The 125,283-nt window shown below is 42.4% G+C and overlaps 1 protein-coding gene across 2 annotated transcripts; it reads left to right on the forward strand.

Moving 5' to 3' along the window:
* Positions 1–34,761: 34,761 nt before the first annotated feature.
* On the forward strand, positions 34,762–93,307 carry LOC117407500 (phospholipid-transporting ATPase VA-like). 2 transcript variants are annotated; one of them, XM_059029484.1, is made up of 21 exons: positions 34,762–35,575; positions 57,447–57,651; positions 62,584–62,669; positions 63,659–63,765; positions 64,408–64,539; positions 65,114–65,244; positions 65,400–65,598; positions 67,069–67,286; positions 67,488–67,682; positions 68,634–69,165; positions 74,464–74,552; positions 75,800–75,926; positions 79,802–79,986; positions 82,532–82,853; positions 84,385–84,461; positions 85,901–86,026; positions 87,204–87,404; positions 88,118–88,198; positions 88,564–88,668; positions 89,680–89,867; positions 90,414–93,307. In XM_059029484.1, exons 1-21 carry the CDS (start codon positions 35,148–35,150, stop codon positions 91,195–91,197), a joined length of 4,518 nt encoding a protein of 1,505 aa, XP_058885467.1. In that variant the 5' UTR covers positions 34,762–35,147; the 3' UTR covers positions 91,198–93,307. The 2 variants fall into 2 exon arrangements, with proteins under 2 accessions (XP_058885467.1, XP_058885466.1); XM_059029483.1 differs by having other exon boundaries at positions 34,763–35,575; positions 65,346–65,598.
* Positions 93,308–125,283: the final 31,976 nt, after the last annotated feature.

Here is a 125,283-nt window from a genome sequence, read left to right on the forward strand (position 1 = left end):
TGTATTAACCAGGACCTCTATTAAAAAAAGAATTAAACACATTTGATGGATGCTGTGTTAAGGGTTCAGGCGGATTGAAGAACTGTTTCTTCTCAATTGCATTTAATATACTTTGATTTCCCATATGTGACATTGCAAATCAGCCCAATAAAGCACCAGGTCTGGTGTCAGCAGTGTGGTTGGTGATCATACCATCACTTGCAGCAGTAAGGCTTAAACAGACTCTTGGTGCAGGGTGCACACTGTCTGATTGTGCAAACACTGATATACTGGGCTTTGGAAACAGAGCCTAAAGGAAGCTCCTGGTTTAAACTGCTGCTGTTAGCGGTCTGGCAGGCACATGCTTTGTAGACCTGTGCAATGGAGAGCTGCATTGTTTCTATAGTTGGTCTTTTTGGCTTTCAGATTATAAAATTGCCTGTTATGAATATTTATGAGCCTCTTGATCATTGAGAATCAAAGCCTCTTTCAGAAGGGTAGCACACATCAGCGTCTCAGTTTGTACTCACTGTACCCTTTTCAGAACTGAAATGTGGCTCTGTGTACACTCAGAATTATCATTTTAAAGTACACTACAAAATGTATAATGCATCAACACATAAGTGGTCTTTACAGCTTTCAATCCACTGGCTGAGTGCAAGAACATTGCAACTCCAACATTTTTAAAAATAAACTGAAGAATCATCTGATGTCTGGTTTAAGTTTATATGGAATATGTTGTGTCATGCTGCTGTGTATCCCTTTATATCAGTGTTGAGGAATACGCTGTGTGATGCTGCTGTGTATCCCTTTATATCAGCGTTGAGGAATACGCTGTGTGATGCTGCTGTGTATCCCTTTATATCAGCGTTGAGGAATACACTGTGTGATGCTGCTGTGTATCTCTTTATATCAGTGTTGAGGAATACGCTGTGTGATGCTGCTGTGTATCCCTTTATATCAGCGTTGAGGAATACGCTGTGTGATGCTGCTGTGTATCCCTTTATATCAGCGTTGAGGAATACGTTGTGTGATGCTGCTGTGTATCCATTTATATCAGCGTTGAGGAATACGTTGTGTGATGCTGCTGTGTATCCCTTTATATCAGCGTTGAGGAATACGCTGTGTGATGCTGCTGTGTATCCCTTTATATCAGTGTTGAGGAATACGCTGTGTGATGCTGCTGTGTGCCGTATCCCTTTATATCAGTGTTGAGGAATACGTTGTGTCATGCTGCTGTGTATCCCTTTATATCAGCGTTGAGGAATACACTGTGTGATGCTGCTGTGTATCCCTTTATATCAGTGTTGAGGAATACACTGTGTGATGCTGCTGTGTATCCCTTTATATCAGCGTTGAGGAATACGTTCTGTGATGCTGCTGTGTATCCTTTTATATCAGCGTTGAGGAATACGCTGTGTGATGCTGCTGTGTATCCCTTTATATCAGTGTTGAGGAATACGTTGTGTGATGCTGCTGTGTATCCCTTTATATCAGTGTTGAGGAATACGTTGTGTGATGCTGCTGTGTATCCCTTTATATCAGTGTTGAGGAATACGCTGTGTGATGCTGCTGTGTATCCTTTTATATCAGTGTTGAGGAATATGCTGTGTGATGCTGCTGTGTATCCCTTTATATCAGTATTGAGGAATACGCTGTGTGATGCTGCTGTGTATCCCTTTATATCAGTGTTGAGGAATATGCTGTGTGATGCTGCTGTGTATCCCTTTATATCAGCGTTGAGGAATACGCTGTGTGATGCTGCTGTGTATCCCTTTATATCAGTGTTGAGGAATACACTGTGTGATGCTGCTGTGTATCCCTTTATATCAGTGTTGAGGAATACGCTGTGTGATGCTGCTGTGTATCCCTTTATATCAGCGTTGAGGAATACGCTGTGTGATGCTGCTGTGTATCCCTTTATATCAGCGTTGAGGAATATGCTGTGTGATGCTGCTGTGTATCCCTTTATATCAGTGTTGAGGAATACGCTGTGTGATGCTGCTGTGTATCCTTTTATATCAGTGTTGAGGAATATGCTGTGTGATGCTGCTGTGTATCCCTTTATATCAGTATTGAGGAATACGCTGTGTGATGCTGCTGTGTATCCTTTTATATCAGTGTTGAGGAATATGCTGTGTGATGCTGCTGTGTATCCCTTTATATCAGCGTTGAGGAATACGCTGTGTGATGCTGCTGTGTATCCCTTTATATCAGTGTTGAGGAATACACTGTGTGATGCTGCTGTGTATCCCTTTATATCAGTGTTGAGGAATACGCTGTGTGATGCTGCTGTGTATCCCTTTATATCAGCGTTGAGGAATACGTTGTGTGATGCTGCTGTGTATCCCTTTATATCAGCGTTGAGGAATATGCTGTGTGATGCTGCTGTGTATCCCTTTATATCAGTGTTGAGGAATACGCTGTGTGATGCTGCTGTGTATCCTTTTATATCAGTGTTGAGGAATATGCTGTGTGATGCTGCTGTGTATCCCTTTATATCAGTATTGAGGAATACGCTGTGTGATGCTGCTGTGTATCCCTTTATATCAGTGTTGAGGAATATGCTGTGTGATGCTGCTGTGTATCCCTTTATATCAGTGTTGAGGAATACGCTGTGTGATGCTGCTGTGTATCCCTTTATATCAGCGTTGAGGAATACGCTGTGTGATGCTGCTGTGTATCCCTTTATATCAGCGTTGAGGAATATGCTGTGTGATGCTGCTGTGTATCCCTTTATATCAGTGTTGAGGAATACGCTGTGTGATGCTGCTGTGTATCCCTTTATATCAGCGTTGAGGAATACTCTGTGTGATGCTGCTGTGTATCCCTTTATATCAGCGTTGAGGAATACGCTGTGTGATGCTGCTGTGTATCCCTTTATATCAGTGTTGAGGAATACACTGTGTGATGCTGCTGTGTATCCCTTTATATCAGTGTTGAGGAATACGCTGTGTGATGCTGCTGTGTATCCCTTTATATCAGCGTTGAGGAATACGTTGTGTGATGCTGCTGTGTATCCCTTTATATCAGCGTTGAGGAATACGCTGTGTGATGCTGCTGTGTATCCCTTTATATCAGTGTTGAGGAATACGCTGTGTGATGCTGCTGTGTATCCCTTTATATCAGTGTTGAGGAATACACTGTGTGATGCTGCTGTGTATCCCTTTATATCAGTGTTGAGGAATACACTGTGTGATGCTGCTGTGTATCCCTTTATATCAGCGTTGAGGAATACGCTGTGTGATGCTGCTGTGTATCCCTTTATATCAGTGTTGAGGAATACGCTGTGTGATGCTGCTGTGTATCCCTTTATATCAGCGTTGAGGAATACGCTGTGTGATGCTGCTGTGTATCCCTTTATATCAGTGTTGAGGAATACACTGTGTGATGCTGCTGTGTATCCCTTTATATCAGCGTTGAGGAATACGCTGTGTGATGCTGCTGTGTATCCCTTTATATCAGTGTTGAGGAATACGCTGTGTGATGCTGCTGTGTATCCCTTTATATCAGCGTTGAGGAATACGCTGTGTGATGCTGCTGTGTATCCCTTTATATCAGCGTTGAGGAATACACTGTGTGATGCTGCTGTGTATCCCTTTATATCAGCGTTGAGGAATACGTTGTGTGATGCTGCTGTGTATCCCTTTATATCAGCGTTGAGGAATACGTTGTGTGATGCTGCTGTGTATCCCTTTATATCAGCGTTGAGGAATACGCTGTGTGATGCTGCTGTGTATCCCTTTATATCAGTGTTGAGGAATACGCTGTGTGATGCTGCTGTGTATCCCTTTATATCAGTGTTGAGGAATACGTTGTGTGATGCTGCTGTGTATCCCTTTATATCAGCGTTGAGGAATACGCTGTGTGATGCTGCTGTGTATCCCTTTATATCAGTGTTGAGGAATACGCTGTGTGATGCTGCTGTGTATCCCTTTATATCAGCGTTGAGGAATACGTTGTGTGATGCTGCTGTGTATCCCTTTATATCAGTGTTGAGGAATACACTGTGTGATGCTGCTGTGTATCCCTTTATATCAGCGTTGAGGAATACGCTGTGTGATGCTGCTGTGTATCCCTGTAACAGGGAGAGACCTGGACTGGCCGTCTGACGCATGCATGATGCTGCAGGAAGAGGGCGGCAGTCCCGTGGGGTCTGCCTGCCAGTCATGGCGGTGACACGGAGAGGTGGGAAAGAGGGTGTGTGTGCTTTTCCCCTCTCTGAGTGGCTGGGAGGCGGACTTTAATGGGATTGTTAACCTATAAAGTAACACTCTGTTGTTTCCTCAGATCTGCCCCTTTAAACTGGAACAGCGAGCAAGGCGGTCTCGCGTTGACTACTGAAAGACGGGAGGATAACAAACGCCCGGAAAGAAAAATCAAAGAAAATAATTTTAAAGAAAGAAAGGGAAAAGTGGGGGATCGTTGGGCAGCCCCAGTGTTTGTTGTACAGGGAGACAGCAGCGTGTAGGACGGAGTCCCGGGTCGTACGGGTAGCGGCGACTGGGGAGATTCACGCTGCGAAGTGCAGCACATTTATTTTGTAGTTTTTCCTTACTGTGTTTTATTTTCCCTGTTTCTTTTTGCCTTTTCGTTTTTATAATTTGTGAGCACCTGCGAGTGCCGGACTGTACCTGAGTACCCTGCCGTGGTATTCTCCGTTGGTTCTGGATACCATAGCTGGTAGCCAGACCACGGACCACAAGCGCCCTCTACGGGCTCAAAGAAATCAGGGCACCAGAGAACAAAAGAAAAATAATAAAACCGAGCAACTGTGTGGTGTTATCAAATACCATTTCTGTCTCCCGTGTCAGTGAATACCCACACCCTCCCACAATCCCTTTATATTAGCGTTGAGGAATACGCTGTGTGATGCTGCTGTGTATCCCTTTATATCAGCGTTGAGGAATACGCTGTGTGATGCTGCTGTGTATCCCTTTATATCAGCGTTGAGGAATACACTGTGTGATGCTGCTGTGTATCCTTTTCTATCAGCGTTGAGGAATACACTGTGTGATGCTGCTGTGTATCCCTTTATATCAGTGTTGAGGAATACGTTGTGTGATGCTGCTGTGTATCCCTTTATATCAGCGTTGAGGAATACGCTGTGTGATGCTGCTGTGTATCCCTTTATATCAGTGTTGAGGAATACGCTGTGTGATGCTGCTGTGTATCCCTTTATATCAGTGTTGAGGAATATGCTGTGTGATGCTGCTGTGTATCCCTTTATATCAGTGTTGAGGAATACGCTGTGTGATGCTGCTGTGTATCCCTTTATATCAGCGTTGAGGAATACGTTGTGTGATGCTGCTGTGTATCCCTTTATATCAGCGTTGAGGAATACACTGTGTGATGCTGCTGTGTATCCCTTTATATCAGCGTTGAGGAATACACTGTGTGATGCTGCTGTGTATCCCTTTATATCAGCGTTGAGGAATACACTGTGTGATGCTGCTGTGTATCCCTTTATATCAGCGTTGAGGAATATGCTGTGTGATGCTGCTGTGTATCCCTTTATATCAGCGTTGAGGAATACGCTGTGTGATGCTGCTGTGTATCCCTTTATATCAGTGTTGAGGAATACGTTGTGTGATGCTGCTGTGTATCCCTTTATATCAGCGTTTAGGAATACGCTGTGTGATGCTGCTGTGTATCCCTTTATATCAGCGTTGAGGAATACGCTGTGTGATGCTGCTGTGTGCTTTGTGCTGGACTGCACCTGGCTACAAGGAATTGGTTTGGAACCAGTTTTGTATAGTGGTCCCGGTTTTGCATATGGGACTCTGTCAGTGCTGAATGTAGTGTGTATTGGTTTCCATTGTAATGTCAATGGTATAAAACATTAAATAAAAACGGCTTACACAGTCCAGTGCATTGCCATTGAAAACGCTTTGGAAGGGGGCTCCCGATTGGCGCATCCAGTAAAGGCACTCCGCGTGGAGTGCAGGATGTGCCCTATAGCCTGGAGATCGCAGGTTCGAATCCAGGCTATGTCACAGCCGACCGTGACCGGGAGTTCCTAGGGGGCAATGCACAATTGGCTGAGCGCTGCCCGGGTAGGGAGGGCTTAGGTCGGCAGGGGAATCCATGACTCACCGTGCATCAGCAACCCCTGTGGCCGATAGGGCGCCTGTGGTTCTGCAGTGGAGCCGCCAGATCTGTGTTGTCCTCCGGCACTTTAGGTCTGGTGGCATTGCTGTGGATCTGCAGTGCGAAAAATGACAGCTTGGCAGGTGCACTTTTCGGGGGACGCGTGTTCCGTGAGGCGAGGATACAGGTAATAATTGGACGCATGCTAAATTGGGGAGAAAAACCGGGGTAAAAAGAGTGACGACGACTAAATTTATAAAAAAAAAAAAAAAGAAAACGCTTTGGAAAGCACATCTGTGTTTTTACATACTCACACTTTGTTTAAAAGCAAGCCCCTGTGAAACCGCCAGTGCTGCTAAGAGGCCTTGGTATTTTTTGTATTGCAATGTGCCTCACCAAGGAAATGCTGTATAATTGGTGCCCTTTATAAAATCTTTGTTGTCATTTTTGTGCTGTCACCTTTCTTTATGTAAAAAAGCAATCAAAGCAAGTCTCTATTTTAAAATAAATGTCCTGCAGCCTCAGCAAGTTTTTGATGCCAGTACTTGCTCAAAGTATTTTTTACTGGGAAGATATTTCAGTAATAATAACTGCTTGCAGGGGCATTATTCATCTGAGGTGCTATTAGCTTCATATTTAAAGACCTGCATTTTCCTTTCCTAAAGTACTCAGTATATCACAAACTTCATTAAGTGACCCTCTCTTTTCAAGCATGCACCTTCCTCCTGGACCAGGAGTAGCCACCTTATAGCTTTATAGCTGTAGCTAGTCACTTTACATTCGCTTAAAATGAATATAATTTGACAGGCATGCAGTACATAGTGCTTTGAAGTGCCCATGTGAGTTGATACAGTTTGGACAAGTAAAGGAAATACTTCACATTGGGTGCACTAAAGTGAGAAAAAGAACCAAGATGGAAAACCAACACAATGTTGCAGATTGCAAAGCATCACGAGTGGAGTCAGTTACACAATGTTGCAGACTGCAAAGCATTACGAGTGGAGTCAGTTACACAATGTTGCAGATTGCAAAGCATCACGAGTGGAGTCAGTTACACAATGTTGCAGACTGCAAAGCATTGCGAGTGGAGTCAGTTACACAATGTTGCAGACTGCAAAGCATTACGAGTGGAGTCAGTTACACAATGTTGCAGATTGCAAAGCATCACGAGTGGAGTCAGTTACACAATGTTGCAGACTGCAAAGCATCACGAGTGGAGTCAGTTACACAATGTTGCAGACTGCAAAGCATCACGAGTGGAGTCAGTTACACAATGTTGCAGATTGCAAAGCATCACGAGTGGAGTCAGTTACACAACGTTGCAGATTGCAAAGCATCACGAGTGGAGTCAGTTACACAATGTTGCAGATTGCAAAGCATCACGAGTGGAGTCAGTTACACAATGTTGCAGATTGCAAAGCATTACGAGTGGAGTCAGTTACACAATGTTGCAGATTGCAAAGCATTACGAGTGGAGTCAGTTACACAATGTTGCAGACTGCAAAGCATCACGAGTGGAGTCAGTTACACAATGTTGCAGATTGCAAAGCATCACGAGTGGAGTCAGTTACACAATGTTGCAGATTGCAAAGCATCACGAGTGGAGTCAGTTACACAATGTTGCAGATTGCAAAGCATCACGAGTGGAGTCAGTTACACAATGTTGCAGATTGCAAAGCATCACGAGTGGAGTCAGTTACACAATGTTGCAGATTGCAAAGCATCACGAGTGGAGTCAGTTACACAATGTTGCAGATTGCAAAGCATCACGAGTGGAGTCAGTTACACAATGTTGCAGACTGCAAAGCATCACGAGTGGAGTCAGTTACACAATGTTGCAGATTGCAAAGCATCACGAGTGGAGTCAGTTACACAATGTTGCAGATTGCAAAGCATCACGAGTGGAGTCAGTTACACAATGTTGGAGACTGCAAAGCATTACGAGTGGAGTCAGTTACACAATGTTGCAGATTGCAAAGCATCACGAGTGGAGTCAGTTACACAATGTTGCAGATTGCAAAGCATCACGAGTGGAGTCAGTTACACAATGTTGCAGATTGCAAAGCATTACGAGTGGAGTCAGTTACACAATGTTGCAGATTGCAAAGCATTACGAGTGGAGTCAGTTACACAATGTTGCAGATTGCAAAGCATCACGAGTGGAGTCAGTTACACAATGTTGGAGATCTCTTAGCAAATGATCTTCAGTAGGAATATAATGGTTCTGCAACCTTTGCACAGAGGCCAGCTGCTGCTGTACGGTGGTATGAGCCAGTACACACTGGTGATATTACCAGCACCGTGGTACCATTTATTTATCTCTGTGCAATCATTTTCATATTCATATTTTTTTCAATTGTATGTTTTTAACTTTTGTTGAAAGGAAGTCAAATTTAAGAAACATTAGACAGCAAATATTCTTACTAAACTATAAAGCCTCAATGTTCTCACCAGATCATATGAGTTTTATCCTTCAGTCGTCTTCTGAGTCGTAAAATCTTGAAAGAGCTGCTGAAGATCTGTAAAATCAGTTCATAAATGTAAGTCGTTGCCTTTGGCTTCGGATACTCAACTGTTTAGCACAGTGGAGAAAAAATAAATATAAATGTGTTATTATTATTATTATTATTATTATTATTATTATTATTTATTTCTTAGCAGACACCCTTATCCAGGGCGACTTACAGTTATGTTGAGATCACAAGATAAATGATCTCAGGATCCAGACATAACACATTTGTATTTGTATATTTTCTCCATGTCCTCAGTGACCCGCTGCACAATATAGAGGTGTGAGAGACTGTGATGTTTACTTGAGCAGCACGACACAAACAGCGTGTGTTCTTTGAACTTCAATTAACTACATTTTCCAGAAGACAGTAAAAGCCTCTTGTTAATGAAGGCAGTGTGTTTAGTTGTGTTTTAATTCAGTGAGTCTTGTGTTGAAGACTCTCTGGACATGTTGCATAACAATTTGAATTGATTCCCAGTATTGATTAAGACCCAGCTGTTCTCTTTGCACAGCACTCACTGGGCTTGATTGACAGCTCCACTCAGCATTGCTGACTCCAGACTGGCAGGGCAGCCACATAGATTATCATCATTTACCTCAGACACAACTCAACTGAGTTTTAATGGACTGTAAACCAATCCAAACCAGACTGGTGGGGCAGCCACATAGTTTATCATCATTTACCTCAGACACAACTCAACTGAATTTCAATGGACTGTAAACCAATCCACACCACAGAGTGAATCCTTGTTAGAAAGCGCCTCCTCTCTTATGGACTGAATGAACCAGATGGCTATTTCAAGTGCAATGTACAAACAGATGTCTAAAAAAGATAACCAATACTTCATTTTACACCTTTACTAGGGTGCGTTCAACTGATCTCAACAGTGGTGAATAATCAAACAATCAGTTCGTGGAGCACAAATAAATACAGAAAATGTAAGAGTTAGGGCAGTGATGTGCAGGCTTCTAGAACATCATGCACGGTACCTGCATAGATAATTCAGAACGTCATGCTCAGTACCTGCTCAGATAATACAGAATAGAATGCCATGCTCAGTACCTGCATAGATAATATAGAACGCCATGCTCAGTACCTGCATAGATAATATAGAACACCATGCTCAGTACCTCAGTTCTATATTATCTACTTTCACCTGAAGAAGGGACCTTTGAGGTCTTGAAAGCTTGTGATTAATTCTTGTCTAGTTAGTCCAATAAAAGGATTGATATGGCTACCACTTTATCTATCACCTTTTTAAACTGTACAATAGTAGGAAATGGTTTATGTTGCAAATGATATTGTGCATCGAATAAGCCTTCTAGACCTATGCCATTAAAACAAACTCCTAATTTATTCAGTTAACCCTGTAGATTCCAGTCCACCCATGAGGCAATGATAAAGCCTCTGGGACATGTACAGCATTTAGTAACCCGAGTCTGAAAGCAGTCATCTGTACAAGCATCATTAATATAGAGATGTTCCGTGATATTGTTTGATTTATGTTTGTTTGTCACCGCTTAGAATAAATCAACTCACCCTTTCCAGGGTCATGCTTGTCCATTCGCATGGCCTCATCCCCAATCTGCAGAGCTGTGGCCGTTGTTAGTGGCTGTTTGTCCATTTTAAGCAGCACATTCATCTTGGGGAAAGGGCCATGCCACCCCACATAAATAAAACCAATTAAATGACCATTCCTGTCATGCGGCTAGATTCTCAAAGCGATTTACTCCGAGTTGTCAATAGCACCGGTTGTTTTTCAGATTGTAGAAACACACCCAATAAAGTTACCAACCCAGAAATAAACAACTGAGACAATTCATTTAGGGGCTGGGATTAGTCTAAAATGGTGTATTATTCCTTTTAGAACTGCAAATTATGTTTTTTTATTTTGTTAAAACAAAAACTGCACAAATGGCGATTGTGAGTAAATATCTTTGAGAATGGAGCCGCTGTGTTTGAGTCAGTCTGTGTGGTTCTGTTGGATGATTGTGAGTAAATATCTTTGAGAATGGAGCCGCTGTGTTTGAGTCAGTCTGTGTGGTTCTGTTGGATGATTGTGAGTAAATATCTTTGAGAATGGAGCCTTGGTTGATAAAGGTGTTTTTTTTTTTAATTGATCAAAACTGATGAAAACGCTCTATGAATATTAAATCTTTGTGAATTAGGGTCAGACAAGGCATTCTTCATTCCATTGGTCTCTTGAATAATATTAATATTATTAAAATATTAATATGTTCTAATAAAAATAAATTATTAATAATAATAATAATAATAATAATTATGCTTCAAGGATGAGTATTTACATAGCTATAGAACTCTGTGGTGGGTTATGGAAGGAAGTGACGGAGACAGGCAGCCAGTGAGGTACAACCTGCGCACCAGCAAGGCAGGGCTGGGCAGGGTTTTATTAATATTCCGTATTGTACAAACAAAAATAAGAAACCCCCTTGAATACTAGCAATAGTAATCAAGGGTTGAAATAAAAACAGTAAATAGAACAGTCCCACACTACACAGAGACGCAAAAGTTAAAACAAAACATTCACTTGGTTCATCACGCGGTGGCAACCGGTGTCCTCCAGCTGCTGCCCCAGCTCCTCCTGAGGCTTCACAAACACAAAGGCACAGAAGGAGCTGTGCTGCAAATCCGCCCAGGTATCGAAAGGGGTAGGGAAAGCAAGGGAAAACAACCGCACAGTTCTTCAAGGATCTGCAAACACAGGACTTCAGTAGTGAAAAGAAATAAATGAAAAACAAACAAACCAGCACATCTCTTGCAGGTGTTAATCCAGCACAGTCAAAAAAAAACAAATGACAGAACCCCACAGCCTAAATAGTGCCGAGCCCCACCCCAACAATCATCAAACGCAGCACAGCTGATTGCAATAATGGGGCTCAACCATGAGGTCCTGCCCCAAGTCAAGATGGCCGCCACCACTGCGGCTTCTGCCCCAACCATTACTCAGCCTTTCTCCTCTGTCTCGGCCCTCTGTGCACAGCGCTACCAGTAGTCGGGAGGGTGAATTACAAGAGGGACTCCTTTCACTCCTGTCACAAACTCCCTTGGTCTTCTCAATATGAATTCTCTCAAGTGTAAGCACACTTTCTTGCAGTTCCACATGGCAGATAAAACTATTTGCCTCATTAGAAAGCGTTTCATTGTGACTGTGGGAATACTGTTCCACTAGACTCTTTAACATGAACAGGACATTTTTCGCTTGGGTATTAACCTAGTTAATTCCGCCAGTGAAATATGAAAATTACTTTATTTCTGGCAATACTGTAGTTTCTCATCAACTGTGTGGATGATTAAACAGAATGCGCATCTATGGAATACATTTCCCTGATGTACATTTCAAATGCAAAAATAAATAAATGTATTAATAATTAGAACTCAACCTGTTTTTAAAATGAGAGGCTCAAAAGAGACAACTTTTCAGGAGCCTGGCTATATGGAGTGAATTGGGTCTTGCTCTCTGATGAATGCAGTAGTTGTTTTTTTTTCATGAGCCTGGCTGTATGGAGTGAATTGGGTCTTGCTCTCTGATTAATGCAGTAGTTTTTTTTTTCATGAGCCTGGCTGTATGGAGTGAATTGGGTCTTGCTCTCTGATGAATGCAATAGTTTGTTTCATGAGCCTGGCAATATGGAGTGAATTGGGTCTTGCTCTCTGATTAATGCAGTAGTTTTTTTTCATGAGCCTGGATGTATGAAGCGAATTGGGTCTTGCTCTCTGTCAAAGAGAGCTTCTCCATTCTTTAGTTGGTTGGTATTGGTTAAAAAGTTCATAGTTTTAATTGGTTCTCCTGTCTACCGGTTTTATAAACTTCTTTTTATAAATGTATCCCGTGTGTGGAAACTATGCACTTTTTCAGCTTCATGTTTGGAATTCCCATCTGGTCCTTTATTAACCTATACAGTAAGTGGAGATGTTTGTTCACCTCATCAGGGGTAGACATTGAGGTCTATCTAGCTGCTCTAGCAATGAGTGATCTAAACACCAGCACCCTTTAAATGTGTTCAGGCAAGTTCAGGAGCGGCTCTTTACTTCTAGGTCATTCAAAGTGTTATTATAGAAGTGCACCATTCCTGTGAAGTGCATTTTATAATGCCTTGATGTGACAAATTGAATCATTTTATTTCTATACATTTTGCAGTTCCATCTCTCTCTCTCTCTCTCTCTCTCTCTCTCTCTCTCTCTCTCTCTCTCTCTCTCTCTCTCTCTCTCTCTCTCTCTCTCTCTCTCTCTCTCGCTCTCTCTCTCTCTACTCCAACAGCATGCTTTCTAAAAAATAAAAGACAATGACGGGTTTGGTCTTTACTTTATATTTCAATAATGGCAGTAGATGTGTTGACTAGACTGCCATGTGTATCAGGATACACTTGTACTTAACTGTGACTGTATTTCGATCATACAAACCATCTGATCTCATGACAATCCTTCTAGATTACACCCCTGGGTATACTTTATTTAAGTTGATTTAAATCTTAACAAGGAGATCTGCAACATATGTTCAATGGATTCTATTTGATTGCTATATAAATGTTTGGTAACACTTTACAGTAAGTCTCTCTAATTACTGTGTATTTACATAGTAGTTACTTAGTAAATACATGTGTACTTACATATAATTACAATGTAATTATGCATAGTTACAATGTACTTAACATGTAAATCTTTATGCACAATATATGTAAGTACACAATTGTATCAGAAAAGGGTTAGGTGGGTTAGGTTTAGAGTTAATTTTAGGGATGGGGTTAGGGTTAGGGTTATATTATATTTATGTACATTAAGTACATTGTAACTATCCACTTATTTTGAAAAAGGGTATTTGGGAAGTGATGTCAGACTACCACTAGGAGCAAAAGCCTTATAACAGTATGATTTTGACAGCAAAAATGTATATCAAACTTCATTTTGTTCATAAAAACAGACATTTTAAAAAGGGAGACAGATTACATAACAACACAGACACAAATGACATGGGATGGCTGAAATATACATTCATTTTAAAGACACAATAAAACAAACATGGGAGGACATTCAAATTTAAGTTGAGTGTCTCATGAATACAAATCTTAATTCTGATCTCTATTTTTATGTTCACAGTTCATTCAGATATGAGACACATATCTGAAACAATAGTCACTGCAGTTAAATTGCTGACCTAAAACAATTACCTGCAGACTGAACATTTCTGCAATGTGCATGCAGTGAACCCCATAAGGACTGATATACTTGACTCATCTTTATCAACTTAATTCCACACCATTAATCAACCCCCTCTATAAATCAGCCAGCATGTGTTAGAAAGCTCCTCACCAGGTGTCTCCACTTTAATTAATACTCTACCCTCCTGTGCTCCTCTGACATCTCTATTGTATAACACCAGCAGAGCAAGGAAATGAGCCAGTAATAAAACAGAGGGTCAGTTAGATCAAACTGGTCATTAACTAAGCCTAGTAAACGCTAATGGAAAGCCTCTGTGTTATTTCTGTACTTGTTAAGAAAACCAAACAAGGACCTCTACTAGGTCACCTGTTTGCAGACCTCATTTCAAGTGGTTTTGGGGAGACTACAGCCAGTTGTTCAGTATGTTACTAAGCTGAATATCTGCTTCACTATATGTTATGTTGTACACAGTTACTGTGCCAACGCTTTTCACTGATCTCAGGTATTGATCCTCGCTCCTCCCACATCTGTGTTGAAGCCCCACCCAACATCCTCATACAGGGGCTGAGCTCCCCTGATCCACCATCCAACATCCTCATACAGGGGCTGAACTCCCCTGATCTACCATCCAACATCCTCATACAGGGGCTGAGATCCACTGATCCACCATCCAACATCCTCATACAGGGGCTGAGCTCCCCTGATCCACCATCCAACATTCTCATACAGGTGCTGAGCTCCCCTGATCCACCATCCAACATCCTCATACAGGGGCTGAGCTCCCCTGATCCAACATCCAACATCCTCATACAGGGGCTGAGCTCCTCTGATCCACCATCGAACCACAGCACTTGAAGCCCCATCCCACATCCTCATACAGGTGCTGAGCTCCTCTGATCCACCATCAAACAACAGCACTTGAAGCCCCATCCCACATCCTCATACAGGTGCTGAGCTCCTCTGATCCACCATCAAACAACAGCACTTGAAGCCCCATCCCACATCCTGTACTGTACTGTAAATCACTGGCGTAATAGTAACTTTTAATCTATAGTGTGTTTCAGATCAGCTGCAGTGAACCCATAATCCCATAAGGATCAACTTTTAAACTGGTAATGAGTTACTGTGTTTGTAGTGCAAGGGTGAAACTGACAGAGATCAGGACAGCCATAGAAGGAGAATGATTCTCTTTTGTCTTTTTCAAACTAGGAGTAGAACAAATGATTTGAATACACGTTTGTTCCCATTGTCTTCAAAGGCATTGAAAATCATAGTCCTGATGCTATTAAGATGTGTAAGGTGATCCTTATCAAAGTTTACCATGATATTTTTGCAGTTTTGCCATCCTTTTCCCATTCTTATATATGCATTTACTTTTACACTGGTCTGCCATGTGTACTAATGTGCTTTACCGTGCCTTGCTTTACAATGCTTACCTGTGCTTTACCATGCCGTCACTGGGCTTTATTACACTTTACTGTGCTTTTACTGTGGGAAACTTTTATAAGAGGATGGCTGCAGATGTTTGAATGATAATTGGATTCTGAGATAAACACTGGTTGGGTAGATACTGTGGTGTGGTTGGTAGGCAAGTACATGGATATATTCCTGCTTTTATATGGGATTCAGATGTCCTTGGATATTGCTGAGTGTCTTGCTATATGTTCTATGGAAAAACCTCTTACATATCTGTTTTATGCTATAATTCCAGTGCTGCTGGCTGTTCTTTTAAAGAGATGGAAACAGCATCTGATTCCACAAGTAAATACAAATTCCCCATATCCAATGCAGAATTACAGACAAGAAGTATTTTTCAGCGTCCTATATACAATCACTTTGAGAAAGCCATGTTAAATCTGTAATGAGACTTCCCTATGTTACTGTCAAAATGGCAGAATACCTCAGCGAGAGCAGGATAATGTGAATAATGCATCAAATACACAAAATTCAGAGGAAGGGAAAGCGCAGAAGCAATATCCCTACAATGCCATATTAAATTAGAGGAAGATTAAGGAAGAAGAATGTTGCCATTAGCAACACAAAATCAATACAGGTGTTTCATTTGTTTTAAAACGCTTTGAATTACCGCAAAGGGGTTTGCTAGCACCAATTTGGTACGCTGTAAATCTAGTGAAGTTATAAATATACTCTAATAAACACCTTTTATATCATTCCCAGTTTGAGTTTCATGAGCATCCATTCCTCTAGTGATTTGGTTATAGAGATCAACAGTTTAAATTACTACAACTCAATATTAGGCAATGGCGGAAATGGGCTTCCATACAAGAGATTAATTTTTATTTTAAAAGAGATCCCACCGGACCAAAACGAGTCTGTGAATTTTTAAAGCGGCCCCACATTTGTTTAGGTTACACACTGTTGCAAACTTTATTTTTATTGGAAGTGCATTATAAATGAAAACGTGCATGCCGGTTCCCTTGAAGATTGACAGGCCAGCTGTAGTATATAGGCATACGGCTTGTATTTGCCTCTGGAATCCAGAGCCGACGAGAGAAAGGATTCTCTCCACAGTCGCTCCTGATACCGAGGGTCCGCCGTTGAAATGCTCAGAGCCTCGTGGACACATGTTTCCACTCCAGGATGAGCTTTCATTAGGGTTAGGGTTAGGAGAATGCAATGCATCTCCTCCTAGCGTCAGAGGAGGTCACGATACTAACATCCTCACACATGTACAGCACACTACAGTACTGAGTACTGAGCTTCCTCTTTGGTAGAATGGCAGGACATGGTAAACTTATCGGTTTGTGTCTGTACAAATGCAATGCAAATCAAACCTCGCTCATGCCAGGAAAACAGCCTGTTGCAAATACAAGCACAGTGCTGTAAAAAATGGAAATCAGCACACTGGTTAAGCAGCAATGGAAATGCACCTTTGTTTATATCAGGGTAGTGCTGTCAACTGGACACCAGTTTAGCAAAATATAAGAATAGTTGAAAAAGTATTTTATCTTCAGATCCCATTTATTGTGGTAGAACGAATTATAAACATGTCCATTTAAAGCTCAGTAAATGACATAACCACATCATTAACTCTTTTGAATATTTTTGACTAGAAGCTGTAATATGGCCCGCAACCAGACAAGCAGTCATGGTGATGGGGTACTTTCCGCTGGGATGATTCATTAAGGCCACACTTGTAATACAATGTAGTACTGCACTCTGCAGATAATTACCATCTCCTGCCAACGTCTGTGAGAACGGTAGAAACCTTGATTAGCATAAAACATGGAACACGTTTGCGCTCAGATGCCAGTGAATGTGAAACAGCTGGAGGTACTGTACAGTGCAGCGCCTCAGTAATAAATGACATTTTATTTCCCATTTAGCAGATTCAACATTCAGCTGCTGATCTGCTTTTCAGAGACCCCCAGACCTCTAGCCATTTGCTATCCACTCATCCAGTCGTAGGAATGGAGGGATGCTGTGGCAGCTCTGTAGGAATGGAATGGAATGGAGGGATGCTGTGGAAGCTCTGTAGGAATGGAATGGAATGGAGGGATGATGTGGAAGCTCTGTAGGAATGGAATGGAATGGAGGGATGCTGTGGCAGCTCTGTAGGAATGGAATGGAATGGAGGGATGCTGTGGAAGCTCTGTAGGAATGGAATGGAGGGATGCTGTGGAAGCTCTGTAGGAATGGAATGGAGGGATGCTGTGGAAGCTCTGTAGGAATGGAATGGAATGGAGGGATGCTGTGGCAGCTCTGTAGGAATGGAATGGAATGGAGGGATGCTGTGGCAGCTCTGTAGGAATGGAATGGAATGGAGGGATGCTGTGGCAGCTCTGTAGGAATGGAATGGAATGGAGGGATGCTGTGGAAGCTCTGTAGGAATGGAATGGAGGGATGCTGTGGAAGCTCTGTAGGAATGGAATGGAATGGAGGGATGCTGTGGCAGCTCTGTAGGAATGGAATGGAATGGAGGGATGCTGTGGAAGCTTTAGGAATGGAATGGAGGGATGCTGTGGAAGCTCTGTAGGAATGGAATGGAATGGAGGGATGCTGTGGAAGCTCTGTAGGAATGGAATGGAATGGAGGGATGATGTGGAAGCTCTGTAGGAATGGAATGGAATGGAGGGATGCTGTGGCAGCTCTGTAGGAATGGAATGGAATGGAGGGATGCTGTGGAAGCTCTGTAGGAATGGAATGGAATGGAGGGATGCTGTGGAAGCTCTGTAGGAATGGAATGGAATGGAGGGATGCTGTGGAAGCTCTGTAGGAATGGAATGGAATGGAGGGATGCTGTGGAAGCTTTAGGAATGGAATGGAGGGATGCTGTGGAAGCTCTGTAGGAATGGAATGGAATGGAGGGATGCTGTGGAAGCTCTGTAGGAATGGAATGGAGGGATGCTGTGGCAGCTCTGTAGGAATGGAATGGAATGGAGGGATGCTGTGGAAGCTCTGTAGGAATGGATGGATGCTGTGTAACACCTGTTACATGCCAGTTCTTTCCACCAGTAGGTTCACTTGGCATTGCAATCACCAGTTACTGAAGGTGTTCTGGTTTGAGTGGCTATCAGCGATACTGGATATAATATTTTGTGTTTGTTTGTTCAGCAAAATGGCTGAATGGAGTTTTTGTGTTTAAAAGTAAGCACTTGTCTTTTTGCTACACATTTAGCAATGCAAGTTGTTGTTTTCTTCATGTTAAATGAAATTCTCTTTTTGTGCTTCTACTGCTGTCGTATGCTATTATAACACACACCACTTGCGTTTGCATTTCGCAGTACGTATTTCATGGTCAGTTTGCAGCCTCGGTACGGCAGCCCCCGGATGAAACTTCGGCTTGTGAAACTCTCCGTGCAGAACTTACTTGCCATTGATTGGTGCTCAATTGTAAAGGTGAGATAATAATAATAATAATAATAATAATAATAATAATAATCTTTATTTATAGAGCGCCTTTCATACCACAAGGTTCAAGGCGCTGCACAAAAAACAAAAAAGAAGGTAACAGCGAAGGACAGCTTTTTAAAGCAACGTTCTCGATTCTCACAATACGAGTATGAGCACACCCCTATTTCTTTGGCATTGTCTGAATTAAAAACACTTTATCTGAATGGTGTTGCAGTTATACAGATACCCCTCTACAGAGGCTAGGTCAATACGGCTGTGGTGTGGGGTGAAAGATTGGATTCCGTTTATAGGTTATCTTTTTAGCTGAACCCATTCAATTACAAACAAGGTAGGGAAACACACTGTAATAAAATTGCACCTCACACGGTTCGTTGCCCCTTTAAAAATAGACCCAATACACAGAAATGGATTTTTTAAGTGCGGTTGCACAATTTTTAATAAACACAAAACAAAACAAACACAAAATAAACACCTAGCTCTTTTGGAGCGCTAACTAAAACTTCCAGGAACACCCTGTCTAATACGGGACAGCTAAGCTGTTTCCCCGTCCTTACACAAAACACAGGTTTAATACCACACTCACTTTTTATTCACGTTGGCTACTCTGAGACAGAGCACCTCTTCTGCCTCCTTCTCCTTAGCAGCCTTGAGCAGACTATCTGCCTCCCTTAAATACCCTGCACCTGGTACTAATTTAACAATGGCTACCAGGTGCAGGGAATAATTAATACTAAAACAATTAACAAATTCAATCAAACAATAAAGCAAAACAATTAAATTACACAAATGTGCATTCCGCACATGTTTTTTCTTCAGGGAGGCTTTAACCCCCTCCCTGCTGTCTTACATATCCCCCCCCTTGTCTTTTCAAGACACCGGCCACTCGACGGCCACCTCCCTCCACCCTTAAAAGACCACCCACCCTCAAGTCCAGCAATGTCAATTGTCGCCCTCTTCCACGGGCGGGCTTGAGGGTGGGTTGGTCCCTCCGGCGTTTCCAGGGAGGGACCTAGGACCGACGAGGAGGGACCCAGACGGCTTGTCCAGGGCGACCACAGCGCATGCCGGTGACCGGGAGCCAGGACTGGCAGGCAGAGGCGCGTGGCTGTGGACCGGCGTAGCGACGTCTTTAATCTCAGGGGGAGCAGAGCAGTAGGTATGTGGAACGGAGCAATCAGCAGGGGGAGCGCCAGCGACGTCTGCCTTTTTCGCAGTGACATCTTCCTCCTGCGCAGCGACGTCTGGGATTCCAGGGGGAGTGAAGCAAGGGACCAGGCAGACGACTGTGCCTGGCTGTACTGCAACTTGGGAGCCAGGTCAAGCGGAGGGAGGTCTGGGCATTCCGGCCAGGTGTCCACGCTGTCGGGACAAGGGACCTCCCTCGGCAACGCCGGACTGGCTTGCAGGGGAGGCGGCACATCTTCCCCCTTGACTTCCACCGGTGACTCTGGCAACAGTGGCTCCTCCCCTCTGGGCTCTGGAAGCGGCGGCTCCTCCCCTCTGGGCTCTGGAAGCGACGGCTCCTCCCCTCTGGGCTCTGGAAGCGACGGCTCCTCCCCTCTGGGCTCTGGAAGCGGCGGCTCCTCCCCTCTGGGCTCTGGAAGCGGCGGCTCCTCCCCACTGGGCTCTGAGGCTGGAGTCAGCGGGGCTCCTCTCGCTTGCTCCCACCTTTGGAACAACAGCTCCAGTTCGGTCGGCTCCCGCACTTGTCTCTTCAGCGGGGCCAACCCCAGCTCTCTCTCCCATCTCTCATTTTGCTCTTTTTGAGCGGCTGTATTTTTATTGATCTTCTTGATCAGTTCTATAAAATCCATTTTCTGGGTCTCTAGGGGCGCCCACACACGCTGCCACCACATGTAATAAAATTGCACCTCACACGGTTCGTTGCCCCTTTAAAAATAGACCCAATACACAGAAATGGATTTTTTAAGTGCGGTTGCACAATTTTTAATAAACACAAAACAAAACAAACACAAAATAAACACCTAGCTCTTTTGGAGCGCTAACTAAAACTTCCAGGAACACCCTGTCTAATACGGGACAGCTAAGCTGTTTCCCCGTCCTTACACAAAACACAGGTTTAATACCACACTCACTTTTTATTCACGTTGGCTACTCTGAGACAGAGCACCTCTTCTGCCTCCTTCTCCTTAGCAGCCTTGAGCAGACTATCTGCCTCCCTTAAATACCCTGCACCTGGTACTAATTTAACAATGGCTACCAGGTGCAGGGAATAATTAATACTAAAACAATTAACAAATTCAATCAAACAATAAAGCAAAACAATTAAATTACACAAATGTGCATTCCGCACATGTTTTTTCTTCAGGGAGGCTTTAACCCCCTCCCTGCTGTCTTACAACACATATTTCTTAAACAAAGGAAAGCAAGTGTCTGTATTCTTCAGAGGCATCTGCTCAGAATGATTAATACAGAGCATGCCTTTCACTACAAATACTTTGCCTGAGGGTCAGGTTTGAAAACAAAACAAAAAAAAAAAGTCAAATAAATTCACTGTGTCTAGGAATTGTCACTGCAGCGCTCACTGTGTACCTCCTCCTCTGTAAAGGACAAATGACCTTCCTGCATTTGAATAACACTTCAAATCCAACAGCACCGAAACCTGAAATCCAGCTGCTGTATAATACAGTACCCAAACCTGAAATCCAGCTGCTGTATAATACAGCAGCCAAACCTGAAATCCAGCTGCTGTATAATGCAGCACCCAAACCTGAAATCCAGCTGCTGTATAATACAGTACCCAAACCTGAAATCCAGCTGCTGTATAATACAGCAGCTAAACCTGAAATCCAGCTGCTGTATAATACAGTACCCAAACCTGAAATCCAGCTGCTGTATAATACAGCAGCCAAACCTGAAATCCAGCTGCTGTATAATACAGCACCCAAACCTGAAATCCAGCTGCTGTATAATACAGCAGCCAAACCTGAAATCCAGCTGCTGTATAATACAGCAGCCAAACCTGAAATCCAGCTGCTGTATAATGCAGCACCCAAACCTGAAATCCAGCTGCTGTATAATACAGCACCCAAACCTGAAATCCAGCTGCTGTATACAGCACCCAAACCTGAAATCCAGCTGCTGTATACAGCACCCAAACCTGAAATCCAGCTGCTGTATACAGCACCCAAACCTGAAATCCAGCTGCAGTATACAGCACCCAAACCTATATATGACAACATACAAAGATATATGATATATTTTTGCAAACAGAAATAGAGATTAAGAGACATCAATTGTTAGATGTTTGATTGTCATAACCTTGGTAATCAAAGTGGCCTATTCTATGTATCTAAATAGCAATGGTCCTGCATTTAGATTCAAACTGTTCTAGATGCCAGCAGCAGGAGTGCTGAATACGGCAGGCCTGCAGGCTGTGATGCAGCTCCTCCTAGTGGCTGAGGAGGTAATAACACTGACAACAGCATGAGACCCATACTGACCTCTCATCTACAGAGCTTGCATTCAGTTGAATGTCGAGGCGTTATCTGAATAATAATATCTGAATTTCCAGTCAATGCACCAGTGCAGAAGTTAATAATCTCACTGAGCAGAGTGCATCTTAAAAACGCATCATGAAAAATGTATGTCAAGATTTTTAACTTAAAGTATGTTTTATTTATTTTTCAATAGATTGAATAGAGTTTTGTGTAACACTTTGCATCAAGTGTCTCTAATTACTTAGAAAATACCTGTGTACTTACACATAGTTCCAATGTTATTATACATAGTTACATTGTACTTAATGTGTACATTGTATGCATGATATAACCCTAACCATATCTAACACTGCTCTGCTTGCAAGCAGATAAGGGAAATGCTATTTTTCTGTAGGTTTTTTGTGTACAAAAATGATTGAATACAGTTTACACTTTATTTGTCTAATATTCCAACAGTTCCTGTTTTTTATTGCAGTAAAACCTTTATATAAAGTAAACATTTATATTCTTTAATTTAATGGATATTGTAATGTCTAAAATACTTTGTTCAGTTGAAGACAAACTGAACTAATTCTTAAATTGATTAAATTAAATGCTTGCTCCTGCTTTTACAGTCTATTTGTATTATAGTAGAGCCTTAAACAAAAACACTTGTTAGTTTAAATATTATGTTACTGATTAGATAAAAAAATACTTAAAACATATTATTTCTCTTCAGAGTTTTGTCACTCTATTATTAGATCAGAATACGTTTTTTTATTTAAAACCTCTATGCTTAGTAACAACACACTCAAATAAAATCAAATGGGTCTTTTTAGTTTCAAATATCATTCTGTCTTTTGTTTTTGCTAATTTGCAATACCTAGCCTCTGTGTTTAGTTTCCCCAGAGGCCTGCTTCTTTCAAGGTTACAGACTTCCACGCACAATAGTCTGACCGGCTTCCAAGAGTGTACATGCACGAATAACAAAGGCACATAGACAAGCTTTTTTTCTAACATTAACACTTGTTCAGTTTTCTTAGTTCAAAGCATTGTGACCTGTTCATAATTTGCTGCAATATTATTTATGCTAGTTTTATATTCTTTAAAACACAGTACAATTATTACAATATTCTGACAGTGTCGGTTAGTACTGAACTTCTTTTGTTTTTAACTGTAATATGTTCTTACAACAATAATAATGTTATTTGTATAACAATTTAACTTTATAACATGTATTTCTAATTCAGTTACTTCAGTATAACAGTTGCTCCTAGAAATGGTAATATTATTTTTTTGAATTAAGTCTGACCCTTAAATCCAGTTGAAGCAGGTTTTAAGACATCCTCGCCTTTTGCCAATTTTTTGGTGTTGATTGATATGAGACATGAAGTAATGAAAGTAAAGTAATGAAAGAAGCTACTTTTTCTCATAAAACTGGAATATGTTAACAAGGCCTTATGATAAGAGCCTGCCACGTTTGACTCCTTCCAGCAGGTGCTTTCACAGACTGCACACACCAGCTATCCATTGTTTTCTACTGAGTATACAGTTCCATTTGAAAGGAACATATATCATATTATAATAATTATTGACAAAGAGTATATCATATTATTTCAATCAATACAGGTTAGTTTAAATCATCCAATTATGTCTAATAACTCAGCACGTTCCCAACAGGATTGGAACTCTGCGCCAGGCTCAGCTCGGACTGGTTCTGCGAACACCACGACAGGCCTGTGCACATTTGCTAAAAATATTTTCTAAACCACATTACAGTCTTTACAATATTTGTTGCAGTTTCACAAATGTTCAATTTGTATCCCTGCTGCCAGTAACTGTGACAGTCTTGGGTCAGTTTCTGCTCTCAGTGAGTCAGTTTCTGCTCACAGGTGTGGGTGACAGTCTTTAAAAGCCTGATACCTGCAGAAACTTCAATCTTGCTAGCTGGGGTCCCATCTCTACATCCCCATTCCCATCATCAGTGGGCAAACACATTTTAACTGAATCTGGGTCCATCAAAGAACCGCACACCCTTGCAACCGAGGCCTTCCATGCAAAAGGATCTGATGACTTATAGCTCAAAAGGGACGTGCCAGAACCATCTGTGACAACCTTCACTATAACAATTCAAAACAATACAGGCTGGGCATTCACCTTCACTATAATGATGCAAAACAATACAGGCTGGGCATTCACCTTCGCTATAACAATTCAAAACAATACAGGCTGGGCATTCACCTTCACTATAACAATTCAAAACAATACAGGCTGGGCATTCACCTTCACTATAATGATGCAAAACAATACAGGCTGGGCATTCACCTTCACTGTAACAATTCAAAACAATACAGGCTGGGCATTCACCTTCACTATAACAATTCAAAACAATACAGGCTGGGCATTCACCTTCACTATAACAATTCAAAACAATACAGGCTGGGCATTCACCTTCACAATAACAATTCAAAACAATACAGGCTGGGCATTCACCTTCACTATAACAATTCAAAACAATACAGGCTGGGCATTCACCTTCACTATAACAATTCAAAACAATACAGGCTGGGCATTCACCTTCACTATAACAATTCAAAACAATACAGGCTGGGCATTCACCTTCACTATAACAATTCAAAACAATACAGGCTGGGCATTCACCTTCACAATAACAATTCAAAACAATACAGGCTGGGCATTCACCTTCACTATAACAATTCAAAACAATACAGGCTGGGCATTCACCTTCACTATAACAATTCAAAACAATACAGGCTGGGCATTCAGCTTCACTATAACAATTCAAAACAATACAGGCTGGGCATTCACCTTCACTATAACAATTCAAAACAATACAGGCTGGGCATTCACCTTCACTATAACAATTCAAAACAACAATACAGGCTGGGCATTCACCTTCACTATAACAATTCAAAACAATACAGGCTGGGCATTCACCTTCACTATAACGATTCAAAACAATACAGGCTGGGCATTCACCTTCACTATAACAATTCAAAACAATACAGGCTGGGCATTCACCTTCACTATAACAATTCAAAACAATACAGGCTGGGCATTCACCTTCACTATAACAATTCAAAACAATACAGGCTGGGCATTCACCTTCACTATAACAATTCAAAACAACAATACAGGTTGCTAAAGAATAGCACAATCTAATAGATGAATTACATAAGATTAAAATACCCAAACCAACCTTTAAATAAAAAGAAGACAATGCAGAATAAAAACACACACCTGACATTTTTATAGCATCCTCTAAAATATTTAAGACAACTATAAGATCTCCACTCAAGAGGAACTAATGCACTAAACTGTTGCAAGCTGGCTTTTTCAGTCTTAGCAAGAATTCAATTTACAAGCCCCAGTTTTTCTTTGAAAAGCAACACAGAGTGATCTATAGGGTCCCTGCAAATGTGTTTGAATGCAAGCCTTCCTCGTCGCTGTACAGAATTGATTTGCATGCATTGAGCATTTATACAGCCCTCTGCTCATTTATTTTTAGCCCAAAACTCATTTACTTTAATACAAAAATACCCGTGTGTGTGGGTGCATTTCTCTTCATCTTTTTCTGACACGCTGCTCTATATTAGAATCAGTGATATAGGAGTTAATGAAAACAACAAATCATTCAGTCACTTAAAGAATCCATCTTTTCATGAATAAGTGCAAGGCAAGCTCAAAATGTTCAACGTCTTGACTTCCCGTGGGGAATATTTTGTATTCTCTTCTACTTCAGAATGGCAGATTTCTCCGCACGTAACCATATCAAGCTAAACAGATGTGTGATCAAAGCGCAGTGACATGTACTGAGGTGTGATTATTCAGTAAACATGTAGTAACAGTCAACCTCAGAGGGCTTTTAATCCTGGCATATTCTTTCAATCGATTTTTCACTTCATGTGAATGAGCAATTAACCGATTGAATCGCATATCTCATTAGGCCCATATGATATGGAATTGTAATAATCTACACAAAACAAGAATCTCTACATTAAAAAGCTCCATACCTGCACAAGCATTGCTGTCTGATCAATGCAGAGTTCATTTGAAAACGCTTCGGAAGGTAAGTGACTTTGTTCTTGTGTTTGGAATTGCTGCTCTGCCTGAACATTCTGCAGTGTGGTGGTGCCCTGCAAGGCAGCTTCCTGATTGGTGGATGGAAGTTCTGAGGTTTAGAATGTATTATATTTACCCTTTGTTAATCAATTAGGACATTACTAATCGATTGAAGGTAACTTGTGTAGATAATGAGTTAATCAACTCCTAAATCTCAATATGAGCAGCCAGTCTGTAAATGGAGGTTTTATGACGGCAAATTTCTATTACACACTTAAAGGGAACAACACAACTGATTACACTCTACAAGAAAGCTGTCCTGGTAATTCAAATGGGAAACAATCTCTATCCCTTTAAAATGAACTGATCAAAGATTTCTTCTGACTGTAGGGAAGCAGATATTTATTTTCATTCATTTTTAAAAAATATATAAATAGCAGCAATTGTTTCCCTGCACAGTTTGGCTTTGAATCAGGTATTGCATACTGTTGTCCACAAACAGAAGTAGGGACTCTGTGTTTAGCAGACTGAATGTGGATCAGTACTAAGTGTGTCAGCTGTCTGGTGCTCAATATTCCACAGTCTGTATTTGTATATACAGCAGTGTGGAGTAGTGGTTAGGGCTCTGGACTTGTGACCGGAGGGTTGTGGGTTCAATCCCCAGTGGGGGACACTGCTGTTGTACCCTTGAGCAAGGTACTTTACCTAGATTGCTCCAGTATAAACCCAACTGTATAAATGGGGAATTTTATGTAAAATAATGTGATATCTGTATAATGTATAATGTGATGTCTTGTAACAATTGTAAGTCGCCCTGGATAAGGGCGTCTGCTAAGAAATAAATAATAATAATAATAATAGTATATAGAAACTCTTCAGACTGATGTGTTAAGTGTTAATGCCTGCACGTTTTCATGTTTAATAAATACAGAGTGCCCAGTGTACCAGTATCACAAAATCCATTAAGAATTCTGTATGATACAGAGATCCAAGGCAAAATTTAAAAAATGCAATGTTCAATATTGGACTGAATTTTACACTTGCTCTGTATTTTGGAATGGTATGTCGATTAGAGTTCTAAAGACATGAAAAACATATTTAAAATATAATTTAGTACTGAATGCAAAGAGAAATCCTGTCCTTCAGTGGCTGTATCACACATTAAGGTGAGAGTGAGCTAAAGGAAAAGAAAGTCACTTCTTACCATATGTTAATTTAGCAGTTTGCTGGTTGAATCTCTTATGCTTAATAACAGAAACAAATTAAGGAAAGCTTTCTTCAAGATATGACACCTGAGTGCTATTGCAGGATTTATAGCTAATTCATGTCAGGTAATTGGTAGTGTTTTTTACATCAGTAACTGCTATGTAAATACCCGGTCATGAGAGAATGTAAAGTGTTTCTGTGCATTGTTATTACTCCAAGTGGTGTCATTACTATCAGTAGTGTTAGCATTAACTGAACGTGGCATCTATGTATTTAAGCCTTTGTGTCCACCTTCACAGCTGTATTTAACACTGGGCTCATGCTGGTTTTCTATTAAAGGTATACTTTCTGTTTTCTTCAATGAAGCAACAGGTGCACATATGGCAATATCATGTAACTGAATTTCTCACTAGGGTTAGTGAATATAAAAAGTATCCATCTTACCCACTGAATCACTGTAGTGCTGAAAGCTGTGATCGTTCTGAAACAGAGCCGACACATTGGAGCATTCTGCTACTTTACCACTAGAGGGCAGTTGGTACACCTCATGAAAATCAAGAGCTGGACAGTTTGATTTACAAAGAAATTGACTAAAAAATAAAATAAAAATGCATATTTTAAATAAAGTTTGTGAGGAATGAGAAATAAACTGCTCACATTAATGGTGTGGCTCGCTTGTAAAATGTAAATGTCAATGTTTTTTTTTAAGAAATGTTCTGAAGTACCACAGCGCAACAGCAACGACTGCTGTCTTTACCAGTTCATTGTAAGACAATGGGATATAATGGGTGTGTGCCAGCATAACTGAAAGTCTTAAAGTGGTATCGCATGTAATCTACAGTCCTTTCAAATGTGCTGTAAAATGCAATGTTTTAATGTTATCAGCCGTTTGGAATACATCACAAAGTGATATCAGCTCAATCTCATGGGATTGTCAGCAATTCCTTCCAGCTGTTGTCCTGTAAATCAATGTGAGACTGCAAGAGCATCTCCGCACTGCAAGCAAGTCCATTCTCTTTGAACCAGGGCATCTCCGCACTGCAAGCAAGTCCATTCCCTTTGAACAAGGGCATCTCCGCATTGCAAGCAAGTCCATTCCCTTTGAACCAGGGCATCTCCGCACTGCAAGCAAGTCCATTCCCTTTGAACCAGGGCATCTCCGCACTGCAAGCAAGTCCATTCCCTTTGAACCAGGGCATCTCTGCACTGCAAGCAAGTCCATTCCCTTTGAACCAGGGCAATTCTGCACTGCAAGCAAGTCCATTCTCTTTGAACCAGGGCATCTCCGCACTGCAAGCAAGTCCATTCCCTTTGAACCAGGGCATCTCCGCATTGCAAGCAAGTCCATTCCCTTTGAACCAGGGCATCTCTGCACTGCAAGCAAGTCCATTCCCTTTGAACCAGGGCATCTCCGCACTGCAAGCAAGTCCATTCCCTTTAAACCAGGGCATCTGTGCACTGCAAGCAAGTCCATTCCCTTTGAACCAGGGCATCTCCGCACTGCAAGCAAGTCCATTCCCTTTAAACCAGGGCATCTCAGCATTGCAAGCAAGTCCATTCCCTTTAAACCAGGGCATCTCAGCACTGCAAGCAAGTCCATTCCCTTTGAACCAGGGCATCTCCGCATTTCAAGCAAGTCCATTCCCTTTGAACCAGGGCATCTCCGCACTGCAAGCAAGTCCATTCCCTTTAAACCAGGGCATCTCAGCATTGCAAGCAAGTCCATTCCCTTTAAACCAGGGCATCTCAGCACTGCAAGCAAGTCCATTCCCTTTGAACCAGGGCATCTCCGCATTTCAAGCAAGTCCATTCCCTTTGAACCAGGGCATCTCCGCACTGCAAGCAAGTCCATTCCCTTTGATTGGCAGTGATGAGCAACCCTGCTCCTGGTCCTCCCGAGCTCTCATTCAGCTGTTTGTGTTGTAGCTTGTAAAAGTTGTAGAAGTGCTAGAAATGCCCACCCAGGTGTCTCACTCACAGGTGTGACACCACAAAGAAAGCAAGGCTCAGCACCAAGCTTTTCTACACATCCTGTAGAACCTGCACAGAATTTCAGCAGTAGTTTTGCTTTTTGGGATACCTCTTGACCCATGAGATGAAATTGTGACCCAACATTAAGAAAATAAGCACTTTAAATATCTACTCGGTGCACATGCTAATACTACAGCAAGAGCAAAAACAAATCAACACAAGGATTGGAAATTCCTCAGAAACGAGGCGCTTATATCAATATCAAGTGCAAAGAGAATATACCGAGGCTTCTTGTTTGTTTTAAATCTCAATGTGATTCTGGTATTTGTTATAATTAATAAAGTGCTTTCCTAGATAAAGCCCACAGTATCGTTGGTCTTTCAATTTTGGCTTGTATCCAGTCTTCATAAAGTCCCTATTGATCCTCTGCTAAGCTGATTAAAATCCTCATCCTAATTACCATTTAAAATGCAGTTACAAACACTTTTCAGACACTGAAGTGGATTACAAGTAATTCCAATACATTCTTCAGTGGATAGCAGTTGTTTGGAGCTGCATGCATAGGCAGGGCATTCGGTCTGCCATGTGTGGTTTAGTGGCGGTCAGTTTATAAGCACAGGATCCATATAAAGCACCCTTACAACACAAAGAGATTGATTTAAGTGCCATGTGATGGTGGTCCACTATGAAAGGTGCTATATAAAATAAAGATTGATTGATTGATTACACTTCTGCTCCAAAGTCTCCACCCCTTTTCTCTTCAAGTTTCAAAAGTGCTCCTGTGCACCTACCAATAGAGACGCCTCTGTGGTGTGTCTGTCTGTATAACACTGGTAGGTTTGTATGGGTATTGGAGCAGTGTTACAGTTCAGTGTAAATACCATGTCTTTGTTCTTTGAAGAACAATACGGTGTGTTTCTGAAACATTAGTTATTAGTTATTAAGTCATGTATTCCTCTTCTTATATTATATTCACTTTGAATATCATTTTCAGTTTCAGTCATCACATCCCTGCCTTTTTAAACTCCTGAAGTACAGGTGGTACACCAAAGTGTAACCATTAACCTGCCCCCCCTGCAACACTCTGCACTAGTACTGTATGTTAGAAACACACCAGAGTGTAACCACTAACCTGCCCCCCCCCTGCAACACTCTGCACATAGTACTGTATGTTAGAAACACATCAGGAAGGAGAACCACATAGAACAAGTGTGGTGCTTCTTACATCCACTGGGGACAGTGTTCATAAAGCATTAGCATGCCAGTAACTGCAAGGCCTAATTGTATTTGACCATTCTTGATGGAGATTAGGGTTCCAATTGGCTATTGAATCTAAAATGCCTTCATTCAGCAGAGATATCTCATGAGAAATGGCTGGAATAATGAAGTGGATCTCTCCCTTCCAAACCATGACTAATAAATGCATTCAATTGCAAAGCGATGGCAGTATTCAGTTTAGCTGCTTTCATTAGAAGGAAAGGCAAGGCTATGGATCTCTTAATTTCTTCTACTTTTTTACTACCTTCCTTGATACAGTAAATGCTTTCCAGCAGCTGCCTTGTGACAGCCACCTTCTACTGATTCTATACCAGAACATTGGAAATCCTTCTAGCTTGTGAGAGCCACCTTCTACTGATTCTATACCAGAACATTGGAAATCCTTCTAGCTTGTGAGAGCCACCTTCTACTGATTCTATACCCAGAACACTGGAAATCCTTCTAGCTTGTGAGAGCCACCTTCTACTGATTCTATACCAGAACACTGGAAATCCTTCTAGCTTGTGAGAGCCACCTTCTACTGATTCTATACCAGAACACTGGAAATCCTTCTAGCTTGTGACAGCCACCTTCTACTGATTCTATACCAGAACATTGGAAATCCTTCTAGCTTGTGAGAGCCACCTTCTACTGATTCTATACCCAGAACACTGGAAATCCTTCTAGCTTGTGAGAGCCACCTTCTACTGATTCTATACCAGAACACTGGAAATCCTTCTAGCTTGTGACAGCCACCTTCTACTGATTCTATACCAGAACATTGGAAATCCTTCTAGCTTGTGAGAGCCACCTTCTACTGATTCTATACCAGAACATTGGAAATCCTTCTAGCTTGTGAGAGCCACCTTCTACTGATTCTATACCCAGAACACTGGAAATCCTTCTAGCTTGTGAGAGCCACCTTCTACTGATTCTATACCAGAACACTGGAAATCCTTCTAGCTTGTGAGAGCCACCTTCTACTGATTCTATACCAGAACACTGGAAATCCTTCTAGCTTGTGAGAGCCACCTTCTACTGATTCTATACCAGAACACTGGAAATCCTTCTAGCTTGTGAGAGCCACCTTCTACTGATTCTATACCCAGAACACTGGAAATCCTTCTAGCTTGTGAGAGCCACCTTCTACTGATTCTATACCAGAACACTGGAAATCCTTCTAGCTTGTGAGAGCCACCTTCTACTGATTCTATACCAGAACACTGGAAATCCTTCTAGCTTGTGAGAGCCACCTTCTACTGATTCTATACTGGAACACTGGAAATCCTTCTAGCTTGTGGAGCCCTGCTTTCATAAGTCACTGTGCTGCTCACTTCCTTTCTGTACCGGTCTCCTCTGGAGCCCTGCTTTCACAAGTCGCTGTGCTGAACTCACTTGCTTTCTGTACCTGTCTCCTCTGGAGCCCTGCTTTCACAAGCAACACTGGTGCTGGTCCACAGCACTAAAACATTCATTAATGGTCTGAAATAACGCAGCCCGGCATGATGTCATATTTCTCTTGTTTCATTATTCTCCTCATGGCATTATGTCAGGCTTATTCCACCCCATGTTGTGTGTCTTATAAAAACGCAGGTTATTTCTCAATTCCACTAACGGGGAACCCATGTGTTTAAAGACTGGATATTAACAAAAAAAAAGAAAAAAGCCATACCAGTTATTTTGTTTGTTTTTCCCATTATTTGCTTTATTTATTTATTTTATTTGAATGCCATAAAGCAGCCAGCAAGAATCACTGGATTCCTAAATGAAAATGCATTGAACTGATGAAGACATCGTCTGCAGAGAGGTGCATGTGACACCAAGGCTTGTGATACTGGCATGTTTATGCTTTATGAATACGGCTTTGTCTTACTCCTTTATAGTTCTGAAAATGTGAAAGCTTTCTACTGGAGTTTAATAATGGGACCTTTCTTGGGTAAGTGTAGATAACATTTCACAGTGACACTTAAGATCAATGACATCTGTATGAACAGAACGGCGCGGATAAGTGCTAGCTGTGATGATGATCTGGGACGAAGGCACTGGACCCCTTCTATCCTGTGATGCAGAGGCAAGGGCAGGGTAATGAACTCATCCCCAGTCTACTTCAGGATCCATTCCAGCTCCAGCATTATTGGTAGATTCTGAAGTACCAAATAGCTGTTGAGTGTGACCATGTCAATCTAGGGTTATGAGGCGTGCTGTCAGTCAATGATAACAGTGCCTTGCCTTTAAAGCAAGTAGTCCCTGCCTGCTTAACCTTCACTCTTCATTTACTCTTGTAAATCAACACCCACCCTTGGGCACCTAGGTGTAGTGCTTGAAAAGATGGCCACTGTGCATTTGAAATGTTCTCCACTCCTCTGTATAGGACTGAAGAACATCACCGATATCTGACTACAATAAATGTATATAAAAGAAAAAGGCTTGGCTCATCACTGTTTCTTGCAGTTTGTGATAAGGATGTAATTAAGAACATAAGAACATAAGTAAGTTTACAAACGAGAGGAGGCCATTCGGCCCATCTTGCTTGTTTGGTGGTTAGTAGCTTATTGATCCCAGAATCTCCTTAAGCAGCTTCTTGAAGGATCCCAGGGTGTCAGCTTCAACAACATTACTGGGGAGTTGGTTCCAGACCCTCACAATTCTCTGTGTAAAAAGTGCCTCCTATTTTCTGTTCTGAATGCCCCTTTATCTAATCTCCATTTGTGACCCCTGGTCCTTGTTTCTTTTTTCAGGTCAAAGAAGTCCCCTGGGTCGACATTGTCTATACCTTTTAGGATTTTGAATGTTTGAATCAGATCGCTGCATAGTCTTCTTTGTTCAAGACTGAATAGATTCAATTCTTTTAGCCTGTCTGCATACGACATGCCTTTTAAACCCGGGATAATTCTGGTTGCTCTTCTTTGCATTCTTTCTAGAGCAGCAATATCCTTTTTGTAACGAGGTGACCAGAACTGAACGCAATATTCTAGGTGAGGTCTTACTAATGCATTGTAAAGTTTTAACATTACTTCCCTTGATTTAAATTCAACACTTCTCACAATATATCTGAGCATCTTGTTGTCCTTTTTTATAGCTTCCCCCATTGTCTAGATGAAGACATTTCTGTGTCAACATAAACTCCTAGGTCTTTTTCATAGTTCCCTTCTTCAATTTCAGTATCTCCCATATGATATTTATAATGCACATTTGTATTGCCTGTGTGCAGTACCTTACACTTTTCTCTATTAAATGTCATTTGATCATTTTGAATGACCTTTGCTGCTGCAACAGTGTTTGCCGCTCCTCCTATTTTTGTGTCATCTGCAAATTTAACAAGTTTGCTTACTATAACAGAATCTAAATCATTAATGTAGATTAGGAATAGCAGAGGACCTAATACTGATCCCTGTGGTACACCACTGGTTACGTCGCTCCATTTTGAGGTTTCTCTTCTAATCGGTACTTTCTGTTTTCTACATGTTAACCACTCCCTAATCCCTATTCCGTTCTCTCAGCGGGGCTGGCGAGGGAAATCACCCTGTATGACTGTCACTCACACCAACCCAGCGTCATCCAGACACAGCAGGAACCTGGCAGATAGGGTTTTTAAATTAACTGATGAAACTAAACATAGTCATCTGGATTAGTGACAATTTACACACACACACGCATGCACGCACGCACGCACGCACACACACAAACTCTGACCCATTATACTGCCTCTGATCAGTGGATGAAGTCTGGATTTCTACCTGCGAGCAGAACTCGCGTTACTCAATTAAGATGATCCTGTGACCGCGCTGTCCTGCTATGTGTGTGTCTGTTGTTATTATATAATAATGACATATCAAAGATGGGGTAGTTTATACAATTATATTTGGTTATAGCGGCTATGTATTTTAAGCTATTCAAACTGTTGTGGGTGGTTAATGTCTTTTCTCTGAATCGTAATGAAAAAAAGGCCAACAGTAGTGTGACACAAACGACACTTTATCTGTGTTCCTGACAGTATTGCCAAATCTCACGAGAAAAAAAGCGGCACTGCCTTTCAAAAGAAGCCCAACCCATTTCAGAGGTAGAATGGGGATGTATACAAAATCTTTTTTTTTTTTTTTGTAGATCGTTTTTCTTAGTTGAACTAGTGGGGATAGGATGATTATAACATTCTTATGACGTGCACATACATTGACACCAGTCAATCACACAACCCGCGACTCTCAAAACATTAGGGCGAAACAAGCCCAATTACTATAAGCGGACTTCACGAAAAACATTTCTTTTGAGAAAGGTAGGCGGAGCATGGCCGGGAATCAGGTTTCGTCAGGGGTGACGAGGGGATACGCGGCTCAAGGGATAGATGCGGCAAGTGAAGAAACAGCTTTCCAAGCTCCAATTACACCGTTAATCGGGGAGAAATAAGAATGGCGAGTAAGAAAGTCAGGATTAGTGGAGAAATCCTTCCCTCTCTTCGTTGTAAACACAACTCAACAGCATGATTACTTACTGTATGTGTTGTTTTGTAAGCGGAAAGGAGAACAGCTTCACTTTTTCTGAAGTTTTGTTGTGAAGCATGGCGCCAGAGTTCGGAGAGAGCGGAGAGGTGAAAAGTTACAAACTTAAGAAAAGAAGGAAAAAGCAGAGCAAGAAAGACATTAAAACCAGGACGGTGCATTCCAATCTGCTGTACAGCTGTGCCAAAGGAGACGAGAACCCCAACAGACCTTATGCACACAATAACATTAAAACCACCAAATATACCCTGCTGTCTTTTCTGCCGAAGAACCTATTCGAGCAGTTCCACAGGTTTGCGAACGTCTATTTTGTTTTTATCGCTTTGCTCAATTTTGTGCCCATTGTCAATGCATTTCAACCGGAGCTGGCGCTGGCGCCCGTGGTTTTTATTCTCTCTGTTACGGCTCTCAAGGATCTTTGGGAGGATTACAGAAGACACAGATCAGATAAAGAAATTAATCACATGGATTGCCTCGTTTACTGCAGGTATGTACTGTCTGTGATTTAGAGTCAATGCTGCCACTTGGTAGACGCGGCTTTGTTGTTTTGCAAATATTTGTTACCTGTTGCAAACAGTTTTCTTTACAGTGCTTAACAGTTATTTTTCAACAAAAAAAAGTTTACTTTTGAAGACCTTGGAATCAGTAGTCTGAAAGAATGAATGACGTTCAAATGCGTTTCAGAAATGAAATGTTAGTTTTCTAATTTACACTGAAGAAGGGTCATGCGATTCTTCAATGTTAGTTTTCTAATGTACACTGAAGGGTCATGCGATTCTTCAATGTTCTTTTTCTAATGTACACTAAAGGGTCATGTGATGTTTCAATGTTCTTTTTCTAATGTACACTAAAGGGTCATGTGATGCTTCAATGTTCTTTTTCTAATGTACACTAAAGGTTCATGTGATGCTTCAATGTTCGTTTTCTAATGTACACTAAAGGTTCATGTGATGCTTCAATGTTCTTTTTCTAATGTACACTGAAGGGTCATGCGATTCTTCAATGTTCTTTTTCTAATGTACACTGAAGGGTCATGTGATGCTTCTTTGCACTATGTAAGCATGGGTAGGTAACACTGGTTATGTTTTTTTTTTATATTGATCACCTGGCATATACAGTGGTGTGTAATCATTCTGAGCGCAGTTACTTCCATGAAGGGGTTCTTTCAAAGCAGTGTGTTCTAATCGGATGTGATGCAGTAACCCTGCTATGCATTCCCAGATGATGCAGTATAAACCAGTGCATGCTCTATTAGCGGGAAGAGAGCTTGGTAAGGGTAAGAAACCTCACTAAAGTAACGTATTCCTCTTGTTAAGTTTCACTTTGTATCATTTTCAGTTTCAGGCGTCACATCCTGGGGACTTTTTAAAACTCTGAACTTGAAAGCACACCTGTGGCCTCAGTACAGCTGCCTGAATCATGTCTAACGGCGAAGTACAGTTGGTACACCAGTGTGTAACCATTAACCTGTCCCCCTGCAACACTGCCTCTAGCGGATGTGAGGAGTACCACACATGTTCTGTTGGTATTTCTTACCTGTATAGCAACCTTTACATGTGAGTTCTGGAGACTGTCCACAATAATGTAACTGTGGAAGAAAACATCAGCTTTGAGCAGAATCTTTGGGCTCGTCTGCAATTACCGGTTATTATTCACAGTAACCAGTGGTTTGCTTCAACCTTTCTACGCTCAGGAGGTGACAAGTCGGTCATGCAGACCTTGCCCTGGACTGCACTGGCTCTCATACTCAATCACGTGTATTAAAAGAAGGTTTTCATAAACCGTCTGTTTGCAGGGCATCATATTTGTGTGGTTTTTAGCAGGGGTGAAATTCTCAACAAACAAGTGCAGGTACTCATATGCACTGCTGGGTGTAAACATTAAAAATGGAGTGCCAATGAATAAATAATTTAAAAATGTATACATATCCATACACGATACATTTATAAATACAAAATAAGCCTTAAGTAATAACTGATCAATTATAACCAATTCACCATAAACAAGGAAGCTGAAAATACTGTGTGCTTTGTACCCTCTGCATGTATCACTCAGTCATGTACTGTAATATAACACTGAAGTGAAACCTTAAAGGACACGCAGTAAGAAATATTACACTATGCGGTAACTGCTGTAGAAATATTACACTATGCGGTAAATGATACAAAAAGGTTTAAGTCAAACCACGCACAATAGGGGCTAAAGTACCCCTCAGATGTATTACGTAGCAGGCACTGCTACTACTACTAATGATGTACTTGTCCATTTTAATCTCCATAGTATTCTCAGCAATCATCCCCATACCTTCCAGACCCTGGGTACTCCCCTACAACAGGACCTGGCCGTGCTACAGTGATAGCCTTGGATTAGAACACATATCCCTGTTAATTTCATTTGTGTTCTGTGCGCTTCTCTGTTGTGTCTCTGTGTAGATTAATTACCGTGATCTATTCCAGAGAGAGGTTTTTCAGGCAGAAACAGTTTAAAAGTAGACTTTTTTTCTTTTTTACTTTATCCCTGTTATTGTGGTTTCGGCACAAGAAACAAAGTGGCAAAAGACACATTTTCATAAAGTAATATCATTACTGTGGCTTACTTCTGCCTTTTTCTGAGATGTGCACGCAAGTGAAGACTCACATTTAACTTAAATAAACTCTTCAGGATGTTTTAGAAAAGGGGGCATTGTACAAAGAAAAAGCACCTCACTATTTTGGTTTTCGTTTATTACAGTCCTCTAACAGAAAACACTAGGATCCCAACAAAACAAAACATTAATCACTATGCTTAACATGAACCTTGCAAGTTGGGCCTGTGTTTGAAAAGCGTGAAGCACACCTCCATCTGTATCCCGATTCTGACTCGCTTACCAAATCTGAAGCTGCACTTTGATCCTGTTTTTTTATGTTATTGTTAATCCCTACTGTCCCGCACATCACTTGCCATTTTAGAAACTTTCATGCAAATTCTGGCAATGTGGTAAATCAGTGCAAGGCAAAACGCGTTATGATAATTATTTCTAATATTTATCAACTGTGTAATTAATGGCGAACACTGACATGGATTTTTGCTTTCAAATTCATTTGCAGCAATGTTTGTTTAGAATGTTTCTGATAGTTTCTCCGCCACACTAAATACAATAATTATTACTTCATAATAATGGTAATTTACTTCATACCTCTGTTTTCACGTTGCACTGCTAAAGTCGTCTCTCGTTGATCAACGAATGAGCACTGACACAAAGCGAAATGGGCGGAGATTTGAGACTCATGCCAAAATGAAATCTGATCAGAATGAAAGCTCAGCCAATCAACATGCAGTGATTATACTGATGTTAATGGTAGCCAATAGCAGCTAACAGATACAGAAGCAGTGTGATGAAACAGAATGCAAGCAGCACGAACTGTGCTGAATGAAAGCGCGTTTGAGAAACGCTGCGCTAGTGGACTGTGTGAGTGGATGGAAGGCAGATTAAGTAAGTCCCGGTATCCAGTACCGGCAGAATTTCCCCCCTGGTTTTTAGTTGTGATACACACAGCTGATTAATTCATGGGAGTTGTAATTGAGGAAACTGTGGATTTCACCCAAGTGCATTTGTAAATGAATCATACTGTAATAGCCCTGATTCATGTGCTAGTCCTGAGTTACACTTCCATCTCTGTCGTGGTCAAGCTCAGGTTAGTTTGTTTTAAAACTAATCATTCTGCTTGCAGAATGATCCATTACACGATTTGCTAGTGAAGTAAAATGAATCTTGTTTTCATACTAAGTAGGGTACTGTGTTTATCACTCCTGTTAACTGCAGTGTTGTGCGTGCTGGAATTCTCTCTGACAGTGGGAGTATAGCCTGTCTGATCTGTGACTAAACTCGTTTGCATGATTAGTGTCATTTTTCAAAGGTCAGTAATACAGTATTCATTTTGCGTTTCCGAATCTCCTGTTCTGTTATTGGTATGGACTATTATTTATTTCTTTATTTCCACATTTTCTGTCCTGGGATCTGCACCCAGCTGTTTAACTGAAACAGCCCTCTATATAGTGTCTAGTTATCTCTCTTCAATTTATTCTAAGCAACTAAACCTGCTTTTGGGTAAGAGACGCTGTTTTTCCATCACTCGGCCAGGAAGCGGTTCTCCACCCACAGTAGCTTTGAAAACGAAACTGCAAACTAAAAACAGAACTTTGGGTTTTTTAAAACGACCCCATAAATGAATGTTTATTCAATCTGTGTGTATTTGCTTGTTAGGAATCTGGGAATGGCATAAGAATAAAATCTGTATTTATACATTTGTTGTTGTTTTTGAGTGTGATGTATCATTTTGGGTAGCAGGGTGCACACTGCTGGTAAAGTGAACTCGTATCTTTTAAGTATTCTTTGCTAATTAAAATGCTTCTACACACAGGAGTTTTAAGATTGTTAGCAATTAGTTGTAGACATGGTGCTTCCCATTGGATTGATGGAGCGCAGGTGATGCAGGTCTGCTTGCTCTCTGGCAGGCTGTTTGTATGGGAAGGGGAGCGCGCTCCTGAGGCTCACGCTGCGCTGTTCTTTCAGAGCCGTGCTCACCTTCTCCATAGAGGGGACATTTAGCCTTGTTTAACCCTATCATTTTAATAATGGTAAATTTAATAAAGGTAGGATTGAGTTTGTATTGAAATGAATGTGAAGTAAAGCATTCTTATTGAGTAAATAATAATAATAATAATAATAATAATAATAATAATAATCTGGATTCATGTATAATTATTATGGCTATTTGCCCAGTAATGGTTTTGCTGGGGGAGGGCCCTACCTGAGATCAGGTATCAAAGAGGTCATTATGAGGAGCTCTGGTTGGCTGGAGGTTAGTACCTGAACTCAGTGGTAGCCGAGGTATAAAAGGATTATGTTATCGGCCAGTGGTTTTGTTTTGTTTTGATCCAGGATCAGTGTAAATAGTTATTTGTTGAAAGAACAAGCTTCTTTTTGTTCACAAATAAAGTATTTGTTTCTTCTAACTGAATTTTTGGTTGTGAGTCCTCTCTGTTTAACATCAGCCACTCGGCACACCCTCACAAAGTCGCCTTGGATAAAGGCGTCTTGTGTGCAAGCAACAAAACCTTTGATTAAAGCATCATAAGGAATACCTTGGACTCCCAGATTTGATTGTTCTTCATAATAAAATGTCAAATAACACGTTGTGCACAACATTAACAAAGTTGTAATTTTTGGGGCTCTTTTCATGCCTTGTGTCTGTCCTCATTCGCAGCGTTACCATGAACTTCAAGTGCCTGCAACATGAAAAGTTATCTTCCCTTTAATAACTGTATGTCATTGAGATGCTAGAGCATATGATACGAGAGGGATGAACATCGCTTCATGAACTTTATTTTTCAAGCCCTGTGTTGTACATGTGTGCCCCGTTAGCGTGGAAATGCCCATATCTTGATGGCTGATGTTTAGTGACTGGGGAGGTGGTAGGGCAGTCATTGACATCTACATTCATTCAGGTAGTGTGCTATCAAATCATACATGCTACAGAAGTGCTCGTACCAGCATCTGAAGGGTTGTTTTCACATGTGATGTATTCACAAAGCTGTTTCTGTTTCTTTTGCTACGTTCACACATTCACCATAAAAATGAGAGGATTTCAAAATGGTCCTATTAACCTTTTTCTTGTGGTGTTTGTTTTCTACTGCCAGAGGTCATGCATGCGTTTACAGTGTGTGTGTGTGTGTGTGTGTGTGTGTGTGTGTGTGTGTGTGTGTGTCTCAGTGTGTGTGTGTGCGTGCGTGTGTGTGTTCTTGCAAGCCTGTGCTCTCCATTGCATCACAAAGAAAGTGTGTTTCTGTTGAACAAGTTAAAGCAGGGCTCCTCCCATTCAGCACAGTGTGTTTGTAGTCAGAGTGCTGATCGGATTCTCATTTCAGAAAGCAGTATTTCATGCAGATTTTGCCAGGCGCACAGACAGCAGAGCAGAGTGCACCTGGACAGAAACTCTTCAGCTTCGATTGCAGAAGCAGGGCCTGATCATGGGCACTGCTGTAGTGTTCATTGTGATGTTCTGGAAATGCATTGTCGTGGTCTGGGACCTGGCATAGAAAGTGAAGAGTCAAGCGAACCTCAGGCAGTGTTTGCTTAGTAAATTGTAAATGAGTATCGTCTGCTTTCCTGTTTGTTTCACATTGTTGTGCATTTCAAAACTGATCTAGTATCTTATATGGGGAATAAAAACTCTCTAAGAATCATATCTGTGGGGTATGTAGAATACAGTGCAAGCTGAGAGAGTGCAATGTCCATTCAAACATGGTCACCTAGATGGCTCTCCTCCTTGTTGGGACGGCTCTCCTGCCCTGTTGGGACGGCTCTCCTGCCCTGTTGGGACGGCTCTCCTGCCCTGTTGGGACGGCTCTCCTGCCCTGTTGGGACGGCTCTCCTGTAGGGTTGGAACAATAATCGATTATCGCGATATTATCGATAATGTTTTTGCATCGATAATTGTATTGCGTTGAAAAATAATTATCGATAATCATTTTATCGTCCGTTACCCACTATGATATGCTTGTGTGTAACAGTAACTCTGCATTGAAGCAGTAAGACAGGACTTAACTGTCTGCGTGAGGCGAAACACGTGATCTGTGCACACTTTGCTTACCTCAAGAAAAAGGAAAACCAAGGGAGGCTTAACCTCACTTTTGAAACAGGCAGTCAAAATCAACACGAGAAAACCTGAAGTACTTGCAAGAAACCTGTCTGTGTCAGAAGCTGTTCAGCGTGAGATTCAAGAAACCTGTCTGTGTCAGAAGCTGTTCAGCGTGAGATTCAAGAAACCTGTCTGTGTCAGAAGCTGTTCAGCGTGAGATTCAAGAAACCTGTCTGTGTCAGAAGCTGTTCAGCGTGAGATTCAAGAAACCTGTCTGTGTCAGAAGCTGTTCAGCGTGAGATTCAAGAAACCTGTCTGTGTCAGAAGCTGTTCAGCGTGAGATTCAAGAAACCTGTCTGTGTCAGAAGCTGTTCAGCGTGAGATTCAAGAAACCTGTCTGTGTCAGAAGCTGTTCAGCGTGAGATTCAAGAAACCTGTCTGTGTCAGAAGCTGTTCAGCGTGAGATTCAAGAAACCTGTCTGTGTCAGAAGCTGTTCAGCGTGAGATTCAAGAAACCTGTCTGTGTCAGAAGCTGTTCAGCGTGAGATTCAAGAAACCTGTCTGTGTCAGAAGCTGTTCAGCGTGAGATTCTCAGATATCTCAACTTACCTGAAAATGATATCGAGGTTGAGCCACTAAACTGGTGGTAGATGCATGCTCAGTCATTTCCACATCTTTCCATGATAGCTTGCAAGTATCTGTGTTTGCCAGCCACGAGCGTTCCGTCTGAAAGGCTGTTCAGTGGATGTGGATTGATAGTGACCCCGCAACGTAAGCGACTCAGTGCTGAAACTGTTCAAAAACTGATATTTTTGAATCGCAATTTATAATTTGTTTGTTTGTTTTTTTTTAAACACTTTTCTTTAATTTTAAGTAGCCTATATTTCAAAAGTTGAAAAGCTACCAAATAAACATTTGGTTATATTATTTGTCCTTTTTTGTTACCAGCCATTGTTTCATAACTTTTATTAAAGATGCTGGTCTTTTTGAAAATTGTCTAGTTTTATTTCTTCTAAACTCGTAGAGGCAGTTGTCATATTGCTCAAGTATATATAGCTTCAAATTTGATAAATTCCAAGACATTTTACATGTTATTTTTTCAGCCGATAATCATGATTATCGTGATAATTTACAGCCGATAATTGATAACTGAAAATGTCATTATCGTCCAACCCTACTCTCCTGCCCTGTTGAGACGGCTCTCCTGCCCTGTTGAGACGGCTCTGCTACCCTGCGGTTTTTTTTAAGTTGTAAAAACGGTTAAACTGAAAGAAAAATCCTAAACTGTATAGCGTCTTTCAGGAAACATTTTCTATGTCCTATAATAACTTTGAGCACAGTTACTATATGATAACTTGACTTGTGTCATAAAGTCAAACAAAATAGAAGTACTTCAACTTTTAAACCATAGGATTGCATTTCAATGAATTGGGCATCTTGGACCATGATCCCTCAGTCAGCAGAATGGATGGGATGGTCACGTGACTGCACTGTTCCCTCATGCACTGAAAGAGTGGCTGTACAAGGCAGGCTGGATGATGGTCAGTATGGTTTTACAGAGTGAGCGTGCTGGAGCCCGTGTGCAGCTGCTTGTTGCACATCTGCTGTTTATTTCTTAGTACAGAAGAGTGTGAGGGACCCAGTCTGACGAACTACAAACTCCCTCCAACTACTGCACTGCTCAGCTGTGTTTCAGTTCACATTCATACCGTGTGTACCACGAACACCTGCCCTGGACTGGAGTTTTAAACAGAGAACGCAGTGTCTGCTGCCTTGGGGTAACATCTAACTGCATGCGAGACTGCACTTCAGAATAATAATGTGAGATTCTGTTTAATTCAAGAAGCCGTCCATCATATGATTAGAATACTGCCGTGTGTGTGTCTCAGTGTGTGTGTGTGTGTGTGTGTGTGTGTGTGTGTGTGTGTGTGTGTGCGCGCAGCGTTGAAAAGACTGTGAAGACATACTGACTATTGAATCAATTGGCTTTGTGCTGCACACTCTGCAATGTAAACACTCCCCTCTGTGTCTGACCTGTGTATTATATCAAGTCAACTGGCTTTGTGTTGCACACTCCCCTTCCTATCTGACCTGTGTATTTTTGGCTGTGATTAATCGTAAAAATAATTTTAAAACGTTTTTAACACTTGGACTAACGTCTAAAGGTTGAAAACAGTGGGGGATGAATAAAGAAAGAAGGATCTGTTTTTAACTAATGTTTGTTATGATTTGATTTCCATTACATGAGAGTATGTGTTAAAACTTCATGCTGATATTGGACTCGGCTCTCGCCAAGATAAGCACCAACTAAGACATAGCTTCTTATACTGTAAAATAATGTGATCCATCTGCGTTTCCTTCCTGGGGTCTTCAAGTGGGCACCTTTCCATCCTTGGTGTTTCGTCAACTACCCCACAACACCTTAAGAGGCATCCCAGCATCACCCCCCTCCGTCCCCCACTCAGCTCAGCCCAGCTTACTTACCTTCCTTTCCATTGACGTTGCTTTCTTTCTACTGTGCTTGAGGTCCCCAACCAGAATCTTTTCGTCTCAACCAGAGCCAGTTGCTGCTCCTCTCTGCTGCTTCAGATAAGTTCTTCACTATGCGTCGCAACTCTTGACCATTGAATCCGATGTCTCTGAGAAACCGGGTTGTAGAGTGTGCCACAAACCCTCGACAACCCACCTCCACTGGGTAAACCTGGACTCTCCATCCTCGCTGTTCCGCTTCAGCAGCTAGTTGAGCGTACCGAAGTTTCTTCCTCTCGTACGCCTCATCTACAGCATCCTCCCATGGCACTGTTAACTCTACCAGGTGAACAAGGCGTGCTGAACCACAAGACCGTATCAGGTCGAAGATTAGTGGTGGCAATCTCAGGTGGGAAAATAAACCGTTGACCAACATCTGCCAGCATTTTCCAGTCTCTAGCAGCTTCCAGGTGTCCTAGATGGGTTTTGGTTTTAATACCTTTTCTTGGTGGTTGCTCCCCTGGGTGGAGGAATGTTGTTCTTCCTGTGTCATATATTGCTGGAATTGCTGGTAACCTGTGCTTGCTCTGGTAATTGCTAATGTAATATTGTTAATGTGAAGAAATGTAATGGGCAAGACTTGAAATGTAAAGTCATTGTTTTTTTAGGTTATGTTCGGTTAGTTTTCCATGGCTATTCCTGGCTGTACTTTGTTTATTTTGGTGTTGTGTTATAATAAACGTCTGCTGCATCAGCGAGAGCTGGAAAGTTAGTTTGCTGTTTATCCCGAAGCGGTTGTTGATTATTAAATGGGATAATATTTGGAGGAGTGCGGATGCAAAAGGAACGTCCTTTCCTTTCCCTGTTCCTTGAAAGAAGCACGCTTCTGAAGTATCTCCTCTGTTATCAGTTTTTAAATAGATTTTCTAAATCCAAACCGTGTTAAATTCCCGATGCTGAAGCCCTCGTTGCCTGGATACGTTGCCTCTGTGTGACGAAGGCTCCAAGGGGACAAATGAAATGTCCAAAGAGCCACCTCGGCTATAGTTCCTGTGAACATGCCTTCCTCTTGACGTCACAAATCATTGCTTGAATGGGACTGTTTTGTTCAAGTGGAAATGCACCGAAATACAGGCCCTGGGTAATAAAAAGGCACACCTATGTTTTTAGATGAGCATAAAATGCTCCCTTGAAGTTGCTTGCTAAGCAGTTTGAAAATGAGAAGTTGCTTTCCTTTTTAACCTGCTGGTCAAATGCTGTCAGCAAAAGAAGAGTTTTAGACCAAACTTAATCAGACTGCAATGTGTGAATGTGTGTGGTGAGCATTGCTGTGGATGTTGCACAAGTAACTGTGGAATTGAACCATCAAGGTTTGATTAGCACACATTTGTGGTGAATTGACAGCAGCTTTTATGTTGCAGAGCAGCATAACACATTCCTGTGTAACGGGGGCTGCTGACCCCTGCAGGTGAGTAGAGGTAGTACCATATCTACTTTAAAATGCATCCTTTTGTACAGCGGTTGAAAAGCTGACCTGGGAATCCATGCAGTGCTGGATTATTAAATGGTCGGATGGTGCCCAGAATTGTACAATTTAAGATTGATTTGATAAAGAACCCCCCACCCCCCTCTACTCCACATAAAGGACTGTGTTGGGAATGAAAACCGAATTCGAACAATGCCCCATACCTCCCAGGCATATTGCAGGGATCGGCTACATGTCCAAATGCTTAAATGCTCTTTTGAGTAAGCTGTTACTTGTGATGCACCTTTTCTGCTGTCGTTAATTAGAAAAGCTAACCTGAACTAAACTCCAATTTGTTGCCAACAAAGTGTAAGCATGTGCGTGTTGACTGATCCAGTGCATTTGTATCCAGGATGAAATGTAAGCATGTGTGTGTTGACTGATCCAGTGCATTTGTATCCAGGATGAAATGTAAGCATGTGTGTGTTGACTGATCCAGTGCATTTGTATCCAGGATGAAATGTAAGCATGTGCGTGTTGACTGATCCAGTGCATTTGTATCCAGGATGAAATGTAAGCATGTGTGTGTTGACTGATCCAGTGCATTTGTATCCAGGATGAAATGTAAGCATGTGTGTGTTGACTGATCCAGTGCATTTGTATCCAGGATGAAATGTAAGCATGTGCGTGTTGACTGATCCAGTGCATTTGTATCAAGGATGAAATGTAAGCATGTGCGTGTTGACTGATCCAGTGCATTTGTATCCAGGATGAAATGTAAGCATGTGTGTGTTGACTGATCCAGTGCATTTGTATCCAGGATGAAATGTAAGCATGTGTGTGTTGACTGATCCAGTGCATTTGTATCCAGGATGAAATGTAAGCATGTGTGTGTTGACTGATCCAGTGCATTTGTATCCAGGATGAAATGTAAGCATGTGTGTGTTGACTGATCCAGTGCATTTGTATCCAGGATGAAATGTAAGCATGTGTGTGTTGACTGATCCAGTGCATTTGTATCCAGGATGAAATGTAAGCATGTGTGTGTTGACTGATCCAGTGCATTTGTATCCAGGATGAAATGTAAGCATGTGTGTGTTGACTGATCCAGTGCATTTGTATCCAGGATGAAATGTAAGCATGTGTGTGTTGACTGATCCAGTGCATTTGTATCCAGGATGAAATGTAAGCATGTGTGTGTTGACTGATCCAGTGCATTTGTATCCAGGATGAAATGTAAGCATGTGTGTGTTGACTGATCCAGTGCATTTGTATCCAGGATGAAATGTAAGCATGTGCGTGTTGACTGATCCAGTGCATTTGTATCCAGGATGAAATGTAAGCATGTGCGTGTTGACTGATCCAGTGCATTTGTATCCAGGATGAAATGTAAGCATGTGTGTGTTGACTGATCCAGTGCATTTGTATCCAGGATGAAATGTAAGCATGTGCGTGTTGACTGATCCAGTGCATTTGTATCAAGGATGAAATGTAAGCATGTGCGTGTTGACTGATCCAGTGCATTTGTATCCAGGATGAAATGTAAGCATGTGCGTGTTGACTGATCCAGTGCATTTGTATCCAGGATGAAATGTAAGCATGTGCGTGTTGACTGATCCAGTGCATTTGTATCCAGGATGAAATGTAAGCATGTGTGTGTTGACTGATCCAGTGCATTTGTATCCAGGATGAAATGTAAGCATGTGTGTGTTGACTGATCCAGTGCATTTGTATCCAGGATGAAATGTAAGCATGTGTGTGTTGACTGATCCAGTGCATTTGTATCCAGGATGAAATGTAAGCATGTGTGTGTTGACTGATCCAGTGCATTTGTATCCAGGATGAAATGTAAGCATGTGTGTGTTGACTGATCCAGTGCATTTGTATCCAGGATGAAATGTAAGCATGTGTGTGTTGACTGATCCAGTGCATTTGTATCCAGGATGAAATGTAAGCATGTGTGTGTTGACTGATCCAGTGCATTTGTATCCAGGATGAAATGTAAGCATGTGTGTGTTGACTGATCCAGTGCATTTGTATCCAGGATGAAATGTAAGCATGTGTGTGTTGACTGATCCAGTGCATTTGTATCCAGGATGAAATGTAAGCATGTGTGTGTTGACTGATCCAGTGCATTTGTATCCAGGATGAAATGTAAGCATGTGTGTGTTGACTGATCCAGTGCATTTGTATCCAGGATGAAATGTAAGCATGTGCGTGTTGACCGATCCAATGCATTTGTATCCAGGATGAAATGTAAGCATGTGCGTGTTGACTGATCCAGTGCATTTGTATCCAGGATGAAGTGCATCACAAGAGATCCACTTTGTGTGTGCAGTATGCCAGTCAGGTTGTGTCTCAGATGAAGATGTGTTGATTTGTTGCCTGTGTATTGTATTGTGACCTATTGTTTATTGACTCCTGTTTGTTATATTTGTCTGTGTTCTTGTTCATGTCTGGAGTGATGTACAAATTGCATCCTGTGTTGAAATGAAAATTTGAACTATCTGTATAAAGTTTAACAAAGCTTGCAAGGAATTTATGCTGCCTGCCACAGCTGGCAAAATCATAAAAAAAATACACAGAGCAAATGCATGAGCAGTACTGATCGACACACAGGATGTACAGTTCCATTGCATTTTCAGTCTTCTGCTGTGTCGGCTGAAATATCTCCTTCCAGTGTTTGTGTTCAGTGCTGGAGGGTTCTTTGCAGTGTTTGTGTTCGGTGCTGCAGGGTTCTTTGCAGTGTTTGTGTTCGGTGCTGCAGGGTTCTTTGCAGTGTTTGTGTTTGGTGCTGCAGGGTTCTTTTGCAGTGTTTGTGTTTGGTGCTGCAGGGTTCTTTGCAGTGTTTGTGTTCAGTGCTGGAGGGTTCTTTGCAGTGTTTGTGTTTGGTGCTGCAGGGTTCTTTGCAGTGTTTGTGTTCAGTGCTGGAGGGTTCTTTGCAGTGTTTGTGTTCAGTGCTGGAGGGTTCTTTGCAGTGTTTGTGTTTGGTGCTGCAGGGTTCTTTGCAGTGTTTGTGTTCAGTGCTGGAGGGTTCTTTGCAGTGTTTGTGTTCAGTGCTGGAGGGTTCTTTGCAGTGTTTGTGTTTGGTGCTGCAGGGTTCTTTGCAGTGTTTGTGTTCAGTGCTGGAGGGTTCTTTGCAGTGTTTGTGTTCGGTGCTGCAGGGTTCTTTGCAGTGTTTGTGTTCGGTGCTGCAGGGTTCTTTGCAGTGTTTGTGTTTGGTGCTGCAGGGTTCTTTTGCAGTGTTTGTGTTTGGTGCTGCAGGGTTCTTTGCAGTGTTTGTGTTCAGTGCTGGAGGGTTCTTTGCAGTGTTTGTGTTTGGTGCTGCAGGGTTCTTTGCAGTGTTTGTGTTTGGTGCTGCAGGGTTCTTTGCAGTGTTTGTGTTTGGTGCTGCAGGGTTCTTTGCAGTGTTTGTGTTTGGTGCTGCAGGGTTCTTTGCAGTGTTTGTGTTCGGTGCTGCAGGGTTCTTTGCAGTGTTTGTGTTTGGTGCTGCAGGGTTCTTTTGCAGTGTTTGTGTTTGGTGCTGCAGGGTTCTTTGCAGTGTTTGTGTTCAGTGCTGGAGGGTTCTTTGCAGTGTTTGTGTTTGGTGCTGCAGGGTTCTTTGCAGTGTTTGTGTTCAGTGCTGGAGGGTTCTTTGCAGTGTTTGTGTTCGGTGCTGCAGGGTTCTTTGCAGTGTTTGTGTTTGGTGCTGCAGGGTTCTTTGCAGTGTTTGTGTTTGGTGCTGCAGGGTTCTTTGCAGTGTTTGTGTTCGGTGCTGCAGGGTTCTTTGCAGTGTTTGTGTTCAGTGCTGGAGGGTTCTTTGCAGTGTTTGTGTTCAGTGCTGGAGGGTTCTGTTTCCTTGGAGTTTGCTGCTGCTCTTGTGAACTTGCTCATTAACGTATTGGTAATGACAGTTAGTGCTCAGGCAGGTCCTGCCCAGACAGGGTGCTGTCTAAGAGCTTGCTGTGGAATGTGGAGTTTGGTTCTTTATTTGGGATTTATTTGAACTATAACTGTCAGTTTAGTTACACATCACCACTATGCGATCAGTGCTCCACATGAAGTATTCACTGTATATGTTTACCTAAAGCTGCTATTCTCATAAACAGGTTAAGATGGTGACTTCAGATATCTGGGTTATGGACCTCTTAACAGGCAAATAGAAAGGTATTGTTCACTTTGACCTGTGACCTTAAAATAGCAGCTAAACTGAGCTCATGGGACTTGGTGTTTCCTGATGATGATAATGACCAGGCTGCTGTAATGTTTGTGACACAGCTGTATTCTCTGATTCTCTGTCAAGTTCATTCAACCTTTTGTGGCAGTATCTTTCCAACGCTGTCTCCACCGCACTGTCAGAAACCTCCTGTAGACTGATTGAGGTGCTGCCTTTGTATTTGCAGGGCAATACAAAAACACTGCAGGCTAATTGTGTTGGAGACCTTGACATTGAACCCTGAACCAATATGTCTTCCATATTTAAGCTGGAAGAGGTTTACTGTACTTGTAAACCTACTGGAGGAGGCTGAGGCCAAGCTGAGGGGCAGGCTGGGAGCTGTCGGTATACTTTATACAGTGGTAGAAGTCTTCTCAGTCTCGCTCCTCTCAAAGACCCTGTAGAGACTGAGTTTTAAATTCTAACTCTGCTGTCTCACTTCTGATTGCTGTTGTTTATCACAATAGGGAGCATTATGAAACCTCTCGTTTGCATGGAGTAATATTTCTGTATTTGGCGAGCAAGCATTTTAATATTTGGATTGCATTACCAGTAATCAAATTTGCATTTCATAAGAACATAAGAACATAAGAAAGTTTACAAACGAGAGGAGGCCATTCAGCCCATCTTGCTCGTTTGGTTGTTAGTAGCTTATTGATCCCAGAATCTCATCAAGCAGCTTCTTGAAGGATCCCAGGGTGTCAGCTTCAACAACATTACTGGGGAGTTGGTTCCAGACCCTCACAATTCTCTGTGTAAAAAAGTGCCTCCTATTTTCTGTTCTGAATGCCCCTTTATCTAATCTCCATTTGTGACCCCTGGTCCTTGTTTCTTTTTTCAAGTCAAAGAAGTCCCCCGGGTTGACATTGTCTATACCTTTTAGGATTTTGAATGTTTGAATCAGATCGCCGCGTAGTCTTCTTTGTTCAAGACTGAATAGATTCAATTCTTTTAGCCTGTCTGCATACGACATGCCTTTTAAACCCGGGATAATTCTGGTCGCTCTTCTTTGCACTCTTTCTAGAGCAGCAATATCCTTTTTGTAACGATTTACTGTACAGTAAAAACAATCATTTCACTTGTTGCGGTTCTTTCCTGATGGAAGATACAGATTGTGACTCTCTTCTTGGGATGGTACAGGTTAATGCATGTGACGTCAAAGAGCAGTTGGCTGAGATAGGATCATAATTCTGCCCAGTAGACACAATTAGACTCTTTTTCTTGGTTGACCTTCCTTGTACAGTATTTATGGGTGCAGTGTCCTCTTATAACACAGATTAATTATCCTAAAAGAATCTTGATATTGTGTGAGACTGTTGCACTGTCTCAGGAGAGCATGCCTGCCTGTCTGTCTGTCTGTCTGCCTGGGCTATCTGCCTGTCTGCCTGCCTGTCCTGCCTGCCTGCTGTCCTGCCTGCCTGCCTGTCCTGCGCTTGCCCTGCCTGTCTGCCTGCCTGCCTGCCTGTCTGCCTGCTGTCCTGCCTGGCCTGCCTGCCTGTCTGTCTGTCTGCCTGGGCTATCTGCCTGCCTGTCTGTCTGTCTGTCTGCCTGGGCTATCTGCCTGTCTGCCTGCCTGTCCTGCCTGCCTGCCTGCCTGCCTGCCTGCCTGCCTGTCCTGCCTACCTGCCTGCCTGCCTGCCTGCCTGCCTGGCCTGCCTGTCTGTCTGCCTGCCTGCCTGTCCTGCCTGTCTGTCTGCCTTCCTGCCTGCCTGCATGAGTTGTGGTCTTTTTATCTCTCTTGTCATCTGAAAGGTACAGCATACAAACATGTTTCTCAGTTGCGCTCATTGTACACATTGTGTTGTGAACTTCAATGGCATGTTGATTCACAATTACAACATTTCATCCCCCTTTCCAAAAGAAAGAAAGACGAAACCTTTCCATCGTTTCAATGTGAAAAACTTTCCGTGAGGGAGAGAGGGCAAATCCACATAGCAACAGCTCTGCAAACACGGAAGGACATGTGAAGTACAAAGGGGCTGCATTGTTTTACACTGACTACAGAATAAACTGCATGACTAAGATTTTATAGTTTACCTCGAGTGCTCGTTTGTGTCAAAAAGCAAATGAATATTCCATAGATTGAGTATGAAAAAGCAGATCATGTCAATGAGAATGGTGTTGTTTTATATGCTGGGTTTAGTGGTCGTTGTGATTCTGTACAGCTTCTTGCAGTAGATTATCCTGAAACTGCTGTTTTCTTCACTAGTTTAGCCCAAACTGCTATTCTATCCCTAAAGGGAAGGTTTGGAGTCATTAGAGTACATACAGGTTGGGTCAAAAGCATCTCTGTGTGCTGGAATTACACACAAACACACGATTACGTTTGCATACAGACTCGCTTGACCCTTTTTTTTCTGGTCGTTGGTACAATTTTAATAAACAGATACTGTAAATTTGATTTTTTATTTGTATTTATTTTTTTAAACTCCAAGTAAAAGGTCACAACCTCACTTATGTTGTGAAATGTGCATTATACACAGAACAACACAGCATCGTTTCATATTGTCAAGCTTGGTGGTTTTGCTCTCTTTACTGCACTGAAACTGTCACTCGGTTGTGAACACGTGAAATCGACCACACTTACTCCTTTTTGAAGTAGTCCTACACTACATGAATTCACAGAAATTAGGAATGTGCATTGACAGGGTACATTTTTAAAATTCTTTTAAACAGCGGTCCGTCCAGGACAGAGCTGAGTCATTTTGACACAACAGGAGAAACCACAGTCGGTGCGGCCTGCGCTTTGAAAGCCCTTTCACCTGCAGGGCTGTCGTTATCGTCCATTGTTTGTGCAGAATGGTGTGTGCTCGAGTTCTTGGAAAGGGCCATTCGAGGAGCAGCTGGTGTGTATTTCATGGTGTTCAGATGTGAGTGAGGGGTTATTAAAAGTAAAGAGCCTCCTGCATTGTCCCAGCCCTGTTTGCAGGAGCCATTTACACTTCATCATTGTGTTGTAGTTAAGCTTCTAATGCAGCACCAGCCTGCTGTTGTGTTAGACCTCTCCAAAGTGTTATTGCACTGTTATAATTATTGGAAGGTGGAGGACTGCCTCATGAGAAACAGCCAGGCACTCCACAGTCACTTCAGTGAGACTGTGCACTGTGGAGGTGTGCATTCACAACTGACCACAGCCAAATATAAGGGAAGCAAACAGGATACAGACCAATGCGCTGTGCTTACTGTAAATGTAAGCAGAGAACAGTACTGCTTCTCACAGAACCTCTCCTGTGTGCTCACAGTACATGCACAGTAATGCTTCTACTCCTTCATGAAGTGTGGCAGGAATGTTTGCTGTTTTTTCCATGCATGTCACATTCCCCTCTGAAAGCAGTCTTGGTACGATCCAGCACACACCCAGTCTGGCTTGCGTAGAGTTGGACTGGTCCGGTCTGCTGTAGCCACACTGCTGAATGATCTGCTGATGTGGCAGCCTGTGCCTTATTAAGTTACAGGAAAGGGCTTGTTTTTAGGACTTATGTAATTTGTTAAGACTGCTTTTAGTTGGCTTCAAGGCAGATTTGAAGTTGATTGCCTTCAGGGATTTACTGTATGTTTTCATAAAGCTATTTCTACAGTTTTTTTTTTTTTTTTAACATAAAGGGGTTAGTATAGGAATGAAATGCAAGGATTGGATTGTGCATTTATAGTATCTGAGAGTCTAGTGAAGCTGTTTCAGTTTGTTACTGAGAAAAATGCATCGTACCAGGAGTTCTGTATCTTCTCTGCATTACATTTTGATTTGATTCACACTTCAGAGTCATCAGTCTAGTTGCCCGTCTTCCTCTCACTTTACTTTGAAAATCTGTCCCAGTAGCCTTTATTTGAACAAATAACTAGGCATCGTTGATACCCATGTTGGTTCTGTAAAATCTCTGCTGATATTGCTTAGTAATGAACGAGTTCACTTCTGATGCAGTTTGAACATCTTTATTTGAAAGAAAACAGAAATATAGCTATTTTCTAAAGTACTGTAATAGTGTTCTTTTAAAATGCTATTCCTGAGTGTGCTGTGCACTCCAGTATATAACACAGAGCCTGTACAAACAGCAAGTCATCCAGTTTAAAATGCTATTCCTGAGTGTGCTGTGCGCTCCAGTATATAACACAGAGCCTGTACAAACAGCAAGTCATCCAGTTTAAAATGCTATTCCTGAGTGTGCTGTGCGCTCCAGTATATAACACAGAGCCTGTATAACAGCAAGTCATCCAGTTTAAAATGCTATTCCTGAGTGTGCTGTGCGCTCCAGTATATAACACAGAGCCTGTACAAACAGCAAGTCATCCAGTTTAAAATGCTATTCCTGAGTGTGCTGTGCGCTCCAGTATATAACACAGAGCCTGTACAAACAGCAAGTCATCCAGTTTAAAATGCTATTCCTGAGTGTGCTGTGCGCTCCAGTATATAACACAGAGCCTGTATAACAGCAAGTCATCCAGTTTAAAATGCTATTCCTGAGTGTGCTGTGCGCTCCAGTATATAACACAGAGCCTGTATAACAGCAAGTCATCCAGTTTAAAATGCTATTCCTGAGTGTGCTGTGTGCTCCAGTATATAACACAGAGCCTGTATAACAGCAAGTCATCCAGTTTAAAATGCTATTCCTGAGTGTGCTGTGCGCTCCAGTATATAACACAGAGCCTGTATAACAGCAAGTCATCCAGTTTAAAATGCTATTCCTGAGTGTGCTGTGCGCTACAGTATATAACACAGAGCCTGTACAAACAGCAAGTCATCCAGTTTAAAATGCTATTCCTGAGTGTGCTGTGTGCTACAGTATATAACACAGAGCCTGTATAACAGCAAGTCATCCAGTTTAAAATGCTATTCCTGAGTGTGCTGTGCGCTACAGTATATAACACAGAGCCTGTACAAACAGCAAGTCATCCAGTTTAAAATGCTATTCCTGAGTGTGCTGTGCGCTCCAGTATATAACACAGAGCCTGTATAACAGCAAGTCATCCAGTTTAAAATGCTATTCCTGAGTGTGCTGTGCGCTACAGTATATAACACAGAGCCTGTATAACAGCAAGTCATCCAGTTTAAAATGCTATTCCTGAGTGTGCTGTGCGCTCCAGTATATAACACAGAGCCTGTACAAACAGCAAGTCATCCAGTTTAAAATGCTATTCCTGAGTGTGCTGTGCGCTACAGTATATAACACAGAGCCTGTATAACAGCAAGTCATCCAGTTTAAAATGCTATTCCTGAGTGTGCTGTGCACTCCAGTATATAACACAGAGCCTGTACAAACAGCAAGTCATCCAGTTTAAAATGCTATTCCTGAGTGTGCTGTGCGCTCCAGTATATAACACAGAGCCTGTATAACAGCAAGTCATCCAGTTTAAAATGCTATTCCTGAGTGTGCTGTGCGCTCCAGTATATAACACAGAGCCTGTATAACAGCAAGTCATCCAGTTTAAAATGCTATTCCTGAGTGTGCTGTGCGCTACAGTATATAACACAGAGCCTGTATAACAGCAAGTCATCCAGTTTAAAATGCTATTCCTGAGTGTGCTGTGCACTCCAGTATATAACACAGAGCCTGTACAAACAGCAAGTCATCCAGTTTAAAATGCTATTCCTGAGTGTGCTGTGCGCTCCAGTATATAACACAGAGCCTGTATAACAGCAAGTCATCCAGTTTAAAATGCTATTCCTGAGTGTGCTGTGCGCTACAGTATATAACACAGAGCCTGTATAACAGCAAGTCATCCAGTTTAAAATGCTATTCCTGAGTGTGCTGTGCGCTCCAGTATATAACACAGAGCCTGTACAAACAGCAAGTCATCCAGTTTAAAATGCTATTCCTGAGTGTGCTGTGCGCTACAGTATATAACACAGAGCCTGTATAACAGCAAGTCATCCAGTTTAAAATGCTATTCCTGAGTGTGCTGTGCGCTCCAGTATATAACACAGAGCCTGTATAACAGCAAGTCATCCAGTTTAAATTGCTATTCCTGAGTGTGCTGTGCGCTCCAGTATATAACACAGAGCCTGTACAAACAGCAAGTCATCCAGTTTAAAATGCTATTCCTGAGTGTGCTGTGCGCTCCAGTATATAACACAGAGCCTGTACAAACAGCAAGTCATCCAGTTTAAAATGCTATTCCTGAGTGTGCTGTGCACTCCAGTATATAACACAGAGCCTGTACAAACAGCAAGTCGTCCAGTTTAAAATGCTATTCCTGAGTGTGCTGTGCGCTCCAGTATATAACACAGAGCCTGTATAACAGCAAGTCATCCAGTTTAAATTGCTATTCCTGAGTGTGCTGTGCGCTACAGTATATAACACAGAGCCTGTATAACAGCAAGTCATCCAGTTTAAAATGCTATTCCTGAGTGTGCTGTGCGCTCCAGTATATAACACAGAGCCTGTACAAACAGCAAGTCATCCAGTTTAAAATGCTATTCCTGAGTGTGCTGTGCGCTCCAGTATATAACACAGAGCCTGTACAAACAGCAAGTCATCCAGTTTAAAATGCTATTCCTGAGTGTGCTGTGCACTCCAGTATATAACACAGAGCCTGTATAACAGCAAGTCATCCAGTTTAAAATGCTATTCCTGAGTGTGCTGTGCGCTCCAGTATATAACACAGAGCCTGTATAACAGCAAGTCATCCAGTTTAAAATGCTATTCCTGAGTGTGCTGTGCGCTCCAGTATATAACACAGAGCCTGTACAAACAGCAAGTCATCCAGTTTAAAATGCTATTCCTGAGTGTGCTGTGCACTCCAGTATATAACACAGAGCCTGTACAAACAGCAAGTCATCCAGTTTAAATTGCTATTCCTGAGTGTGCTGTGCGCTACAGTATATAACACAGAGCCTGTATAACAGCAAGTCATCCAGTTTAAAATGCTATTCCTGAGTGTGCTGTGCACTCCAGTATATAACACAGAGCCTGTATAACAGCAAGTCATCCAGTTTAAAATGCTATTCCTGAGTGTGCTGTGCGCTCCAGTATATAACACAGAGCCTGTATAACAGCAAGTCATCCAGTTTAAAATGCTATTCCTGAGTGTGCTGTGCGCTCCAGTATATAACACAGAGCCTGTATAACAGCAAGTCATCCAGTTTAAAATGCTATTCCTGAGTGTGCTGTGCGCTACAGTATATAACACAGAGCCTGTATAACAGCAAGTCATCCAGTTTAAAATGCTATTCCTGAGTGTGCTGTGCGCTCCAGTATATAACACAGAGCCTGTATAACAGCAAGTCATCCAGTTTAAAATGCTATTCCTGAGTGTGCTGTGCGCTACAGTATATAACACAGAGCCTGTATAACAGCAAGTCATCCAGTTTAAAATGCTATTCCTGAGTGTGCTGTGCGCTCCAGTATATAACACAGAGCCTGTATAACAGCAAGTCGTCCAGTTTAAAATGTCATGTTGTACAATATATTAATTACAGTACTGTGTATAGCCAGCTAATTGCTTCACCTGGTGTAACAGGGGTATTCATTCATACAGAGTGCAAGTGTACTGGGCTCTCCAATTCATTGCCGTCATTATTTGCCTGTTTCATTCTTTTTAATTCCATTCAAGGTAATGTGATTGCATGTCATTGTGGTGTTGCTCATCCAGTATTTCATGTGGTTCACTGCAGGAATGAAAGGAAATACCTGGAGAAGTACTGGAAGGAAATCCAGGTTGGGGATTTCATTCGTCTTCGATGCAATGAGATAATTCCTGCAGATGTGCTTCTCCTGTCCTCCAGCGACCCTGACGGTCTGTGTCACATCGAAACAGCCACGCTGGACGGGGAGACCAATCTCAAACAGAGGCAGGTGGTGAGGAGCTTCTCAGAGCTGGTAAGCAGCCTTCTTCACAGAGTAGACCAGAAGAATAAGAAGATTCTGAGCCTTGGGAAGACGAGTCCCTCCTGAGACTCCCTTTCAAACTCGAATGGAAAGCAGATCTGTTTACTGGTGTTCATCATTGTGATACACCGTTATCTAGCACAGGAGCTCATGTAATAATGACTGTTCTCTCTCCTATTGTGCGCTTCCATTGACTCTGCCGGTTTTAATGTGCAGGTTTGAAATACACACATGTTCTAGCGTACAGTACATGTATTTGCATTGCAGCTTTAGGTTTGATGTGGGCATTAGCATTAACATGTTTGTCACACATGTAGTGTGAGGTTTGTGATTTCATTGCATTTATAACACTGAGAAACCAACTTCTTCAGCACACCCAGTGGTGACCGAGCCAAACTCAAAGTAAAAAGAATTAAACCACTATTGAGAGGAACGGTAGTTCCTCGTGGCAAGTTATCAGCGAGACTTTCTATACAGCAAGGATAGTTTACGTGTTTTCAGGGTACTGGCGCAGCAAAAGTAAATCAGCCAAAAGGACCATTTCACTTTTAATTTGTAGTTCCCAACACTCTTGGGTGAAATGTAGAAAAAAAGTCAATACCTGTCATACAGTAAGAGAAATAAGTCACCAAAGTAACGTAAAAATGTCCTTCTCCTTCTTTTTCTTGTTATTTTTGCAGACCCAGGCACTTGTGTATATTACAGAGTTTAATGACAATTAACTTGTTTTGTCAACATGGAAATATACTAGCTAACGCACTTATTGTGACATCTATATCATTTATATTAAATTATTTATTTCTGTTTTAAAATGGAACATTTGCCAGCAAATTTTTTTTTTTTTTATATAGGTACAAAAAAAAGGTCCGGCATGTGTGGGATTTGAAACTATAACCTTCAGTTTGCAAGCGTGTTGTGTTACTGTCAGTGCTACACGATTACATGAGAAAACAAGCAGTATTTTGAGAGATGAAGTCAGACAGCTGAGAATTCGCTAGACACGTACATTTTGGAGATTTTTTTGGAGTTTTTTTTATTTTTTGAGTCAACTCATCATTCTAAGATTCTGATCTTGACCATTGAAAAATGTTGGTTTCCTGTCAGTGTAACGCTCACTGTGGTCCCTACTGGCACAAGGAAGTACGGTTTCCTCTCGATATGTTGATGAGAGTAACGCTATTTGTGGTCCCCACTGGACAAAAAGTAACGTTAATTTCTGAGAATTAGCTATGCTGAAGGTTAGCCTATATATTTGGTTAAAGTAAAGCATAAATTCATAAATATATTAATACATATTTAAATAAATGAATACATAAATACATATATATACAGACGTGCTCAAATTTGTTGGTACCCTTACAGCTTATTGAAATAATGCTTCATTCCTCCTGAAAAGTGATGACATTAAAAGCTATTTTATCATGTATACTTGCATGCCTTTGGTATGTCATAGAATAAAGCAAAGAAGCTGTGAAAAGAGATGAATTATTGCTTATTCTACAAAGATATTCTAAAATGGCCTGGACACATTTGTTGGTACCCCTTAGAAAAGGTAATAAATAATTGGATTGTAGTGATATTTCAAACTAATTAGTTTCTTTAATTAGTATCACACAGGTCTCCAATCTTGTAATCAGTCATTCAGCCTATTTAAATGGAGAAAAGTAGTCACTGTGCTGTTTGGTATCATTGTGTGCACCGCACTGAACATGGACCAGAGAAAGCAAAGGAGAGAGTTGTCTGAGGAGATCAGAAAGAAAATAATAGACAAGCATGGTAAAGGTAAAGGCTACAAGACCATCTCCAAGCAGCTTGATGTTCCTGTGACAACAGTTGCAAATATTATGAAGAAGTTTAAGGTCCATGGAACTGTAGCCAACCTCCCTGGGCGCGGCCGCAAGAGGAAAATTGACCCCAGAGTGAACAGAAGCATAGTGCGAATGGTAGAAAAAGAACCAAGGATAACTGCCGAAGAGATACAAGCTGAACTTCAAGGTGAAGGTACGTCAGTTTCTGATAGCACCATCCGTCACTTTTTGAATGAAAGTGGGCTCCATGGAAGAAGACCCAGGAGGACTCCACTTTTGACAGAAAAACATAAAAAAGCCAGACTGGAATTTGCTAAAATGCATATTGACAAGCCACAATCCTTCTGGGAGAATGTCCTTTGGACAGATGAGTCAAAACTGGAGCTTTTTGGCAAGTCACATCAGCTCTATGTTCACAGACGAAAAAATGAAGCTTTCAAAGAAAAGAACACCATACCTACAGTGAAACATGGAGGAGGCTCGGTTATGTTTTGGGGCTGCTTTACTGCGCCTGGCACAGGGTGCCTTGAATCTGTGCAGGGCACAATGAAATCTCAAGACTATCAAGGCATTCTGGAGCGAAACGTACTGCCCAGTGTCAGAAAGCTCTGTCTCAGTCGCAGGTCATGGGTCCTCCAACAGGATAATGACCCAAAACACACAGCTAAAAGCACCCAAGAATGGATAAGAACAAAACATTGGACTATTCTGAAGTGGCCTTCTATGAGTCCTGATCTGAATCCTATCGAACATCTATGGAAAGAGCTGAAACTTGCAGTCTGGAGAAGGCACCCATCAAACCTGAGACAGCTGGAGCAGTTTGCTCAGGAAGAGTGGGCCAAACTACCTGTTAACAGGTGCAGAAGTCTCATTGAGAGCTACAGAAAACGTTTGATTGCAGTGATTGCCTCTAAAGGTTGTGCAACAAAATATTAGGTTAGCGGTCCCATCATTTTTGTCCATGCCATTTTCATTTGTTTTATTATTTACAATATTATGTTGAATAAAAAATCAAAAGCAAAGTCTGATTTCTATTAAATATGGAATAAACAATGGTGGATGCCAATTACTTTTGTCAGTTTCAAGTTATTTCAGAGAAAATTGTGCATTCTTTGTTTTTTGTGGAGGGGTACCAACAAATTTGAGCACGTCTGTGTATATATATATATATATATATATATATATATATAATGGCAGGATTTGAGCCCTAACTAGTCATACTTTTACTCCAACTACATAACCACTATGCTACACAGATTCACATCTTAACCCTTTCAACAGACTAGGCTACTATTTACATTCACCTTATCCAAACGCAATACATTGCCTCAGTATAGGTTGAACAATTTTGCAATTCCCATAATGTGTGTGTGTGTTGTTATCCATTAAGTGAAGAAAGAAGTGATATCTGAAACAAAAACACATTGGAAATGTGAAACAATGCAAATTATAAAAAGTGCCCAGCCATTTAAAGTGGAGATATCAAAAACACAAGCCAAGTTAGTAGAAACAATTAGGGCAACCTTGACCCGCACCACGTTTACAGTTGTGCCTGTTTGCTTTGTGCTGGGCAAGGTTGCCCAAATAGTTTCTTCTAACTTAGCTTGTGTTTTTGATATCTCCACTTTAAATGGCGGGGCACTTTTGATAACTTGGTGTTTTTTCACATTTCAAATGTGTGTTTGTTTCAGATTAATACATACTTGGAAAAGTTGATTCATGCCTGAGCTGCTTCAGCCATTTAGTCCACCCTTATGCACAACATCCACTCTACACTGCTGAGACACACCCTGCCCTGAACACGATTCATACACGACACCCACTCTACACTGCTGAGACACACACTGCCCTGAACACTCTCCAAGCTGTCTGTGTGGTTGTTCTTCACCTTGGCCCGGAGACTGGGGTGCTTGTTTCTGAAGCACTGCTGTTTCATGGTGAAGCCCTTAAGAAGGGCAGCACTCCTTTCCCGTGCCCTATTCACCAACACAGACTGGACTCCTGTGGTTTTGTTTTCTTTTCAAAAACCATTTCCCAAGTATCCTGTTTTCAACAGCTTTAGCTGGTTGCTTGCTCCTTGCTCATTCTGGATTTCAGAAATATTTCTTGGGATATTTAAACCTTTTTGACTTTTAGTTTTCTTTAAAAAAAAAAAAAAAAAAAAAAAAGGTATTCAGTTGGATGTACTGTACTCCCTAGGCTTTCGTAATATAATAATATATTAACACAGGACAGTGTTTATTATACTATGTTAACACAGGACAGAGTTTAATATAATATATTAACACAGGACAGTGTTTATTATATTATGTTAACACAGGACAGAGTTTAGTATAATATATTAACACTGTGGACAGTGTTTATTATACTATGTTAACACAGGACTGAGTTAAGTATAATATGTTGTCACAGTTTTGTGTTGCCATGGGCAGGCAGGATTGGTCTGATCCCATGTAAAAGACAGCAAGGCTTCATTTGTTGTGTAAAGATCTGTGACTATTCCTGAGTAATCGCTGCTTCTTAATTCCTTCAGAGGGTAGAAGTGTACAGCGAGGTCTGTCCTTCAGAATGGCCCTACCCCTGGGTTAATATCAGTACATGTATTAGCCTTGACATGCATGATCAGGTTGTTATAACACATGTTCAGGTTCCTGCACTTTGTATAGGATACAATAACACTAGTTTCTCAATCAGTAGACTAACAGGGGTATGTACCATCACAGTTGACTTTTTCTTTGTGTGTTCAGATGGTCCAGCTGTGCGTACTTAGAGCAAATATCCCAAATTCAACACTGCACTGGCCAAGTCAAATCCAAACTCGATTTCAGTTCTTGAAATGTGACTCTTACTACTGTTATAACTTGAATGCAACATTTAACCAACCTGAAGTCAGGTGTACCTTTCACAGACAGGTCTATCTGTTAGTGAAGCTGCTGTACCATTTCAGAGTAAACTAGGAAGAATTGCATCCTTGCTTCAGATCTCTGCTCATGTTAGGTGTCAGTAGAATTGCATCCTTGCTTCAGATCTCTGCTCGTGTTCTTGTGTCAGTAGAATTGCATCCTTGCTTCAGATCTCTGCTCGTGTTCTTATGTGTCACTTGTTTGTTTTTCAGGACTGTGTGTTTGACCCCACACAGTATAAGGCAGTAATCGAATGTGAGAAGCCCAACAATGACCTGAACAGGTTCCGGGGTTACATGTAAGTATTGCTTGGAATGCAATTAATTCTTGCTTTGCTTGTGTTGCATCCAGTGGTCACTTAATGACTCTACGTTCTCAGTCTCCGCCCCAAATCATGTGTTCTACTAATGGAGCTAAAGTACCCTACCAACGCCAGCTCCACAGATACTGCTTAACGGTGAATCCAGCTCTGGCAATGAGGAATTCTGTAATGGGTCTGATTTATTACACAAGTGCTAGGTTTGGAGTCAAATCCCTTGTTTAAATGATTGACATTTATATTGGGGTTTGATGGAAGCTAGGTGTCTGCTGCCTCCTCTCAGCCTTTGGTTGCCAGGATACTGCGGAGTGCGGCCCGGGCTTGTGCAGAGTAGTTTGTTGCTGACGTGTTTTATTACATTAAGGGCACAGGCACCAGGGCTAATCAGGTCACTTTGTGTCTTAAAGTGCTGTGCAGCCTGTTAGCTGTGGAAAGCACTTACCTGACACTGGTACATCCTCATCACCTAATGCCCAAGTGCTTCAGGCTACCAACCAGCCCAAATATGTAACCATGCTGACCAGGTTAAAAAAACAAAAACCATGATGACAAAAAAGACTTTCTAGAACGATAAACTGTGAAGAGATGTGCATTGCTGCTGTTCTATAATACGCTGATATCAACCTTCCTTTGCACTGTTGGAATAGTGAATATTAGACGTGGATTGAAACTGTATTATTATTATTATTATTTATTTCTTAGCAGACGCCCTTATCCAGGGCGACTTACAATTGTTACAAGATTTCACATTATACAGATATCACATTATTTTTACATACAATTACCCATTTATACAGTTGGGTTTTTACTGGAGCAATCTAGGTAAAGTACCTTGCTCAAGGGTACAACAGCAGTGTCCCCCACTGGGGATTGAACCCACAACCCTCTGGTCAAGAGTCCAGAGCCCTTACCACTACTTGTGCAAAGCTGTTCTGCTGTCCCTGATTTGTAATGTTGTTTGTTTGTAGGATACACCGAAGTGGAAGGAGAGACGGGCTTCACAAGGAGAACCTGTTACTGCGAGGATGCACGATAAGAAACACGGAGGAAGCCGTAGGAATCGTCATTTACGCAGGTGTGTAGAGCCACTGCAGTGCGGCCATACCCTTTAACATGAGAGTCTCAACACCCTCATGCCCACGCATTGAAAAGAAGAAAGCTACTTTATGGAAGTAGATTCTGTTTCTTATACAAAACACTGTTTTCATATAATGTACTGCTTCTGAACAATTCTGTCTTGAGGCAGGATTTAAAGAATAATAATAATAATAATAATAATAATAGTGATTCTAATAATATACAGGGGTGGCTGAGCAGAGCATCACACGAGATCCAGGAATGGGCATTACAGGGTTAAAGAGTTGTGTTTTTGAGTTTTTCATATTTCATCACAGATAGTGGATGATAATGATTTGTATTGATTGAAATTCAGCTGTACAGAAGTAACCCTCACATGGAAGGTCCTGCAATGCATGTATTTCCAATTCATTTACTCCTGTTGCTTCTACTCTGTTAGAGTGAAAAAACAGTGGATTTCTCTCTTCATGTTTAAAATTGGTCTTTTTTTCGGTTTCATTTTCTGTTGCCATCCAGGAATTGTTTAATTTGTACTTTTGAAACAGAACTGTAAGTTTGTTTTGGCCTGGTATGATCATTGTTCAAAAGCTTTTCTTTCAAAGGTATTCAGTGGGGCGGATTGTTTATTTGTGTTCTCCAGGTCATGAAACCAAAGCCATGTTGAATAACAACGGACCTCGTTACAAACGCAGCAAGCTGGAGAGACAGATGAATGTACATGTGTTTTGGTGTGTCATCATACTTGTGGTCATGTGCCTCTTTGCTGCCATTGGTAAGTTACAAGCAATTTGAGTCCAGGTTTATGTGCAGGTGTGTCTGATTGATTATTCTAAGAACTCATCTGTTCTCCCTGTTCAAACTGTGCACAATTATAAGAGGAACCCTACACATGACATATTCAGTGATTAGAAGAGGGACCCTACACATGACATACTCAGTGTTTAGAAGAGGGACCCTACACATGACACATTCAGTGCTTAGAAGAGGGACCCTACACATGACATATTCAGTGCTTTGAAGAGGGACCATACACATGACATATTCAGTGCTTTGAAGAGGGACCCTACACATGACACATTCAGTGATTATAAGGGGGACCCTACACATGACACATTCAAAGCAGTGTTACTTTGTTACCTTTGGGACTGTGCTGTATGTTCTGTGCACGGGATGACCTTTGCCCAGGTTAAGATCACTGGCATTGTGACACATCCTTAATGGTGAGCAGGCAGATACACACTGTACTGGGTTTTACATACAAACTTATTCATTGTCATTTGTAAGAGATCTTTTTAATATAGAAATTAATTGATGATTCTGTTTTGGTCTGTTTTTGAAATGTTCAGGGCACGGACTGTGGGTGTGGCAGTATGGGGAGCACCGCCCACTTTTTGATGTTCCGAGTCCAGAAGGACCTGCCTTATCACCAGCGTTATCTGCAGTATACCTCTTCTTAACTATGATCATCATCTTTCAGGTGAAATAGCTTTATATTATTACTATTCTTCTTCTTCTTCTTCTTCTTCTTCTTCTTCTTCTTCTTAATTTTTTATTCCAAATTGTTGTTGTTCTTTCCAGGTATTGATTCCCATCTCTCTCTACGTCTCCATTGAAATTGTAAAAATCTGCCAGGTGTACTTTATTCATCAAGACTTGGATCTGTACGACGAGGAGACAGACTCCCACCTGCAGTGCCGGGCACTAAACATCACTGAGGATCTGGGACAGATGCAGTACATCTTCTCTGACAAGACCGGCACCCTCACAGAGAACAAGATGGTCTTCCGAAGGTGCACCGTGATGGGAGAGGAGTACTCCCACGATGCAAATGGTGAGTGGATTTCACGCTGGGGGAGGGATGTACAATGGAGGCAGAGTCCCGCTTCTGACCCGGACCCGCAACCCTCTGCAAAACCGTCTTCTTACCCCTGACCTGCTTTAATAAGACCTGCAACAAAACCTGAACCCGCTGCTACAGGACCCGACCCGAACCCGCAACCTGTTGCAGCACCGTCTTCTTACCTACGACCCGACCCACTTTAATAAGACCTGCAACCCAAACCCGCAACCCGCTGCAGCACTATCTTCTTACCCCCGACCCGACCCACTTTAATAAGACCTGCAACCCGACCCGAACCTGCTGCAAGAGGACCCGACCCGAACCTGCAACCTGCTGCAGCACCGTCTTCTTACCCGCGACCCGACCTGCTTTAATAAGACCTGAAACCCGACCCGACCCTAACCTGCAAGTGTTTGTCCTTTACCCATTGCCTGTGCCGACTGACTCTCTCACGCTCTCGCATTCACACACAGATATCTACCGTTCTCCATGGATTGAGTTTACACAATAGGCTGTACAGCGTGGTAGCTTTCTCTAGTGGTCTGGATATATTTTAACATTGTAACATATTAACCATCTCTACTTACTTTACTATAAAATACCTGTCTATTCCTTTTGTGCCACCAGTTGAAAGGGAGCTACACCTGTGCTTTCGCAGAGATGCACCAGTTCTGTGGCTGTCGCACACAAAAACATGGTTTACAAGCAACGAATCCAGTCACATGTTCATTATTTTCATTTGCTATGATTCCAAAAGAATTCCACACTTCTGATTTCCCTCGCGCACTATTATCCACCACATGATATAAACCCTGCGCTATCTTTTGTTTCACCTCGTCCACAAACATTTTTAATATCACCAAGCAGACGTGATAAAAGGATCTTGCCATCAAACAAGCGAGAACAGCTTAGTCAGCTGACTCCTCCCTAATCGCTTCCTGCTTTAGACAGTGCAGGAAATACCGGTACATTTACCTTCTAATAGTGAAATAATGTATAATGTGATATCTTGTAAGTCGCCCTGGATAAGGGCGTCTGCTAAGAAATAAATAATAATAATAATAATAATGTTATTTGGGAAAGGTTACAGACGAGTATGCTGAAAGGACAGAAAAACATTTTTGGTGATTCAAATTCAGACCTGAAAATTTACTTTTTTTTTTTACCCGCACCCGAACCGCAAACCTGAAAAAGTTCACATTCTGACCCAAACCGACCTGCAAGAACCCAACCCCAGAACGGATGCAACCGTACCGAGACCACCTCCTTCATGTGATCTGTTGATCTGTTGCATTATATCGGTGTGCCGCTGCAGCCACCGGCACATCTGTTCTACTGCCGTGGTTCTCCAGATTAATCTCTGAAGGAGCGCTGTCAAGACGAGACTAACGCAGAGCTACTGCAAACCAGTTCAAAATCACCAGAAACAATCCTGTGAGCTTCCTCTCATTGTCTCCTCAGCGAGAAGGTTAGCCACGTACCAAGAGGCTGACTCTGAAGAGGAGGAGTGCACCTCCAAAGCGGGGACCCTGCCCAGACGGGACAGCGTGACAAGCCATCAGAGTGTCAAGGTCATGCACCGCTCACAGAGCACCAAGTCCCACCGGAGGACAGGCAGCAGGGCTGAGGCAAAGAGGGCCAGCATCCTCTCCAAGCACACTGCGTTCAGCAGCCCAATGGTGAGTGCTGGCACTGGGGGAGTGGGAGAATAATACAGTACAGTAGGGCTCACTTACTCACCTAGTCTTACACATGATGAGTTTGACCTCTGTGACACTGTATAATACAGTACAGTAGGGCTCATTTACTGACCTGATGAGCTTGTAAGATTGCTGCCCTTTTAAAAGCCTTGTGCATGTTTTGTGTCCTGGTTTAACTAGGAGAAGGACATCACCCCTGACCCGAAACTGTTTGACAAGGTTAATGAATGTGCCAGCCAGTTATACTTGATGAGAAGCCAGGGGCAGCCTATGAACCACCTGGCCTCGGAACTGTCCGACGTTATCGATTTCTTCATCGCCTTAACAATTTGCAATACAGTCGTGGTCTCTTCACCCAATCAGCCAAGACACAAGGTCAGTTCATCCCATGGTTGCTTTATTCTGGTGCTGTTTCCATGTTCCAAAACAACGCTGAACTTGAGCTGGAAAAAAAACCTTTCCAGAAGAATGTTCCCTTTGGAGCAAAGCCATTAATATAGAACACAGTTCACCTTCGTCAAGCCAGAGCTTGAAAGCAGCGAAGCATGGGAACCAGGGCTTCCAGCTGGGGTGCACATCCTCCTGATGATGTCTCCTGCCTCCTTGTGTTTACGTGGTGGGTGGTGCCTGTGTCTGTGTGGTTGAGATATCATCCTGCAGGGCTTAGTCAGTTTGTCTGCATTGTCAGGCAGCGGCTCTGGGGAGAGTCACAGCTGCGTGGACCCCACCTCTTCCCAGCAGCTTGGATTACTTGGCATCTTTACAGTCAGTATTCATGTTTGTCCGACCCCTCCCGTCACGGGCTCTCCTGACAGATAGAGGGAGGCTTTTATGAAACGTCCGCTAGATTGCGATGCTGAACCAGAAAAAAACACCATTATACCAGAAATAATCACCAAATGCCCATTGTATAAATAATTACATTTCTGAAAAACATTGAATTTACAATAACATCGCATGCAATTTAGGTTACAGTACCAAAAAAACATTCACGGACAGTTGTGTACTGTACTGTATTTAAATGGCATTTCAAGCATCCAAACAAACCTACAGTAATAAGTTATAAACACAAACAAGTTGGAGAGTGTGTGTGAAGACTGCATGCAGTATTGTCTAATAGAATCAGTGTGTTCCAGCACTGACCGACCACTCACTGGGACTGATGTATAAACTGGTGCAGACTGGACTGATGGCACCAACATATCTCTGCTTGGAGTTGTAGTCCACACTGAGCGCTCCTGCTTCTAGTCTCCGAAGCCATTATTAATGCATGCTGCTTCCGTTTTGCATTAGTGTTATTGATTTGTTTCTTTATTTTTCCCCAAGGTCCGTGTCAGGTTGGAGCTGAAGTCTCCGGTGAAGACCATCGAAGACTTTATCCGCCGCTTCACTCCCAGCCGCTTGACTGGGTCCAACAGCAGCAGCTCCTCCAGTCTGGTAACCAACAGATCGACGCACAAGACGTGCTCCAGCCTCCTCTCTTCTCCCTCCGCAGAGAGCACTCTGATGGGACTGGAGGAGGAGCTGGGCCCCACGCCCCGGAGAGAGGCCGGTCCGGCCAGCCCACCGGGGGGAGACGGGGAACTGCGCTACGAGGCCGAGTCCCCGGACGAAGCGGCTCTCGTCTACGCAGCCAGAGCCTACAACTGCGCGCTGGTGGGGAGGCTGCCTGAACAGGTGACTGTGGAGCTGCCACACCTGGGCAAGCTGACCTTTGAACTCCTGCACACCCTGGGCTTCGACGCGACCAGGAAGAGGATGTCGGTGGTGGTGAGGCACCCGCTGACAGGCGAGATTGTCGTTTACACCAAAGGAGCCGATTCCACCATCATGGATCTCACCAGGCACGGCTCCACAGGTAGGCTGAGATGCTCCGCTGTGCTCAGCGATGGACAAACGTTGAGGATCAGCGACAATCTTAGAATTGAGACATCATTAAAAAAAAAAAGTGTGTATATATATATATATATATATATATATATATATATATATATATATATATATATATATACACTACCGGTCAAAAGTTTTAGAACGCCTCCATTTTTCCAGTTTTTATTGAAATTTACGCAGTTTAATGTCTCAATGTACTCTGAAATTAAAGCATAGAACAAATAAACAATTGGAGATAAAAAAGAAATCATGGAATCATTTTATTTAACAAAATTTAATCTAAATTTTTGACTCATCAAAGTAGCCACCTTTTGCAGATATAACAGCCGAACACACTCGTGGCATTCTTTCTACAATGGAAATCAAATATTGTTCGGAAAGTTCTTCACAACACTGTTGCAGAAGTTCCCACAAATGTGTTGCACTTGTAGGTTGCTTTGCTTTCACCCTTCTGTCCAGTTCATCCCAACCAGCTCGATGGGGTTTAAGTCTGGAGACTGTGCTGGCCATTCCATGATTTGAAGCCTACCGTCTTGTTCTTTTCTTCTAAGGTAGTTCTGACATAGCCTGGAGGTATGTTTTGGGTCATTATCTTGCTGTAGGATGAACCCCTGACCAACTAGGCGTATACCAGAGGGTATTGCATGGCGCTGCAAAATGCTGTGGTAGCAGTTTTGGTTCAGAGTGCCACTCACTCTGTGCAAGTCGCCGACTCTGGATCCAGCAAAAGAGCGCCAGACCATCACGCTTCCTCCTCCATGTTTGACAGTTGGTGTAGGAAACTGTATTCACTGACACCTTGGCTTTCTTTGCAATTTCTCTAAAGGAAAGACCTACACTTTTAAGGGTTATAATGGTCTGTCTGTCTTCCTTTGTTAATTGCCTTTTTCTCGCCATTATGAGAGCAATATACTACTTCCTGCAGTACAATACTGTCCAAATAATGCTTAAGAGGGTGTAGTAACACAATTATTATTATTATTATTATTATTATTATTATTTATTTCTTAGCAGACGCCCTTATCCAGGGCGACTTACAATCGTAAGCAAATACATTTCAAGTGTTACAATACAAGTAATACAATAAGAGCAAGAAATACAATAACTTTTGTTCAAGTGTGACAAACCACAATTCAATAATACAGCAGATAATAGTGATAGTTACATCAGGATATGATTAAATAGTGATAGTTACATCAGGATATGATTAAATACAAAATATTACAGGTTAAACACTTGGCAGATTACAGTATTCTGAAGTACAGGATTAAATGTAGTAAAATAGGGGGCAGATAAGAGCAAAATAAAGCACATTTACATGAAGGGTGATAGTGTCCCAGGATACAAACAGAGGAGTTCTACAGGTGCTGTTTGAAGAGGTGAGTCTTAAGGAAGGTCATTCCACCGCTGCGGAGCAAGGGTGGAGAAGGAGCGGGCTCTGGAGGCAGGGGAGCGTAGCGGAGGTAGAGCCAGTCTTCTAGTGCAGGCGGAGCAGAGAGGTCGAGTGGGGGTGTAGGGAGAGATGAGGGTCTGGAGGTAGCTGGGTGCAGTCTGGTCAAGGCATCTGTAGGCTAGTACAAGAGTCTTGAACTGGATGCGAGCGGTGATCGGGAGCCAGTGGAGCGAGCGGAGTAGTGGAGTAGCGTGGGCGAAGCGAGGCAGAGAGAACACCAGGCGGGCAGCAGAGTTCTGGATGAGCTGGAGCGGACGGGTGGCGGACGCAGGGAGACCAGCCAGGAGGGAGTTGCAGTAGTCTAGGCGGGAGAATACCAGGGCCTGGACCAGGAGCTGGGTAGCGTAGTTGGTGAGGAAGGGTCGGATTCTTCGGATGTTGCTCAGGAAGAATCGGCAAGTGCGTGCCAGAGTGGAGATGTGCTGGGAATAAGAGAGGCAGGGGTCCAGGGTGACTCCAAGGTTCTTAGCGGAGGAAGAGGGAGAGAGTGTGGTAGATTCCATAGGAACAGAGATAGAGAGATCAGAGGAGGGGGAGGAGGAGGGAAAGAAAAGGTCAGATTTAGAGAGGTTGAGTTTGAGGTGATGCAAGTGCATCCAGGAGGAAATAGCAGACAGACAGGTAGAGATCCGGGAGGAGATGGTGGAGTCAGAGGTGGGGAAGGAGAGGAAAATCTGAGCATCATCAGCATAGAAATGGTATGAGAAACCATAGGATGCGATGAGGGGGCCCAGGGAGCGGGTGTAGAGAGAGAACAGGAGAGGACCCAAGACTGACCCTTGGGGGACTCCAGTTAAGAGAGGGTGAGGTGTGGAGGTTGCTCCACGCCAGGTTACCTGGTAAGTGCGGTTGGAGAGGTAGGAGGAGAACCAGGCCAGAGCAGTGCCAGAGATCCCCAGGTCAGCGAGAGATGATAGTAGAATAGAGTGATCAACAGTGTCAAAGGCAGCAGAGAGGTCGAGGAGAATTAGGACAGAGGAGAGAGAGGCAGCTCGGGCACACTTAAGTGAGTTGGTGACAGACAGGAGGGCGGTTTCAGTGGAGTGAGCAGAGCGGAAGCCAGATTGGAGAGGGTCAAGCAGAGAGTGGTTGGACAGGAAAGCAGAGAGCTGGCGGTGTACAGTCCGCTTCAAGGCTTAATTTACTTCCATTGCTGCAGAACAGCTGTAAGTTGTTAACCCATTACTTGTTCCCTGAAAAAGGCCATTTTGTATAACTCTGAAATGTACATTATTTTTCAGTTTTTGGTAACCTAAACTTTTTTTTTAACCTCTGGCAGTTTACCGCTTACCTTTGTACCATTTCAGGTTATTCACTGGACTTGAACTGCTTAAATTTCAATAAAAACTGGAAAAATGGGGGTGTTCTAAAACTTTTGACCAGTAGTGTGTGTGTGTGTGTGTGTGTATATATATATATATATATATATATATATATATATATATATATATACATACATACATACATACATACATACATACATACATACATACATACATATATGAACATAATTTAGATTAACCATGCGATCGAAGACACTTCAAAATGATATCGCAAAAAGTTTACCGGAAGCCTTAATAGTAGTTCAGTATTTCAAAGTATATGGAAAACTACAAAGCAGTATGTAATTCAATATATTAACGTAACATTATTCAGCAAACTGTGTACTTGTGAAGTGGACTCGGGTGTAATCAGATCATATTGTCTTTATTTAAGAAGGTCTGTGGTGACCATCTGCTGACCGACGGATTTATCCAGGTGGCAATAACTGCCAACTTTAATACAGTATTAAACATGCTCTGGAAGTGATTTCCCTCTATTACACAAAGAGAATCTTAGTGTGCCATCCGTCCATCCATCTGTCCGTCCACACACTGCCCTTGCACACATTGACATTTGTTTTTTTCATTAATGAGCGTCCATTAGGGCCGAATGAAGCACCACAGACATGGGTGTAGACAGCATTAGTTTACGGGTTGGCTGCTTGATGTGGAGCGGTCTGTCCCAGACCTCTATACAGCTCTGCAGTGCTGTCTGTCCCAGACCTCTATACAGCTCTGCAGTGCTGTCTGTCCCAGACCTCTATACAGCTCTGCAGTGTTGCTGTCCTGGGTGTAACCTTGGTTGGTAGTGTAGGAAAAAAATAACCATCTGAGCAGGGAGCAGGGATTTCCTGTTCTTTTTAAATGACCTCATTCATGTGGCAGTGGTTTAAATGTTCCAGTCATTTCTCTAAACGAAGTGTGAAAAGATTCCACTGTATTTTATTTTATTTTTATAAATATATATAAAATGTACTGCAACTTTATTGTACACATTTCCTGCTTGATGCCAGAACTGGGGATGCATTTTAACACTCTCCTTGAAGGTAACTGCAGTTTTTGTCCTCCAGCCCCTTTATATCTTGGTTATACCTGCAGGTGGAGCTGGTATTGCAAAGTGTTTCATAGTAAGCAGTCTCTCTTTTCTTTTTCTTAGCTTGGTTGACATTTGTTACACTTAAGACACAGTCAGATCTTCAGATAGTTGTACACTGGCTGTATCAACCACTGTAACCATTGGGGGATTTTTGATAACATGCCTTGTTTTCTGTAGGTTTTATTCCCCACAAACAGACCTTATATAGATAAACAGATGGATATTAATCCCACACAATGTGTACCCTGGATAGTATATCCACTATAGGCACTGGGGGGGGATTTGGGGTAAAAGGCCTAATCTTTGCTTCATTTTCTTTTTTTTCTTTTTTTTTATTGCCACAAACAGCCCGCATATCTTAAATCTCAAATATATTTTTAAGTAGCTCCACTCTCATTTAATGGGAAAGGGTGGTTCTGGAGGGAATGAGTACATCTTTGTATTTGCTGTTATGTAAACAGACTTGAGCCTGCAAGCAGGAAGCTGAAGAGACAGGACACCTTGGCAAGGGGAGGCAAGGTCATTTACATCAGCATGCAGGGCAAGTAATACACACACATTAACTAACAGGAAAGCGGGACAGAAGGTCTCCAGTGGTGTGTATTGAGCAGGGAGGCTGTGTAAGGTCTCCAGTGGTGTGTATTGAGCAGGGAGGCTGTGTAAGGTCTCCAGTTGTGTGTATTGAGCAGGGAGGCTGTGTAAGGTCTCCAGTGGTGTGCATTGAGCAGGGAGGCTGTGTAAGGTCTCCAGTGGTGTGTATTGAGCAGGGAGGCTGTGTAAGGTCTCCAGTGGTGTGTATTGATGATTCTGGGCATGCTGACAGCACTTGCAAACATACAGTGTGCGTGTGTGGGGGGGAGGGGGGGCTATTGGGTCTTCATGTGTTTCTGAAATACATACATTGTGTGTGGGGGGGTATTGGGTCTTCGTGCATTCCTGAAATACATACAGTGTGGGGGGGGGTGCTATTGGGTCTTCATGTATTTCTGAGAATGATATTTATTTATTTTTTTATTTCTGAGAATTATATTTATTTAGTACTTACTGTATTGGGGTACTGTATGCTTGTAGGAGTGTCTTTTTCCATTTATAATCAAATTTTACATGGTAGAATATTAGCTGAGTCATACAGTCACACTTTTTCTATTAACAATTCAACCACGACATCAGTATTCTGCGAACAAAACGCAAGAGAGAACTGCTTTTTAACAACACTAGCTTCTGAAGGTCTGATGAATACAGCTGGCAGTCCTGTTTAGTTTTACAGTGCAATGAACTACTTACAAATTGTGGGATCATCTTTAAACAAATGTGGTTTTAAACGAGTACACATTCTCTGGAATGCCACTTATGGTTTGTATGAGACTAATATGCTTGGTTCTTTTCTTCTAGATGAGAACAGAAAGATCCTGAATAAAACCCAGAATTACCTAAACCTCTATGCTGCTGATGGCCTTCGGACTCTATGTATTGCCAAAAGGGTAAGACTCCGACGTGCAGCTCATAAACAGCTTGAGAGACCGTCTTTATATTCAGAGCTCTGAAACTCCTAGAATAGCACAGCTCATAAACAGCTTGAGAGACCGTCTTTATATTCAGAGCTCTGAAACTCCTAGAACAGCACAGCTCATAAACAGCTTGAGAGCGTCTTTATATTCAGAGCTCTGAAACTCCTAGAACAGCACAGCTTATAAACAGCTTGAGAGACCGTCTTTATATTCAGAGCTCTGAAACTCCTAGACCAGCACAGCTCATAAACAGCTTGGGAGACCGTCTTTATATTCAGAGCTCTGAAACTCCTAGAACAGCACAGCTCATAAACAGCTTGAGAGACCGTCTTTATATTCAGAGCTCTGAAACTCCTAGAACAGCACAGCTCATAAACAGCTTGAGAGCGTCTTTATATTCAGAGCTCTGAAACTCCTAGAACAGCACAGCTTATAAACAGCTTGAGAGACCGTCTTTATATTCAGAGCTCTGAAACTCCTAGAACAGCACCCATCACTGTGGTCCTGTTACCAAATGATTGTCATTTGTAGAGCTTGTGATTGAGAATGAGATGCTTTGTATTGTCTCTGTCTTGTAAACAGTGGCATGCTGTGCTTCTCAGTCACATTGAGATGTGGCTACGTTTGGTTTATTTCATGATTTACAAACTGCTTACCCCATGGAAACCGTTTACAATCATGAGGAATACGCTACTCAACATTGCATCCCAGTAATGTAGAAAAAGATTGTGCTTTGCATTCACGCTCTCTTTTAGCCACAAAGGAAATTCGTTTTCAAACGCTTTGAGTTAAATCTCAAGACTTTCCTTGACATGTTTCCTGTAATGATTGTTCTTATTACAGTGTAGGCACTGGAACGCATTGCCAATCGAGTGAAAGTCTCCCATGTGATGTCAAATAAGAATGTGTTATCCCTTCAGCAGTATGATCATGCAAAGGAGTTATTTTAGAGACAGAAGAAATGCCTTTTCATCAAAACCTTTTGATAAAGTCTCATTTCATCAGGACACTGTATTGCTTTTTCAGAAATGTCCCACAGTTATGCTCAGTGTCCTGTGAATGTTAGGACTATAGTGGAGACATCTGGATGTTTTGAGGCTATCTTGGAAACTCTATACTGACTTTTGTAAAGTGTTTGTTTGTTTAGTTCTTGTATTTCAATATACAATAAAGCAACTTAAAGCACCGAAAAAAGAATAACTCTGTGTCTTATCCTTCAGGTATTAAGTAAAGAAGAATATGCATGTTGGTTAAAAAGACATCTGGAAGCAGAATCTGCTATTCAGAGTCGAGAGCAGTTGCTGTTTGAGTCGGCTCTGCGATTGGAGAAGAATCTGCATCTTTTAGGTGAGCACTCTGAACACAGCGCTGATGTAAAAGAATCTGCATCTTTTAGGTGAGCACTCTGAACACAGCGCTGATGTAAAAGAATCTGCATCTTTTAGGTGAGCACTCTGAACACAGCGCTGATGTAAAAGAATCTGCATCTTTTAGGTGAGCACTCTGAACACAGCGCTGATGTAAAAGAATCTGCATCTTTTAGGTGAGCACTCTGAACACAGCGCTGATGTAAAAGAATCTGCATCTTTTAGGTGAGCACTCTGAACACAGCGCTGATGTAAAAGAATCTGCATCTTTTAGGTGAGCACTCTGAACACAGCGCTGATGTAAAAGAATCTGCATCTTTTAGGTGAGCACTCTGAACACAGCGCTGATGTAAAAGAATCTGCATCTTTTAGGTGAGCACTCTGAACACAGCGCTGATGTAATGCTAGGTCACTAAGATGGGATGGTTTGGAGAGGTTTTCTTATATCTAAACTTTTAGTTAAAGTAATACAAACTTTCAACCAAACTAATCAAGTGAAGTCGCAAGTATGTTGGGCACATTGCCCACAATTTAGTTTCATATCTTAATTCAAACTGAGCAAAGTGTAGGCATGACATTGAGCAGTTTTTCAGTACAGCTTTATGAATCAGGCTGTGATTTAGACAGTGTTCTCATTTGCAATGTAATTCCCCAGAACTGCTCAAGCTATCATTTGGATACGTTTTCCTTTAAGGCTCGACTCACTCTATTAAACATGTCAATCAGCGAGCGGTATAACACTCTATTGAACATGTCAATCAGCGTGTAGTATAACACTCTATTAAACATGTCAATCAGCGTGTGGTATAACACTCTATTAAACATGTCAATCAGCGTGTGGTATAACACTCTATTAAACATGTCAATCAGCGTGTGGTATAACACTCTATTAAACATGTCAATCAGTGTGTGGTATAACACTCTATTAAACATGTCAATCAGCGTGTGGTATAACACTCTATTAAACATGTCAATCAGTGTGTGGTATAACACTCTATTAAACATGTCAATCAGCGAGCGGTATAACACTCTATTAAACATGTCAATCAGCGTGTGGTATAACACTCTATTAAACATGTCAATCAGCGTGTGGTATAACACTCTATTAAACATGTCAATCAGCGTGTGGTATAACACTCTATTAAACATGTCAATCAGCGTGTGGTATAACACTCTATTAAACATGTCAATCAGCGTGTGGTATAACACTCTATTAAACATGTCAATCAGTGTGCGGTATAACACTCTATTAAACATGTCAATCAGCGTGTGGTATAACACTCTATTAAACATGTCAATCAGCGTGTGGTTTAACACTCTATTAAACATGTCAATCAGCGTGTGGTATAACACTCTATTAAACATGTCAATCAGCGTGTGGTATAACACTCTATTAAACATGTCAATCAGCGTGCGGTATAACACTCTATTAAACATGTCAATCAGCGAGTGGTATAACACTCTATTAAACATGTCAATCAGCGTGTGGTATAACACTCTATTAAACATGTCAATCAGCGTGTGGTATAACACTCTATTAAACATGTCAATCAGCGTGTGGTATAACACTCTATTAAACATGTCAATCAGCGTGTGGTATAACACTCTATTAAACATGTCAATCAGCGTGTGGTATAACACTCTATTAAACATGTCAATCAGCGTGTGGTATAACACTCTATTAAACATGTCAATCAGCGAGCGGTATAACACTATTAAACATGTCAATCAGCGTGTGGTATAACACTCTATTAAACATGTCAATCAGCGTGTGGTATAACACTCTATTAAACATGTCAATCAGTGTGTGGTATAACACTCTATTAAACATGTCAATCAGCGTGTGGTATAACACTCTATTAAACATGTCAATCAGCGTGTGGTATAACACTCTATTAAACATGTCAATCAGCGTGTGGTATAACACTCTATTAAACATGTCAATCAGTGTGTGGTATAACACTCTATTAAACATGTCAATCAGCGTGTGGTATAACACTCTATTAAACATGTCAATCAGCGAGCGGTATAACACTATTAAACATGTCAATCAGCGTGTGGTTTAACACTCTATTAAACATGTCAATCAGCGTGTGGTATAACACTCTATTAAACATGTCAATCAGCGTGTGGTATAACACTCTATTAAACATGTCAATCAGCGTGTGGTATAACACTCTATTAAACATGTCAATCAGCGAGCGGTATAACACTCTATTAAACATGTCAATCAGCGAGCAGTATAACACTCTATTAAACATGTCAATCAGCGAGCGGTATAACACTCTATTAAACATGTCAATCAGCGAGCAGTATAACACTCTATTAAACATGTCAATCAGCGTGTGGTATAACACTCTATTAAACATGTCAATCAGCGTGTGGTATAACACTCTATTAAACATGTCAATCAGCGTGTGGTATAACACTCTATTAAACATGTCAATCAGCGAGCGGTAGAACACTCTATTAAACATGTCAATCAGCGTGTGGTAGAACACTCTATTAAACATGTCAATCAGCGTGTGGTATAACACTCTATTAAACATGTCAATCAGCGAGCAGTATAACACTCTATTAAACATGTCAATCAGCGTGTGGTATAACACTCTATTAAACATGTCAATCAGCGTGTGGTATAACACTCTATTAAACATGTCAATCAGCGAGCAGTATAACACTCTATTAAACATGTCAATCAGCGTGTGGTATAACACTCTATTAAACATGTCAATCAGCGAGCGGTATAACACTCTATTAAACATGTCAATCAGCGAGCGGTATAACACTCTATTAAACATGTCAATCAGCGTGTGGTATAACACTCTATTAAACATGTCAATCAGCGTGTGGTATAACACTCTATTAAACATGTCAATCAGCGTGTGGTATAACACTCTATTAAACATGTCAATCAGCGTGTGGTATAACACTCTATTAAACATGTCAATCAGCGTGTGGTATAACACTCTATTAAACATGTCAATCAGCGTGTGGTATAACACTCTATTAAACATGTCAATCAGCGTGTGGTATAACACTCTATTAAACATGTCAATCAGCGTGTGGTATAACACTCTATTAAACATGTCAATCAGCGTGTGGTATAACACTCTATTAAACATGTCAATCAGCGAGCGGTATAACACTCTATTAAACATGTCAATCAGCGAGTGGTATAACACTATTAAACATGTCAATCAGCGAGCAGTATAACACTCTATTAAACATGTCAATCAGCGAGTGGTATAACATTCTATTAAACATGTCAATCAGCGTGTGGTATAACACTCTATTAAACATGTCAATCAGCGTGTGGTATAACACTCTATTAAACATGTCAATCAGCGAGCGGTAGAACACTCTATTAAACATGTCAATCAGCGAGTGGTATAACACTCTATTAAACATGTCAATCAGCGAGTGGTATAACACTCTATTAAACATGTCAATCAGCGAGCGGTAGAACACTATTAAACATGTCAATCAGCGAGCGGTATAACACTCTATTAAACATGTCAATCAGCGAGCAGTATAACACTCTATTAAACATGTCAATCAGCGAGCGGTAGAACACTATTAAACATGTCAATCAGCGAGCGGTATAACACTCTATTAAACATGTCAATCAGCGAGCGGTATAACACTCTATTAAACATGTCAATCAGCGTGTGGTATAACACTCTATTAAACATGTCAATCAGCGAGCGGTATAACACTCTATTAAACATGTCAATCAGCGAGCGGTAGAACACTCTATTAAACATGTCAATCAGCGAGCGGTAGAACACTCTATTAAATGTTAATGTCTGTTTCGGATGTAGCATTGCTGTTGTTAATGTGTCGTCACGGCAGGTGCCACTGGTATTGAAGACCGCCTGCAGGACGGCGTTCCTGAAGCCATTGCTGCTCTCCGCAAGGCTGGATTACAGGTCTGGGTTCTCACGGGGGACAAACAAGAAACCGCAATCAACATTGCCTACTCCTGCAAACTACTGGACCACGAGGAAGAGATCATCACTCTGAACGCTGAAACACCGGTGAGTGAGAAGCTGACCGCATTTACAGATGGCTCTGGAGAAATGGAAGCAGCCAGGAAGAATGTGGGGTAACAGCTAGGCATGTTCAGCCCCTTCTGAGTTTCTCATGGTAACAGCACAGCAGTGTAATGAATTGTAGTGAAAGCATGGTAAAGAGCAGCGAGTTATGGTAAACTGTGGTAAATGCGTAGTATAACCATGGGGGAAAACATGGTAAAGCTGCAACAATACCGTGCAAAAATACAGCTGTAAACTTTTATAAGGAGTGCCACAGTGAACCTACTGTAACGCAGCTGCACCACAGAGAACATCATTCAGCCACTGCTCTGGTCTGTCTATTGAAATGCTATCCATGATGGAGGTTTGGCCACCAATGTGGGATATTGGAGACAGCTAGGAGATGTGGGGCTGGATGCACTGTAGGAGTCGTGTGGGATATTGGAGATGTGGGGCTGGATGCACTGTAGGAGTCGTGTGGGATATTGGAGATGTGGAGCTGGATACACTGTAGGAGTCGTGTGGGATATTGGAGAGGTGGGGCTGGATGCACTGTAGGAGTCGTGTGGGATATTGGAGATGTGGGGCTGGATGCACTGTAGGAGTCGTGTGGGATATTGGAGAGGCGGGGCTGGATGCACTGTAGGAGTCGTGTGGGATATTGGAGATGTGGGGCTGGATGCACTGTAGGAGTCGTGTGGGATATTGAAGGTGTAGAGCTGGATGCACTGTAGGAGTCGTGTGGGATATTGGAGGTGTGGAGCTGGATGCACTGTAGGAGTCGTGTGGGGTATTGGAGATGTGGGGCTGGATGCACTGTAGGAGTCGTGTGGGATATTGGAGATGTGGAGCTGGATGCACTGGAGGAGTCGTGTGGGATATTGGAGGTGTAGAGCTGGATGCACTGTAGGAGTCGTGTGGGATATTGGAGATGTGGGGCTGGATGCACTGTAGGAGTCGTGTGGGATATTGGAGAGGCGGGGCTGGATGCACTGTAGGAGTCGTGTGGGATATTGGAGATGTGGGGCTGGATGCACTGTAGGAATCGTGTGGGATATTGGAGATGTGGGGCTGGATGCACTGTAGGAGTCGTGTGGGATATTGGAGATGTGGAGCTGGATGCACTGTAGGAGTCGTGTGGGATATTGGAGAGGTGGGACTGGATGCACTGTAGGAGTCGTGTGGGATATTGGAGAGGTGGGGCTGGATGCACTGTAGGAGTCGTGTGGGATATTGGAGGTGTAGAGCTGGATGCACTGTAGGAGTCGTGTGGGATATTGGAGGTGTAGAGCTGGATGCACTGGAGGAGTCGTGTGGGATATTGGAGGTGTAGAGCTGGATGCACTGTAGGAGTCGTGTGGGATATTGGAGGTGTAGGGCTGGATGCACTGTAGGAGTCGTGTGGGATATTGGAGGTGTAGAGCTGGATGCACTGTAGGAGTCGTGTGGGATATTGGAGGTGTAGAGCTGGATGCACTGGAGGAGTCGTGTGGGATATTGGAGGTGTAGAGCTGGATGCACTGTAGGAGTCGTGTGGGATATTGGAGGTGTAGGGCTGGATGCACTGTAGGAGTCGTGTGGGATATTGGAGGTGTAGGGCTGGATGCACTGTAGGAGTCGTGTGGGATATTGGAGAGGTGGGGCTGGATGCACTGTAGGAGTCGTGTGGGATATTGAAGGTGTAGAGCTGGATGCACTATAGGAGTCGTGTGGGATATTGGAGAGGTGGGGCTGGATGCACTGGAGGAGTCGTGTGGGATATTGGAGAGGTGGGGCTGGATGCACTGTAGGAGTCGTGTGGGATATTGGAGGTGTAGAGCTGGATGCACTGTAGGAGTCGTGTGGGATATTGGAGGTGTAGAGCTGGATGCACTGGAGGAGTCGTGTGGGATATTGGAGGTGTGGAGCTGGATGCACTGTAGGAGTCGTGTGGGATATTGGAGATGTGGGGCTGGATGCACTGTAGGAGTTGTGTGGGATATTGGAGAGGTGGGGCTGGATGCACTGGAGGAGTCGTGTGGGATATTGGAGATGTGGGGTTGGATGCACTGTAGGAGTCGTGTGGGATATTGGAGATGTGGGGCTGGATGCACTGTAGGAGTCGTGTGGGATATTGGAGATGTGGGGCTGGATGCACTGTAGGAGTCGTGTGGGATATTGGAGATGTGGGGCTGGATGCACTGTAGGAGTCGTGTGGGATATTGGAGAGGTGGGGCTGGATGCACTGAATGCACTGTTATTTGTGACACTAATATAGAGTATACATTTTGTTTGGATTCAATTTTTAGATTATGCTTTTATTTAAACTTTCCACATCATTTTAACCCTAGAAGACACAAGATTGGCCTAAGGGCTGTCAGGGTTACGGCTTCAAGTCAAAAGTATGAGTTCAAGACCAAGAATTTGAATCTCTCCCCTACCGTATGATATATCATGGGTTGTGATCCAGGCCGATCTTGGAATAGAAACATGTGAGAATGGATTTCTTTTACAAAGCTCTCCTGGTTAATAGATGCTGATGTGTTGTTGTTGTTTTGTGTTTTTCCAGGAAGCTTGTGCTGTTCTTCTGGATGAGAGTATACACTACATTCAATCCAAGTTTGTCAACAACACACTCAACCCTGCTGCTGAAGACTTTGAGGTTGATTTCACCCCGTTCCAAATCCCTTCCTCCTCCTCGGTTCACCGTCTGGGTCTGGTTATTGATGGCAGAACCTTGGCATACGCTCTGGATAAAAGGCTGGAAGACAAATTCCTTGCTGTGGCCAGAAGCTGCAGATCAGTGCTGTGCTGTCGATCCACCCCTTTACAGAAAAGCATGGTGGTGAAACTGGTTCGGAACAAGCTCAAAGTAATGACCTTGGCAATAGGCAAGTACTGTATACAGAGATATATAATAATAATACTGCTGATCAATAGGCAAGTACTGTATATAGAAGTATAGAGTAATAATAATACTGGTCAATAGGCAAGTACTATATATAGAATAATAATACTGCTGATCAATAGGCAAGTACTGTATATAGAGTAATAATAATGCTAATCATTGTTGATTTCCTCCTGTGTGACACTAGCTGTGCGATTGCTGTAGGTTTGTATCAGTGCAGACTGGACACATAGAGAAGTCGTATATATAAAGGAAATGGTGGCTCTGAATATTCCTTACCCGTCCAGATCACACTCCTTGTAAGTCAGTCTGTAGTGCTTCTGTGTGTGCTGATTGCAGGAGGTGCTTGACATGACTCCCTGTGTGTCCCTGTGCATTGCCTCTTAACTGCAGATAGGGCTCCTGATTTGAACCCTCTTTACATTTGAGAGATTTCCACATTAGGATGTGTTTTTAATGAGATCCGTTGCTATTCAGCCCAACTTGGTTTAGTAGACTGTTGCTGAAGGATGCTGTGTATGGGAAGCTCTCCGTTCTCTAGAGGTGTATCGGCACACTACACTGAGGTCATGATGCGATATTGATCTTGATACTGTGCATGGGATCAGCACACTACACTGAGGTCATGATATGATATTGATCTTGATACGGAGCACACTACACTGAGGTCACGATGCGATATTGATCTTGATACGGAGCACGGGATCAGCACACTACACTGAGGTCATGATGCGATATTGATCTTGATACGGAGCACGGGATCAGCACACTACACTGAGGTCACAATGCGATATTGACCTTGATTCGGAGCACACTACACTGAGGTCACGATGCGATATTGATCTTGATACGGAGCATGGGATCAGCACACTACACTGAGGTCACGATGCGATATTGATCTTGATACGGAGCACGGGATCAGCACACTACACTGAGGTCACGATGCGATATTGATCTTGATACGGAGCACGGGATCAGCACACTACACTGAGGTCACGATGCGATATTGATCTTGATACGGAGCACACTACACTGAGGTCACGATGCGATATTGATCTTGATACGGAGCACGGGATCAGCACACTACACTGAGGTCACGATGCGATATTGATCTTGATACGGAGCACACTACACTGAGGTCACGATGCGATATTGATCTTGATACGGAGCACACTACACTGAGGTCACGATGCGATATTGATCTTTGCATGCTTCTGGTCCTGTATCATGATAAACAGCATGCCCTTCAGTACACTAGTTGCATTAGCGTGGAACATATTTAAATAACGCAGTGAAGAAGTGGCTTGTGAAAGTGGGGAAGACAGAAGGTGACTTGAACAGGCAGCACAGCAGCAGCAGCAGCACTGTGGATTTTTGTTTTGTTTTTTGTAAAGTGCTGCTCTGAATTTGCTAGCTTGGCAGTGTTTCGTCACGGCTGTGTTTCCATTAATCATGCCTGTGTTTCTGAAGGGGCTGGTAAACACAGTGTTCCTTGTGTACCTCATTAATCCTAGGTGATGGAGCTAATGATGTCAGCATGATCCAGGTCGCTGATGTGGGAGTGGGAATCTCTGGACAGGAAGGCATGCAGGTAAAGCTTTAGCACATTCTATATGGCTGCCTCTTATATGCCCAGTCAGCCTGAGCAGGCTGCTGCTTGGCAGGGAAGGGCTGTTCAAAATGATGAGGCTGTAAATTGCTCTAAGGGTACCAGCTGGTCTTAGTAAAAATTATTCTTGCTTGAAATGCGGCATATGTTTCGCCCCAAAGTCTCCTAGAAGGTTAATTATGTTTCTGCCTTAAGCTTGTGATAGAGTAAATGAAGCTGTCTTTACACCATCATGGGAAGAGAAAAAAGGAAAAAAGAATCATTCTGTGGAGTAGAATGTTAGGCATGCTTCAGTATTCCAGAAGGTAATCGTGGAAAGAATTCTGATGAACCCAGAGCAAAGGGAGTGCTGCATTCAAACCATGACGCATCTTTTAATGTCAATGGGATGAGGTCCTGTGTGGCGTGTTTAATGTAACGCTACAATGTAGTCCTCAGGGAGCTCTGTTTGAGCACCTTTGCCCCGCTGCTGTGCTGACGAGGGTTTAAATGAGGGCAACACAGGAATGGATTGTAATGGGGATCCTCCTGACATGCAATGGATCACATGTTTGAGTGCAGTGGATCAATGATATGGGATCATTCCAATTGCACTTCCTATTCCACAGCTGTGCCGAGGTTCAAGTGCATGCCCAGTTCCATTCTAACTGTTTCAAATAATGAGGGATGGCATTTTATATTGGAATGAAGTGTTACCAGTATATATATATAAAATAACAAGCTTGTCTCATCCACTCACAACATTTAAGAACAGCTTCCCCATTTCATTCCAAACGTTTGAACACAAAGACTTGCATTTCACAGCGTCAGGTTTTAGTTTTGCCCTGATTTGCAGCAGTGTGTTAATGCTTTCCTGGGTTATTTATTAGGACTGTGCTTTCAATATGGGTTTGTGTTGTTTGTGTGACTCTGGACTCAGTACTGGTCACTACGATTGGGATAGCTGACAATTCACATGTATATTAAATCTAACTGTGTCTGCTTCATTCACCTCCATTCACACACAAATACACTGCTGCCCTGCTGTGCACTGCACTCTGGAGAGGGTGTGGGTCATACTAATACACTGTTGTGCGCTGCACTCTAGAGAGGGTGTGGGTCATACTAATACACTGTTGTGCGCTGCACTCTAGAGAGGGTGTGGGTCATACTAATACACTGTTGTGCGCTGCACTCTGGAGGTGTGGGTCATACTAATACACTGTTGTGCGCTGCACTCTAGAGAGGGTGTGGGTCATACTAATACACTGTTGTGCGCTGCACTCTGGAGAGAGTCTGGGTCATACTAATACACTGTTGTGCGCTGCACTCTAGAGAGGGTGTGGGTGATGCACAACAGCTACTGTATGTCTTTCTGAATGACCTTCATGCAAAGTGTCACTACTGGGCTGGTCTCTCATATTAAACTCTTCCTCTGTCAGGCTGTCATGGCCAGTGACTTTGCAGTCCCACGGTTCCAGTATTTGGAGAAACTCCTCCTGGTTCATGGACACTGGTGCTACTCTCGACTTGCCAATATGATCCTCTATTTCTTCTACAAAAATGCAGTAAGTTTCTGTCTTTTTGTTTATTTGTATTTATTCCTGGAATTCTTGCCACGCACAGTGCAGAACATTCTAATCCAATTGGAACAGGTGTGAAGCGCAGAACGTTCTGATCCAATTGGAACAGGTGTGAAGGGCAGAACGTTCTAATCCAATTGGAACAGGTGTGAAGCGCAGAACGTTCTGATCCAATTGGAACAGGTGTGAAGCGCAGAACGTTCTGGTCCAATTGGAACAGGTGTGAAGCGCAGAACGTTCTGATCCAATTGGAACAGGCGTGAAGCGCAGAACGTTCTGATCCAATTGGAACAGGTGTGAAGCGCAGAACGTTCTGGTCCAATTGGAACAGGCGTGAAGCGCAGAACGTTCTGATCCAATTGGAACAGGTGTGAAGCGCAAAACGTTCTGATCCAATTGGAACAGGTGTGAAGCGCAGAACGTTCTGATCCAATTGGAACAGGTGTGAAGCGCAGAACGTTCTGATCCAATTGGAACAGGTGTGAAGCGCAGAACGTTCTGATCCAATTGGAACAGGTGTGAAGTCTAGTCTGATTTACCTGCAGCTTCTTGGAATGTTCTTGATATCTGTCTGTCCGTACTTGAGGTAGAAGAATACGTCCTCACCAGTAAGAGCTACTGTACGTGGCCCTCGAATTAGAACTCTCTGCTGGGGGTCTTCTGCTAATCACTGGGTTCACCAGACATGCTGCATCCAGATCTCATGCCAGACCATTTATACAGCTCCGGTACTTCCAAGCACCAGTGCTCTACTTTTGGAATTCAGTATATAGGAAATGGTACAGGAGCACGTTGCGGCTGACAGATTTAACATGCAGATTCGTGTGGCACCGCTGTAAGAGCGATAGGAACTGTAACTGTTCAACGGCCTTCAACGATTGCTGCAGACTAAAATGTTAATGCATTATATAGGGGGTGCCCAGTATAGGTGGGCTCTAGTATTGTATGTAGCAGGATAGTATACTGGAGGTGTATGTAACATGACATTCCACAGCAGTCTAATTGTACAGCCTCAGCAATGATGACTTCAGACAGGCTGGTAAGTCACGCAGCTCTACCTTAAGCAATGCTGATTTCTTCTTGTTTTGTTGTCTGTTCCAGATGTTCATGCAGCTCTACCCTAAGCGATGCTTATTTCTTTGTGTTTTGTTCTCTATTCCAGATGTTCGTAGCCATTCTGTTCTGGTTCCAGTTTTACTGTGGGTTCTCAGGATCGGCCATGATGGATCAGTGGTACCTTATTTTCTTTAACCTGATGTTCTCTTCCTTTCCTCAACTCGTTACCGGGATCCTGGACAGGGACGTCTCCTCGGAGACCCTGTTAGCTCTGCCTGAGCTCTACAGAAACGGTCAAGACTCTGAGGTACGCTGCACACATTCCCGCCGCTCCCTGCTGTACTCTGCATTTACCTGGTTTACCATGTTGATGAATATGCTTTACCATACCTGGCTATTCTTTTACAATGCTTACCTGTGTTGCATGCTACCTTTTTAAAATAATATCCAGCCATACAATGTGACTTGCAAAATAGTGCAGCGCTTCCTAGAAATGACTTGAAGAACATTTAAGTGAGAGCTCAGTGAGTACTGATGAACTGTTTAGGTTTATGAATCATACGTTTGCTGATTTTTATAGACTGTATTTCAGTGATGAATAATCTGTAGTAGTGGTCGTACACTTCTTCTGCAATAGTGTGTGTGTATATGCACCCTACCCACCCCCATACACAGCAAAAGCTTCACTAATGAAGCTTTTTATTTTCCTTGTATGGGGATACTGATTCCAGACAGCATGAGTATAATGGAGACATGTGTCCCATTGTTATATAGGGAACCGCTTGTCCAGCTTTATACCCCTCGTGATTCTTTAACCTATCTGTTAAAAAGTCTAGTTTCTAATTTGACAATGAGAGTCATGTCAGAATGCTGCACTCACTCGCCCCTGGGCTTCTCCCTCGGAAACGGATGAGTTTGATTGAAACGACCAGAATCTGCAGCCATCATCATGACAGTTCCTAAAGCATGTGAAACTGTAGAGCTCTAACCTGGGAATAACATTCCCTTTGCTTCTTTTAGGAATATAAGCCACACATGTTCTGGATGAATATGATAGATGCCTTCTACCAAAGCCTCGTCTGCTTTTTCATTCCTTACTTTGTAAGTCCCCTTTGTTTGTTTCGAAGTACATGTGCTGCAGTGTGGATATCCAACCTTGATATAGATACGAAGGTGTGAGCCACTCTGTGCTGTCCAGAGACTGTCATACATATTCTGAAATATTAATGTTCTGTTTATAGTAGTTTTAATGAAATGCATGCCGTACCTATTTTAAGTCACAAGTGTTTAAGATTACGTACGTAGAGCCGTTGCAATGTGCCCTTTTTCTCCTCCTAGTTCTTGCTGTGTGCTATGAATGGTTAAACCCCAGTGCAGTGTAAGGGGAATGCTCATTGAGGACTGGTCCCAGTTCATGGAGCTCCTTTGCGTATTTCTGTATGGATTCTTGTTGTTTTGTGTTTTAGGCCTATGCTGACTCCGATGTGGATTTGTTTACATGGGGAACTCCGGTCACTACCTTGGCTCTTTTCACTATCCTGATGCATTTAGGCATTGAAACCAAGACATGGGTAAGCAGAGGAAACGTGCTATCTGTCTGTCTATAGAGATAAGAGCCCACTTCCCAACCTGGCTAAGCAGAGGAAACGGGCTATCTGTCTGTCTATAGAGATAAGAGCCCACTTCCCAACCTGGCTAAGCAGAGGAAACCAGCTATCTGTCTATAGAGATAAGAGCCCACTTCCCAACCTGGCTAAGCAGAGGAAACCAGCTATCTGTCTGTCTATAGAGATAAGAGCCCACTTCCCAACCTGGCTAAGCAGAGGAAACCGGCTATCTGTCTGTCTATAGAGATAAGAGCCCACTTCCCAACCTGGCTAAGCAGAGGAAACCAGCTATCTGTCTGTCTATAGAGATAAGAGCCCACTTCCCAACCTGGCTAAGCAGAGGAAACCGGCTATCTGTCTGTCTATAGAGATAAGAGCCCACTTCCCAACCTGGCTAAGCAGAGGAAACCGGCTATCTGTCTGTCTATAGAGATAAGAGCCCACTTCCCAACATTTCGGGGTGTTTAGCACACCTATGAGGGGTAAGGGGGTTTCAAACAAACAGTGGAGGTACTTGTAGGCATTTGATGAACTTGTGCTTCTAGGGTTCAGTAACTTCGCTTCATCAGGTGAAAATGGCTTTGATCTCAGCCCTCCTGAATACATGGTTTGCAGTGGTGAGATCGCATTGAGATTTGGATGTTCAGATTGGGAGAAAGTGGTGTTCACTTTCATGTGCTCATTCTCAGTTTGTTCACTTTCATGTGCTCATTCTCAGTTTGTTTCAGTTTGTTCACTTTCATGTGATCATTCTCAGTTTGTTTCAGTTTGTTCACTTTCATGTGCTCATTCTCAGTTTGTTCACTTTCATGTGCTCATTCTCAGTTTGTGTTTGTTCACTTTAATGTGCTCATTCTCAGTTCCAGTGCTGCTCTGTTACGGAGGCACGTGTTCCATTAAGAGTGTGCCACCTCGACTGATTCTGAAAGCTCCTTGTCGTATATTCATATGAAGCGTTTTTTCTTTCTATTTCAGACCTGGCTTAATTGGGCCTCCGTTGTGTTCAGCCTCGCCCTGTTCTTCACAGTGGCGCTGTGCTACAACGCTTCCTGCCCTACATGTTACCCTCCATCCAATCCCTACTGGACCATGCAGAGGCTCATGGGAGACCCCATGTTCTACCTGCTTTGTGCTCTCACCCCCGTCGTTGCTCTGCTTCCCAGGTAGGCTCGTTGCCGCCCAGACGTGCCTTCAGGACGCCGCAAGTCATTTCTTCCTCAAGTTCTAGACAAAAAAAAATTGTTGTCAATACATTTTTAAATTCAGAAATTCAAATAGCTATTTTTGTATCCATTATTTCTTCTCTAGCGAACTGAGATTTGCAAATATAGAAGGTTAAGCATTTCATTTGAAACTCGGCATGAACAAATTTAGTATGAATATACTTATATTTTTGCTTATTATTTATTAATGAAGGCCAGAATAGAAGATATTACCAATATTCATTACATTTGTATACGAGTGCAATTAAAATATATTTTAATTATTTTAGTTGAACTGTTTGTATTGCCTAGCTGTATTCATACCATATATAATGAGTCCCGTTTCAACTACAGTATCTGCACATATAATCTGCCATTGCATCTGTTTTTGATTGTCTGGTCTCTTTGGAATTGTAATCCCTCCTGACCAGATCAAAAGCATCAGTGCTAGCAGCCTCCATGCCCAGCTTCAGTTCCACTAACAGATGACACTTCTTTAACTTGCAGATACTTACACCGAGTGTTTCAGGGAACACTCTTCCCAACCCAGGTCCAACAAGGACGACAGCTGGATGAACTTCCTTCGCTCAAACGAAGCAACATTCTTCGTCAACGGAGTCCAACAGTAGATTCGCCGTTTGGTCCCAGACCCTCTTTCCACCTTTTTCCGGAGCCTTTCCCAATGGATTACGGATACAGAGTAACCGAATCCCACTCCCACCAGCTCCGTGAAGCCTCCAGAGATTGCAACCAGCCAGGGAATGGCTCAGCCGCTCAAGGAGATGGACAGGACAGAGAGAGAGAGGCAAGCACGAGCAGAAGTGACCCTCCTGGAGAATCACAGGAAGAGGATCCCTTTCCAATACCAAAGAGCCATCGGGCTTCAGATGCCAACACGCTGCCGTATTCAGAAGCTCTGCGAGCCGCTGTGGACTCGGAGTCCTCCTTCTGTGAAGACGGCTTCAGACTGGATCCCATCGGGGACTCGGAGTCCTCCTTCTGTGAAGACGGCTTCAGACTGGACCCCATCGGGGACTTGGATTTACTGAACTGGATAACATCTGCTGCATTGTTTAATCAACCTGGGAGTGCAGTGCAGGCCGAGTCCTCGCAAAGCATGTTACAGACTGCGGAGAAGGAGGATGGGAGCCCTTCACCCACCAGCACACGCCCACACTCGGATCTGGAAGTTGTACAAAACCAGCAGCTTTTGAACCCGGTCAGCAGTGAAGTGAAGGCAGCTGTTCCAGACTGTTTACAAGAGGGAGCTCTCGAAACAACATTGTTATGAGATAGTATTTTAATACAGAGTATTTATATGATTCAATTTGCACAGCAGTTGTACAATACTATTCCATCATCAACATTTCCAGAGTGTTTTAGGTCCTGTAAATCGCTACAATCTATAGTTATAGTATTTAATTACTAGCAATATTTTTTTTTAGGTCTAAAATCTAAAAGCTTTCCTGTTTCTCTGTTTTTGAGAGCATATGATTGAGGTACGTTTTTTTGTTTTTGTTTTTGTTGAATCTTTAATGTCATCCGAAAGTTTACAAGAAGTTTTCATCTCATGACCAAACACAAACGTATTAATCAGCACTTCAGATATTACAAAAGTTACACCAAATATTGTTTCAGTACTTCGAAATGATCAGAACTAAAAAAAAATACCTCTTAAAGTACTGTTTTTATGGATCACTGCAGAGAAAGGAAACGTGTTACTGGGTATTTTATGAAGAGCCCTTGCTCACTGTCATTGCAATTTGCAGTTGGTATAAAGTACAAAAAGGGTTAACGGATCTCGGAGTTAAACTTCTTGAAGGACAGTTGGAAGAACATTCACAACTGAGACACTAAGTACCACTGGATGCACACAGAAGTGTAATAGTTAAGAAGCAATATGCAGGGCTCGGCCATTACGTTTGGGGATCTGCATAGTGTTTGTGTTCGATGGAGCTGCCATTGTAATCAGGCTTCTTAGTTTATACCTGTTATGCACCTCTGCAGCCCTCCTCTTCCTTGCTGCACATAGATCAGTCAGGAGTTGTCTCCTGAAATGGGACATGTCACGTGATTCAGCGCCTTTGCATTGCCTCTCGATGCACACACTTTATCCCAGGGTCACATGTCGTATGATTCCTAGTTTTCAAGCGTGTTAGTATCAGTGTACCTATAAAAGTCTAAAGCATCGGAATTGCCTTATTCATGGTAAATGAAGCAAGTCATGTATAACCAAACCTCATATTATTGCAAATAACCCCTCTCTGAAGTTACTCCAGTGTTTGCTGCATTCATTGCTATGTTCAAACTGTACATGTATTTGCTGTAGTTCTACCAGCTTCTATAGTCTAGTAGTGCTGTTACTGCATATAGTACTGCAAATGGCAGGAAGTGCAAGCAAAGAACTACAGCCCAGCCATAAGGTATGGTCGATTCCCATGACCTCATTTCTACTTGAGAGTGTCAGTCTCGTTATGAGACGGAACAGATATAGCAACTAAACCGTGGGCCTCCCTTCAAAACAAATACCTAAGTAAACAGTCATGCAGATTGTATCAAAGCCATTTTAATGTCCCTGCCATACCCTTCAAGTGTGCTTCTGCTTCACACAGAGGAGGTCACCTCTCCACGGTGATCTTCTCTATAGAAATGCATCACTGAATGGAGTCGACAGCCCTCCTGGAGGAGGTCACGTCTCCATGGTCATCTTGTCTATAGAAATGCATCACTGAATGGAGTCGACAGCCCTCCTGGAGGAGGTCACGTCTCCACGGTGATCTTCTCTATAGAAATGCATCACTGAATGGAGTCGACAGCCCTCCTGGATGAGGTCACGTCTCCACGGTGATCTTCTCTATAGAAATGCATCACTGAATGGAGTTGACAGCCCTCCTGGAGGAGGTCACGTCTCCACGGTGATCTTCTCTGTAGAAATGCATCACTGAATGGAGTTGACAGCCCTCCTGGAGGAGATCACGTCTCCACGGTGATCTTCTCTATAGAAATGCATCACTGAATGGAGTCGACAGCCCTCCTGGAGGAGATCACGTCTCCACGGTGATCTTCTCTATAGAAATGCATCACTGAATGGAGTCGACAGCCCTCCTGGAGGAGGTCACGTCTCCACGGTGATCTTCTCTATAGAAATGCATCACTGAATGGAGTCGACAGCCCTCCTGGAGGAGGTCACGTCTCCACGGTGATCTTCTCTATAGAAATGCATCACTGAATGGAGTCGACAGCCCTCCTGGAGGAGGTCACGTCTCCACGGTGATCTTCTCTATAGAAATGCATCACTGAATGGAGTCGACAGCCCTCCTGGAGGAGGTCACGTCTCCACGGTGATCTTCTCTATAGAAATGCTTCACTGAATGGAGTCGACAGCCCTCCTGGAGGTCACGTCTCCACGGTGATCTTCTCTATAGAAATGCATCACTGAATGGAGTCGACAGCCCTCCTGTGTTTGAGCCTCTGCATCCCCAGCACAGCTTTATATTTATACTGTGTCTCAAACACACACGAGCCTGGCACTGTGTTTAAACTGTCTGCAGGATTGATAAAAGCAGTGTTCAAGTAGGTTAATAAAGGAAAGAAGTTAATAGGTTAATAAAGGAACTTCATACCCCCCGTACACCGTGCTCTGATCAGCATTCTACTTCATACCCCCCGTACACCATGCTATACAGCATTCTACTTCATACCCCCGTACACCGTGCATACTCTGAACAGCATTCTACTTCATACCCCCGTACACCGTGCTCTGATCAGCATTCTACTTCATACCCCCGTACACCGTGCTCTGATCAGCATTCTACTTCATACCCCCGTACACCGTGCTCTGATCAGCATTCTACTTCATACCCCCCGTACACCGTGCCTTACTCTGAACAGCATTCTACTTCATACCCCCCGTACACCATGCTATACAGCATTCTACTTCATACCCCCGTACACCGTGCATACTCTGAACAGCATTCTACTTCATACCCCCGTACACCGTGCTCTGATCAGCATTCTACTTCATACCCCCGTACACCGTGCTCTGATCAGCATTCTACTTCATACCCCCGTACACCGTGCTCTGATCAGCATTCTACTTCATACCCCCCGTACACCGTGCCTTACTCTGAACAGCATTCTACTTCATACCCCCCGTACACCGTGCTCTGATCAGCATTCTACTTCATACCCCCCGTACACCGTGCCTTACTCTGATCAGCATTCTACTTCATACCCCCGTACACCGTGCTCTGATCAGCATTCTACTTCATACCCCCGTACACCGTGCTCTGATCAGCATTCTACTTCATACCCCCGTACACCGTGCCATGCTCTGATCAGCATTCTACTTCATACCCCCGTACACCGTGCTCTGATCAGCATTCTACTTCATACCCCCGTACACCGTGCTCTGATCAGCATTCTACTTCATACCCCCCGTACACCGTGCCTTACTCTGATCAGCATTCTACTTCATACCCCCGTACACCGTGCTCTGATCAGCATTCTACTTCATACCCCCGTACACCGTGCTCTGATCAGCATTCTACTTCATACCCCCGTACACCGTGCTCTGATCAGCATTCTACTTCATACCCCCGTACACCGTGCCATGCTCTGATCAGCATTCTACTTCATACCCCCCGTACACCGTGCTCTGATCAGCATTCTACTTCATACCCCCCGTACACCGTGCTCTGATCAGCATTCTACTTCATACCCCCCGTACACCATGCTATACAGCATTCTACTTCATACCCCCGTACACCGTGCATACTCTGAACAGCATTCTACTTCATACCCCCGTACACCGTGCTCTGATCAGCATTCTACTTCATACCCCCGTACACCGTGCTCTGATCAGCATTCTACTTCATACCCCCCGTACACCGTGCCTTACTCTGAACAGCATTCTACTTCATACCCCCCGTACACCGTGCTCTGATCAGCATTCTACTTCATACCCCCCGTACACCGTGCCTTACTCTGATCAGCATTCTACTTCATACCCCCGTACACCGTGCTCTGATCAGCATTCTACTTCATACCCCCGTACACCGTGCTCTGATCAGCATTCTACTTCATACCCCCGTACACCGTGCCATGCTCTGATCAGCATTCTACTTCATACCCCCGTACACCGTGCTCTGATCAGCATTCTACTTCATACCCCCGTACACCGTGCTCTGATCAGCATTCTACTTCATACCCCCCGTACACCGTGCCTTACTCTGATCAGCATTCTACTTCATACCCCCGTACACCGTGCTCTGATCAGCATTCTACTTCATACCCCCGTACACCGTGCTCTGATCAGCATTCTACTTCATACCCCCGTACACCGTGCTCTGATCAGCATTCTACTTCATACCCCCGTACACCGTGCCATGCTCTGATCAGCATTCTACTTCATACCCCCGTACACCGTGCTCTGATCAGCATTCTACTTCATACCCCCGTACACCGTGCCATGCTCTGATCAGCATTCTACTTCATACCCCCGTACACCGTGCTCTGATCAGCATTCTACTTCATACCCCCGTACACCGTGCTCTGATCAGCATTCTACTTCATACCCCCCGTACACCGTGCTCTGATCAGCATTCTACTTCATACCCCCCGTACACCGTGCTCTGATCAGCATTCTACTTCATACCCCCGTACACCGTGCCATGCTCTGATCAGCATTCTACTTCATACCCCCGTACACCGTGCCATACTCTGAACAGCATTCTACTTCATACCCCCGTACACCGTGCTCTGAACAGCATTCTACTTCATACCCCCCGTACACCGTGCCATACTCTGATCAGCATTCTACTTCATACCCCGTACACCGTGCCATACTCTGAACAGCATTCTACTTCATACTCCCCGTACACCGTGCCATACTCTGATCAGCATTCTACTTCATACCCCCCGTACACCGTGCCATACTCTGAACAGCATTCTACTTCATACCCCCGTACACCATGCCATACTCTGATCAGCATTCTACTTCATACCCCCGTACACCGTGCCATACTCTGATCAGCATTCTACTTCATACCCCCCGTACACCGTGCCATACTCTGAACAGCATTCTACTTCATACTCCCCGTACACCGTGCCATACTCTGATCAGCATTCTACTTCATACCCCCCGTACACCGTGCCATACTCTGAACAGCATTCTACTTCATACCCCCCGTACACCGTGCCATACTCTGAACAGCATTCTACTTCATACCCCCCGTACACCGTGCTCTGATCAGCATTCTACTTCATACCCCCCGTATACCGTGCCTTACTCTGATCAGCATTCTACTTCATACCCCAGTACACCGTGCTCTGAACAGCATTCTACTTCATACCCCCCGTACACCGTGCTCTGAACAGCATTCTACTTCATACCCCCGTACACCGTGCCATACTCTGATCAGCATTCTACTTCATACCCCCGTACACCGTGCCATACTCTGAACAGCATTCTACTTCATACCCCCCGTACACCGTGCCATGCTCTGATCAGCATTCTACTTCATACCCCCGTACACCGTGCTCTGAACAGCATTCTACTTCATACCCCCGTACACCTTGCCATACTCTGATCAGCATTCTACTTCATACCCCCGTACACCGTGCTCTGAACAGCATTCTACTTCATACCCCCGTACACCGTGCCATACTCTGAACAGCATTCTACTTCATACCCCCCGTACACCGTGCCATACTCTGAACAGCATTCTACTTCATACCCCCCGTACACCGTGCTCTGATCAGCATTCTACTTCATACCCCCCGTACACCGTGCCTTACTCTGATCAGCATTCTACTTCATACCCCCGTACACCGTGCTCTGATCAGCATTCTACTTCATACCCCCGTACACCGTGCTCTGATCAGCATTCTACTTCATACCCCCGTACACCGTGCTCTGATCAGCATTCTACTTCATACCCCCGTACACCGTGCCATGCTCTGATCAGCATTCTACTTCATACCCCCGTACACCGTGCTCTGATCAGCATTCTACTTCATACCCCCGTACACCGTGCCATGCTCTGATCAGCATTCTACTTCATACCCCCGTACACCGTGCTCTGATCAGCATTCTACTTCATACCCCCGTACACCGTGCTCTGATCAGCATTCTACTTCATACCCCCCGTACACCGTGCTCTGATCAGCATTCTACTTCATACCCCCCGTACACCGTGCTCTGATCAGCATTCTACTTCATACCCCCGTACACCGTGCCATGCTCTGATCAGCATTCTACTTCATACCCCCGTACACCGTGCCATACTCTGAACAGCATTCTACTTCATACCCCCGTACACCGTGCTCTGAACAGCATTCTACTTCATACCCCCCGTACACCGTGCCATACTCTGATCAGCATTCTACTTCATACCCCGTACACCGTGCCATACTCTGAACAGCATTCTACTTCATACTCCCCGTACACCGTGCCATACTCTGATCAGCATTCTACTTCATACCCCCCGTACACCGTGCCATACTCTGAACAGCATTCTACTTCATACCCCCGTACACCATGCCATACTCTGATCAGCATTCTACTTCATACCCCCGTACACCGTGCCATACTCTGATCAGCATTCTACTTCATACCCCCCGTACACCGTGCCATACTCTGAACAGCATTCTACTTCATACTCCCCGTACACCGTGCCATACTCTGATCAGCATTCTACTTCATACCCCCCGTACACCGTGCCATACTCTGAACAGCATTCTACTTCATACCCCCCGTACACCGTGCCATACTCTGAACAGCATTCTACTTCATACCCCCCGTACACCGTGCTCTGATCAGCATTCTACTTCATACCCCCCGTATACCGTGCCTTACTCTGATCAGCATTCTACTTCATACCCCAGTACACCGTGCTCTGAACAGCATTCTACTTCATACCCCCCGTACACCGTGCTCTGAACAGCATTCTACTTCATACCCCCGTACACCGTGCCATACTCTGATCAGCATTCTACTTCATACCCCCGTACACCGTGCCATACTCTGAACAGCATTCTACTTCATACCCCCCGTACACCGTGCCATGCTCTGATCAGCATTCTACTTCATACCCCCGTACACCGTGCTCTGAACAGCATTCTACTTCATACCCCCGTACACCTTGCCATACTCTGATCAGCATTCTACTTCATACCCCCGTACACCGTGCTCTGAACAGCATTCTACTTCATACCCCCGTACACCGTGCCATACTCTGAACAGCATTCTACTTCATACCCCCCGTACACCGTGCCATACTCTGAACAGCATTCTACTTCATACCCCCCGTACACCGTGCTCTGAACAGCATTCTACTTCATACCCCCGTACACCGTGCCATACTCTGATCAGCATTCTACTTCATACCCCCGTACACCGTGCCATACTCTGAACAGCATTCTACTTCATACCCCCCGTACACCGTGCCATGCTCTGATCAGCATTCTACTTCATACCCCCGTACACCGTGCTCTGAACAGCATTCTACTTCATACCCCCGTACACCGTGCCATACTCTGATCAGCATTCTACTTCATACCCCCGTACACCGTGCTCTGAACAGCATTCTACTTCATACCCCCGTACACCGTGCCATACTCTGAACAGCATTCTACTTCATACCCCCCGTACACCGTGCCATACTCTGAACAGCATTCTACTTCATACCCCCGTACACCGTGCCATACTCTGAACAGCATTCCATCTGATTTGCAGAACTTAGAAAATACTAAAGAGCATAGTGATGCTGCAGTCTTCAGATATACAGGTGTGATTGTTCTATGAAATTTATCACTCCTTTGGCAGATTCTGGATTCATGGGGTTAAGGTCTGTTCAATGAGTCTAATTCCCGCATTCAGTCTATATTCTTTAGATTGTGAAGAAATGCAGTGTGGATACATTTAGACTAGATGTAAAGTATCCATGCTGAAAATGTAAAACTGAAAAGCTGCTGACAATTGTCTGTCTGTCTGTCTGTCTGTCTGTCTCTTGTGTGTAAATCTCCGTTAGAAAAGAATAAACCTCTCTGTCTGTGAGATCATGCTCAACTAGAAACTCCACAGTGAAATCTAGTGATACCAAAACATGAAAGTGAATGCACTGCCAGTAAACCTTTCCTGTGAGCTGTTCAGTATACATGGAGATACAAAAGAACAATCATTACAAACAAGGTTCTTGAGTGCAATAGTGCAAGCCTTTGTAAAAATAATAATAATAAATAAATAAGAATTAACTCCAGATACTGACCACTTCTGAAAACAACTTCCAGCACCAAAGTGTGCATGGTCTTAACTGGAATCTGCACCCAAGAGATCACACTTGAAACTGGGAAGCAGCTGAATTATTATTATTATTTTTAGGGGGGTGGAAGGTACAAGAATAAATACTTGAGTCAGTTTTGTCTTTGCTGAGCACGACAAACAATCCAACAACTCTGCAGAAGTGCATTTAAAAGGGTAGCAGTGATGCCACACATGGCGCATTCTGCAGCTGCAGTATTTGGCCTTCAATATTTAAAAATGAAATCTGTGTTTCTCCGCAGTGTATTTCAAACTCCACTGGTTTAGCAAAAAGCCTTTTTTTTTTTTTTTAATTGTATTTGTATATTTTTTTCTAAATGTGCTTGAGTTCATTGTTATTGTTTAATGTTGGAAGCATTTGATGCTGGATCTACTAGTTGTGTTTGGGTACAGAAACCTGGGTGTGTCATGTAGTTTAATACTTTCAAACTATGGGACCGATAACTCTGTCTGTGTCGATTTCAGTATTCTCTGATTTTCTACATCAGGAATTCTAGGACCTGTTCAGAATGTAGTATATGCATTTATAATGTAATAAAGAATATCTAGTTTTATTTATATACAGTATGTATGTATGTATATGTATATATAATGTATGCAGACGTGTGTTCAATTGTAAAGACTGTTCGGTAACGCTTTATATTGCGTGGCATAAATTCATATCTAATAGATATGCAATTGCATATTAAATTAATGTTAAATTCATATTTAATAAATATGCAACTGCATGTTAAATTCATGTTAAATTCATATCTAGTAGATATGCAATTGCATATTAAATTAATGTTAAATTCATATTTAATAAATATGCAACTGCATGTTAAATTCATATCTAATAGATATGCAATTGCATATTAATGTTAAATTCATATCCAATAGATATGCAATAGCTGGTTTCTTGCTAAATGTTAACTAAATGTCGATTGAAAATGTAATTGCATATCACGTCCATTTTATATTACGTTTTGTTACCCTTTAAAATATGTAAGAATTTCCCATTGTTTACATGTTTTTAATTGAAAATACAGTTAATCTGACTTAATTGTTAATGGAAAGTATCAAGGAATAATTGAACGTAAATGTAATATCAATTGCATATCTATTAAATATTAATTTATGCCACGCATTATAAAGCGTTCCTGACTGTTCTGCTAAAGCCTTGTTGTGTTAAGGAAGATACATTATAAAACCGTTTATTTTACACATATACTGTATTTGTCAATATATCTGCATATGTATTTACAGAACTATATCATGTGCCTTAACACTGGATGTAGAATTAAAAAGATTCAAACACATCCGCTATTGTCTGGTGTCCTCCATAGTTGTGTGTTTGCGTACTGTGAAAAGAGGAGGCTGAAAATGTAAAACAGAAAAACTGCTTTTTCAATTGTATCCCATTTTTCTTTGGCGGTTTATGTAAATTGCAGCCTGGGTTACACTTATGTCTTTCTGGTACCGAATGCTAATATCACACTTTTTCTTGGCTCAACTTTAAAAACCAGTCTGTGGTGCTCAGCCAGTGCAAGCCTCTGAAAGGCATGTGAGGATGAGTTTGTTTTGCAGAGCAATTGTCAAGCTGATCAAAAATAACCTTATGCATAAGCAAAACATTGTGTCTTTAATGAAGACGCTGGCCCTTTTCTGTGTGTGAAATGTCATGTTATGAATTGCAAGTTCCCTTTAAGATCATTAGATAGTTTTTTTTGTTTTAAATGAACCTCATTTCCATATGTAAATGAGTCCCAAATGAGAGAATTTTTTACATCTTCACCAATCAGTCCCAAATACCAACTACTAACACCAACTCGCCAGCTACTCCACGCAACTTCTTGTCCAGGCCCTGGTACTCTCGTCTAGACTACTGCAAATCCCTCCTGACTGGTCTCTCTGCATCTGCCACCCGTCCGCTCCAGCTCATCCAGAACTCCGCTGTTTGTCTGGTGTTCTCTCTGCCTCGCTTCTCCCACACTACTCCACTGCTCCTGATCACCACTCGCATCCAGTTCAAGACTCTTGTACTTGCCTACCGATGCCTTGACCAGATTACACCCAGCTACCTCCAGACCCTCATCTCTCCCTACACCCCCACCCGACCTCTCCGCTCCGCCTGCATTAGAAGACTGGCTGTACCTCCACTACGCTCCCCTGCCTCCAGACCCCGCTCCTTCTCCACCCTTGCCCCACAGTGGTGGAGTGACCTTCCTATGGATGTCGGGACTGCCCAGTCCCTGACCACCTTCCGGCACCTCCTCAAGACACACATGTTCAGAATGCACCTGTAAAACTCAACTCTCCCCTTCTGGTCAATATAGCACTGTGCCTTTAATGCACTTGAACCTGCACTTATCTGCTCCCTATTTCATTGTATTTAATCCTGCACTTAATCCAATCTGTAGTATTTTGCATTTCACTTGCACTTGTATCTAACCCTGATGTAACTATCAACACTGTTATCTGCTCATGAACTGCCCCGATATCAAATCGTACTTAATCGTGTTTGGTATAATAATAATAATAATATTAATAATAATGTGACAGCGGTGTTAATCAAAAGAGCAAAGAAATAATGTGTGTGAGATATCTGTGTACAGCAGACTGAATGCCTTATCCCAGGAAGCGGACCCTGTGGATTATTGAAATGTCCCAGTGGTGTGAAACCTTCGAGCTGAAGTAACTTTATTAGGTACTGGCAAGCCACAGATTCTCGCTGTTTCTTCAATAGGGAGCGGCCTTTTAACTCCTCCCATACATCATTAAAGCCTTGTATTTAGACATTATCACATCACTTGTGCTTCATCAGAGGTAAGGTGCATTGCTGTAGTCCTGACTAGCAGTGAATCCCTTTACCTGAGCATGCCTCTGCATCAAGCTGCCCCACAGCCCTGTTCCAATGCACTGCAGACATAAGTTCTGCTAATATATGTAATGCATTGGCTTCATGGGTAAGTCTGTTCATTTTACTAAATCAGAAAACTTGACAGTACAGTTTGTTTACATCATCCGCCCACAGTCTTCGTAGGGCAGAGCACGTCGTAGAACAGAGCAGGCAGCAGCGCAGAGCAGGTCGTAGAACAGAGCAGGCAGCAGCGCAGAGCAGGTCGTAGAACAGAGCAGGCAGCAGCGCAGAGCAGGTCGTAGGGCAGAGCAGGCAGCAGCGCAGAGCAGGTCGTAGAACAGAGCAGGCAGCAGCGCAGAGCAGGTCGTAGGGCAGAGCAGGCAGCAGCACAGAGCAGGTCGTAGAACAGAGCAGGCAGCAGCGCAGAGCAGGCAGCAGCGCAGAGCAGGTTGTAGGGCAGAGCAGGAAGCAGCAGCACAGAGCAGGTCGTAGGGCAGAGCAGGAAGCAGCGCAGAGCAGGTCGTAGAACAGAGCAGGCAGCAGCGCAGAGCAGGCAGCAGCGCAGAGCAGGCAGCAGCGCAGAGCAGGTCGTAGGGCAGAGCAGGTCGTAGGGCAGAGCAGGTCGTAGGGCAGAGCAGGAAGCAGCGCAGAGCAGGTCGTAGAACAGAGCAGGCAGCAGCGCAGAGCAGGCAGCAGCGCAGAGCAGGCAGCAGCGCAGAGCAGGTTGTAGGGCAGAGCAGGAAGCAGCACAGAGCAGGTCGTAGGGCAGAGCAGGCAGCAGCGCAGAGCAGGTCGTAGGGCAGAGCAGGAAGCAGTGCAGAGCAGGTCGTAGGGCAGAGCAGGCAGCAGCGCAGAGCAGGTCGTAGGGCAGAGCAGGTCGTAGGGCAGAGCAGGCAGCAGCGCAGAGCAGGTCGTAGGGCAGAGCAGGCAGCAGCACTGAGCAGGTCGTAGGGCAGAGCAGGCAGCAGCACAGAGCAGGTCGTAGGGCAGAGCAGGAAGCAGTGCAGAGCAGGTCGTAGGGCAGAGCAGGCAGCAGCACAGAACAGGTCGTAGGGCAGAGCAGGCAGCAGCACAGAGCAGGTCGTAGGGCAGAGCAGGAAGCAGTGCAGAGCAGGTCGTAGGGCAGAGCAGGCAGCAGCACAGAGCAGGTCGTAGGGCAGAGCAGGAAGCAGTGCAGAGCAGGTCGTAGGGCAGAGCAGGAAGCAGCGCAGAGCAGGTCGTAGGGCAGAGCAGGCAGCAGCGCAGAGCAGGTCGTAGGGCAGAGCAGGCAGCAGCGCAGAGCAGGTCGTAGGGCAGAGCTGGCAGCAGCACAGAGCAGGTCGTAGGGCAGAGCAGGCAGCAGCGCAGAGCAGGTCGTAGGGCAGAGCAGGTCGTAGGGCAGAGCAGGCAGCAGCGCAGAGCAGGTCGTAGGGCAGAGCAGGAAGCAGCGCAGAGCAGGTCATAGGACAGAGTAGAGGTGCAGAGGTCATTTTAGCAGCCATGCCTTCAATGAATGTCTCACACACACTGATACATTTCAGCAGGTCTCGTTAATTGGGGGACGGGGGTCACTGTCTTCAAATGGATTATTTGAAGCAAGATTTAGCTGCAGCGTGTTCTGTGTGTATGCTGTATATCTCATTGATCTCAGTGAGGCCTGTGAAATCCTGTAGATCTCATTGAAGTCTCTTGCACTGTGAAATCCTGTAGATCTCATTGGTCTCACTGAGGTCTCTTGCACTGTGAAATCCTGTAGATCTCATTGGTCTCACTAAGGTATCTCGCACTGTGAAATCCTGTAGATCTCATTGGTCTCACTGAGGTCTCTTGCACTGTGAAATCCTGTAGATCTCATTGATCTCACAGAGGTCTCTTGCTGTGAAATCCTGTAGATCTTATTGATCTCACAGAGATCTCTTGCTGTGAAATCCTGTAGATCTCATTGATCTCACGGAGGTCTCTTACTGTGAAATCCTGTAGATCTCAGGTGTGGTATTGTATGGTATGGTATGGTATGGTATGGTATTGTATTGTATGGTATTGTATGGTATGGTATGGTATTGTATGGTATGGTATGGTGTGGTATTGCATTGTATTGTATTGTATGGTTTTGTATTGTATTGTATTGTATGGTATGGTATGGTATGGTATGGTATTGCATTGTATTGTATTGTATTGTATTGTATTGTACGGTAGTTAGACTCCAATTAGTTTTACACATTTCATGGTTAACAGTGAATAACCCAAAATAGTTAAGAGCGAGCACTGTTCCTTTAGATTGTGATACATGTCAGAGTCCACAGTATTTAACAGCACAGCATCAGAAACAGGTTCTATTTATTTTTTTCAGAGATGTTTTTGGTCATGTTATCAGGACCATCAGTGTTGGGTTTCTTTTCCTGGTATTGTGGAGATTCAAGTGCATCACTCAATTGCTGTCATTAAACTCCTCTCTGATGACAGATAAACAGTCATTTGATTCAGCAATATAGCTATTACAGTGTAGTGGCCGGTTGCATTAAACACCTTCAGTTCAATGTCCCCTTAGTTTTCCCCTTCGTTCCTTTAGTTTCATGGTGTTGCAGAAATCAGTAAGGGTTATATACTTCAACTTAATACTGAAGGTGTTTAATGCAACCCCACCCAGGCAGCCCCAATACCAATACATGCTCCGAATGTACAGTACAAAGCTGAACTCAGAGTACTGGCTTTCTGGCAAAACCATGTGTTTTATTGGGTTGTGTTTCATATGGCTCCTCTCTGGTGTATCAGCTATCTGGGGATAAGCAGTCCTTTGCCATTCTCAGCTGGTTTACATTTGCATTGGTATCTCATTTCTTCCCACAGCTGTGATGTGAATGTTGTCAATGAGACACAAGGCATTCAGCTTGCTGATGAGCAACACTGACGCAGTGCAGGACTCCAAGGCAGACTGTGCAGAAGGGGCTGGAGCAGCACATGCTGTGCAAAGTGCAATATTAGAGACGCGAGGCGTTCAGCTTGCTGATAAATACTGCCTGAATAGTCTCTGAAATGTAGTTAAATGTCTGAATATTCCCACAACAGGCCCTATAAAGCTAGTGGGTGAAGTCTGATGCACTGCCATTCTATTTGAGAGTGACGCACCTCAATGTGTGTCTTGTATTGCCACACTCCAAGCAGCTTCTATTGAGGCAAGGGTTGCTGTGTAATTACAGCCAGGAGCAGAGATCTCTGCAAAATATATAAAAACATATATAATGTGCCCAGTGGAAGAAAGAGTTGAGGAAGAGGGAGGGAGGGAATAATGTATATACCCTTTCAGTGCTGTATATACCCTTTCAGTGCTGTATATACCCTTTCAGTGCTGTATGTACACTTTCAGTTCTGTATGTACACTTTTAGTTCTGTATGTACACTTTTAGTTCTGTATGTACACTTTCGGTGCTGTATGTAAATTTTGTAGATAGAAAATGAAAGGCCCTTTTTATCCTTCAGGGTAGGCCTAGCAGTTCAATTTCATATAAGGAAGCACATGTTCACAGCAGGCAGGCTGCTTCAATCACTTGTGTATATTCATATATTCCTTTCTGCAGAAAGCCTGGGGGAATAGCTACCACCTTGTGAGTCCATCTGCACATTTCAGCTATATTACTCTGTTATGATACGTGCAAGTGCAGTCACACAAACCTGGTGAAAGATATCTGTTTATTATTAGTGCCTTTGTAAGTTGTGGATATGTTTAGCCTGTAGAGGAAGAATAGGAAAAATATGAATTCAAAACCACCTAGTCAGCGGAAGAATTCATGTACTTGTAAAATAATTTGATACCCAGTTAAGTCAAATCACAGCCACACATACGAAAGCAAAAAAACTGAAAAATCAGCACTGATCTGATATTGTATTGCACCGTTCCAGTGCTGCACATGTAACGCTGGAGTCTCATGAGGCTGCACAAAGCTAGCAAATTAACTATAGCAAACAACAAATATATAAAGCCAAATATATATTCAAGTTTTCTATTTTTATTTCATTTGACAGCAAACGTGGACTGATGAAACATTTTTGCTTCATTTCAATGCCCTGAAACAGTTGAGCCACAGAATGAAAAATTGTGTTTTATTAACAAGGACAGGCATTTCTCAGATACCTTGCCAATTATGTATCAATGTGTTTAAAATGTATTATTATTTTTATTATTATTATTATTATTATTATTATTATTATTATTATTATTATTATTACATCAGTGACTCCAGCATCTCCACAGAAACATACTGGGGTCTGACTCACACAGGAACATCAGTGACTCCAACATCTCCACAGAAACATACTAGGGTCTGACTCACACAGGAACATCAGTGACTCCAGCATCTCCACAGAAACATACTGGGCTCTGACTCATACAGGAACATCAGTGACTCCAGCATCTCCACAGAAACATACTGGGCTCTGACTCATACAGGAACATCAGTGACTCCAACATCTCCACAGAAACATACTGGGCTCTGACTCGCACAGGAGCATCTCCACAGAATCATACTGGGGTCTGACTCACACAGGAACATCAGTGACTCCAGCATCTCCACAGAATCATACTGGGGTCTGACTCACACAGGAACATCAGTGACTCCAACATCTCCACAGAAACATACATGTGTCCTGAAGACTCTTAAGTACTCGCCTGACAGGCTGTAAGGCTGCCAGCTTAGTTTCCAAAGCGTTCATGTTTCCCTCACCCCAAACAAAAGGCAGGGACCAGGTGGCATTTGGGGTTTTATAAATCATTCTTTCATCCATTAAATTATGTGGATGGAAGGGAAAAAAAACAATTGAGGATAAAGGCCAGGCCAGAGGAACTCTGAAAATGCAAATGATTCATCCTGAACATCTTGTGCATGTGGCTTGATTAAAATTGTTAATTAACACACTGCTGTGAGGAAGCAATTATCAGAATCTCTACGATCCTAAACACCATTATTTGAAGGATCTAGATTTAAAAACTGTAGGTCTACACAGTAACAAATTGTTAGGTTTGAAAAACAGCACAGTCCGTATTAGTGGTCAAAATGACCGTAAACTCTATGATTCAGGAAATATCGCTTTCAAATAACTAGTAGCAGATATGGTTGATTTGATGCGCTCGAAAGAAAAAAAAAAAGTAGCGATTTGCCTTTTGGCTTTTTACTATCCTAATTAGATTGGATGACATCTCATTTAATTAGATTAGCATAACATTCATAATCAGCAAAATCATGTGTACCCTACTAAAAGGGTTACATACATTTGTGCAGCCAGCCTGGGTGTGATTTAGGTAACACTTTTCATGAAGTCTCTAATTACTGTGTCTTTTTGCATGACATAACCCTAACCCTAACCCTAACCCTAATCCTCTTCTGATACAATTGTGTACTTACATATATTGTGCAAAAATATTTACCCATTAAGTACATTGTAAGAATGCATAACAACACTGCAATCATGTGCAAGTACACATTCATTCACTAAGTAACTACAATGTAAATACACAGCAATCAGAGACGCTTATGTAAAGTGTTAACATCGTATGTTTTAAATTGCTTTATTATTATTTTTTTTTAATCAACCCCAAGTCTCAGCATGGATTATCATTGTAAGGAGTCTGCAGAGCTCACCAAACATAACATACTTAAAGTGTTATTTATCGTTTTAACTTGTGAAGGTTTATCTATCAGAATAAATCTCCATGTACCCCTTAGCAGCAGCCTTGTGCTTAAAAGCAAACTGTGGCCCCTCTGTACACTTCCAGACATTGTCTAGTTCTATCTCCTGCAGGCGCCGGGACTGTCACATTCAGCAGCAGCTCCTGCTTGCCAGACCCAAGGCTCTCAGTCTGAAACGCTTCAGAGAAATGTGATGATCATGTACACCAAGGGGACGAGCACCTGGAGGGAGACAGTTGTATTGCTCTGAGTGGTATTGCTCTGAGTTGCATTGCTCTGAGTTGTATTGCTCTGAGTGGTACAGCTCTGAGTTGTATTGCTCTGAGTTGTATAGCTCTGAGTTGTATTGCTCTGAGTTGTATTGCTCTGAGTTGTATTGCTCTGAGTTGTATTGCTCTGAGTTGCATTGCTCTGAGTTGTATTGCTCTGAGTGGTACAGCTCTGAGTTGTATTGCTCTGAGTGGTACAGCTCTGAGTTGTATTGCTCTGAGTTGTATTGCTCTGAGTTGTATTGCTCTGAGTGGTATTGCTCTGAGTGGTATTGCTCTGAGTTGCATTGCTCTGAGTTGTATTGCTCTGAGTGGTACAGCTCTGAGTTGTATTGCTCTGAGTTGTATAGCTCTGAGTTGTATAGCTCTGAGTTGTATTGCTCTGAGTTGTATTGCTCTGAGTTGTATTGCTCTGAGTTGTATTGCTCTGAGTTGCATTGCTCTGAGTTGTATTGCTCTGAGTGGTACAGCTCTGAGTTGTATTGCTCTGAGTGGTACAGCTCTGAGTTGTATTGCTCTGAGTTGTATTGCTCTGAGTTGTATTGCTCTGAGTTGTATTGCTCTGAGTTGCATTGCTCTGAGTTGTATTGCTCTGAGTGGTACAGCTCTGAGTTGTATTGCTCTGAGTTGTATTGCTCTGAGTGGTACAGCTCTGAGTTGTATTGCTCTGAGTTGTATTGCTCTGAGTTGTATTGCTCTGAGTTGCATTGCTCTGAGTTGTATTGCTCTGAGTGGTACAGCTCTGAGTTGCATTGCTCTGAGTTGTATTGCTCTGAGTTGCATAGCTCTGAGTTGTATTGCTCTGAGTTGTATTGCTCTGAGTTGTATTGCTCTGAGTGGTACAGCTCTGAGTTGTATAGCTCTGAGTTGTACAGCTCTGAGTTGTATTGCTCTGAGTTGTATTGCTCTGAGTGGTACAGCTCTGAGTTGTATTGCTCTGAGTTGTATAGCTCTGAGTGGTATTGCTCTGAGTTGCATTGCTCTGAGTTGTATTGCTCTGAGTTGTATAGCTCTGAGTTGTACAGATCTGAGTTGTATTGCTCTGAGTGGTACAGCTCTGAGTTGTATTGCTCTGAGTTGTATTGCTCTGAGTGGTACAGCTCTGAGTTGTATTGCTCTGAGTGGTACAGCTCTGAGTTGTATTGCTCTGAGTGGTACAGCTCTGAGTTGTATTGCTCTGAGTGGTACAGCTCTGATTTGTATTGCTCTGAGTTGTATTGCTCTGAGTGGTACAGCTCTGAGTTGTATTGCTCTGAGTTGTATTGCTCTGAGTGGTACAGCTCTGAGTTGCATTGCTCTGAGTGGTACAGCTCTGAGTTGTATAGCTCTGAGTTGTATTGCTCTGAGTGGTACAGCTCTGAGTGGTACAGCTCTGAGTTGTATAGCTCTGAGTTGTGTTGCTCTGAATTGTACAGCTCTGAGTTGTATTGCTCTGAGTTGTATTGCTCTGAGTTGTATTGCTCTGAGTGGTACAGCTCTGAGTTGTATAGCTCTGAGTTGTGTTGCTCTGAATTGTACAGTTCTGAGTTGTATTGCTCTGAGTTGTATTGCTCTGAGTGGTACCTCCAGATCTGAGATCCACACCTGCAGGAGTATACCTGTGATTCCATCACCACAGCCTCTCAGGAGAAACAGGGAACTCAGTCATTATCATAAAGTTACTGTTTGATACTGCTGACCACCTTACATAACTAAATGGAACGGAAGTTTAATACATGGAAATGTGTGCTTTGGAATCAAATACATGTAATCTGGTTATGTTTCAATGATGTGTCATTTGAGTCTTAATTATACGTTATTGATAATGACAATAACAGAATCAATGTTGTAATTACAAGAAATTGAACCACAATGTTTTCATTTTTGCCTTGCACTGGCATTGCAAAAAATATATTCCAAAGGTTTTAGACATCTGCTATCTTTGCTGTATTCTACTGCTGCTCTCAATCAGAATTATACTTGCTGTATCTGGTACTTGATTGTACTCCTAAAATAAACCATATTCACATTTTTTGTAATTGCTCTTATTTGAAATCGCTCTTTTTCATTTATTGTACTTACTACTTGCTTGAATTTACTCATAAAATCAAATATGTTGAAGCTGAACTTCTCTTAGTATAATCACTCTGAAACGTGATTCCCAAGCATGTGTGGTACCAGAAAGCAAGGCTTGTGAAGAGAGATTTCTTTCCCATCTCGGTACCTGAGTGAAAGCAGTGTGTAAACATGCCCTGGAAATGAGTGCATTTTGAATCTGATGACAAAGTGGAAACTCTCATATTGTCTATGCTCAGCACACTTGCATTCTCTTCCAATATGTGTCTGTGTTGTGTGGGTGTGTGAGCGCGTCTGTGAGAGATTGCAAATCCTAGCAGCATTGTTTATATTCCACCAGTATCTTATTATTCATTGGCTTATAGAAAGTCAATGACAATGGCAGAGGTACTAGTAGGTGGTGTTGGAACATAAAGTATTGCCTTTCACATTGGATCATGAAAGAGTAGACTAGATTCAATGAAATACAAGCATTGATATTACAGTACTAACTCTGAGTAGAAAAAAACAGCTCTCCATTTTAACATCAGGAGGTCTTACTAGAAGTAGACTTTGAATATTTGCATTATTCTAACTGGCTCCAGGGCTAAACAAATACAAATTAAAAACTACATTCCAGCCAGGTAGTTATCCTGTTGAAGAGATCTGTTCACCATCCCCATGCTGTTACCAAGTGTGCAGCCATTCAGAGCACTGCTTATTGCAACTATTCCACTGCAACAGGAACGGCCCCCAATGACTGCAAACACAATGAACAGGCAAAGGGGACAGGAGACAAAAGAGCAATGACATTTAAATCCACTTACTCTTTAATTGGTTAAATGTGCATTCAGTGAGACAGTAACAAGCTGTCTTTAGCGTGGTCCTGCACAATTCACAGGGAATGGACACTTGTGAATGTGATTTTCCTGTCAACATACAGGTCAATTACATTCCAAGATACTGCCTGATAATCAGGGCTTTGTTGCAATTGGAAACTGATAATCAGGGTTATATTGCAATTAGAAACTGATAATCAGGGTTATAGTGCAACCAGGAACTGATAATCAGGGTTATATTGCAATTAGAAACTGATAATCAGGGTTATATTGCAATTAGAAACTGATCATCAGGGTTATATTGCAATTAGAAACTGATAATCAGGGTTATATTGCAACCAGGAACTGATAATCAGGGTTATATTGCAATTAGAAACTGATAATCAGGGTTATATTGCAACCAGGAACTGATAATCAGGGTTATATTGCACTTAGAAACTGATAATCAGGGTTATATTGCACTTAGAAACTGATCATCAGGGTTATATTGCAATTAGAAACTGATAATCAGGGTTATATTGCAATTAGAAACTGATAATCAGGGTTATATTGCAACCAGGAACTGATAATCAGGGTTATATTGCAATTAGAAACTGATAATCAGGGTTATATTGCAATTAGAAACAGATAATCAGGGTTTTGTTGCAATTAGAAACTGATAATCAGGGTGATATTGCAATTAGAAACTGATAATCAGGGTTATATTGCAATTAGAAACTGATAATCAGGGTTATATTGCAATTAGAAACTGATCATTTATTACAATTAGAAACTGGAAAGTCTATCTTATTGTATATACTATGAAGGTATATACTGTACTGCTCTCCCACGGTTTGCTTTTCTAAGCTAGACCTTGCGTTGTGGTAGAGCCCTGAATTGCAGTTTCTTCATTGGTGGATGAAAGTCCTAAGGTGTTGAAAAAGGTATATTTTAAGTTCATATTTTAATAAATGAGATTTTGAAATGTGTAATTGTTAATACCTTTCTCAAAAAAAATTGTGTAGGCCTACTTCACTAAATTCACTAAATGTGTGCCACCTCTGGAGGCCCGGGTTTGATTCCAGCTCGGGGCTGAATCGCAGTGTTAGGACGGCGGTCTGCTTGCTAGCTGAGCTGTGAGGGGGGCGTGTCAGCACCATGCTTGAGCACTGCATTCATTCAGTGACAATAAAACATGCATACATACATACATACATGCATACATACAGTACATACATACATATATACATACATACATATGAGTGTACAGTATTAAGACATGTTTCACTGTCCTTTCCTACCCATTATTAAAAGAATAAAGCTACTCACTTGTAAAACAACACATGTCCATTACATTTCAAGTAACAGAGTACCGTATGGGTGAAATGTGTCTGCCAATAAATATGATCTGTGCTTGAAGCACTGATAAATCAGCTTTGCTTGAATCGCTAACAGGAGAACAGTGAAACCCTGCAATAAGAACAGGCTGGAGTTCAGCAAGAGTCTGGATAAAAAGCATCTTCAGCAAGAGTTCTGACTCGCACATCACTGGAGAACATGAAGAGGTCAGGCCAGCCTCTTGCTTTCTTTGGTCTGTTTGAAATATGAATACCGTATCACTATCCTTGCATTATAGTGCCCCCTTGTGGTTGTAAGAATGAGTAATATGCTGGTGGAAATATGCTTTTCAGGTTTGTTGCTTTTCATCAAACTTCCAGCTGTTAAATTGGGCAGCTCTCTGCTGTATCACTGGCTGTGTTTGAGATATTTGGTTGTATTAAGAGGAGGCTGCAATATATGCCATTTCTGACATTTAGAGCTATAGGATCTGACATCATTATGTATTACCAGGAAATGAAAGAAAACTGATTTAAAATATAAAATGTAATTATGTGTGCTTGTCTCTGCTATGCATGAATCCAACAACGTATATGAGTGCTTGAATCATTTCCTTCCTATAACTTTTAGGAATATTTTACAAAATGTCAGAGTTCATTTCAAGTTTCATTTGAAATTCAACCATAAAGATTAGTCCTATCCATAGTGCTGTGCAATAATTATTTACGGATTCAAATGTTAAAAAATGCATGAACTCTAGTCTTGCCATTAAAAAAAAATCAATCAAGGAACCTGAACACCATTCCTGTCTACAACACATCTAAATCGTTTTGGATGGGTTAAGGGTACTACAGCTCTGGCCAAAAGTGTTGCATCACCCTGTAGAAAGAACTCATTTTGCTTCATAAAGTCGAATGAAACCTGCTGAATAATGTTACGTTAACATATTGAATTACTCTTGCGTTTGTATAATAAATGGGCAGTTTCAGGTAATAGGACTGTCATGTTGTATTGTATCTTTGCTTCTGTGTGTTACATAATTAAGCATCTTTGCAGGGCTGCAGGTTGGGCCTTGAGAGGAGAATGAGCTGCAGCTCTAGAAAGATCTAGAAAAACCACTACACTTAAAATACTGCACTCAACACAGCACGACACAAACTGCAGGCTGTGCACAGCTCTAGAAAGATCTAGAAAAACCACTACACTTAAAATACTGCACTCAACACAGCACGACACGGACTACAGACTGTGCACAGCTCTAGAGAGGTCTTGGTTTTGAGTAGGCACTAAGAATGTATATAAGATTGTCAATTGCCTTTTGAGTTCAATGCATTACAGCGGAAATGAAAGAAACAGAGATCCATCATCTAGACATCAGCTCTGAAATCTTAGCTTTCCTTTTGATAAACAGGATCTGTTTAATAAGCCCAGTCAGACTCTCTTGTGTGTGTGTGTGTTTGACCCCCAGGCTTACATTATAAGCACATATCCGGATGGGTAATTACATTTCCTATTATCATCTCAGGAGTGTTGCAAAGGTTCAGCCTTTTGTCTCTATCTAGCTGAGGTCCTGGTTCTTGCTTTCCTCTTCTCTTTTGATTCCAGGAAGTCTTTGTTTGCTTTATCTTGCAAAGACTACAACTGGTTCAGAAACTGCAGGCAGAAGTGTGACACACGCTAGCCTTGTGAACACACGATGCCCTTAACAAGCTGCTCAGATATTGATTCTTGTAGACGTTCATTCTTGTATAGAGTATGAGGTTGCCTAGAGGTATTGATGTTTTTAATTCATTCTTGTGTAGAGTATGAGGCTGTCTAGAGGTATTGATGTTTTTAATTCATTCTTGTATAGAGTATGAGGTTGTCTAGAGGTATTGATGTTTTTAATTCATTCTTGTATAGAGTATGAGGTTGTCTAGAGGTGTTGATGTTTTTAATTCATTCTTGTATAGAGTATGAGGTTGTCTAGAGGTATTGATGTTTTTAATTCATTCTTGTATAGAGTATGAGGTTGTCTAGAGGTGTTGATGTTTTTAATTCATTCTTGTGTAGAGTATGAGGTTGTCTAGAGGTGTTGGTGTTTTTTTAATTCATTCTTGTGTAGAGTATGAGGTTGTCTAGAGGTATTGATGTTTTTAATTCATTCTTGTGTAGAGTATGAGGTTGTCTAGAGGTATTGATGTTTTTAATTCATTCTTGTGTAGAGTATGAGGTTGTCTAGAGGTGTTGATGTTTTTAATTCATTCTTGTGTAGAGTATGAGGTTGTCTAGAGGTATTGATGTTTTTAATTCATTCTTGTATAGAGTATGAGGTTGTCTAGAGGTATTGATGTTTTTAATTCATTCTTGTGTAGAGTATGAGGTTGTCTAGAGGTATTGATGTTTTTAATTCATTCTTGTGTAGAGTATGAGGTTGTCTAGAGGTATTGATATTTTTAATTCATTCTTGTGTAGAGTATGAGGTTGTCTAGAGGTACTGATGTTTTTAATTCATTCTTGTGTAGAGTATGAGGTTGTCTAGAGGTATTGATGTTTTTAATTCATTCTTGTGTAGAGTATGAGGTTGTCTAGAGGTATTGATGTTTTTAATTCATTCTTGTGTAGAGTATGAGGTTGTCTAGAGGTATTGATATTTTTAATTCATTCTTGTGTAGAGTATGAGGTTGTCTAGAGGTACTGATGTTTTTAATTCATTCTTGTGTAGAGTATGAGGTTGTCTAGAGGTATTGATGTTTTTAATTCATTCTTGTGTAGAGTATGAGGTTGTCTAGAGGTATTGATGTTTTTAATTCATTCTTGTGTAGAGTATGAGGTTGTCTAGAGGTACTGATGTTTTTAATTCATTCTTGTGTAGAGTATGAGGTTGTCTAGAGGTATTGATGTTTTTAATTCATTCTTGTGTAGAGTATGAGGTTGTCTAGAGGTACTGATGTTTTTAATTCATTCTTGTGTAGAGTATGAGGTTGTCTAGAGGTATTGATGTTTTTAATTCATTCTTGTGTAGAGTATGAGGTTGTCTAGAGGTATTGATATTTTTAATTCATTCTTGTGTAGAGTATGAGGTTGTCTAGAGGTACTGATGTTTTTAATTCATTCTTGTGTAGAGTATGAGGTTGTCTAGAGGTATTGATGTTTTTAATTCATTCTTGTGTAGAGTATGAGGTTGTCTAGAGGTATTGATGTTTTTAATTCATTCTTGTGTAGAGTATGAGGTTGTCTAGAGGTGTTGATGTTTTTAATTCATTCTTGTGTAGAGTATGAGGTTGTCTAGAGGTATTGATGTTTTTAATTCATTCTTGTGTAGAGTATGAGGTTGTCTAGAGGTATTGATGTTTTTAATTCATTCTTGTGTAGAGTATGAGGTTGTCTAGAGGTATTGATGTTTTTAATTCATTCTTGTGTAGAGTATGAGGTTGTCTAGAGGTGTTGGTGTTTTTAATTCATTCTTGTGTAGAGTATGAAGTTGTCTAGAGGTGTTGGTGTTTTTTTAATTCATTCTTGTGTAGAGTATGAGGTTGTCTAGAGGTATTGATGTTTTTAATTCATTCTTGTGTAGAGTATGAGGTTGTCTAGTGGTGTTGATGTTTTTAATTCATTCTTGTGTAGAGTATGAGGTTGTCTAGAGGTATTGATGTTTTTAATTCATTCTTGTGTAGAGTATGAGGTTGTCTAGAGGTATTGATGTTTTTAATTCATTCTTGTGTAGAGTATGAGGTTGTCTAGAGGTATTGATGTTTTTAATTCATTCTTGTGTAGAGTATGAGGTTGTCTAGAGGTATTGATATTTTTAATTCATTCTTGTGTAGAGTATGAGGTTGTCTAGAGGTACTGATGTTTTTAATTCATTCTTGTGTAGAGTATGAGGTTGTCTAGAGGTATTGATGTTTTTAATTCATTCTTGTGTATAGTATGAGGTTGTCTAGAGGTATTGATGTTTTTAATTCATTCTTGTGTAGAGTATGAGGTTGTCTAGAGGTATTGATGTTTTTAATTCATTCTTGTGTAGAGTATGAGGTTGTCTAGAGGTATTGATGTTTTTAATTCATTCTTGTGTAGAGTATGAGGTTGTCTAGAGGTATTGATGTTTTTAATTCATTCTTGTGTAGAGTATGAGGTTGTCTAGAGGTATTGATGTTTTTAATTCATTCTTGTGTAGAGTATGAGGTTGTCTAGAGGTATTGATGTTTTTAATTCATTCTTGTGTAGAGTATGAGGTTGTCTAGAGGTATTGATGTTTTTAATTCATTCTTGTGTAGAGTATGAGGTTGTCTAGAGGTATTGATGTTTTTAATTCATTCTTGTGTAGAGTATGAGGTTGTCTAGAGGTATTGATGTTTTTAATTCATTCTTGTGTAGAGTATGAGGTTGTCTAGAGGTATTGATGTTTTCTTGTATATGATTACACAGTAGGAAGTTTGTTTATCGCTAAGTCCGCTCTCATTATACACGGTAGAGAATAATTCTGTTAAATTCCATAACAATGCAGCCTTGTAACAGCAAGCATAAGATCTATTCATTTACAGAACATGCATTATAAAGTGGCACATTGATAGAGATGTTTAGAGAGAATAAGAAATCGGTAGTATTTGTATGGAATCGCACTCATTTATTTGACAAGTGCATAGTGTAGGACATGTTCCCAGTCAGCACATGCTAAATCCATGCTGGATTTCAAGAAAAGTATTTTAAGGTTAGGGCAGCTAGGCAACTAGCAAGTCCACCGTGCACCACGGGGCCGGGGACAGTAAAGCGTTTAAATTAGCTTCTATCCTTTGAAAGGATAAAAATCAGTGTTTGGTACACAAAATGACAAGCAAACAACTTGAGAGCACTTAACTCTTTGAACACGCCAGACCTGCAGATCTAGAAAAGATTGTTCCACTCCTGACCTCCAGATCTAGAAAAGATTGTTCCACTCCTGACCTCCAGATCTAGAAAAGCTAACTGCACTCTAAACTGCTGGTATAGGAAAGATAACTCACTCTAAATAGCTGAACAGTAATATAATCTAGGACCGTTTCTATTTAGATTTCCCTATAAATATGAATCTAGTTATTATTATTATTATTATTATTTATTTCTTAGCAGACGCCCTTATCCAGGGCGACTTACAATCGTAAGCAAAAACATTTCAAGCGTTACAATACAAGTAATACAATAAGAGCAATAATTATCATATGGTAATTAGTTCTTAGATTGAAAGTTCAGATATACAGCTATGGCAAAAAGTTTGCATCACCATCTATATAGAATGAATGCATTGTGCTTCCTAAAGTCCAATGAAACCTGCTGAATAATATTATATTAACTGTGAGGGAAATAGTAATGGGCCCTTTAAGGAATGGCACCCGCACAAGAAAACTACACATCCCAGAATGCTCAGTGCCACCATTAGGTAGTGGGTGGGGCTGAGCAGTATAAAAGGCAGCTGAGCAGAACAGTCAGGGTGTTGTTGTTTTAGGAACACTGCCTGACTGCTCTGCCGTGTGAAGGGTACCAGGAATTCTGCTGTGTCTTCACGTTGTTTTTCAAAGAGTTTTGTAAGTACTTGGAACACTTTGTTAGTGTTAGCTGCCGAGTATAGTTAGCAGTGAATTTTGAAGTTGAAGTTTTGTTTGTTTGTTTGAACACCATTGTACTGCCCCTGAGTGTGCACTGTGGACTGATCTACCTCTTCAGTGAGCCCTTACGAAGGGGCTGTAAGTCTGCGTGCTGGGACATACCGTAGATACAGAGACAGGACACGAGTTGAGAACTGCATATTGTACCATTGTTCTAATTACTGTTCCTCCTGGCGGATTCCAGTAGTTGGAGCCTCCGTCCTCCACCTGACATTATTTCTGGTTCCCGGTAGTGGGAACCACCTACCTGCAACCCTGGTGCTCCCCAGCAGAGGGAGCCCGAACCATCACCTACCTGCAACCCTGGTGCTCTCCAGCAGAGGGAGCCCCAACTGTCCCTTACCTGTGTTCACCCACTCTTGTTACATAACATATTGAATTACACACCGCTTTGTAGTATGTGACATTTTGAAATCTAACATGAAATACTGTACTACTATTATAGACTTTTGTGATATTATTTCGTAGTTTCTTTGATTACATGATGTTGAATAAAAGATCTAAATTATGTTCATGTATATATTTTTTTCAATTATGTCTCAGTCCTAAATTTCTAGGTGATGCAAAGCTTTTGTCCAGAGCTGCAGTACTTCACAGTGCTGCTTTCCTTTCTACACCCAGTAGATCATTAAAGAAGCATTACATACTGAGGCTCTATTTGAACTCTCCTGCCTGTACCCAGACTAGCAGGAGCTGTGGGACTGAGGGGCTAACTCTGCTCCCAGTGAAACACGTCAGATTTCTCAAGGCATCCAGGCTGCCCTAGGGGGCTCTCTTCAGATTGACATCTTGCCTGAAGAGGACCCCGGCTGTGTATCCAACTCAGCTTCCCAATTTAAAGGGTTCTGTCTTGTTCCTGCCGAATGGCTCATTAATTCAAAGGGTGGATCTATACATCATCCTGCTAATTGCAGATAGCCCTGTCCAGGCTGTGCTGATAACAAGCTAAAGGGGCTACGGGCCATATTGAGTTTATACCAAGTGCAGAGCAGAGTCGCTCTCAAAGTCATGGTGTTAACAGACCTGCTGCAGTCTTTAGAAAACCACACAGGCGAGTCACATGAATCCAATCCCATGAATCTAACATCCAGGTCTAACAGGACATTTTCAACACATGTGAATCCAATCCCATGAATCTAACATCCAGGTCTAACAGGACATTTTCAACACATGAATCCAATCCCATGAATCTAACATCCAGGTCTAACAGGACATTTTCAACACATGAATCCAATCCCATGAATCTAACATCCAGGTCTAACAGGACATTTTCAAAATTTTTTGAAACGGATGTTACAGCAGTGGTCAGCACTCGTTGAAACGGATGTTACAGCAGTGGTCAGCGCTCGTTGAAACGGATGTTACAGCAGTGGTCAGCGCTCGTTGAAACGGATGTTACAGCAGTGGTCAGCGCTCGTTGAAACGGATGTTACAGCAGTGGTCAGCGCTCGTTGAAACGGATGTTACAGCAGTGGTCAGCGCTCGTTGAAACGGATGTTACAGCAGTGGTCAGCGCTCGTTGAAACGGATGTTACAAGAGTGGTCAGCGCTCGTTGAAATGGATGTTACAGCAGTGGTCAGTGCTCGTTGAAATGGATGTTACAGCAGTGGTCAGCGCTCGTTGAAACGGATGTTACAGCAGTGGTCAGCGCTCGTTGAAATGGATGTTACAGCAGTGGTCAGCGCTCGTTGAAACAGATGTTACAGCAGTGGTCAGTGCTCGTTGAAACGGATGTTACAGCAGTGGTCAGTGCTCGTTGAAACGGATGTTACAGCAGTGGTCAGCGCTCGTTGAAACGGATGTTACAGCAGTGGTCAGCGCTCGTTGAAACGGATGTTACAGCAGTGGTCAGCGCTCGTTGAAACGGATGTTACGTTGCAGTGGTCGTTGAAGCCCAATAAATGCAAGACAACATTTCAAAAGCACCATGACCATTTCCACTACAGTCTGAAGATGGAGGACAGCATTAATACTGCAGTGAGAGTTGCAGCTGTGATAACAAGGCCTGTCTGTAAAACGCTTGCCTTTAGCAGCTGTCCAATCCAGCGAGGGTTGCCATAGTGACATCAGCAGCAGCGGATTAGAGCTCTTAGAGTCTGTAACAATCAGATTCAGCTGCTGACTGGAATAAACACCATGCCATTTTCAAAGCATCCGGAATAGCTTCTTGAAGAACATTCCTGCAAAGTGTTCAGACCAGAAGCAGTAAAGCCTGCTCCATACAATGTTATCACGTGCGGCTGGGCCTGGAAGTCTTTATCACTTTGCTGCTTTTAGAACATGTTGAACCACCATGTTGATAAAGCCAGGAAGCTGAGCTCTTGTTCAAGACCTCTTCTTCACTTCAGATAAATAACTGAAGCGAAGAGGCAGTGAGTGTCTAGAAACCGAAGTAGAGGCTCCTTTATATCTGCCATTCTTTAACTCATCTATCAACAGCCCCAGATTAATCGAGTGCTGGAGAGCAATCTCAGCCCGAGTTAACCTGAGGCTAAACAGCTGTCTATATTCATGAAACCCTAATTCACTGCTGCTGCATTATCACACAGCATTTCACCTCTCACTACATTCTGTCATTGGTCGCTTTTACAAGTGCTCTCCCAAAAAACAGCAAGCACCCTTTCTATTTATTTGGAATATGCTTGATCACTAATTAAAAAAAAAAGAGAGAGAGACTGGCTTCACCCACAAACAATTCATTTGCTAAATGGTATGAGTAGCCAAAATACACACACACACACACACACACACACACACACACACACAAAGACCGGCTCTATACAGAGTATGAGATCTGGAATACACCCAAAGCTGAACAGCATTACACTACAATGCACACCAAGAAACCACGTCAAATCCTATTTGTTTTTAATATCAGCAACAGTATACATGCAAGTGTTCTCGTATGTGTGTGTTAATCCAGGCCTGATTCCATACCCATTCCAAGAATCAGTAGGAGGTGTTTGACAGGTCCATGCTCCAGCACTAGGAGGTGTTTGACAGGTCAGCAGTCCCATACCTGTGTTCTGGTTTCACCAGGCTGCCCTGTGCCCTGGTTGTCCTGTGTCTTGGTTGCCCTGTGTCCTGGTTTCCCCTGGTTGTCCTGTGTCTTGGTTGCCCTGTGTCCAGGTTTCCCCTGGTTGTCTTGTGTCTTGGTTGCCCTGTCCTGGTTTCCCCTGGTTGTCCTGTGTCTTGGTTGCCCTGTGTCCTGGTTTCCCCTGGTTGTCCTGTGTCCTAGTTTCCCCTGGTTGTCCTGTGTCCTGGTTTCCCCTGGTTGTCCTGTGTCTTGGTTGCCCTGTCCTGGTTTCCCCTGGTTGTCCTGTGTCTTGGTTGCCCTGTGTCCTGGTTTCCCCTGGTTGTCCTGTGTCTTGGTTGCCCTGTGTCCTGGTTTCCCCTGGTTGTCCTGTGTCCTAGTTTCCCCTGGTTGTCCTGTGTCCTGGTTTCCCCTGGTTGTCCTGTGTCTTGGTTGCCCCTGGTTGTCCTGTGTCTTGGTTGCCCTGTGTCCTGGTTTCCCCTGGTTGTCCTGTGTCTTGGTTGCCCTGTGTCCTGGTTTCCCCTGGTTGTGCTGTGTCTTGGTTGCCCTGTGTCCTGGTTTCCCCTTCCAGTGATTCAGCATTATTTTAAAACTGTGATTTTGTTTTCTGATTGGAATGAAATGAGTTCTGAACCTCTGGTTTTACTGCTTTAACTAAATGGCATTGGAGTGTTAGCAGCCAATCAGGGTGCAGGGATTGTCCAAGTCCTTTTAGAATGTTAAATAAGAACTTAATAACATGTAAAAACGAGAGGAGGCCATTCTATGCTTGTCCGGTTCTCAGCAGCTGATTCATCTCAGAACTTTGTCAAGCTGGATCTTAAAGGACCCATGTGATTCAGCATCATCAACATGACTAGGTAACCCATTCCATCCCCTCACCACTCTCTGTGTGAAGAAGTGCTTCCTTCAGCAACATGACTGGGTAGCCCATTCCATCCCCTCACCACTCTCTGTGCGAAGAAGAGTGTCCTTCAACAACATGACTAGGTAACCCATTCCATCCCCTCACCACTCTCTGTGCGAAGAAGTGTGTCCTTCAACAACATGACTAGGTAGCCCATTCCATCCCCTCACCACTCTCTGTTCGAAGAACTGTCTCATTCAGCAACATGACTAGGTAGCCCATTCCATCCCTTCACCACTCTTTGTGTGAAGAAGCGTCTCCTCCCCTCTGTCCTAAATCTATCTCCACTTCATTTCCAGCTCTGTCCTCTGGTCCTAGTTTCCGTGCTGCACTTACACTATGGGCTGGGTTAACTACAGTACTGTGCAAAAGTTTTAGGCAGGTGTGAAAAAATGCTGTAAAGTGAGAATGCTTTCAAAAATAGACATGTTAATAGTTTATATTTATCAATTAACAAAATGCAAAGTGAGTGAACAGAAGAAAAATCTAAATCAAATCAATATTTGGTGTGACCACCCTTTGCCTTCAAAACAGCATCAATTCTTCTAGGTACACTTGCACACAGTTTTTGAAGGAACTCGGCAGGTAGGTTGGCCCAAACATCTTGGAGAACTAACCACAGTTCTTCTGTGGATTTAGGCAGCCTCACTTACTTCTCTCTCTTCATGTAATCCCGACTCGATGATGTTGAGATCAGGGCTCTGTGGGGGCCATACCATCACTTCCAGGACTCCTTGTTCTTCTTTACGCTGAAGATAGTTCTTAATGACTTTCGCTGTATGTTTGGGGTCGTTGTCATGCTGCAGAATAATTTTGGGGCCAATCAGATGCCTCCCTGATGGTATTGCATGATGGATAAGTATCTGCCTGTACTTCTCAGCATTGAGCAGACCATTAATTCTGACCAAATCCCCAACTCCATTTGCAGAAATGCAGCTCCAAACTTGCAAGGAACCTCCACCATGTTTCACTGTTGCCTGCAGACACTCATTCGTGTACCGCTCTCCAGCCCTTCGGCGAACAAACTGCCTTCTGCTACAGCCAAATATTTCAAATTTTGACTCAGCAGTCCAGAGCACCTGCTGCCATTTTTCTGCACCCCAGTTCCTGTGTTTTCGTGCATAGTTGAGTCGCTTGGCCTTGTTTCCACGTCGGAGGTATGGCTTTTTGGCCGCAAGTCTTCCATGAAGGCCACTTCTGACCAGACTTCTCCGGACAGTAGATGGGTGTACCAGGGTCCCACTGTTTTCTGCCAATTCTGAGCTGATGGCACTGCTGGACATCTTCCGATTGCGAAGGGAAGTAAGCATGATGTGTCTTTCATCTGCTGCAGTAAGTTTCCTTGGCCGACCACTGCGTCTACGGTCCTCAACGTTGCCCGTTTCTTTGTGCTTCTTCAAAAGAGCTTGGACAGCACATCTGGAAACCCCTGTCTGCCTTGAAATTTCTGCCTGGGAGAGACCTTGCTGATGCAATATAAATACCTTGTGTCTTGTTGCTGTGCTCAGTCTTACCATGGTGTATGACAGTAAACTGTCTTCAGCAACCTCACCTTGTTAGCTGAGTTTGGCTGTTCCTCACCCAGTTTTATTCCTCCTACACAGCTGTTTCTGTTTCAGTTAATGATTGTGTTTCAACATACATATTGAATTGATGATCATTAGCACCTGTTTGGTATAATTGTTTAATCATACACCTGACTATATGCCTACAAAATCCCTGACTTTGTGCAAGTCTACCTAGAAGAATTGATGCTGTTTTGAAGGCAAAGGGTGGTCACACCAAATATGGATTTGATTTAGATTTTTCTTCTGTTCACTCACTTTGCATTTAGTTAATTGATAAATATAATCTATTAACATGTCTATTTTTTAAAGCATTCTTACTTTACAGCATTTTTTCACACCTGCCTAAAACTTTTGCACAGTACTGTATGTCAACTCCTTTTAAGATGTTAAAGACTTCAATCATGCCCCCCCTAATTCTTCTCTGTCTAGGCTAAACAGATGCAGTTCTTTCAGCCTCTCTTCACAGCTCATCCTTTAAGCTCCACTAGTGCATTACGCACCCTCCTCATCATCACAACCACCTTGGATTTGTACACTGTGGTACATTATTGCAGTGCTTCCCCACACTGTCTTGTTGCTCACTTTCAGGAGGCAGTAGTAGTAGTAGTAGTAGTAGTAGCAGTTGTATTTATTTTTACCAAAATTTTTACAAACAAATCAAAGTTTGTTTTCACAAGTTTAAAAATCACAACAACGTTTTAAACTTAAATAATCAAAAAGAGAACAGGGCAGAAATCAAATAAAGGAGCACATGGCCTGTGCTCCTGGCCTGCCCCTCCTGGCCTGATTTTTAAATAAAAAACTAAAAACGGTTTTGTGTATATAAATTAAATATATGAAAACTAAAACTCAATATCTTTAAGGTAAAATTAAAATAGAAATAAAATAATTGTTGAAAAAAGAAGAGAAAATTAAATAAAGAAAAAAAAACTGTCCTGCACTTGCAAACAAGCACAAGTACAGCGAGAGAAAGAAAAAGATAAAACAAAAAAAAACTGTGTTTTTATAAAAAATAAAACAACTAAAAAGATGCCCTACTACTTCAGAAATATATATATATATATATATATATATATATATATATATATATATATATATATATATATATATATAAAGATTTGGAAAATAAAAGGTTTAAACCATTGTTGTTATAGTTTTTAAAGTGTTTGTGAGGAGCTCCACAAACGTGTGACCTCCCAGTAGTAGTATTAATAATAATAATAATAATAATAATAATAATAATAATAATAATAATAATAATAATAATAATACAGCTTAATTAAGAAATAAAGCTTGCTTTATTTGTCCCCAGTGCACTGGTGTTACTGTATAACAGGAGTCTTTTTTTGCCAGAGCTTCTGACTGTTTTCCAGCTCAACACTGCCATCTGCTGGAGACTCTAGGCAGTGCACCATGGTGGTATTTGTAAGGACAAGTACATCACTCTCTCCTGGCCTGATGTTTGATACCAGGCAAGCAGACTCTCAAGCAGTCTTTCTCAAATCATCTAAGACATGCTTCCCATGGTAGATCTGTAGCCGCAGAGGAAGGGGCTATGTACTCGTTTTTTCCCTTGTTTGATCGATGCTTTCAGACTCAGAATTCCCCATGACCCAGGCTGTTGTTATGGTGAGAATATTTAAACACAACACTGCTAGAGACACTCTTCACACCGCTGTAATAGATTCAACAAACACTTAACAACGTATTCACTGACACGTCTCCCAAAATACATTTTACTGCGGGACAAACAGACCTCGGGGGTGAGCTATTTCTGAGTAAACCAATCAAATGTGGATTATGGCAAGGCTGAGGAATAAACTGCGTCTTCAAATATTTATAGACATCTAATTCCAGCTTAAGAAACTTTAATATAGTACAGTTTATCTCAAAATAGTTTGGAGTACCAAAGTGTTGTTTGATAACGCTTTTCTTGGTTGGATTTCATGCGTGTGGGACGCAAAGT

This window comes from Acipenser ruthenus, chromosome 8 (genome assembly GCF_902713425.1).
Source record: "Acipenser ruthenus chromosome 8, fAciRut3.2 maternal haplotype, whole genome shotgun sequence".
In the NCBI taxonomy this organism is placed as follows: Eukaryota; Metazoa; Chordata; class Actinopteri; order Acipenseriformes; family Acipenseridae; genus Acipenser; species Acipenser ruthenus.

What these genes read in the sequence shown, in the direction of transcription:
- LOC117407500 (XM_059029483.1), top strand. Translation starts at nt 35,148, where the DNA reads ATGGCGCCAGAGTTCGGAGAGAGCGGAGAGGTGAAAAGTTACAAACTT. An exon ending in GTGCCTCTTTGCTGCCATTG is followed by an intron (nt 64,540 to 65,113) that starts GTAAGTTACAAG and finishes TGAAATGTTCAG; the next exon opens with GGCACGGACTGTGGGTGTGG. An exon ending in GTCGTTGCTCTGCTTCCCAG is followed by an intron (nt 89,868 to 90,413) that starts GTAGGCTCGTTG and finishes TTTAACTTGCAG; the next exon opens with ATACTTACACCGAGTGTTTC.